Source organism: Trichoplusia ni, chromosome 5 (genome assembly GCF_003590095.1).
Source record: "Trichoplusia ni isolate ovarian cell line Hi5 chromosome 5, tn1, whole genome shotgun sequence".
Taxonomy (NCBI): domain Eukaryota; kingdom Metazoa; phylum Arthropoda; class Insecta; order Lepidoptera; family Noctuidae; genus Trichoplusia; species Trichoplusia ni.
Genome location: NC_039482.1, coordinates 18,791,339 through 18,935,517, shown reverse-complemented (window position 1 = coordinate 18,935,517; position 144,179 = coordinate 18,791,339). Strand labels below are relative to the sequence as shown.

Sequence of the window (144,179 nt, the reverse complement as noted above, 5' to 3'; positions counted from 1 at the left end):
CTACTAAGGACCAGCATCATGTCTAACAAGTCTTATTCGAAACCTACGTCATTTAGATCGCGAATCTATCACTATCAGATTTTTTATATTGGAGGCAAGGGTATTATGACAGATTACCTTTCTTCTAATTCTAAACTTGATCTACAGAAAAAAATTAAACTCCGAAGAAAGAACTTCACCGATATTTCTGGTAGGGACCAAATAAAAAACGCCCGATTTGGGAATGATTCCGACCTTAGCTCAAGGCTTACGAACGTGAGGTGAATAAGATGGTATTCCTCTAAATTATGTAACGTGAAACTGTAATGTGCACTTAGTGAGGTTTATTTATACGATTTCAGTAAACAACGTATACTAGAAGTATCATAAATATTTATTGTTATGAGTAGATGGGGATCATATTTTACCATGGCTAAATTCCGCGATTCGTTTCCTTGAGGCTGAATCTATCCCTCCTATATCGCGTATTTCGAAATGGGAGAACTGCATCGTAAATGAGTAAATCTTTTGGAGGGAAAATAAACTTAAAATTCATGACTATTTGATTTGATCTTTCATGTAAATTGTCGGTTTCATAGAATGATGTTTTTTGTCCTTTATGGTTGCAGAGTTGTTGATTAGAATTTTTTACTATACTTCTGGAAGAAACAGTTTTATCTAACATTCCTAAGAGTTCTTTGAGTAAATCTGTCTTAAAATCCTTTTCTTGTTTACCAAACTGTAATAAGTTTTCAGGGGTATAACCCTTTAAGACGTAGGTAGTTGTAGGCAGTTAACTTTCCTCTTTGGAACTTCAAAAGCCATGTTTTTAATTTCCAAACGAGTGAGCACGTGAGAAAGTTGGGGCTCTTTTCTAAGCGCTACTACACACTGCTGTAGTCATTGGCGAGCTAGTGAATTAATATGATAGTACTCATCAAAGTTATAAGTATATAGTTTTTGAGAAAACAAAGGATTTTTAGGTCTTAAGGGTGGTCTGGAAACGAAAAAAAGAAATAAATACAGAATGTTCATGAATTCGCTATTTTTGTCATCTCAAATTTTTGCATTTTGATTACAATCTTATAATTATTTTTTATCATTAATTTTCCATTTAACCAAATACCCTAAGGGCCCTAGAACTAAAAATCCAAAGCAATAGCCCAAAAATAACGACACACAGACTCAGAACTGCAAAATTAACACGAAAATTGCTTCCTTCGCTCTTTACCTTACCAAAACGATAAGATCTCTTATCACAATCAAAACTAACTCCTAGTTCGCAGTCTGCCAGTTTGGGGACCCGTATACGTACAGTTAACTTAGTAAAACTTGGCCCATGTTCTATTAGAGCGCGTATATTAAAAAGTTTGTCAAGCACCTTACATTAAGAAGCCTTCGTTACCTTTCCGTATGCTTACTTTGGTTTACATTTAAATAGAACTGGTAGTTTTGAGTTTGTATAATTAAATGTATTTCATTTAATTAATTTGTGTCGTGAAATGATTTTAAGTAAGTTTCAGGCAAACATGCTGAAAGTGTGAAAGTGAGAGAAGGAATGACATTTTTCCCGATCCTGTTTTTGAAACTATCTTCATGTGGTGTTTTTTGAAATGTTTCCTTATATGAGTCATACCGAACATTGAAAAAGAAACTTAATGGCCTGGAATTTCAGACGAATTATGAAAAATTATTTCCACTTGTCGAGAATCCATATATAAAAAGACAGGCGGGGTACAGGGCTCTTGCCTTGGAGGGAAGGCCCAAAATTGATCAACACGCTAACTTACTGTGAATTGTAGACTTCAGGTAATGCGATAGTTCCTTCTCCGTTAGTCGTAGTGACATTTTATAATAATTCGGAAAGTAAATAACTCAAATTTTCTTACTAGTCTAATTTCTGACAATACTTCCTAAATATATACAAATTCACTATCTCACTTATATCACCATACCATACGTTATAAGGAGAATAACAAAAGAAACGATTCGACCAAACCTTTTTGATAAGGACCGAAGTAGAATGCAAAGTCCACGAACATACGTAAGTTTGTCAAATAGCCCGCACATACTGGAATAGCTTTGGGTGTTACTTGAAGTGTTAATATGTGTGGGGCCATGAAAACAGCGGCCATGATTGTTTTGTTTTTAGGGTAAAAAGGAACTATACTATTAAGCCTTCTTTGTTTGTCAGTCAGTTACATGACAGTTGGGTGACTTTTTTCACATTTCTATTTTTATTTGTCGAGCAGGTTTTTTTGTAGTAAAGACATTTGCTTGTGGAAGATCGCATTTTATAAATATAAAAAAAAAACTTTTGTGCTTTGAGAAATATTTTCTCTATATTGCTAAAAGTTTTATCGTTTAAATATCTTACGAATTTATGTAGATATGGCCAAAAGTTAGGTCGAAAGTCTAATTTTACATATTTTCACATAAAAAAAGAAAATAAGATTAGATATTACATTAAAAGGCCCATTATACCGTCTTTAAGCACTATCTGCCCGTTTTCAACTGCTGTAATTATAAACTTTAAACGTTAAATTATTTCAGATCTTGTCATTCTGACCTTTAGAAAGGGTTACATCTTTAATACTATTAAGACTTTATTCTCGAAATAATTGCCTTTATATCTTAAGTTCAAATGAGTTTGCAAACAACACAAATTAGCGTCAAAATATCTTAAAGAGATGTTTTGTTTTCGTATTTGAGTAAGGTAGGGAACACACAAGCGCACACTGGTATCATCCGGCATGCGTAAGGCAGCAGTTTCTTTTGCAAAAATAAATAAAAAATCGATCGACCGATTCGCAAACGGTCACAATTTGTTTCCTAGCATTTACGGCTTAAATATACACACGTATATTTCTCCCTCCGTCTTGACAAGCTTTGCTACTAGCGCTAATACTGATCGCTCTAAAATTTGTTTTAACTCGTAAAGTATCAAAGATAGAGATCAAAGTCATATGACGAAAAAAATAAACATATTCATTAATTTAAGGGATTGGATTAGCTGAAAGAGTTGTAGAATTTATTATTTATTGACTGTGGGCATCGGTGTGTCTCCTGCCTTATGTAAAAAGTCTTAATGTTCTCTAATTATGAATGATATTTAGTTGAACATTAGAATTTAGATTTTTGTCATTCAAATGTCAAAATGGTTTCAATTTTACATGCTCTTTGACTTCAGCTGAGTGTTCGTAACTGGCTTATATGAGTTTAAAAGCTTTTAGATTCTAGTTAGGTAATCTAAGTTTTTTTTAACTTTTTATCAGCGCCATTACAAATCTCTAAAGATTTTATTTAAAAATATATTGCCACGACATTAATCTTTTTTAATAATATTTAATACATGACCATAATATCACAGCAAAATAATAACCACTATTACGACCATAATAATTATAATTATTATGGTCGTAATAGTGTAATTTTTTAATCATGGATACCTAAAAATCTTGCAAAAGAAAATGCATTTTCTTTTTCATATTTCTTCGAAATTCCCCAAAGGATTGAAACCTCCTTCTTTACCACCCTCTGTTTTTCTAGCCACAGCATCTCACACCGCGGTTTATAAATCAAACGTGAGAAATGGTCGCCAACTATCGCCCAGTACATACGGTGTAAGTTTTGACGGTAGGTACTTCCCAGTTCACAAGTTTTTAGTGTACGCTTTAGTTTGTGTAAGGCTGGTTACACAGCTGGTTCCTTGGTCCTAAGAACAGCAGGAACGAAGACCCTGAGCATTACGGGATCTCCAGATCAGACACTCGTAGCTTCTCGTAAGGCGATGGAAAGTCGTTTCACAGTGAACATTGGTCTGTACGTCGATGCCGGTTTGAACCCGTTCAGACTATTAGAGAATTTAAAGTATTACGGGCGCCATTTGTACTGAGGGCCTATCACCACTCCTTAAGTTAATATAATTATAGTTGTGAAAGCTTGTCAATGCACTACATGGTGTTTAGCGGTGTATCACTTTTGTTGTACAACTATAAAATGGCCAGACCGATTTCGGTATAATTTAAATGGACATTTAGTTAATTATTTTTTCTTAGATTTTGAAATCTATTAATTATTCCCTTGTCTCTCTTACAGCTATGAAACCAGCCTAAGTACTTGAAACTGAACTCTCATTAGGAACTTCAAAAATATTGTGTTCGACACTTTGAGTAATTAGTCGGTATTTAGTGTCAATGACTTGCTTGTTTGTTTTGGATAGTTCGCGAACTTAGTGTTAGTGGTTTTAGGAATGTCCTTTATTGATTTTGCGTTGTATAGTTTTTGCTCATGACTCCGCTTGAGTAAATATCTGTTTTTGCAGCAAAAGTAGCCAGATCTAGGAAAATGTGAAATGAAAATTTTGGGTATAAGTTCTTAGTTCTGATGTATAGACAAATGATTATTGTACCTCATAGCTAGTGTCTACTATTTTTAAATTTTTACCTGTGTGAAAAATTTTAAAAGTAAAAGGATTTATTTTTTACTCGTCTTAGAACAGAAAACAATTCCAAAAACCTTCACTTTCCAAATTTCAGAAAGTTTGAATGACAACAAGAAATTCGTATATCATTTCACAAGAAACTTTATCTCGTAGTACATCATAAACCCCTAAACAACGATGAAAAGGCATCACTCTGACAACTGCGGACGCATGACACGCGTTTCATATGAAAACACTCCGCATTTCACTTCTGAAACAGACCTAAGCGACCACTTTAAAAAGACCCCTCTCTAAACAAAATGTCTAAAAGAAAAACAGTCTTTTAAATTTGGTCGGGTTTTCTTGAAGACATGTATCGCCCACAGCAGACAAACCTCCTTTGTCTGTTGAAAGAAACAAAAAGTGAGCGATTGTAGACCGCGCTTTTTGAGCTTCTATTTTTAAATTTAAAGTTTTTGTTTATTTTGTTTTTAGCGGTCAGTGTGTCAAAGTAAAAGTTTTTTTTTATATTTTCGTCTTTGAAGAAATCAACTCTATGTAATATATTTAAAAAAAAAACGCAAAATCAGTAAGTATGCAATTCATTTTTTAAGTTGAGGTTAAATTTAAATTAATCTAACTTTTGTTTTTTCTTATAATTACAAAATTGGATACTGTCAGCAAAATGACGAAGTTTGTGCCGCAAAACTCCTTAATGCAAAAATACATTGCTGAATTTACATGTAGGGTTAAATATAGCACAATCTTAAGAAGCTAACATAAAAAAAAACACCAAAGCCCAAAATTCTTCAATCTTAACATGAATAAATCTTACAATTACAATAGAGGACATACAGACAAGGTATATAGCTAAGTGTAATTAGTAAGTACGTTTGGCCATTAGGGGCTATGGCCCGTGCTAACATGGACAACTAATGGGTTATTGTGTGAGGCCCATAAATACTTATTACTCTGTTCTCTGGGAGAAAAGAGGTTAGAGGCTGGCACGGATTTTGGGTTCTGTACGATTTGATTTGAGAATGCCTGTTTCATTTAGGATTTTGGGGAATCCTGTTTTAATATTTTTTGAATGGATGTTTCATCTAGTAAAGAGGTTTTATTGTATTCTTAATTATGATAACGGTACTCATGGTATGGTTAATACCGTCTTTTTTATTATTATTTTTTTGCCTTGATAATGGATATAATGTAATTCATAACTGTGAGAAGTATCAAGTTGTTTTACCCATTCCCACATGTTTCACTTAAAACGTTTTTTTGTTAATTATTTTGTAAATCAAATCTTTGTTTATTTAGGTTAGTGAAGAAAGTTTACCAATTATAGATATACGTACCATTTATAATAATATCCATAAAAATGTTTTAAAATATATAGAGGAACCCTAAGCATTAGGCCTTTCACAACCGATGTATTATAATGTTGTAGCAGGCTTAACGTACAGCACTATCGTGTGCAACCAGCCTTAACGCGTTATGTTTCAGTTACGTCTCATTGTGTTCGGTTATTGATATGTGTAGGTAGGGGATACACTTTTGCGAGAATTCGGGGGATACACGCATAGCCGAATGATGAGGTCATGCGTGCTCCAAGATCGATCCCTGCTTGTGGTGACCATTTTTGAATGTTTGTACCAATTTAGTATCATCATCTTCGTCATCCCAGCCTTTTCGAAACTATGTTGGGGTCGGTGTCCAGCTAAGTACCAGCGTTCAAAAAGGAGCGACTGCCTATCTGACTTTCTCAACCGTCGGCAACAGGATACCCCTTGACTAGACTGGTTATCAGAATTTCTATCTTCTGGCTACCCGTCAAAGCTGTCAAAGATATTGTTCTGGTGTCTTCCGAAACACGGAAGAACTCGCTATGGCATAGATAGTCACCAGCCGCGGACCAGCCGTGTCAATTGTAGCTTAATCTGTGATGGCAGAACTTGTCCAGCTGTGGCTAAGTCAATGGAAGTATATGTGACAAAATATACTAAAGATGAATTGTGATGGTTCCATATATAATGTGAACGGCAAAATTAAAATTACAATATTCTTCTTCGATTTCGCAGTAAGCTTTTATAATAAGCTATATTCATTGCTTTGCATTATAAAAATAAAAAAAACAACTCATATAAAAGCAATAACGAATACTCACGCAGGAAACGTTGCCGAAACCAAACACTTATTAAATTACATTCAATTTCGAGATTACCCGAACCCAAATCTATTCTTAAAGCAATGAATTATTCAGATTTTTTCATGTAGATCTTCCCAACTAATCAGCGTATAAAGTCCTGAATTACGAGAACGTTGTATAATCCTCATGAATTACCAATTGGAGAACACTCGAATTTAGAGTTTTTGGCCCAAAAATTTCTGCCAAAGTTACGTCGAGTATAAATTTCCCTCCCTTCCCCTCGCCTCCCCTTTTTTCTCTAAAGTTATTTATGCGACAATCTATTGTTTCGGGCCCGGAGCATTTAGTTTTAAATTAACGACGCTATGCGAAGAATTACTGGTTGTTCGAGGCACAGACAAAGCCCCGGGAGCCTTTTGCTTGTAATCGCCTGATATCGGCGTCTAATCCGATAAAAGGTGGAATTAAGTCGATTTGCTGGGGCCGCCTCTTTCATTGATGTAGGTGAGGCTGGTTTAAGTTTTATGCTATAACTGTTATTCGATTTATTTTTAAGGCTAGAATTATACAAGTATTTTTGCATATTTATTGGGTGAGTAAACAAGTCAATGTAAGCATATAGGGTGAGATAGTTAAGGAGTATAGGAAGTGCGCACAATCTATTATATCATATTCTTATGTATACAAGTGAAGAGTTTGTTTGTTTGTTTGAACGCGCTAATCTTAGGAACTACTGAAAAATCTCCAATCGAAAAAATATTTCTGTGTTAAATAGACGATCGAGGAAGGTTTTAGGCTGCGACTGATAGGAGCGAAGATACAATGAAAAATGTGGAAAAAACACGGAAGAATATTCATCTTCGAGGAATTCCATTCAAAAATTCCTAATTTATATCTTCTAACCACGCGGACGAAGTCGCGGGCAACAGCTAGTTTTATTATATATTAAACTCTAATAATACATATCTGTGTTTAAAGAATATTGAATTTGTAATTACGTATCCAGCAGTAGCACATTTTTCATTTTTTGTTCAGTTTATGTTGAACAAGTTTCAAAGCAGTTTAAAGACAAGGATCTGATTATGCATAGTTTGAGCCTGTGACTTTAATACTTTTTTAAACTCTCGGTCCTTTAAGACCAGATGATAAATTTAAAGTTTAATAAATTCTTCGCCTTCATTATAAATTATTAAAATTTTATTCGTTCATTAACTCTGGTAATTTTATTTCATCATTAAGATCCAAGAGGTTATTTGAGAGTTGCCGGGGAAATAATCTTAATGTAACTCTTAAAAATTAAGAGGTAGAGAGGTGGTACTTTTGTGTTTTTTTTATTGCAAAACAAAATAAATAATAATAAATAAATGCGGACAACATCACATACATTGTTCTGAACCCAAAGTAAGTTGCTAAAGCACTTGTGTTATGGAATTCAGATACAACGAAGGTACCACAAACACCCAGACCCGAGACAATGTAGAAATGTGAATTTTTACATTGACCCGACCGGGGATCGAACCCGGGACCTCAGAGCTAGCGACACCTTGAAACCGGTGCATACGCCACTCGACCACGGAGGTCGTCAACAAAATAAAACAAAAGTTTTGTTTTCTTACCTTTGAAGTATTAAGTATTTATTTTTACTGTTTTTTTTTAATATGTTGCTTTTATTAAAACTATTGCTGTTTGTTTCGTTCTCGAAATAAAACCACTTTGTTTGATGATGTTTCCGCTGTAGTGCGGATCGCAACTGTAACAAATGAATTCACATATCCCAGCTACATACAACAAACATAGCATATCTATACTAATAAAATGATTTCAAAGATAATTTTTGTTTCAAAAATCATATCGATACAATTTTGCATTCAATAGCTAATTCCAGGTATTTGTGAGATAAAACCGGGTGTCGGACGGCCATACAGACAACGAAGCCTCAGTTATAGGGTCTGTTTTTGCCCTTTGGGTATGAAACCCTATAAAAAGTATAATTACTTACCTACCATTTACTCTACCATAAACACTGGAAAGCTTATCCCGTTGCCCGTTTATTACAAAAAGGCTTTAAAGTCGTCCTCCGTGAAAAATTATAACACCATGATCAAAAGTCGGGGGTAAAACGATTTTAAAAAACATTCTTCAAAGCTCAGAAGTGAATCCTCTTTGCAATATAAACGTGACGTAAGATTTTATTTTTAATATTCACAACTTTCACACAACGCCATCTAGTCTCAAACTAAGCAAAGCTTGTATTTTGAGTGCTAGACAACTGATACATTACACCCAGTCACAGAAAAAATGATTGTTCATCTCAACAAAATTTGTCCTGGCAGGGCAATTTGTTTTATCAGGCAGGGTCACTAACCACTAGACCAGCAGGCCAGTCCAGTTTGGATTTAAAAGTAAATTAAAATCTTTATAATTGTCATTTTTAACCTAAAGAAAAATCAGTTTATGAGGTACCAGGAGCATAATAATAAACTATTCCTTTATATGAGCAATATACGTTCAAAGAATAAAACTCGATCACTTAAAAAAAACATTTTCTTCTTGTCCTGCGTAATGAGCTTAAAGATCTTAGTTAGATTAAATGTAAAGCACGAAAAGCTTAATGTATTGAGTCTGCCCCTAAATCTAATCTTTTAAAAGCCAAGAGCTTTATTGAAAAGCGCCTTTTTATTATTTTATTTGTGAGTACTAAGTATTTTGTCCATTCCATCTTTATCCACGGGTTGAAAAACAGAAGTTGTTTTTTTCTAATTCGATTTCTGTGATTTGATTATTTTCTATTTGATAGACCTCGGCTAAGTTTAAAGGACAGCTTTAGCTGTTTCAAATTTATATGGACAGGCTAACTCAAAGAGTCAAGAGAAACATGTCACTAATTTTTGTTGCATTTTTGGACGTCGTTTATTTCCAAGCATATATTTTAAAGAATTTATCGAAGCTCCGTCTTTTAATTTTATTACGTGAGTTACTCTTAACATATTTATAGATCTTGAATCTACAAAAATAATAACATACTATTGAGTACTTAACCATCTCATATTAAGACGAAAAGAGACAACTACTAGTTCTCAAAGCAAGACTGTGTACGCGAGAAATCGCTACAGTTTAGAGCAACCTTTCCAACAACAAAGGGCGGATTCACAAAATATCGTAACCAGCTATTAACATAACCGATACAGATGTAGCCATTAAACGGAATGCCGTAAAACAAAACGTACATGTAACCACACCATTACCCGGCCATCACCATGCCACCATAGTTTATGTAACAACCATGGTAATACCACATACGATTTTATTTCGTATGTTAGGCCACAAAAGTAAATCATAAAAGGGCGTTATTGGACATTATTATTGCCTCCAGCGATGTTATTAGATACGTGTTGCGGTGTATGCGCGATTTTGGACCATTAGTGAAATGGCCGGACTGAATGAGGTTTTATTAAAATTGCGTGAATGTTTGCTTTTTACACGTGTTTTTTGAATGTGGAATTGTGTGATTAGTTGTGTGAAAATGTCGTTGTGAAGTGATAATAATCGTATTGTTGTAGCAATAAATGGTTTTCGTAAGTTTTATAAGTTCTTGACTATTGTTTTTGTGCTCAGGTAAAAGCAAACATAGGTATCTAATATTTATTTATTAGTTGGTAATATTGGTTTACTCATGCGTATTTTGGGCTATACCGATAAATAGGCGTGTTAAATAATTGAAATTCCCGTCAAGGAAGTTATTGTAATAAGATAAGTAAAGTCTTAGTTTTTTTTTCATCTCAGTTTTTATATAAATTTCTCTTGACAAAAAAAGAGCGTCTGCAATTATATCTTTTTACCACGCTTTCCTCGCACCTAAACATTTCTTTTCGAACCCGGTAATTCGTCATTAACGCCGGTTTCCGCCGCATCCGGCAACATGATATATTTATTTAGACGTAATACCGGAATAAATACGATTGCTATTGTGTACTAACGGTTATTATTTTCTTTTGTAATTCCCTGAACGTTTGCCGGTGTTTGTGGTCGATCGTATATTTCTTTTAATAATTTACCAGCTGGTTATAATGTTATCGATGTTATTAATAATGGTTTAACGTCATAAAGGTTCTTATTATGTATTCACAAAAACAAAAGAGGATTAGCTTAATTGAGAAGTGAGAGGCTGAAATTGTTTTATGAATAAATTATTAAGCTTGTTCGAATTAGGTACATGTTTTTTGTGTATGTTCTAAAGGGATACGGTGAATATTTGACTGTGATCAGTGATTAGTCATTTTCGTTTGCTTTATTGTTCCTAAATGGTATAAACGGAACCCCATTACTAAATCTTCGCTGTCCGGCCAAATGTCGTCAGGCTATATCTCATGAATTAACCGTGAATGATGAAATTTTCTTTCTGTTTTAAAAACAAATTATATTAAAGCATTGGTACGGTCAGAAAACTTATGTGTGACTAATATACTTAGTATTTTTTTTCTTATTCACTGCACTTTAAATTTCGCGAGTCCGGCTCGTACTTGACCGGTTCTTATGAACGTTTATGTTGAATGTTCGTCAAAACTTGGAAATTCATTTGTTAATGCAGTAATGTGTACTAGGCTCCTTATATCACTTCTTCAAATTATGTGATTGCAATTGTGAAAACGAGATACCTACAGCATGGAACCAGCTTAATATCCATAAATACAATTATATTAGGCCTGATGCAGACGAATCTATATTTATCATAGATCGTATTTTATTACCCAATTTTCTCCCTTCTCTATTGTACATCTCAGTTCACTTGTCTTGTGCCAAACCAGAAGTTTGGAACGTCGTTCCAGATCCAATGTTCTGTATAATGAACCTTCTTCGAATGTTTCTTATTTGTCAAAAAGTTTGCACTTTTACAAGTTCGGAAGTGCCGCGGTTTGAGGCGAAAAGTATTGTTTTATGACTACTGATTTATAGATATTGTTTTGTTTACAAAACAATTGGGGATTGGTGTAGACAGGGATGAAATATTTTGTTTGCATTATACAAAAAAAACAACTGATTCAATGTGCCTATTGTATCTGAATTAAAAGAATTAAAGCCTATTTAATTGTTCAATTAGATCTGAGTCACTTTTCGGTTTCGGTCTGTGTTATTAAAAAAAAAGGTTTGAAAGTAAAAGTTCTTTACATTAAAGATGACATTTTTTTTTTAATAATATTTCTACTAATTACTTTCTTCTAAAATTTTTGATTGATTTATTTATAAACTATTGATAAATTCCAAAATATTAAAAAGACCGGATGGTACAAAAACGTGACGCCATAATACCATAATGGACTTCCATTGAATTATCGTCCAGTTACCTCCTAATAGGTTTACTTTTTTTTGTGCATCACACTTAACTGGTTTTTTTTTGAGATAAAACATAGATATTAGTTATTTGTTTATCCGAATAAACAAACTTGTGACAACCACGATAGACTTGAAGTCGGTTCATTACACGCTACATTGGCTCACAAACAGCCTCTTGAAGTCGAAGTTGCTCGAAGCCGTACAAGTTGTCGAAAGTCGCTTGGATTTGGCAATACGCCGCGTATAACGAACGCGAATAAAAATTGTGCTGTGCTTGTGTTGTGAATTTTGTTGTAGTTACATTTGGTTTTTGTTGTAATTTAAAACTTTTGTTATACATATAAAATAAAACGAATTTTTAATGAGCCCGCGAGAGCTTTGAACTTCAATTTCGAAACGAAACTAAAAAAGGGAATTTGTGCCTCATTATAATGGGATAGTTTGTAAATTGAAAAAGTCCCGTTTATAAACCTTGCGAGAGGTTACAGATGTCTGCTATTGTTTCATGAGAGACCGAATTACAAGAGCGTAATTAAAACCGACATTAAATTTAATAGTGTCTAAAAAGCATTAAACAGAAATATACGAGTTTTAAAAATGACTCAACTTTCCTCAAAACTAAAATCAAAATTTTTGAAAACATGTCTCTATTAATTGTGATTATAATCTAGTGATGTCCAAAACAAAAAACAAAAAGACGAACATACTCAAACAATGACATTCCATATTTAAATTTCTATATGACCGTTTAGAACAATTTGTAACGCCATTTTTGAATGAACGTTTTCAACCAATCGGAACGGTTCTCATCAATCCACATGCTTCCATTCGAACACACAATTTAAATATTACGTCACGATTCGACGTGTTCCTGAGACCTTACTACCATCTCTAAAAGTAACATTATTGCAATTGTGGAAGCGAGATAGAGCACTAAAGGATGTAGAGCGCTATCTCGCTCTCGCCAATGGAACATTCTTATTTTAAGTTATAGTGGTAGGTTTCTGAGTCCTGGTGCTGGCTGGAATAAAATTTAATTTAGGAACGAACGCGCCAACCGGTCACAGCATTCTAATGCAGTCGGTTACCTAAAATTTTCCATTCCATTCTAAGTGTTTAAGTAGATTCTAGGTCAACCATTTAAAATAGAAAAGAGTGGCTTGAAGTGTGTCTTAGTTTCTGAAGTTAAGATTTCTGTAAGCAAATGGTAATTATTTTTTCTATTAAAAACTAAATTATTGCTTTCTGAAGTTTTTAAATGAGTTAACGTGCTAGGTAATTAAATTGATGGTAATTCATCATCATCATTCATCATTCTCAACTTTGCAGCCATATCGTCTTTTACAAAATCCATCCATCGTTTCCTTAATTTTAAAAACAAATGTTTTTTGACGTAGATACTACTTATGTTGAAAAAACATCCAAAAATACAATAAAAAAACCCGTCAAATAAAATCAGTACTCACTTACCCTCATCCAAACATCCCGTAACTATAGCATCCTAAGATTTATATCCCCGACGACATATCCTCACATTTAATACATTTCCATTCACATTCGAACAGGGTCTGAACCTCGTCACGAAATAAACAAGGGTATGGTAATTAACTCGATAGCTAATTGATTAATTCGGGCATGTGGCGTGTTACTGTGGACCAAACGGTTGCCCGTTTGATTAAAAACCATTCCGTTCAATTGTTATGAATAGGATGTTAGTTTGATTTATTTGAACGATTTTTAAGAGTTAAAAAAGATAAGTTAGTTAATATGCTAATGAAATGGGTTACAGTCTATGTCTACAAAAGTGAAAATGTTAGACGATGATGCTTGTTTTGTCTGGAAGACGAGTGAAACAGTCCAAAGCCTTTGCACAGATCTGTAAATGAAAATTTGTGACAGTTCTTCCTTATAAATAGGCTAAAAAAAACCATTCGTAACCAGCAAAAATTTCAGCTTTCCAAATTATGACGTCAAAAAAAGATCGAACTTCGATATTTGACCCAAAGACATACTACAGGCTAATTTAAGTACTTAATGATCATTCCTATGTAACACATAATATCATATCTCCAATAGTCTCAGACCATATTCGTCCACTGCTGGACACAGGCCTTCCCAATTGCACGCCATCGATTATCTTCGGCTGCTTGCATCCAAAGATACGTACCTAATTTTTGGATCTGTAATTATTAGCAGCCACTTCGAATTTTAAAATCTTAAGAATCCAAATTGGCTCTCCAACTTAGCAGGGTAGCAATAAACTTCACACAACAAACAGCTTTTTTCAATATGACGCCATTTTCAATTAATTTCCGCCACATTAAGAACATAATTATCAAAATTCAACTCCGAAACAAGTCTAAATATATCTAATTTAAAAATAGGTAGAGCAACACGAGAATTATGAACGAATTCGTCTCCAAAAACTTATTTAATGAGGGTTACTCATTAATAATTAAAAGTCGGATTCAAGAAGATTCGTACTTAAATTACTTGGAGAAGTTCACTCCGAGCCGAGTTTATTTATTTGATAGAAACACATTTGGAACAATTTATTTCTTTGAGCTTGATAGCTTGGAATTTCGGGGAAGTTTCAAAAGGTATTCGAAACGTTTAAGAGTATATTTTGGAATTTGTTTTCTTTCGTATTTTGGGTCTGTTACTATTACGAGTCGACTAGCAGGGAGTGTGCAGATTATCCTTTATCAACTGCGGGAAGTGAAATTAAGGTGAACAGAATTCTACTGAACTTGCTGTCTGACATCAGATTGTATTTTGTGAATCGCTAGACAGTGATAAAAAATAAATAGGTATCAAGGTTAGCCACGATTATAAAGGTCACTAAATTGGTTTTGGTAATTGGCAACCAATTTATTTTATGCACCACGGTTACGTATTAAATTCTAAAAAGACAACCTGTTCCCCCCTACCAAGACACTTTTTATTGCCTATAAAAACAGCACTTAACGTTTGAAAATGACATTTGATTTATTTAGGACCGTTTTTTAAACTAATTAATGTCTAATTATTATCACATAGACAAATGTAACATAACACTGAATTTCGAAAATTACTACTAAAAATAACAATACATTCTTGGAACAGTCATTTACTGTTTCACAGAGCAAGCACAGTATAACCAAAATTGTCTACTATTGAAACATCAAACACGCCTCCAATAAACATAAAAATATACCAAAAATAAACAATAACACAACGCTATAGTGATATTAGAAGCAAATACTGCAATATTTAGTACGCTACAGGATTATTATTTAGTATTCGGGAGTGTGAGCCAATACTCAATATTCCAGCTCACGTGGCTACGTGAAAGATTTACAAACAGCGTGATTGCGGAGTGCCCCTTTGTGTCCCGTTTTCAACGGGCGTGACGGGACAAAACCGGTTTAGTCCGGTTATACATTTGACGGGGAAACGCTATTTTTATTGAAGTAATTCTCGCGTATTGGAAATGGTGTATTCTATGCTGTGGACCTACGCCTGTGTGTATATGATGACTTTCAAAGTTGTGTGTGGAGTTATGTAAAAAAGTTTAATACCAATTTAAATTTTGTGACTATTTGCAACGTAGGTAAATTAACCACGTATATGGGTGCAATTTAAGTTTGATCTCTATCCAATTCTCGATGCAAGTCGATCATAAATAGCGAAGCTGATTAATTAGTAATTCAAAAGTTAAATTTTGTAATCTAATTGGTAAGACGATTTTTATTGTAAAATATTGTTGTACTGTATCTAAAATTAATAGAATAGTAGAACCTTGTCATCCAGGTTTGAGCCGGAAAGCCAGACAAACTTAGTTATAAATTCAAAGCTAGAACATTGCAATGTCTTCGAATAGATATTCTATATTAAAGCCGTGTATTTATTTAATTTCATACCAACTGAGTTGGTTGTGAAAAATATTTGATGAAGGTTTTTTTTACTAGCATTTTGTTTTAGTTAAATAGCAACATTTTTCACGTAAACTTTTCATTTAATATCATATTCATGCACAGTTTTTATTTTAATGAGGTTTACTCATTATTATTAAAAAAAAACCTACCTGTTTAAAGGTGATTACTAGATATTAAATTCATTACGTTGTTTAAAATGAGCGAGTAATCGAATCCTTACGTCTCAAAAACTCAATAAACTGCTGCATGTATGAAAAAGTTTTAATAAATTAATTCTGTTTGAAATAAAGTCAGGTTTAATAAAACCGTGCCATGCACCCTCTCCCTTACTTGTCAGCTGAATCTGGTTGAGTTAATAAAAAAGGTAAATGAGGAATGTCGAGACAACAGCTAGAGACGTGTATTTTGCATGGACCAGAAATATTTAGGTGGAAAAGGTACGGAGGATACCCTCGAGTGGTCGATGAGTAGGAGAAGTCGATCAACCTTAGTATAGATTGGAGAGATTTTGGTTAGTATAGTTTTATATTGCACTATATGTTTTTGGTTCATCCGTCATTTTTGCATGCAAAATCCAAAGCAATACTTTTTCACGGACAACCAAAAGCTACAAAATTAGAAGGCAAATAGGTGGCAAGGTGTTTTTTTCAGTACTATGACCGTGAAGGGGCAGTATAGGGGCAGCTCCCCCCAGTCTGTTAGTCTGTTCTTTGGATAGAGACGTGTTTTTTGTGTTGAGTTACGATTGAACTGTGAACCTTGTGATTTGTTGATAAATACAATTGGAAAGAAAATAGCATGTATCTTCCTGGTATTCTCGTTGGTGTATTACGTTTTTCGCAGTATCGAAGAATAAAGATATGATTAATTTAATCATTTTTGTATAGGTTACAATTTTCATTACATTACACTGACAGTGGTCTCCCAAGTAAGGTGAAGCTTGTATTTCTTGGAGTAAAAGCGGAAACTTGTAATAAGTTCATCATCGTTGAAGGTCACGCTTCCAGTGGTAATTGCAGATTGCAATAAATAAACATTTCTGACTTTTTTCTACGACATGGCATGTGGCACAAACTTGAGGACTACAATAAGACAATATCAGCAAATTAGACGTTTTTCTCTTGGTTCCAAATATAGTTTGTCATCTTCTTATTTGTTGATGCCTCGAGTTTATCTCATTTCCACTCACATGAAATAAAGGAAACAGTCTTCATAGACAGTTTTCCTTCGTGTGTTCAAGTAGGTAAAACGCTGAGTAATGTTCGGACGGAATTTATTTCGGCCCTCGCTTCATACAATACTATAAGTGGCGCCCAACGTGGGGCCCGAAGGAAGTTTGTTACAATATTTACACCAAAATAAAATGGAACGAGAACCGTTTTCCTAGATTGCAGATCAAATTTAGTGTCCATTTTGGATACTCACATTGTTTGCCTTCACGTAAACATATTTTTGCTACTTGAATGAGTACTATGAGTAGTGACTTGACATGTAGTAGGTACGGTAGATAGTTTTTTTACCTAGTATGTATAAAATAAACAGTAGGTATATGTAGATAAATAAATTAAATATTTATATAACAAAGAAAGTTTATGTCGAAATATTCTGTCATCAAAATGAGTCATAAACGAAATCACAATAATCCAAAAACATACCAAGTCTGTTCCGTAATCAGATTCCCTATTATTCATTTTCTACAGCACAGTTTGAAATGATAGCCCTCCCAGTTCAACAGTATTTTCAATTAGCCGTGGAACTCAATACGACGGCTCATGTACTCTCCAGAGCACGAATATGTCCAAATGTATGAATTCGTAAGCAGTCCATCGAACCAGGAATCGAATTAAGGTATTTCATGTTGTCTCGTCTCTACCCCGTTTAGTCTTTTGGGAGTAGCGATCTGTTTGGTATTCATTAATCTTCTAGGTATAGATTTTTGTTTATTTATGAATGATTTGTTGACAGCGAAAATTTTGACGTTATAAACTGTTTTGAGTATACAAAATTGCCTGGAATTGTGACTTGTGACGACAAACGACAGACAGTGTTATTGAATGTTAATTATAAATAGGGAAAAAATAAATTAGTAAAAAAAGGAACTATTTTTTTTGACGGCAATCGCCAGTTGCCTTTCCTACCACTTTTTTCTACATGCAAAAAAGCTTCCCTCTTAAAAAAGTTGAAGATAACATAAAAGTAAAACATTACAATGTTTTAGTAGTCAAGCCCAAACATTAGCAAATCTTCTCTAAGATTTTCGCATTCACGTCCATTAGCTTAGTACTTCTAAATTACACTACTCCTGCTAATAAGAACCACTCTTGAACAAATTCTCCAAAGCACTTTAAGCTAAATATTTTTTCATTAACAAGACAATCAGACAAGATTTAACGCTGCAGAATCCGGCCGACTACTTATGTTGCACTATAAGTACCATATAAGTACCCGATCACGTACGGACTCACTTAAAGCTGTACGTGGCTACAAGACAGTGTTAACTGTGGGTACTTTTCTTATTGCTGGTTTTTCAAGCACTTCAAATGTTTTCATTTGATAATGCTGTTTCAAGATTAATGTGCTTACACTCAGTGGTAGTAAAGCCTATTTGGAAGCAAGCAATCAGAGTAAAAACTTTAAGTGCAAGTTTTTTTTTTCACGTTTTTCGCCACAGCGTTAAAATAAATCGAAATAAACTGCGTTTCGGGGTGTTAGATTTGTGTACGATGCTTTCACCGTACACAGGTAGGTAATATATTTTATTAAACTGTTTTAGTCTGGTTTTTGTGGTTACAGGCTGTCTTTTTTCGTAGCGACTCCTGAAATGAAAATTTAATTCCAGTAACGCGAGGAATTCGAGGATCCAACCACAATATCACTACTATCGCCTTCCCAAAAATAAGAAAATCTATTCTTCATCCACTAAACATTCAATACTCAATACTCAATACTCAATACTCAATATTTTATTGCACTCCATATGTTATACAGGTGTTACATAATATAAGTATAGTACACTATGGACCCTGTAGGGCACGGCAATGTAGGAGAGAGGAGGATGATTCAATTTCACCATCAAATCAAATTTGAAATCCGAACCATCACGTAATTACCATTAGGGCCACACGTCCAACTCAGATTATCACGTCTTCGTCTAAAAGCATCTTCAATAGTTCCATAAGTGCATCTGATCAATGTCCTCATAATGCTCGCATTGTTTTACTACGTGACTGTACGATGCTCTCCAGTAATCAGACGCTTAATGGAGAATGTATCTCAGTGTCCTTTTAGCCTTCAGGGAAATGTATGTGTTTCAAATGTGTTGACTTTAGAGGAGTTGATTGTGCTGGAGTGATATTTTGATTTACGTTTAAGTATGTTTAAGTAAATGAAGTTATAAAAGTTAAAGAAGGTATTATCAACTACTTTCATTTACTTATTTTTTTCAGGACTTATATATTTAAATATTAAATAAAAACCTGAGCATATTTGAGTCCTAATTCAATATGTTAAAGACACCCCATTTGTAAGAAAACTATTGAAACCTAAGTATTCGTACCTGAATTATTCAGTATTGAACTCATCTAACCAATACAACCCATCATTCTCAGATCAACTCTACACTTGCAACATAATCTCTTAATTAACGATCGCCTTTAGCAGAAAATCAGAAAGAATAACTTCCTTTAAGTTTTCGAAAGAATAATGGTTGTATCGCAAGGCACGTAGCATATGATCGGTGATTGAAATCGTGGCTCTAAATCGAGACCACAATTTAAATTGAGTGTGCTTTCAGCCATAGAGCTACTAATTTACAGATATACTGATACTGACATTGGACACCGGCGTTTTATTTTTTAAAATCCCGATAAACTAGTTTTGTTTAATGATGGTCTCTTTGCTGGTTATTGTTAAGTGAACAATTGACATTTTTAGAAAAAAATAGGTACTATTAGGTTAAACACCTTCAGAATTATAAACGCCTCATGAATAGAAAAGGTTGGCAGAGGACGGGGGACGTCTTAACCTAGCTAGTGGCTAGTTCCGTCTCTGTATGAAGATCAGCTCTTAAGGTGTAATAAAACTAGGCGAAGAAAGCAGTGAAAGTAAAAACTAAAGTTATAATATCCCGTATGACACATCTGCTGTGATAAAGAGGATGAAGAATAAGACTTTTAGCCGCATGTCAAGCATATGAATATATTTTTAAATTGGTATGGATATTTGAAGAAATTCCAAATAGATGTGTATACTATGAATAAACACACCGAAGTAACATGCTTTAAGCAGAGCACATTTCACCTCACATTCGTAGCTCCCGGCCACCATTGGCCGGATCGCGGACGACTGACGTTTATTCCAGCGTTGGCACATCATTTACACTCGAACGCTTGCAGCTCGGTGTTCGGCGTCGAAAACGTCATTCCGACGAATAAGGGCGCCACTGACGACGTATAGCCGAGCTTACTTGAGTGAAACCCGAATGGTTTCGTTGACGTGAAATTTGATCGAGTTTGTGTTGCGTAATTGGTTTGGAGCTTCAAGACGGGCTGATGACGTGGTGGTCGATTGGGCATGGCTGGGCTGTTTGGTTGATGTTTATAAGGAGTTTATTATGATTTGAAATAATAACATAATTTTTTGTGTTCTAGTAATTATTTGATTTTTAAGTCAACTAGATTAAAAAATGACATGTCAAAGTGGTCAAGTCACTTCATTTAATTTAATTTCAAGCGTAAATACTAAGCATAAGTCATTTGTTCAGCTCTGAGAAAAAAATAACGCGAAAAAAACATTTGAGCATTGATCTACGTAAAAAAATATTAGGTATAATTTCCAATATTTAATTTTCCAATACATAATATTATGTTGCCATGTATAACAAACGATTAGGTACGTAAATGAATATTATAGTAAGAAATTGTCATCCCATGCCAAAACCAATTCGATTCCCGTTTCTGAAACATTTAAGAAGAAATAAAGAATATGAAACACTTAAACAATCTGTCAGTACTATAAAAATCCATTACCAAAGTATTGAGTTCGATCATTCCCATGATGCGTTCATCCATAACTTCCCGCTTTCAAGGGACTGGTAAAACAATGAGAGTTCTATAGTTCGTGACTTTTGTACAAACTTTTATAATCACTCTACGAAAGTCTTAACTCAAAGCAATAAAGCTCAATTTCCTTTGTACGACATTTGGGTAAGATTGTCAGAATTAATAAGAGATTAGCCTTGGGTCGGCGTTAACTATGAAGGTTGCTATAATATTGGTAAGTTACTAAGTGGTTTTGGGCGTTAAAAGACATCATTAAGGGTCGATCAGACCTCTGCAGATGTTTTAGGGTACTTAATATCGGATATCTTGTGTCCTTTTTGTTCCGTTTAGTATATTAATAGAGGGTTTAATAGTCTTGTGTTCTTTTCGATAGTTTTCTTTTGTTATTTCAGTATGGATATTTCTTTTTTCTTTTATCTTAGATTGTTGATAACGATGTTATGTTGTTGAATAATCAAGAGTCAACTGGGAATCAAATGATAGTTCATTTGGTTTCGTAAATACAAAAATAGAGAAAATAAAAAATAAAGTTTGGTTAAGAAAATAATGTTTTATTTTACAGTCAGTTAAGGCTATCAAAATAATGAGGATTAAAAAAAAATCCTAAACAATCACGTGCTTAATTTACAGAAGAAAATACACAAAGCGAACGAATCCCAAAAATTGAAGATCAGAAAGAATTTAATACATTTTCTCATTACATTTTTTGCAGTTACCCTCCTAATTTTGTGGTGAACTCATTACTGTGGAATAAGTGAAGTATAAGTTAAGTAGATAATACATTTCGAGTACTAAGAGTCCCCAATTTGTGAGATTACATGGTCGTTTTCGTTTTGTCTCCATTACACGGTCTGATAGTATTGTCCTTCTTGAACATTCTAATATACTTGGAACTATTGGTGCCGGATTCTGATGAGTTTTTCAGCCTTTTTCAGTTCAATTTGAATTGTATCAGCAAGTATGAAATATCCCGACGATTGTGTCTTAATACTAAGTCCTTTCTTACCTCTATGAGTTTTATTGTAATAGTTACTTGTATGTATTATAAAAGTTGTAAAATTGGACTCCTTTTTGAAAGTTTTTTAACCTATTTATGAGACATAAAATAAAAAAACACTAATTTAGAAAGAATATACAAACGATTCGTCATCTTCATTCCTTGGTTTTTTATGGCTAGACATAGACTATCAAAGAACGCTATAGGTGCGGAATATTGGTTGAAACAAACATTTGCTAAATCTTTCTCATAACAAAATATTACTGCAATATTAAAACAAAAACAAAAACGTAATTGGCTTACTGTCAACACACACATACTTTTAACTATAATAGTAAATTCGTACAAGACTTTCTTACCTTCGACAATATTTTAAGCAAGTCAAGCGACTATGAAGTGAGAGCTGCTTCAAACAGTCGCAGATATAAATCTCGAACGAGAAGCAGGTACGTTTTCTTCAAGTCTAAAAAGAACGAAGAAAACCAAAGTACTTAGATAGATTGTTTTGTGACAACATTCTTAAAAGGATTTGATAAATAGAGAAATACAATTTATTTCGTAGTGATTTTTATTTGATAATAGCATGTAAACTTGCCTACACTATTCAAACCTTTTTTTAAAGTCGTTCGAATAGCAAAACCCTCTTTATAAAGCAGACGGGTAAAAAAAGAAGTAGCATTAAAAGAACAAAATTCTCGCACATCTAACATCATTACATGAAACAAAATGTAACGTATAATTTCATTACTTTTACACTCGTACTCACACAATCATACAAAATCTAAAGCACATCTTACAAATCAAAAATATATAACCAAAATTACCACGGATAAAGCTAAAAATCCGAGAGCGGAGACATTAAAATTTCCCTTTAACATTTCCCTACAAGTATTCCATAATTTGAACGTTGCTCCATAATTTCTGTGAATAAAAGAGCTTCGGTATTCTCTGTGAGACTCAAAAAAATCTTGTGTAGTCTTGATTTGAGGAAAGAAAATGCAACGTTGAAAACTTTGATGTTTCCTTCATTCAAATTTTAATATTTTCCCGGCTTTCATATTGAAGGTGTCAGATTTTTGAGCCGTCAAATAAGACGCTAAAAGATTTCTCTTTATCCACTGATTGTTTACCAGGTTTAGTGGAGGTTTTTGTGGAGTTACTGTATCCTGTTATTGCAAAACGGTTTTGTTTTGTTTTGATAGGAATGTTCCAAAAATTATGAAAGGGTTTTTTCCTTTGGCGCCATTTGAATGAAATATATTATCAAAATTTAACAGTCTGTGTCCCATATTTGCTTCTAGCAAAATATACGCATGGCCTTAGAGTGTCCTTATAATATTAATAAGATGTAAAATTCTACCACAGGTGAAGAAAAAAATGAAGAAAAAAGAAGGTTATTGACCTAGCCTGGCGTTGGCTCGACGACTTTGCAGAAATTTTAGACATATACAATTACTCTTTATAAAATCCGAGAGGCGTTTTAGAATACCACTATACCTACATTTAGTCAAAATCAAAATAAATGCAATATATATGAGCACCAGTCTGACATCCATATTGCAGTCGCAGCTTGTCACAGTGAAACATAGCCAGCATTGAATGAAGTTAAAAACCCTCGCTTCCACGCCGAGATCAAACGTCACCCTCGCTTTGCAGCAAAAAATATTTCCCTATCTAAAATAGGAAACGCATACAAAATGAGAGGATATTGCAGCTTTCCCTGGCATTTTTTTAAATATGCAAATTTAAATACGATTACGGTGAGAGAGACGGTACTATGTTTAAAAACTTTTGACTCATGCACGTTGGAAAGAGACAGGTAGATAAAGTTAGTTCGGATTTGAAAAAATGGTCAACCTTAATGCATAATTGAAATACTCTTTTGCGTTATTAGTGATTAAATTTGATTGTAAAGTAATTGAATTATGAAGATGTGTGATAGAAGATGAAAGTTTATATGACTGTGTGAAAGGTAATTTAATAATTATTGCAAGATTTTGAAAAATAAAGTCAAAATGAGAAATGCTTTTGCAATATATGTTTTCCTAATAATTGAAACGAGTTCGTGGTTTGTGAATTTGGCGTAAAACGCCCACTTTGCCCAACCGTGAGATCTGTAGGTGAGCTATGGTGTGATAAATAAGTTTTATCTTGCAATATAATAATTTAACTAGGTTTTAATTGCTTTATTTAGGGCACAGAAGAAACACGACGAAATAATCACTTGGTACCTGTACGAAAATAATTGTAAAGTCAAAACTTAACTTTATTTTAATACTCTCAAAAAGCTATCGCCTCAAGAAAATAAGAAATGCGAGCATTAGCTTCGCAGAAAACTCTTGAAATAATCCCTTAGTCACCTTTTACGATACCCGGGGGATAAGAATTCCAACTGCGTCTGAAAATCGAGAGACTGCAGTAAATTGCACGAAACTTTAAAAATATTAAGGCACGAAAATAACATTTGGAAAATATGTTATGTTTATAAAACGTTGACATAGACTTTGGTCATATTTTCATGTCGATGCGGCTCATCCTACGTGTAATGAATGCCGCTATAACCGTAAATAGACCAAGACAAAGATTTTTTCTTCTCAGCCTTTTTGCATGAAACCCCCAGTTTCAGAAGTCTGAATCACAGTTGATCTTTCATATTTTTCGGAAATTTACCTTTTTACATATAGGCGGTACCCAAATTTCAAATTCAAACGCGCTTTCCTAAACACGATGTTTAAATTAAATTGTCAAAGAAATATAATTTTAATAATATTTCTTGTTCACCGGTGTGGTAATAAGTAGCATTTAATTTCGACAATGATTGTCTACAGGTGGATAAAAAAATCAAAATACCTTGAACCCTAATATAATTTGTCAAGTGCAAACGCAATAAGGAGAGCCCTCGTCATGCGCGACGGAATTAAATATTTCATGATTACATAAATGTTGGAAGATATGGAGGTGACAACAGCCCCCATTGTCAGATTATGAATCTGGCTCACGGAATCTTGGACGATACCCTGTTAAGGAATGAATTGTCTCATTAGTTATTTCATTACGTGTTTTATTAGTATTTAAAACTAAGCCGTATGTATGTACACAAAAATATTTCTAAGTTCTGTAGTAAACTGTGGTTTTTGCTATTAAAAGTAATCTCTTTACTAAATAGGGAAAGGTAGCAAAAAAGAGAGAGAAAATACAAAGAAATAATTGTCGATTTAAAATAAAATAAAAGCCCACGTTTTTATTTGTCACTTCATTCAAATTGTATCAAAATCGGCTCAGAATATTAATTAATAGTTTTAAATTGCATTGCATTTCAGAATTTTTTTTACTAAACTTTTGAAACATTAGAAATACCACCTCCAGTCGCAAGTAGCTCTAATGCCAGCGCAGTCTCGCTGCCCCTGGGGAAATCAGGGATCACGCGGCGTTGGGCGTTAAGTCTCATGATGGGTGTGTCTGAACACTGCCGCGTTTCCCCTGGATTTGCAGCAGCCAGGAATTCTTTGTTATTGTGATATCTGGATGAATGGACATAACTCGGCGAACGCTGAAGAGTCCGGAATTATGAATACTTGTGAAATGTTAAGTATAAAAGTGGGTATAAAAACGTGGTCTTAAATACAAAAGAAGAGTCATTAAGGATTTCAAGCGTAAGTTCATTACCATACAGTTTGATTATTGTGTCACCAAGTTGTTGGTCGCTTGTTAAGGTATGTGAACGGCTAAATGTAAATGGAGGACAAAAGAAAATCAATGGCAAAGGATGCTTTTTGTCAATAACAGCCTCACTTGTTCTACCGATCAAATATCTTAGGAAGAACATTCTTCAACTGCTCGCATTCAGCTCCTGCCTGCCATCTTTCGTAGATCATCATTTTTATCTAGCCCATTGTTTCCCACTACTGGGTAAAGGCCTCCCCCAAATCCTTCCATTTACTGATTATTATTTTTGAAAATTATTTATTACATTTATCTGAAAAAGGACCATATACAAATACAGTGAAGAAAACGAGTGAAAGCTAATAATAATATGATCGACATTAACATTATAATTCGGTTGCTTGTATTCATAACCGACTCCAAGTTGCCAGAAGGTTGGAGGCAATCTTGCGATATTTTATGAAAACCATATTTTTTAAATTTTCTCCCTTTGTACAGTGAAAGGAGCTGCAAGCGATGACTGAGCGAATTTAATTTAAAAAGTCAACATTAATTAGGGATTCAGCTGTGAGTTTTTCTCACAGGCTTGGAACTAAAAAATAAATACCTTTTGGCTTTGCTTGAATATTTTTGATATAAACTAAATATATTTGAATTAAGCATGGCCGTTTGTTAGTTGTTGTGTACTTTAAAAGTTGATCTTTTTTAGGGTACACATTTTTTTTGTATGGTGTGATGTTTCGTGAGTATTAAAATATAATTTTTATTTGATACGAAATAATTAAAATTGTGATTTCATTTACTTGAAAATGTGATTTACTTCAGACACACTTGACCTTAAAAATATGATTTGAATAACATAGACGCGGTTGTAAATAATTGTAAATAAATTTTAGTCTTTATATTTTTGGAATTTTGTTATTCACTATTAAATCAAATTGCCTTTAAAAGTAATTTAAGGAACGAGTTCATTTACCTGGCTTACCGAACATAATATTAAATAGCTCGAATAAAAAAAACAAGACAATAATTCGACCGTATTCGGTACACCGTTCATCGCGATTGCATTTGGGAGTTGCGCTTCGCAATAACATACGAAACCGGCGTGTTCCACATTGATTACTAGTATGAGCCGTTGTTCAAACCAAATGACAGTCAGGCGATTGTGACCTGTTGGGCTACAAATCCCCTTAAGAAAGACATCAGTAGTCGAAGCGAGATGGCGCTCTACGCTGTCTAGTGCGTCGTCTCTTTCCCACATTTATTTTTAAAACGTCTCCCGCACTAAGAAGTCTAACCCTTGTGTCGCGGAGTGTTTCACAAACATACAAATCACGTGCACAATAGCACTCAGACTCCGAAAAAGCATTCGTGAATCACACAAGTGCTCGTCTTGCACGGTTTGGCGTGGAAACCTCAATCACTCGAATTGCCATGAAGTCTTTGATATTCTATCCTTGAAAGGTGATGTTAGGATTAGTGTGAGCTGAAATCTGAATGTGTATGTGAACTAAACGATATTCTGATATTAATTCTTAGGAACAATGCAAACTGGATGCATACCACAAAACATGGAAAGAAGAAGCAATAGACCGGACAGAGTGGAAAAACCTAAGGGAGACCTTTGCCCTGCAGTGGGACAGTAATGGTAAAATTAAAAAAAACAATGTAAACTGGTAGAGAATGCCTTTGACATCCGCCATTTACATGGTTCATTGATTATATAAGTTGATGCAGATATAACTAGAAATCGATTTAATTTCGCATAAAAAACGCGACGATTCGGATAAAATGTCGCAAGACAGACGAGAGAAAAGCTTCAGTCTGCAATTAAGCTTAGTGTATTATCGACAAAGTGTGCATTAAAAAGTGCATAATAAATATAAAGGAAATATAACACAACGTAATGCACATTCATAAGTCGACTGATTATAATTATTATGCGTTTGGTATGAACGCAATCTGAAGCTGAAAGCGAGAATATATGAGACGAGAGTGAAACTGCAAGTACTTTGCAGAATTATTTTCATTGTGAACTCTGTGTATGAGAATAAAATTGTACTTTTAGTTGCATTTTCGGTTTTCACTTGTTTTTGAATGGCTAGGTTGTACTGTCGTTGAGGTAATCAGAATTTTAGAAAGTTATTTCATTTAAATTCACTCTATGTTTAACAGTGTTACTTTTTGTTTTCAGTTAGATTGGTAGCCAACTCCAGCTTAGTTTATTTTTGTAATAGTTTAGGTGCTCACGAGATAGTAGATAAACAGGGCATAGAATTTAAGATATAAATCAATAATATTGCTTAAACAAGAAGCGCCAGAGTTGATTTTTATAGCAAAAAGTGACAGCTCTTCTCGTGAAAAAGAATTAACATAATCGGTACCTCCAGTCCGATGTGCTGAGGTGACAAAAAAAATATAGAAAAATTGAGAAAAGACAGTTGAAAAAGGCTAGATAGATGATAGATTTAGCGAATATTTCTTTGCTTTAAATTAAAAAGAAGATTTTTAGTAGATTTAATACATAAAAGGTGAGAAAAATCTTTTCAGTTGCTAACAACTAAACCGACATCCTTTGCATAAAAAAGGAAAATGGTGAATTGTTTCAAAGATTTTTTTTCACGATGTACCATTTATATAAACAATTGACTATCCAGCCTATTCAATTAAAATTGATTAATAAAACTTTCCGTCTCATTCCATATACCTGAATTACTAAAATTGGGTCGAATAAAAAATAGAACGAGTCCATTGTAAGTCGACTCACACAGATTCCCAACTCTTTCGTTTCATTTCCTGTATGCAGCGACTGAAAATAAAATGGAATATTCTCGAATGAGAATGTCAAATTTATAGAAAAAATTTATGTAAAAATAGTGAAATTAGATTTTAATGAATCTATTCTCTTTTCGTGTCTGTATGCGATAGTTATCAGGATATGAATGGCGATTAGAAAATGTTTGCCACACTTTTGATTTTATAAATTGGTGTTTAAAAACACCAATAAAGATTATAATTGACTAAAAGAATTATAAGTGCAAAATATATGTTAAAACTAACAAGCAAGTGTCAAAATAATTTATTAACAAAATTGCTGATGATACGTTTTTAAAAGTTCGATTAAAATATGTTGTTTTTAATTATTTTATGTGATTATTTCTGTAAATAAAAGGTGAGTTCTAAGTGTTTGAATTTCTATAAAATAGGCAAAGTATATTAAAATAGTTTATCAAAGCTCAGGAATTTAATTCGTTTGTTTTAAACGTCACCCACAATTTAGTCCTTACGGCTCCGAGTTTTCAAGTCACACGCACAAAGACTCCCAGACTCAGGACAACCATCCGTGCATAACACAAGGCTAGTCCGACGTGGGGATTGAACCCTTAACAGATCGCAGTTAGTTTGGCGTGGTGACCTATATTAAATATGATCGCTGAAAAACTTTTACAAAATATCATTCATAAGCTTGTAAACTTTACGACACCGTTAAACCGGAATAGCCAATCCAGCCTTTTAAATATGTACATATTAATACTAATATCGTAGTAAAAAGCTGTAAAACGTGTCAAAAAGGCACTTTAATGTGTCATAAACTAGCTAAACGCGTGCCGGGTACACGACACATATTTTGTCATATTTTACATTACATGTAACCCTCGCAATGCAGGCGTTAATGGTGGCGCTAATTTATTTCAATATTGACCTAAAGCTGTTAATATAAGGTTAGAATTTAAATGTTTTGGATATACGGTTTTAATCTATTGACGAGTTAGATAGGGAAGAAATATCTACATAATAATATATTATGATATTATTTACTGTTATTGAATGTATTGTCTGATATCTTTGCAGGAACCCCCGTATCGTGAATCATACTTTAACGGTTTTATTATTACTAAAAAGAGTTATTATTTCTTAGATAGCAGAAAGATATGAAACATACATAAGTGCATACAAACTTTCACGTTTATAAAATTAATAAATACGATTGAAACTATACAATTACCAAGCAACATAATCTAACTCAGTCAGATATAGAATAGGAAACAAGATGAACTCGCAGCAAAGGAGTTATCTTATTAAAGTTATCAGTGATACAACCACAAGTAATATCAAAGTGAACGATTCCCTTGCGGACGACACACATGCCTTAAATGCAATGCTGTTATTATGTGAGTTTGTTGCAGTGTATTTTGCTTTAACGGAGAATGTATTTCCATGGCAGGGACGTGTGAATATAATTGGGAAAGTGTCTGTTTGTTTGTTTTATTGTATTAGTAGCATGGTATATAGTTGTAGTTGTAGGTTTCCGCACTCTAAAAGAGTAAGAACCGCGTCTTCTATTAGAGCTTCGCTGTCTGTCTGTCCATCCGTCTGTCACTAGTCGATATATATATCATGAGCAGAAATGACTACCTATTTCTGTTGAAACCGCTGAGAGTTTAATAGATAATAAATAAATATTGCCCCTAGGAAGAAAAATCATGAAGCGGTTTTTTTCATAAACAAGCGATTATATGCTCACGTCGCGTAAATTGGCATGGTGACCGATATCATTCTAATCCATGCACTCAAAATTGACAATAGTTGAAAATAGTTGTTCATTTTCAAATAAGCAACACTTTTCGAAAATATATTACGATCAGGGTCTGTTTAAGTTCTTTACTCAATCCTACTAATATTATTAACGCAAAAGTTTGGATGTTTGTTCTTCTTTCACGCAAAAACTACTGAACGGGTTTAGATGAAACTTGGTACACAGATTTTTTGTGGATACTCAACACTTTATTGCTTCCATAGGATAACCATTAACAGAAGATTATTTATTTATTATTAATTCATCTTTAAACAAAAAGGTAGGTAACTTAAGCCCCACAAAACCGTTGCAATGGTTTGACTGTGGGGTCGATGAGTCTCTAGACATAGTTACTATCTTACTTAAATGTACTTATAACTAAATATATATAATAAAAACATAAATGAGTCACACACATGTGCTCCACATACACACAGACACACATACATACGGACATATATATGCGTGCACATACATATATACATACATACACGCATATGCATATGTATATGATATTATGTTAAAATTAAAAACAGTATAGAAACTTTGTGTATGGCGTGATGTCACAAAATAACATTATCCATTCAAGCGCATTAGATTCTCATCAAACCCTCGAAAACATAGCGTGACACCACTCAGTACGTTTCAAAATAAAACGCAGTAAAATTCATAATGAAATAACTTTCCCGCGATGTAGTAAAAGTTTGAAACAATTTTATTTATTAGAAAAGTTTGAACAATATGCAGAAACTTAGGTACCTACTCTAGTTATAACTATTCGAAGTTTTCACGATTGAACTTTGATTTACATGGGATCTCACCTATCGGAACTTTAAAATTTACTGTTAGGAAATAATATATGACTATTGTAAAATAGTTTTACTTGTAATTTGATATTTTAGTTTATATTCTGCATGTTATTATTTTGAGCGTTTGAAATGTATAGTAAAAAAAATTACTTCCGCAGTAAGATAAATAATCGGGGGTTAACATGCGTAAAAACAGCTAGACTGAGAACAAGCATTCTTCTAGAAATCTATGATTTGAGGATAAAGCTATATTAAATCGTATTTGTTTAGACAATATTACTCAGTGCTCTACCATTGAAATTCTAACAAGTACAAAAAATATACAGCATAAATTTATAATAATCTTATTATTATTAAAAGTTACTAGATGCCAGATCTAATTAAGAAGAAATAAATATAATATCTAAATCGAAATAAAAAAAAAATAAGTGCAAAAGCAGTCAAGTTCGAGTGACGTTAAGGGTTCCGTAATATAGGACTAGAGTATTTTTCTACAGAGAAACAATAATTGGTCACCCATCACATTTATGACAGACGGCGAATTTTGCAGCCGTGTGTCTATTACGGTTCATGTGATACAGCCTGGGCCCCAATTCTGCTATTTAAAATGGCCGATGAATGAATGAAATTTGGCTTAAAATGACAATTTTCGTTTTCTCTTAAGCATTTTTCTTCACAATAATTGGAAATTCGAGGTCAATATAATTAACTTCCAATTATTGTATTGGCAAAATGCTAAGAGGATAGGAATAATTTCAAATTTAATTCATTTGCCATTCATTCATCGGCCATTGTAAAATGGCAGAATCAGGGCCCTGGTGATAGGCAAATGGATAGACGGCAAAGCCTTGCAATAGGGTTCCGTTTATACCCTCATGCTACGTTACCCTAAAATTTGTAACATGTACTACGTACTTAGGCACAAGTCGTTATGAATATTTAATTTTAATTTGTCGAACTTCCGAAGTAACTTTACGAAGTTTGACTGCGAATACCATTCTCATTAATGAAAAAGATTTTGTTCAATGTCGTTACGGTCGAAGTCAGTTTCCTTCAAACTCAAAACATTTTTTTTGTAGCTAATCACGTTCAATATACGGCGCGAATTTCGCTATTATGTTAGGTTTCTGAAACTGAATCGCTGCAGTCGGTCTGTCGGTCCGTTTATCACCTAGGCTAAGCTATCTCATGAATCGTGATAGCAAGACAGTTTTTCAGGGATGATGTTTTTCTGTTTCACCAGTATAGTTTCATAGCTGGGTGAAGAGGAATCATTTGTTTATTTTTAGTCTATAAGTATGGAACTCGCAGTTGATCGTTTTTTTTATTAAAATAATTGGATATTGTTTAAATTAAAATATCGTCAATTTTAATTTTCAATGCCTACTGGTAAAAATGATGAAAGACGCTATGCAAAATGTCACCCTCACGAGACATGCTGTCTTGTCACTGTCAAATGAAATTTAAAGACAAATATACATTCGAAAATGTATTTTAGAGTTGTTTATATTAAAGTATCTTGAAAGAAATAAATGCTGCAACCTTTTACACCCAAGGAAAAAATATTTATATTACTTTCTTTTTATTCTACTTTTACCCAGTATTCTCATAAGCGAGGTTTTTTTTTTTATTAAATATAAATATATTTTGTCTAATTTTTACACAAACACCAATGTGCCATTACCATGTCTAGAACTTTCTCCATCTCATTACACAATGAAACACCGTGTCAACATCAACCTGTTGTTCAATACAAACTGTGAACACTATACAACACAGTGTCAATATCTGGAATACACTGAATTATAAAAGTGTGATCCTTAGATTATAGGACCGCAATGCGGTTGGTTCCCGGGGCTACAGCAATTACCGGTGCCGACTAATTCATCACCTGAGTTACCGGTCAATGCAATTGATGAAATTAACGCAATGCAATTGATATTTAGAAAGATTTAATATTGATTGAAATATGAAGATACTTTTCCTTAAACTGGATGTTGAATGGAAATTAAGGTGATTTATTCGATATTTTCTCAAGCAATGGATTTGGCTGCTGGGAACATCATTTTAAAAGAATTTCTGTACAAAATTACACTTTTTATTGATGCTAAAGTATGTGTGTATCTTTGTAACAGAAAATGGCTGGACGGGACAGCATTCGGGATTCCATTGGTTATGGAGGTAGCTGATAACTTAGATTGATTGCTATACTCATTTTATCCGACTTCATAGAAAATCAATATATTCGGCATACAGGCGAGCGAAGCCGCGATCATCAGCTAGTTTTTCATGTCATAATTCTATATCTAGTAATAAAATCCATCAATAAATAATAATATAGAAAATATAGATCGGCGTCTCTCCTGCGCAACAGCCTTATATTAAGACACGGTGGAAAGCTTTTTTCTAGGAAATACTCCAAGATATACCAAACTCAATTTATACAGCATTTCCGATTACCTTATAACGATGACATTGTAAACCATTTCATTAATTAACTATTCAGCTATGTGATCCCACAAGCCGCAAGGTAACCGCTGACATACTAATTATGTACCTACATTGTTTGAATAGCGGTACATTAACTTCGTATGAAGTTTCTATAACGAATAAAAACATTCAAAAATAACAATAAAACAATTGTAATTTTTATCTTTGTTTTATCGGCTTGCTTTAATTCGCTTGCAATTGGGAAAATTGAACAATGGTTTCATATACCAGCGATGTCCGTTTAATGCAAATAAATAAAGTCGGTGCCAATCAAAGTATGGAAAAAAGAAAAAAAAAGTGACTAACAGGATAAAACTAGCCATTCAGAATAAAGAAACACTTTCTACTAACATTATAAAAGCGAAGGTTTGTATATAATTATGTATTTAAATGTTCCTCTTTCTCGTAAAGGCCACTGAACGGATAGTTATTAATCAGGATTAACACATACATATGGTCGTTTTATACTGGACTGCACGGATAGCCGAGTGGTTGAGGTCACCACGCCAAACCCACTGTGCCCTACATGTCGCGGGTTCGATCCCCGCGTATGACAATCATTTGTGCGATCCACAAAAGCTTGTTCTGAGTCTGGGTGTCTTTGTGCATGTGATTTGTATGTTTGTGAAACCCCCGCGACACAAGGATTAAATTCCTAAAAGCGGGAGTCGTTTTTTAAAAGATACTGATCTTATGTTACGAGGGATCATCTTCGATTCGTATCTTGCGCCGAGCGGGCAGCAGCTAGAACATGCATAAATGAACCTCGAAAACATTAGAATCCGTCGTAATAACAATCACAGAAAAACTAAATTATGTAACATAGACCTTAAACTTTATGGAGTACAAAATCTTTAACCAAGCGGAAAGCTACCGTATAATTTGAGGCCCCATAATCTTAACCAACGTCCCGAAAAACACACGTTACAAGGTTTATCTGCAATTGCTCGGTGTAAGTGCACTAACTCTACTGGCGAATTAATGGTTCATTATCCTGCTGGCATTACCTTGCAGGGAACCGAATCTTTACGATGCTTTTACAGCTGCTACGGTGCTTGCGATCTTACGAAAGTTATGGCCTAAGACTCCAAATGGTCGTATGTAATTGTGTCTTAGGAATATAATGTCTGAATACTACACTCCATTCTTCCGCTTGAGGTTCGGTCTGTTTGAGGTGTATGTACTTGGTGTAATGGTTGTTAATTTTCGCATTTTAGGGTTTGTAGAGTCCTGTTTATTGGGGCCTTTTTGTTTAGGGTTGGAGTTTATGTTGACGTTTGTATTTGGTGGTGGTGTTTGAAAATGTAGGGTAGTATGTATGTAGTACATTGGTAGGATGGGTAAGCCAGAAATATAAGGATATTATCGATATTTTTATCAAATTAGCATCAATATTTTTTCGTTTTTCGACATAGTATACCACCTACCATATCCACAGTGTTTTATTAGCAATAATCTTCACTTTTTTAAAATTAAAGTTACCTAGTTCATTTGTTATTATATAAAAAATCTATAAAAAACAAATAGGCACTACATTAAAATCAGGTAAGAATCTTTTGATGGAACAGAAAAACAGACATATACGTAGAAGCAGATAAGTCTTGTGCTTGACCGATTTTTAGACAATCAAATAACACAAATTAACACTAAACATAGAAACACAAACCACTCACGAACCTAACCGACAAATACTCATGACGAGACAAAGATAACCCCACATAATAAACATGGAAACAAAAGGAACTATCTTGACAAAAAGGTTGATTGATTGACTGTATACTGAAGGCGACATGCGATCGATCACCAAAGATCACCGGTTATGACGGTTATTATGCGGTGATAAATCTAAAGCGCATATGACCCCGGGGGAAAGGTTTAAGGGTGGTGTCCCATAAGTTCCCTCATAGTTTAACTCTAAGGTAACTATGTCAAGTTTGTTTTCAAAGAACGACGGCTCCAGGATAAGGGTTTGGCTGTGATTGAGAATTGGGTTTGTTAATCAAAGTTGCTAGATAAAGATTAAAATATATTTTCGACTGTTGAGAAGGAAATAAGGATTTTTCACAGAAGGTTGTCGTTATATTTTTGACTTTATTTGTAGCCCTGCTGTCCAGCAAAGATTTTGATTTTTAAAGAAAATAATTAAGGTATTGGGTGAAATTGAAAGGTAACTCGAAACTTTGTTGAAGTTTTTCTAAATAGAGCATACTTTTTAGAACACATACAGCACAAAATTTAGAATGAATAAATTTAGTATTATTAGCAATTAAAAAAAAAACGTGTTAACCTCATTACAACAACAAGGAAAGAAATATTCATTTCCCTATTTCCCCCAAAGGCACTTAAATCGAGACCGAGACATTAGAAACGCATTAAAAATACCACAGAACCGTTCTAATAAAACGACAATCATATTCGAGGCACTGGCAAAATATAAAAAAAAACCTAATAATAAAATACCAATAACGTTTATTAGGGATAAAATTCTTGTAGCAAAAATTACAGCCGCAATGTTCTCCCGTCGTCCGTGATATTAAATTTTATCATTCTAGTGGCTACGCCGAAATATCTTTGTTAAACAGACCGTGATGAAATCGTTCCATGTAGTTTTTCAGCCAGAATTTATTGCTCACGGCCAGGAACAACAGGCATGTATTACGTTTAATAATGAGAATTTAATTTGTGTGCAAATTTTGATTTAAAGTAGATTTTTGGTGATGTCGTGTTACTGATAAGAAATTGGTCCTTTGATACCATTTAACTTTGAGTCAGACTGGCGCACGAATAAGTCTGTGTCTTAATCTATAAAAACGGCAAAAAAACGATAGTTGATTTAATAAAACATCATCAGCACAGGTAACAGAAATACATTATCTTTGATAATTTCAATAGCAATTCTTATCACGATTCGTGAGATACAGTTTTTTTACAGGTGGACGGATAGGCAGACACCCAGCGGAGGCCTAATAATAGGATTCTGTTAAAAATAAGCTAAGATTGTACAAAAAAGGTTTTAGTCTGCAATATTTTAAGTTTAATCAACTTATGAAAGTTTTTATAGGAGCGAAGGACCAGGCGATAAATGTTATCTCTAAGTACACGATAAGTATTATGGTAGGAATAAAGTAAAAAGTTCTGAGATATTTTTTATCCTCGAAGTTTTCGAAAGTTTTAAAGTAAATACGACAACATAAAGTTATACTCATAACTCCGAAATTGTTCACACTTTGTTCTGAAAATATAATTTTATAGTCGCTTAGTCTGAGTTATGATAACGATACACTATAAAGATTCTGAAGTTATTTTAATGAGTTGATAATTTGTTTGAACACGAGATCTTTTTGATAATTACTTCGTATTTTTGATAAGATGCTATCGGCTATCGAACTGGAATAAGATAGTTTATGAGTGCAAGTGGGTTTTAGATAGTACATAATTTGCTTATCAGAAGACAGACAACCCGATTTCTTTATTTATTACTAAAATCTAATATATAAAATACTCGTGTCACGGTGTACGAAATTGAACTCCTCCGAAACGGCTTGACCGATTGTCATGAAATTTAGTTTAAGTATCTAGGTGTAAGAATGGGACAACATCTTATCATACCCCTATTTTGTTTAAATTTAATAACACGCGTGAGACGGCTTGCAGCTGGTTTCACTTACTTGACAGTTCTTTGAGAGTTCGATTTAAAATTAATAAAATTAATTTTACACACTCTCTTTTGTATTTTTTTTCCCTAATAGCAAAACAACGTTTGCTGGGACAGCTAGTAAATCAATTAAAAAGATATATATCAAGTCCGATCAAGTCGTACTCCCGACCCTGAGGGTTTCCGGCAACTAGGCTAAAGGGAATGAAATTGGCTCTGCGTCATATAATTTGTGGGGCACATTTGATTTGTCACTCTTCGAATTCATGAGCGTGATAACGTTGCTTAACCACAAACTTATATTTTGAAGTATTTGTTATCAAGCGAGAACAGAAATACAAAATATTCAGCTGTTTAGCTATCATGGTTCATGAGTTACAGCCAGGTAACGGATGGCCGGACATATAGACGGACATCCGGGATATAACTATACCTAGTCCAAATGAACAAAACAAAATACAGAAAATACGCATAAGTAAGGCGTTACAACAAACAATTAAAAATCAGTCCCACGAAAGTCTTATAAACAAAAGAAACTCCGTTCCATGTTTATAACATAAAAATAAATTGACCACTAAACATGTCCTGAAATCAAATAAGACTCAAAGTTATAAACGAAACATTTCTAGGTACTGTGGACTATTTGCCTAAGTGATTCCAGTACAGAATGTCTCTCTATGAATATTTTAGCAGCCCATCTCCCTGAGTTGACTTTAATAACATGCGTGAGACGGCTTGCAGCTGGTTTCAAGCTTAACTTGACAAATAATGTTACTTTGAGAGTTCGATTTAAAATTCTTTAGAGTACTTTCGAAGATTTTTTGGCTTAAAGAAAATAAATAATGTCTGATAAATGATGTAACGGTTTATGCAAGAGTACTTATACTTACCTGACTAGTTTCGGTTTCAATCGGAGTCCTCAATCATGAGCGGAGTCACGAGTCAAATTGGTAAACAGTTCTATTCTGAATTAAAAAAATAAAATAAAAAATGTTTGTAGACAATCAGAATGTGGATCTTCATGAGATTATAAAAAAGGGTTTAATTCGCCTATGTAGCCTTTGACAGATATACAGTTACTTTGAAATTTACAATTTAAAAAAGGAACGCATTTTAATTACGCACCAAAAATACATTAAATAAAGTTATCAAAACTAAAAACACTACCTAACCTTAAGTGCTAAAGATTGTAAATTGAGCTAAAAACAAGAGTAATAGCTAGTAGAATCTTCAGCCTAGGTTGAAAGCTACATGAAAATCCAATTTTCCAATTACTAAGCTGAAAAGATAGAGCAGGTGAGGCTTTTAATTCGACAACCTTTTACTATGGAAGTTATTTTTAAAAGACGTTAAAAGTTATATATTTGAGCGTTTGTTGATCACACAAATGTGTGTATTTGTGAACACAAGAACTGCATGTATTAAAAGTATAGACAGTATTAAAAGAAAGTTAAGCATAGTCGGATTTGAGATCCCATGGGTCAAAGTAAATTTGCGAAAAATAATCGTCTCCTAACAAATTGATGAGTGTACCAACGATTGCTAGTTATAGATTTTGTTTTCATAATTTATTGTTACACTAAAAAAATCATCTTTCCTTTTCTTACGATTCATGTCATACAGCTCATTAATATCTTTCTGTATTTACATTTTTTATACGACAATCTGATAATAAGTCTTTGATTTAAACAAAAATTGTAGTGTTTTTGTATTGCCTCAATCACTTTTTGACTAGAACAATCAATGATTAAAACAGACTTTGTCTTACCAAGAGCCGTTATGAGCTAAATGGCAATAACGCTCGTAACATTAGCGTTAAAGAAAGTAGGTTAAACATGATCAAAGGGAATAAAGTGCAATTAGCTGAGCTCCAGTCCTCGCCTTTGATAATGATCAATACCTACTTGCTATTTAGAAAGATGTTCACTACGTATGCGATGAAATCACACGTTGCTTGGGAAAGCTGCGTTTTCATTATTGAGTTACTTTAAAGTGTTAAAGTACTTCGGCCGTGTGGAGTTAAACAAATGTTAATTTCAATAAAATAAAATTAGCCAAACTTACTCCTCAGAACATCGGCTACCCACGGATTACAGTTCAACAAAATCAGTCCAACGGTTTCATAGATAAGAAGGAACTTTACTACTTGCATACGTTAAACAGGTCTGTTTCTCACCAATTTCGTTTTTTATAGTTATATCTAAAAGTAAATTGCACAGAGCGCTATGTTTTGTCTGTGGTAATGGTATATGTAAAATATTCATCAAATTTCTTGCCATGTGAAGTCGCCTATACCTAGTAGTGGGACATACATAGGCTGGTATTAACATACCCTTGAGACGCACTCTTATTTTGTATACATCTCGAATTCACATACCTTTTTAAAGGTATCGGTATTTCAAACGAACTGCATCCAATGAGTCAGCCTGTAATATTGATATTGAGAGTAAATAATGTATGTTCTCTGTCTAGACGGATGCCACGCATTCGTAATGGTACACCATTTCGGCGGTTCGGCGGCTCGGCGGCGTTGCGGCTCGGCGATTCGGCGGAGAATTTTGGCAATTCGTTCAAACCATCGACTGAATATTTGGCATCGTTTTGGTACTGCATACTTTTATTTTCGTGGAATGTATAATTAAAGATGTAGAGTGAATGTTTTTTTTATAACTTTTGAACAAAATGATTTTTATAAAGTCACACGGTTTAACATTTTAAGGAGGTTTCAAGGCATAGAGAAAAACTTCATTTTGGAATTGTGCAGCAATATATTTAGCAATAGTTAATTTAAAAAAGGTTTTTTTTAATTCTCACTCTCGAAATAAGATACAACGACAATTATTCTTCAAAGAAAATATATTTTTAAAAAACTTTGGGTTTTATTTTAAATGAAAAATACTGAATATTATAAAAAAAATCGTGGATAAAATTCGAGTCAAGTTAAAGTCAAAAGTACTTGACTGGCCGTAGTTTGAAGTTAAAACCACTTGAGATTAATTTTGACAGTCCAGACTAGTTTGTGGAGAGTTTTGACAAGTTCTGAACACTTTCTTTTGCGAGACTTGGCATCGTTACTGGTTATCTTATTCTTAACGTAATTTTTTAGTCTACTTAGATTTTATGTAGAATTATCTTAACTTAAATACTGAAAGAAAAACCTTCATATCAATATTATGAAAGCAAAATGTTTTGTAAGTTTGTACTTGGTACTTTAAAGCTTTACTTTATTATAATTACGATTCCTGAATGATAATCTAAGACCTTTAGAAGGTTGATTAAATTTAAATTTTAGCCTATAAATGAGTCCTATGTAGGAGAGGTTTGGGCATTGTTCAACACGTAAGCCCACTGGTAAAAATACTTACCATCAATTCCTGAACTTGTTAACTCTTTGAAAATAAATAGTTCTTACTTGTTGATAATCATCATCAGATAATTATACATTTCGCTTTTGCTCACGATTCTCACATTCTATATCCCTCCCCATGAGTATAAACGCTGTAAACAATAAAATTACTATTCACAAACTTGGTAAAGTTCAATATTATTCAAGGAAGGAAGCGCGACGATTCAGTTTACGTCTGTAAGTGGCATGCGCTACCCCTAACCATGGCCTCAATGGGTTCACCCCATCGACGGTAAAACACTGCACAAACTATTGTTTTGTAAACTTACTATACTTACTCCGCCTCCTTAGTTCGCAAACAGTCTCTATTTATTGTTATTAGGGTCGCCATCTTTGATTTTGTATAATTATTTGGATATGAACATCATTTTTTAATTTTAATTTAAGTGATTTAAATATATATTTGGTATTTAAATAAAAATTATCAGAAAATAAGCTTTTCTATCTTTGAGAATTATAAAACTTAAATTAAAACATTTAAAGTCAGTATTAAACTATTTTAAACAGATTAATATTTATCTGATGAAAATGAGAAGAAAGTTGACCTAATAATTTAAGTTTGAACAACCCATTAACATAAATACAAACTATTTTAAAATTAAAACTCACATTAAATTAAGTAGTAATTAATAATTTCGACATCACATCAAAAGTTACGCAAAATAAATTATTAATTTTGCGACAACCCTATCTGTCACCAAAGCGTTCGCCGAGTGAATTTGCTCGAAATGTCGACGAACTCTAAAATAAATAAGGGCTGCCGTTTGTCACTAAGATAAACAAAACAGTGGCAAAGGATGCTGCACGTATATGGGCTATAGTTAATTTTATGGCGCATTTATAGTCTTCCCGACAGTAAGTATATTTGAATGTATTTTTGAAATGTTTATTTCCGTATAATATTCAAAATGAACTCTACACTTAAAAGCACTTATCACTTATTATAATATTGTTTTGATCTGTGTTTCAGAAAGTGTTAATATACTCTTAGAAGTATTTGCATCTGAGAATTGTAATTGGCGAGGTTTTTTTTTCTAAACTTTGTATTCGCCGGTATTCCTTACACCTTGCCGATAGTGCTTTTAGGAATAGTTTTGAGTAAAAAACGTGTACATTTTGCGCTTAATTCAAAATAAATGCTTATGCTTATGGTTGCATTGCTCCATGGCTTTTCAAAATAAATTTAGTAAAGCAATACTCCAAAAAGAAAATCTCCAATAAAGGCTTAGGTATTTTAATTAAACTTGCTTAATATTAAAAAGAGCAAAATAATTCCTTAAACTAACACTATTGCAGCAGATGTCAGATAAAGTACCAAACCACTAACGGTAATTGTTCGATTTTAAACTAGAAAGCTAAAAACGCTGACACTTTGTTAAAAAAGTAATTTTAGCGTCTATTTTGTAGCCCTTTAGGTTTTACCAAGTTTTAAAGGTTAGAATCCGATATAACAATCAAGTGTTTTTTTTTATTGTGTACCCACCTAACCATAATTGCTGAGGCATTGCTGTTGGTTCGTCTATCACTAGGCTGTTTCTCTCGAACTATTATAGCTGAACAGTTTAAATTTTCTCACATGACGTATCCTAATGCAGATTTTAAAATTTGTTTGTATTTTGCCCTATTCGGCCGGAACCCTTTCTGCCGGGGATCTGACTCGAACTTGACCGGTTTCTATACTCAGAATTTTGTATAATCACGTACCATTTTAGCCCAGGTGACGAAAATACATTTAAAAATGATCCGGTATTTTGGTAAAGGAAATATTAACAATGGATCCCAACCCGTACCCAAACACCCATATCAAAAGGATCTTTCTTACAAATCAAAAATGTAATCAAAACATTTTGCCTTCTTCACAATTCTAAAGTAATTCCGTATTCACACGTCATCGTCAACCAAGCTTTGTATTGCAGGGTCTCTACCGCGTCCTCTTAGAGGAATAACATTGCTGATGTGGGAAAGAGACGCCGCTCTAGACTGAGTAGTGCTATCACGTTTCCACAACTGCAATAATATTAGTTTTAGAGGTGTTGTCAGGTTTTGGGTGGTCCGACCATGTGTGATTATAGCGCCAATTAGAGCATTGTCCATCTAGCGTGCAATCCGGCTGTCCGTCTGTTTATCTTCGCCAATTATCGCCGAAATGGCTTGAATATCACCGTCGCAAACCCGGCCTCGGTTGGACATTGAGCTGAAATCTTTAATGCGTATTTGATTGCTTTGTTCAAATGTTCATTGTTTTGGAAAATCTCGTTTCGAATCGGGTAGTCAAAATTATTGGTTGAAAATCTTAGTCAAAATCAACTCTAAGTATGATTGAAGATAGAATTTTATCCATTTAAAATTCAATACAGCAACGACGTCATCAAAATATGGAAGCGCAAAATTGTTGTATTGAACGTTATTCACAAGGAAGAAATAAAATATCGTCTTCAACCGAGATATTACACGAAAGACCGTATCAAACATCGCCAGATTTAAAATTTCATTCAACAAAGTTTAAGGATTGCGGATGAAAATCCAAGCTTACTATTTTCTAGCTTGATGCGAGAAAAAGTAGCACAAAAACGACATAAGAAGCTTACTGTGAACGAGTGCTATTCGGGATTATTGAGGGTAAAGTTTGGTTTTAGAAATTGGTGTTTCTTAGTTTGCCGACATTTTGAAATGCTCTTTGAATGTTAGGATTTTTGGTATCCTTTTGTGAATGCAGCCTTTGGAACATGTCATTATTATTACGATGTTTGCTTAGCTCTGTTTCGTTTTGGTGTACTTTCGTGTAATTAGTGGACTAGGGTTTTGGTTTAGCTGTTCTTTTAACGTTTTAGCTTTTGCGACTTACCATCAAATGTCTTTTTGGTCAAATCTCCAATTTTATTTCATACAGAAAACGCTAGGGACTATAAAAGTCACAACTGTTCTTATTCATAAAAATATATTTCTAGACAGCGACGATACTAAAAGTAAAGAGAAAATGATAAAACGTCGCTTCTCATAGATAAATAAACTAGCCCTAATGTACACCGAAAATAAGAACCAAATTCGTCTGAAAACAAATCTATAGCAGATTCAGACGCACCATTTGTGAACCCGTAACTAAATGATGAGAATTTCTATTTAGAGTTGGACAATCAAATTTACTGCTTGAATAATGTAGTGCCAACGAACATCGTATGCTATTTTGTTCCCAACACATGCAAGTATATAATGATGGAGGTAAAATAAAAGGGAATAATGGAGAAGATATTATATAGATTTATGCTCATTATCATCAAGAACGTTATCATAAATAGTTTCTAAACTTTAACTGAATTGAACACAAAGAATTTTGTAAAAAACTAATTTTATTGATGACCCTTTTTATATCACTAAATTCTATTAAAAACATGCAATCTAAATCCTCCTGAACATACTCCAAAATCTCCTAAATTCACCACAATAATCAAAAAACATGTCTTTCCAAGATTATAATGAGATTTCCCGAAATTTGAACGAAATAATTACATACTCTCTATCGATAATTTCCCAAGCCATACAATGCCGTATCCATTGTTCGCACTTCCCTAACATAAACCGACGGAGGCAGCTGCGTATTTCGCTTGGTGGACCGTCAATTTACACAACGTTGATTTATACAGATACCGTGCAACGTTACGCGTATCTCATACTCTATACGTACAATTTTGCACCATTATGACTCTGTTTGTGTACAATGTGTGTTGTGTTTTCTTTTTGGTATTTTCGCACGGATTCAAGGTTTTCCCGTTGGTTTTTTGTTTCAGTTTATTCACCGTCAGGTTTTTTTTTGTTCTTATGTTTTGTTTGACTTTTTACTTGTGTTTGTATGTGTTTATCTTTAAGTATGAATTTGCACTGCTTGTTTAGAATCCATCCTTAGCGAATAAGTTCTTCTGGCTGACTACTTTTTGTCAAAATCGTCTTAATCATTTTGGAGGTAGCTTAACAGGCACAGATGCTAGTTTTATATCACTTGATTTTTTTTACGATTTTATTATTTCACAAGATTATCGGGTATATTCTATCAGAATGTACAAGGACACAACATTGCGACATATACCTAGTTTTATCAGTGGCCATGGTATTATCTAGTTTTATCTGTTCTAGCAGTTGGTTACCGTGTGAAAATGGGAGTATTGTCTGCAGAGAAAAGGGTCTCGAAACAAGGGAGGTGTGATATCAGGACATAACCCTTCATGCGACCTTTATCTATATTACGGACGGATGGAGGTACCTCTGTTTGTATTATGCAGCTTGCGATGCTATCATGTATTATGTGTTTATAGGACAGGAACTGGGATATGTTTGAAGAGAACACAATGTTTGACGGGTTTGCTCGAAGGAATAGAGATTTTTTTTAACAAAACGAATCGGTAAGAGAAAGATTAAGGCACATGCACAAAGAGAGTTAATTTTTGTTTATTTATCTTTTAAAAAAAGTTCACTAGTAGACAAAACTAGAATCCTTGAGCCTTGCTTTCCACAGGAATAAAGATAAAGGCAAGATAATATTAAATCAACATCTACAAAAAGGCACTCAATGATAGCTAAGTTCCAAAATTTCTAACTTTCTAAAAACCTAGTGAACGGATTGTTAGGACTTCTTAGTTTTTTATACTCATTCGAAAATTATTCGAGCACAAGTTTAAACAAATGATAATGAAACAGAATTTTGTAAAGCAACAGTTACAAACGCTACTCGTTGAACCAACATCATACCATCACAATGAAGCTAACCGCAAAGCCAGAAATTCACAAACATTATAAATTTTTAAACTGTTTTCATTGGTACGTATAAGAGGATTAAAATTAACGTAATGTTTCACTAGTTATTTTGTGGAAGCCATTTTTGATGCTGAATTTTCGGAGGCTTCAGATATGTTGGAAATGTGATGTGAATTATTTAATACTCTGATAACGCCTTTGTGATATAAATTAAGTTGATTAACACGATTTAATTTATGGTAAGGGTATAATGTTAAGTTTTTATTTTGCATTCTCTTTACGTTGTGTAACGTCCAAATACTGTTGTTTAATAATCATCATTATGGATAATTCTACTGATTATTTAATTTAAGTATGCCACTAGACTTCTCATAAACGACTGAACCGATTTCAGCAATTTTTTTTTGGAAACTTTTTGTGGTACTTGGTTGTTTCGATTATCATTTTTTCTTTATTTCTTGAAACTTTCGCAAACATTCAAGTCACATGCACAAAGACTCAATATAGTTGACCCACTCGACTAGCCGTGTATTCAAGTTTTAACTTACATTTATCCCATTATCTCATAGATATAACGAACAACAAACTATATATGAGGAACACAAATTGAACCAGCAACAACTACCGCAGTGGCAATTAGCATGGTGTTGCATTACACCACTGCACCATAAATGCTGACCATTGATTCAACTACTATTAATAACATGATAGTGTTGTAGCAAGGTAGATAGAACAGTTAATATGAAATGACGAAGGAATTTAGAGAATGTGTTACGATTTATACACCGTGATTTTTTAGTCGTCTTACAAAAGCAGCCCATTTCGTGTATCCAATGACTAGAACACGTTCAAGAAGGTATTTATGAGATTTGAATAAAATAAAAATGCATTTTTATACAATATTATGATGCAATTCGTAGTTTTTTAGAAACACAGCTCTGTTGCGCGCGCGGTCCGAGCCTTTTAATAATGGTGAGGGGCGCAGGCGGCGGCGTTTTGATCATTTTTAAGAGTATTTTCAGATTTCTCTTGTGTAATTTTTCTTCGTACTTATTATCTTAGTTGATGATAAAAAAAATAATCGCGCCTAGGGGTACTTTACGTCGGATACATGAACTGGGCTCCTTTTGTAAGACGAATAAAAAATCACCGTGTATAATTGGGCTGTAGGTTGTGGGGAAAAGAAACCAATCACCTACATCTTTTGCTCACATTTTTATGAATTATGAATATTGGCTACGCTTCATACGGTCGGTCCGTAGGTGACCATCTCCGTACTTCGGAAGACACGTTAAATTGTAGATCCCGAATTAAATATCTTTGACAATCTTTACTGGTAGTCAAAAGGAAGCAAAAAGGTATTGTTTGCCCAGGTAACAGGTAAGGAGGTCAGATAGGCAGTTGCTCATTGTAAAACACTCGTACTCTATTATTTGCAACGTGGTTAGACAGGAAGGCGGGCCCAATGTAGTTAGGAAAAGGCTAGGATGATGATCTATGTGTAATTAGTACATTAAGTATAAAAATATACATACATATTGCACTTAAATCTTAGAAGAAGTATCCTCTATTTCCAGCTGCATTTGGGACCTTGTCCGTATTTTAAACCTCCTTAAGTGTAATACTGAAATTATTATAAAAGTTTTAACTAAAACGAAACAAAGACTGACTCCTAAGAACAGGCCCCAAGATAAAATAAGCACACTTTTAGCTGTTCACGCTAAATATCTAGATAATTTCTCAGTCTCAAGAGTACAATAATAATTCTAGGTATAAGTACTAATAATAAATACTTCGAAAATAAAGATTAATAATTCGCTCCCTCAACCAATAAACAAGTCTTCCTAAGGAGCAATTTACTTAATAAAATGTAAGATTGCTAATATAATTAAGATGTTTTAATTTTTAATTATGATTATGCTTCATTAAGGAAAGTTGTTCTACCCTTCGAAATACGATAATTATAAGTGGGTTTTATGGAATCTCTTACCTGTTATTTAATATTTTGGTAAAATTATTTTAAATTTTAATTAATAAACATTATAATTTGAGTAGATTTAAAATGGGTGGGAGATGCGAAACTTTTTTTTATTATTATCCATCTAATCCTTCCCATATCAATCTTTAGTTAATTTTGCAGTATAACTAACTAAATTATTTTTTCGTCATTGGCAAATACAATCAAAAATATTCAAGCACAGCCAAGTCTCTCTGAATACCAAATCAACACAGCCAAGCTTTTCTTCCGAAAATCCCAATTTAAGCGAAATTCCGTTCAGTCGTATTTCATTATTAAGTCTATTAAACTTGCCATACATTGAAACATCCTGATTAAAATTCGATAAAACGGACCATAAATAACTAAGCCAAAGTAAAAAAGCAATGGAGACTCCAACAAGACAATTAAATTGTACGACACACCAATATCTCTAGACCTACACGAAGTTAGGTATGCAACAAGGAAAGCGAGACCCAACATATGATTAAAGCAAAGTGTGATAGAGATGATGGTAGTATGTAGCGGAGTTCAAGGGGGTCAAGTAGTGTTGGTCGTATTGTGCCCATCTGTATCCTAAAGTTGGGTGCACATTATTCTGTTTAAAAAAATGCGTACATTCAGTGAGGCGAGCCAGTGGTCGCAATAAACTGAATTTATTATCAGTCCACTGGTATTTTTATGTGATCACGGGAAAGATTTGTCGTCGTCCGGTGATTTCCCCGGAGAACACTGTGTTTAGTGATATTGTGTATGCGCCTTTATATTTCAATCTGTCGATTGGCAGGTTGTGGTTTGTTACCTGAAAAAATTATAAGGAAAAAGTGTTGAGGAAAGAAACTGGTGGGAAAATCTGGTTCCGTAACACGTGTACGGTTGCTTCTGGAACGTTAACGTTTGTAGGTGACACTAAATGTCTGAAACAGACAAATTTAGGTCTAAGACTAATAGAAAAGTCATTACTTTCACACATTTAAGAAATTTATACCGTAAAAAAAAACATTATTATTTCGTGGTTTTAAAATAATCATTTCTTTTTAAACCAGATTAGTTGTCATTTAGACTAATAAAAATTTTATCAAGTTTTCTCAGTATTTTTTATCTGAAGTCGACTGTATATTTGTATGATGTGACACTATTGTACTTTTTGTTTTTTTTTTATGTATCAAATTGGTTAAGTGTCGGCATTAATCGGTAGAAATTTGGCCCTTATTATGAATAATAATTAAGTTTATACAAATGGCATTACAATTCGTCGGCAAAAATCACGGAAATTAAAATGAACACTCTTATACTGATTACGAATTCCAGTTTCCGTACGGAAGTTTTTTAAAGTTATTTTATTTTTTTTAAATATTAGTAGTTTTTTAAAGTATATAATTGAGACTATTTCTCACAACCGGACTCCGGTTTCGATACAATTTGCTCGACACCAATGTGGGTCCAGAACAATATAAACTATGAACTTGAGACAACATAACGTAAAAAGAAAAGTAGAAACAGAACGTAGTCACAGAACGTTGAAACGAAATCTAATTTTGATTTTTAATTAAACGAGAGACATTTCTAATAAGAACAAGAAATTAATGTTTTAAGATATTTTGTCTAGTCGAACAATTAATTATTTTTTACAACTTTTTTAAACTGTAACATAGTAATTTTCACTTAATCCTTCAATATATTTTTATTGAAATTAAACATCCATTACAAATGACAAACACGCTTTAATTTAAATTCCAACTATCCCATCCACACACAAATTCAATCTCACCAAACAAATTCCAGCCCTAATAAAAATACTCTCCTTTTCCCTCAAGTCCAGAGTCTTCGTGTTAACCCACCGATGCGTAAGTCTCTCAATCTCACGTGAATCACGACAATCCTATTTGGCAGTAAATCTGTTCGAATCATCGAGGCCGGTCAGCACTTTGGGTAAACCTCTATACCTCGTCGTAGGCACTACACTTGACCATCGTATGATCCTGCCTGTTTACTTGTTCAATAGTGAGGTTAAATTGGGGGTGTACTGAAATTCGGTTGTTGAATATCTGAACATTGATTGTCAATGTCCAATATGAGAATAGGTCTTGGCGATGCAGTGAGACATTTTATTTTATACCACCACATTATACATTATAACCTACTCATGAAGTAAAAAATAATTATACAATATGATTTGTTAGTTGCTTTATGTTTAATATGATCATTAGTTGAGTCTGATGTAACTCAAAACTGATCACGAAGTAGCTCAAAAAAATTGAGGTAAATTAACAAAGATGTACTTGTATGGCTTTTATATACAAAAAGAAGAAAAAAAAGGTTTGAATAGCCTTATTTCCATAGCTCTTCTTATAAATATTATTAAAGTAGGTAGTTATATTTTAAAATTAAAAAAGAGACGACTCTCAAAATAATAATGCAACGAAATAAACCCATATAAAAATCAAGGGCACACTGAGACGCAAGCATCTCAATTACCCCAAACGAAGCAAGCTTTTAACCGTCTCTCTGCTAAAGGGGTAGTTCCGTACCCTAAGATCCGGCGGACACGGATGCGATAATTCCAGCCTCTTTTGTACAGCCGGACAAACAGACCGAGTGATGTTGGATATGTATGGTAATAGAGGAAGTTGTATGAATGTTCTTAAGCGTGTAGGGTATACTTAAGATCCGGTACGGATCTTGGCTTTGTGTGGACATTTTAGGGTTAAATGTCACATGTTGCTTTATGATTTGTTGTGGTATGTGTATTGTTAAAAGAGGGTCGGGGTGTTTACTTTTTTGTCCATTTTATGGTACTCCCTTACCATTTGGTTTGATTTTATTTAATGCTAAATATTTAAATTAAATGGTTATGAAAAATCGACACACGAATTTTCTTTACCATATATTTATTAAAATGTCCAAATAACTGATTTATCGCGTGTCTTCATAAAACAATATTTAAGATACATAATATATTTTACATGAATTTAAAAGTTATTACTAGAACTCAAAGACTTTAAAAGAGATACAAAAATACTCTTTAACGGCAAATACGGCTACTAAAAAAATCTTTTTGAGACAAACTAAGTAATTTATCTTGGTTGTTTAAGCTTTACAGAGTTTTTGTTTCGGCTCCGTTTTAATTAGTTTTGCTGTCTGTACACTTCGCGAGATTCAAAAGTAATAAAATTATTTCTTTTATTTTTTGTATTCGTATGTACTTTAAAAGCGAATTGTTTTAAGTTTTCCGTTTCCACAAATGTAAGGAAAATGTAAAGTTCGTTTCGTTCATTTGAATTCAACGAATGACTTTTTATTTAAAGGCTTTTTATTAACAGCACTTAATTTATTATTAATAATAAGATATTTTTTCCCTTTTGTCTCTTCTTCTTAGACAATATTTATTGCTAGCGCTTTTCAACGCTAAATTGTTCAACGACAAAAAATTGCGGTAAAAAAATAGTAGCGGCCATCTTACTTTTCCTCTAACATTAATTTCAGGTTCACTGTAAAGTCTGCACAAGATAATAAGACTTAAGCGCACTATTATTTTTAGCAAAAAATAAATATAGCACATTAAAAAATATTAAGAACGGAATCAGAAATGGCGTTCACGCTTTTCAAAATTTTTGCACTAAAACTACGTTTATAATTAAAGCTAAAATAAAAAAACATATGCGAAATATACTCATATTAACATATTAAAATTGGATTTTTAAAACCTCTAATTTCACAGCCTGTCGGGTTCGCTGTTGTGTTGGTTTTAAACGCCGAGATGAAATACGAAATGTACATTATTTGCGATGCTGAAATTATTGTGATTTTAAAACGGGTTGTATGATGTCTGTTTTATTTTTAACTAAGAATTCCCCGTAGTTTCACTAGTGTAAATGTTAGACTTGTCAGTTGAGCGACCTGTAAGCGTATGTGCTATAATTGCATTGTGACTGCATGCCCCAGTGTTCTGCTTCATCCTTATCTGAGGGATAGGCCTAAGACTACAGAAAATATTTTACTTATAAATGGTTACATTACTTGTGGAAGGTTAGATACCATAACACTATTTGAATTGTGATGATAAAAGGGCAAAGGAAGGTACAATACTCAAACAATATTAGAATGAACACGGTCTCTGTACTCCTCTTAACATTTGCCTATAATACTGAAGCTTTACCAAAGACAGCATACACTGGCAGTCTGTCAGAGGAGTGTTTAATCAAGAACAAAATAAAACAAAAGCATTGTTACCAAAAACTTACAGACACTGTCCAAAACAAAGAACAAAACACACTTCTTGTAAGAAGCTCCAAAAGGGCAGGTTTTAAAATAAAAAGAAACTCAGTAAGCCCTATATTTTCCTGCCATTTTTATGGTTGCAAACTGGCAAAAAGTTCTTCCCGGCATCGTTTAATGAGAGCCGACGAGAATGTATGCTTGGTAAATACTGCCACCACTTACACTGTGAACTTAACGATGTGTGAAAAGAGAATTGCTTTATACGCAGAGAGTGACGTCTTTATACGCATGATGCTTTGTCGTAAAACTCAACTGTCGTGTGAAAAATGCGAGGTTTTGTTAAGTATTTGTGTGTTTTATTTTGATTTATAAGCTTTTTTCATGTACTGAGTGTGTCTTTATCCAGGTGTTTTCTTTTAAATTTATGTTTTTACAAGAACTCTGTGTGTTAAATTGACAGCCGTAAAAAACACATAGGAGCCTGTATGAACAGACTAGAAAAATAAACGATACACGAATAAAAATAAGCGACAAAAAACTTTAACGTTATCACTATTCTTTAGTACAAATAATTACGTTTCATCTAGCTTAATAGCCCAAGTCCACACTCTCAGTGCTCTTGAAAAGAGCACTTTGTCCAAGCACAGCGCTGTGGTCACAGTTTTTACGCTCTCGCTACGTAAAGGGCTAATTAGAAAGTTAGATTTTTATAATGAAAAGCATTATTTCAGCATATTCAAAGCTTTGTGATGTTGCTAATTGTTTGCCCTCGTTTAAGGTGTTACAGAGTTTGAGTGAAAAATTTTACTCGTTGAAAAAGTAAACCCTTGTGCCCTTTGAGTTTCTAAATGTCTAAATGTATGTGATTAAGGTGTGCCTGGAGTGGGGGTTATATTTCATGAGATATACAGGTTGTTTATCTGTTTTCAACTCTTATTAGAAAAATAATGTAAACAGTTTAGGGTTAGCATATTTGATGATTTGATTTTGATTAAAGCAAAAGGTGTTCATGAACTTAGCAGTAACTGTGTCATAATTATAATTGAAAAAAATGGTGAATACGAAGAGATTCACTGAATTCTATTGGCAAAAAATATTACTATTAATGTTGCTATTTAAATATAACTTCAAAAAGATATAAACTATTTCTTATTATATTTTAATTATGATAAGTAAAAATTTACCAAAATACTCTCCACCACATTTTAATATCACATCCGAACCAAGCTATGTTCACCTAAATTCTGGAATACGGTAATTGATTAATCCCAAAATGAGTGGATACGGCAAATGTAATGATATTTTTGTTTGTCGCCGTGTACTAACTCAAGGGAAATCAATGCAAGCGCGACTCGCGCTGCGATTTGTATATCTCGCATTAGACGAGACTTTTTATGTTGATTAAAAACTAGCTCTCGATAGGCCAGTGTTTGTAAAAGTGGAACTCGAAGTGATTGGAACATCGTCTATAAAGGAAATTTCTGAAAGGAGGCTATATTTGTATCAATGAAGTTTGAAGAAAGGTGGATCAAAGACAAACATGTCACTTGATTCTCTTTAGTTGAAAAATTGTTTTTGTGACGTAGAGAAAATCCATCAAGTGTTTTTTTTGTTAAACGACTACCGCAGTAAGCATTTTAATCCTTGTGTCTTGGGTTTCTTCAAAATACAAATCACATGCACAAAGATTCAGAAAAAAAATCGTAGATCACACAAATGCTTGTTCTACGCGGTGATCGAACCCGCGATACAGGATACAGTGGGTTTACCTTCTATAAATATTGATACCTGATAAAAAATATACGAAAATGATGTTTCGTTTAAATTAATTCGTGTCTTACACTTGTAACTAGTACACATTTGAGTGACTCTATAATTCTAAGTATTTGAATCATACTGCCACAGATAACGCTAATAACAAGGTCACTTCTACAGCACATATGTTGATATATAACGCAAATGACAAAAAGGTGAAAACCCATAATTACTTAATACAACATCCGATAAGTCCTACAGAAAATCCTCACAACCATTCACTCCAAGCCTAATCTCCATTTTAATTCGCAGTCTAAGAAAGCACTCTTTTCACGTGCCTATTACCTACCTGCTTCCCATTTAATACTGATTGCTTTCCTCAAATAAGGATTACGATGCGTAATTTACCCGTTACTGGATTAAACCGGTATCAACTGGTATTATCGAGTTTTTGGGATGCGCGTAACGAGCCGACTTCGAAATGAGATATTCGCCGGTATATCACTTTATATGATTTAGGCGTACTTTTATCAGACCTTATTTATTTGTAGACGTTTTCGGGGTATTGGAGTTTTGGGAGGGAGGAATGATTTAATAACTTCGGTGGTTTGCGTTTTGGGTTATAGTCTCGTACTTCTGTACGAGTACTTGGGATTTTGGGCTAAGTGCATGTATTATGTATTGCAATTGGGTGTAGAGGACACCTACCACTATCCTAGGTTTAAAGGTGTCATAAGTTAGGTTTTAGATTGATTGAAAGTAAGTGACGATCTTGTCAAATCTGCATGGCTGCATGTGGATTATAAATGACCTATACACAAAAGATAGAGAGGTTTAGACGGAAAGGCTTTGACAGCGCGATTTCGCGAGAAATCACTAATATATGATTCATACCCTTTTAATTTAAATACACTTGCTCCAATGAATTGAACTCCCCATATAGGATGGTGACCTCAATCACTCGGCTATTCCCGAAGTCAAAATTGATGTGTATTGATTTGCTCAGACTGAATAAGTGCGATTTTTATATCTGAGGTCAATAATCGATTAGTAACCATCCGGAAAACAGTTGATCACCTATTAAATTAAAAAGAGCAAACAAAGGAAATAACATAGTATATTGCACCATTAGGAAATGAACCGAAGTGCAATGTAAATAAAACACCATTTTAATAAAGCAAACAAACAGCTCGCCGAGTTAATAAGCCGCAACGATTTATGCTTTCATAACAAACACTAGACACGGAGATGTACGAAAATATACGAACGCGATCGGATTGTTCTATTTCATATATTGTTTTATTTTAATCTATGCCATTTAAAAAAAGAAAAAGTCTCTTGCATTTGGGTATTTAATCCTTGTGTCGCGGAAACTTTCAGAAACATTCAATTCAGATGCACAAAGACACCCAGACTCAGGACAAACATCCGTGTATCACATAAATGCTTGTCCTACGCGGGGATCGAACCCACGACACGTCGCGCCAAGTAGGGTGATTTCAACCATTCGGCTATTCTTGCAGGCATCCGATGGATGCATTTATTTCCAATACACAATCATAATAAATAATAATATGACTAGGTTTTTGATTCACATTGACAGTGACCGCTGGGCAAAAGTCGCCCCACAATGGGAGCCAGCTGATAGTTGCCGCCGCCGGCGTGGGCGGCCCAGGAAGCGCTGGTAGGACGATCTTTACCCTAACTACATTAGCTGGCTCTTTGTGGTCTAAGATAGAGAACCGTAGAAGGGTATAGGGTAGGCCTTTACTCAGCAGAGGGACACATTGGGCTACATAAAATATAGGTTTTGATTTCAATTTTATACCAAAATATGTTCAGCCTATATAACTGGCATAGGTTTATTTTCCTAATTATGTTGGTTTGAGAAGTGATGTTGACTATTTCAGATTCAAATACACACATACTCATCTCAATCATAATCATTTTCCGTTTTAATTACGCATTAAATGGATTATTTAAAACGACCGTGATTAATCCCTATGACTAAGTATGAGTCAGCTGTAGTGCAGTGACTAGCTCATTGACTTTATATTAGCATAATATCTTATCGATGCATGAATCATATTTAATTATCATACTTATATAGCAAACGCAAAAAAATAAGTATGGATGGGTGTTTGTGACTCTTTTATGCAAAAACCACTAGAAACATTTGGAAAAAAAAATGGTACCTATTTATTTATTTAATTATCACACTAATCTACCATTACAGGTTACTTAACCTAATGCGGTAGCTAGGACTAAACAAAAGTCTAAGTATTTGGACTGGCTATGTGAACTAGGGTTTCAAAGATTGAATTATTATGCCCATAGTTGCAGGTCTAAGTTCCAGCAACTGTTTTAATATGTAATTTTCTGATAATTCTGATATGCATAGGTAATAAGTTAAATACATATGTAGTTTACATTGTGGATTAATACACAGGGTAGTTTTTACCCCGATGTTATGTTCCCGTGGTGTCATTTTAGAGTTGTAGTGGGCAAAGCCGCTGACAAAAACTAGTGCCTGCATTTTGAGCCTTTTCATTAGTAATATATTAGTTTTTGATAAATCTCTTTATATGATGGTTGTGAAGATCTATAATAAATTAAATCACATTAATATGTTAAAAGCGACAGTATGTGAGTTTGTTTGTTACCTGTTCACGCTCAAACGACTGAACCGATTTCGATGAAATTAACATCTTGTTATTTTATGTGTTAGATTTACTTTCACATACTGAAAGGCTGAATTATTAATATTTTATCAAATCTACCGATTATGATAGAAGTGATTGATCGACCAAGAGGCTATTAACACCAATCATAGCGTTCAAAATGAGGTTACACAAGTGATTAACAATTTGTTTGGATTAGCCTTCTTTAGTTGCAGGATATCGACCTCGGTTCCATAAATGTTTGTTCATAGTCTGGGTGTCTTTGAGTATGTGATATTAATGTTTATGAAACTTCCACAAGGTCGAATTTCCTAACTGTGAAAGTTAATATAAATCTGACCAAAAAGACAGAACGCAGTAAGGAGAACACTATAAAACTAAAAAAAACAGATGATTCCGATGTTTGCCGTTTATTTGAATATAGACAAACAAAAATACAGATAGACAGCGGAATGATAATTTAAGCAGTTTTATTGTTTCTATTTCCACAAAACGAAAACTACGACTTTCATTTAAAATACCGCATCCAAATATATCTTAACTCCATAACATTTCAAGCAGAATAAGGTGCAGTAATAACGCTTTGTAAATCGTATACGCTCAAGCATACTTAATGTAGACTGAGTCGTACCACAGTGGGACTTAATAAACTTATTTAGATGTTTCTAGGATAAAGTAGAAGAAACTATTTTGTAGTAAATGATGTGACGATGACGAGTTGCATATTTTTGAAGAGTTAGAGATCGTTTTTTTTTTACTGAGTCCTTTCGTATTTTCAGGGCACGTATAGGAAAATGTGGGCTTGGTATATTTTTTTACCAATTTTTTTTTAAACAATAAAAATATTGTTTTCCCACAAGCAGCATTTGAAACAAGTCAAGTGAGCATTTCATATTTTTTCTTTGTACCAAACAACAAACAACATGTAAGTAGAAATGTAATCTTTTTATATCTAATACACCTTTATACCTAAAATACTTGTAATTCATCAACTATACTTACCAAAAGTCATCCCATACAAATTAACGAAGTAAAAATCAACTTTTGTTTAATCGAAAAATAATAAACGAAATAAAAAAAACTAAACTCAAGCAGACGCTTCTATAAATGACATTTACACATAACACTGCACCAAACTACACATTCAGCGATATTCGTTCATCCAATTTACGTATACAGCCACAAATATTTTTGCCTTACATGTTTGCAAGATTAGACAAACAGGGGATGTTTGCCTCTAACTTTAATAAGGGCCAGATGGTCTTCGGGTTCGTCTTTGATCCTTTTGACATCAATATCATGTATTACGTGTCTCGAAAGGTAAATATTTGTGTAATCAACAGCTCGTGAGTAGTTTTCGAGTGTGTGTTCTTGAATATGATTTTAGGGTGTTTTTGAGTCGAAATTTCAGGGGAAATTTTAGTCGTATTTGGGTACAAATTGACGGGAAAGAAAATGTTATTGTGTGGTATGAATGTTTTAATTTATAGCAATATGCTTACTTCGATAATTGGAGGAGATTTTAAGAAAGAAACCCGCATGGAATTATGTAAATGATATTATGTCTTAGGAAGTTAAGTTATCGTTTGGAAAACGATTTTTGAATATATTTTTTTCATTAGATCATAGTTACATTATATATACAGAAAAATACTAAATTAGACTTTGATGTTAATGAATTCATTAAATATTAAAATACTAATTACTTCACAATTTATCAAACAATGAAGCCGAAAGTTACTATTAATAATCATGCACTTATAATGAGGACTATTTTCGTCTCAGTAAACTCAACTCGTAAAGGATTATAACATAAACTCATGAAGGGAAGATATTCACCCTCGCTATCTAAATATAAACTGTTCTAATTCCTGGTATCAAGTCTTTGAAAATAATAAGGTGCAATTTCAGACAAACGAATGAGGCTCATCGTAATCTATACTAATATATAAAGCAGAAGATTTTGTTTGTTTGTTTGTTTGAACGCGCTAATCTCAGGAACTACTGGTCCAAATTGAAAAAATATTTTTGTGTTGAATAGACCATTCATCGAGGAAGGCTTTAGGCTATAAACCATCATGCTGCGACTAATAGGAGCGAAGATACAATGGAAAATGTGAGAAAAACAGGGCAATTATAAATCATAACTTATATCTTCTACCCACGGGGACGAAGTCGCGGGCAACAGCTAGTTATTTATAACGGTTTACTCTCGCGAATTTATCGGGATAGTCCGATTAGTTTGACCTGTAATTTCGTCGTCGCTTCTGCTCCTGTTTAAGGTCTCCAGTTGAGGATATTGTTTTAATAAGAATTAACTAATGTGAAATGTGAAAACATTTTTTAAAATGTATAGTTAGGACATACATTCTTTTGAAATTACTTCACAGTTTTAAAAATATTACGTATACGCTTGATAACAAAATTAGGAGGTGACTAAACAGTTTAAGTCGTTTCCTTAATTAATTACACAATTATAGATATGCACTACATATATGTATGTGTAGTAACAATTAATTCCCTTACGTAATAGATAGCACTGGTAAGCTACACTCATATCGAGAACATTACGATTAACTTCCAAAATCTCTCAATATTCCCCCTTTCGGAATAACCCCACACTTTGTAATTTCCCTACATCCTTATACTCACGAAAACTCCCCTCGTAGCACTTAAAAGTTGTTTAATACCCATCTCAGATACAATCAGTTAATGTGACGTCATTACGTACAGTCAGCAACGAAAATCAGTCAACAGAACACAAATTAATAAGTGCCAGTATTTTTCAGATACGTGTTAAATGGTGTTTAGTATGTTGTGACTATATAAGGTGTCAAGCATATTTGGTTACGAACAAAACAGCGACTCATTGAATACAATAGATTTGTGAACATTATCCGTTGTTTACCCACTTTTAATGTTGACCGTACTTTAGGAGGTAACGCCTTTTTACCCATTGCATTAACACGTATAATGTTTATGGTAATTTATTAAAAGCTTTCGAGCAACGTATATTTCCCGATATGAAATTGACGTTCAATTCAATTTTTGAGGTTTTCAAATTCAGTTGTTGATTTCTCGGTTGCCTTTTTAGGTGGGAACAGGTCCTTGGCAATAGAGAATTGAGGCCATTCTGGTCAATTCCCCATTTAAAACAAATACCATACAAACTACTCGAAAACGATCACTATTCGAGCAGTCCTATCGCTTAAGACATTGTAGTTAGCCTTTCCATCTAGCCACTGCAGCTTGTGTGGTATACCAAACCATTTTTATCGGCCTTACATGTCATATCAAACAAAGCTAAACTTTAAATTAATAATTTCGCAAACAATACTACAACACTCATAAAACTAACCCGACCTCAAATGTCAGTATTATAACCGTGAAAATTATTTCAAACTCCAAAGTTGAGGAACGGGTCGATCTAAAGGGCCTTCCCAGGGGTGTTCATTCCATGTATGTTGACCTCTCTAACCTTTCGTTTCTCATATTCAATGCCAATGTTTCACTCTATTTCATTCATAACTGCCTCAGATTTTCCTCAAATTTAAAGTGTATTTTTGTCTCTGTTAGCTCTATAAGATACAATAGAGAGAGAAAGACTTGAGGTCGTGTTACAGTTAAGTTGTTAAGCTATAGAGTTTTGCGTGGGAGGTCAAGCATTTCTGGACAAGTTATACATAACAATTGGTCGGTCCCTTATCTAAAAGGTTCATTTTTCACGTCACTGCAACCGCGAGACGATATTTGTCACAACTCCTTCAAGGCTTTTTATGGGTCCACCTTACCTTTAACTATCTAGGAAACAAAGATTTATATTGCTTTCGTTTGTGTACTTAATCGATGTAATAGGATTTTTTGTTCTATTTTTGGTTTAGAAGGTCCATTTTTAGATTCCTCAATGAAAATTTGGGGGTGGTTTGGAACACACTATGCTGTTGTTATATTAAGGGAGTGTATTTTGATTTTGTGCTACAAAAAATGTATGGTCATACGGGAGAACAATACTCAGTTAGTTAAACATTTAAAATATAATCGATTCTAAATTCCTCTTTTCCTTGAAAAGTGTTTTGCTATATTGACAAATGTTTACATTAAAAACAGTAATATACTAGTCAGCCATAGGTTGATGAAGAGATAGCAAGAAGTAAGCACAAAAAAAACATGTGACAGTACCAAAATTTCTATTAAATTACAAAATAAATTGGCGAACATCAGTAAATAGTATAAAATGCTAATAATTTATACTCACTACCTATTGAACAATTAGTGACGTCACACAAAAGACAAGTAGAAAACTCGTAACAGCTGAAAAAAAGCAATAAAACTCCAATCACTTATGACGTGAAAAAGTATGAAAATAAAAAGCAACGTTCAATTGAGCTGTATTTCTCAATTGAGGCGCAAGAAATTAAGCGTTTGAGCCAACAATCGCGCGGTCTGCCAGCCCTGATAGCGCGTTGGCTTAACTCCTCAAGTGAAAAGGCAAGCGGTTGAAGCTTTACACTGTTGAGATAGGGTTGTCAAGGATTTTGGTTTTTTTTTTTTATAATTTTGATAACTGACGTATAATTTTCCTGAACGGAAATAAAAAAATCTCATCAAAGAAGGTCTTCCTAAAAGTAAACGATGATTTCAAAGTTGAAGGTATGGCCGAAATCAAAATAATAAAATCAAAATAACAGGTAAGATGAAAAAAAATAGGATGATTGAGTAAAGTAAAGGTTGCATCTAAAATATTTTGTTAAGAATTGGGTAAAACTACTGATATTATTATATCAAATCATAAGCTAAAAAAATTGCTTAATCAATGCATATTTGAACATTGAATACAATTGATTTCACCGCATCTATTTTATTATTACATTTTGCGAATAAAATATTTTTTATTGGCTTAAGTGGCAACCCTGCACAGACCGGAACTATGTGTTTAAGGCCGACAATGTAGCAGTTACTTGTTAAAATCGGATTATATCAACGTATCGTATTGGTCATGGTGTTCGATTTACATTATTGTTCCAAGCACAGAGCTCTACTTCTAATTTATTACACGAGGACAATAGGGATGATGACTGGGCATAAAAAGAAAAATCTCATTAGTCCCTCAGTTAGATAATTGAAAAGTATGAGACATGTATTATTTCCGTTTTCAGAAAAACTAGAATTGACAAAGATTAGCTCATCTTTAAAGTTTAGGAGAGAAGGCTTGTGACGTAATGATATGGTAAAATGTATACTCAATCGTGACGTCACGCGTAAGTTTCATTCACTGTAATGTGGTCAATTTATGTTTGCGGGACAAATTAAAAAATACGTATCCATAATTATACAAAAAACTATTATTGCAGCTTGAGTTTCTATGAACCAGTGAATGCACAAGGATTGTAAAATCGAACTCTATTTAATACCTGTTTATAATTATCTTACTCCGAGGCATAGGCTTCTTCTCATATAAGAAAAGTTAAGGCATTGATCAGCATGCTAGCTCACTGCAGGTAAATACCTATATCATCATCACCAGCCCATATTCGTCCACTGCTGGACATAGGCCTCGATTGCACTTCGATTGATCTTCGACTGCTTGCCGCACCTATATATTTATATAGATTGAGACAAATCTGCAATTAAGATCAATGAAGCAGTTGAATCCATCATAATATATCAGTACATATCATACCATCGCAAAAAAACGATCCAAGTGCAATCAGTAACAAAAGCTTTATAAAAAAAGTTTAATTTAGGCCTTCACGTGAATAGCGTGTTTCGGTTGCGATTGCTGTCGCTTTTTAGGCTTTTGAACTTGTTAGCAAGTTCATAAAAGGGTTGTTTTCAAAGGAAAAGCCAGACGGCTAAAGTAGTTCTTTTGTACTTGTGGTTTTCCCTTTCATTATGTCATCAGTATATTTCCTTCTCACGGTGGTTTCAATAGATTAGTGATATTTAAACGAGTTTTCAGTCGCTGAGAAATAAAGAAGAAGGAACCCAAAAAAACCTGTTTTTCTGATTTCAACAAAATAATGACTAAATGCTTATTCTGATTAAAAAAAATTGAAGAGGAGAACTGAGAACTGCAAAAATCCTCATCGCACCAAAAAATATGGTTCTAAAATTTTAAAAGTTTAAAAAGTCCAAATTTCCCCACACCTTTTCCCTAGCGTTACTAAATTTACCCGAAAGTAATAAGCATTAAAAACTTCAGTAGGACCAAAGCGGGAGTCATAATCAATAAAATATTTATTTTACAAGCGTAACACAAAATCAACTGAGTGTGATGTGTGACGTCATTGATTTCCCAAAGGTAAAGCCCGCTAGAAAATTTGATTTCAATTTTATGTATACGCTTTGCTTTGATTTAGATGTTCAACTGTTTATATTCTATTTTGTATTAGTGACTGCATTTGTTTTATTTCTTTGTATTTTTATTGTACTCATTCATTTAGTCCATAAGTTGAATTGTTTTGCCTTTGCATAAGTAAAAAATGATAACTCGAAAAGGAGTTGGACATGGTTTCAAAGGGTTTTTCATTTTCTCTATAATATTTTATTTTGGAGCTTAAAAACTAACTACCTAAGTATGGTACTAGAGTAATAGAGTACCTAAGTAAATGGTATTTTAATGATAGCTTCTAATTTCATCATTTCAAATAGATGTCTCCCACTTTCCACGGTTATTCCTAGGCAAGGCAGAGAATTTCGAAAGGTGCATTTATACCAAGGAGATAAATATTCTTTCCATTCTCTTTCATACGGCAAAAAAAGTTCCCATCCGATACAACTATTTTTTTGCAACTATAGCGACAATATTTGACCACTGTCCCAAACCTTTTGTAAAATTTTCAGAAACATGCGTCAGGTCTTCCTATGAGTCACAAAAATCCCTATGTATCAAAACAAAAACGACATAGGTGGATATAGATAACCTAACACATCGATAAAGATTTTCCGGAGTTGATAACAGAACATTTGGATGTTAAGTGACTCACAGATAAGGGGCGTTAAAATTCTGGTTATGGATGTCCTAAGTACCTCACATAGTCGGAAAATGAATGTTCTTTATAGATAGAAATCATTCAAGACATTTCTATAGTAATATTGTAAAGCTAAAGAGATGTTTGTTTGTTTTTTTTCCTACACAAATTTTGAAAGATAATTACTTTGCAAATGCAATTGAATTCGAAATATATTGGTCGTGTCCGTCAAAAACCTGTATCGGGAATGTATGAATCGGGAGAACTAGACTAAGTAAGAATAAAATTCCTTTTAAAAAAAGGAAAAAAAGATGTCGATGTTAAGCATCTTGGATAAGTTAACATTTGTTTTTCTTTCACCTATTATTCATGCGGAACTCTCATAGTCGCGGGCACGATTCGCACTTGACCGGTAATTTAGTTTTTAGTCACCACGCTTGATCAAGGACACTTTATTTCTGAATGAAATGCCTACGAAACCTCAACCCTCCTTAATTAAATACAAAAATAATCTGCTTATTTCTACTATGGCTTTATATAGAAAACTGACTCCCCTTTCGTTTGAGGTTAATGACATCATTCGTGAAACAAATTGTACGAATTTATATGAGACCCTACGAACGTCGTCCCTATGTCTCGAAATGAAGTAATTTCTAAGAATAATACTATGGTTTGGAATATAGAGGGGACTTCTGATATTTCTATATCTTTCAGAGTTAATGTTTTGATCCCCTTCGTTGCTTCATTTTGAAACCTTCGGAAAAAAAATGAGTCACCCGGTACGGGATGTCAAATAGGTCTTCACATTAATTTGAAGACCATGACGTATTACAGTTGTTATCACTACTTACTTTTAGTCAAATAAAGGCAATGCTTTTTTATAAATAAATCTATATCTATACTAATATATAAAGCTGAAGAGTTTGTTTGAACGCGCTAATCTCAGGAACTACTGGTTCGATTTGAAAAATTATTTTTGTGTTGAATAGACCATTTATCGAGGAAGGCTGTAGGCTATATAACATCACGCTGCGACTATGAGGAGCGAAGAAACAATGGAAAATGTGGAAAAAACGGGGGAAATTCGTCGCGGGCAACAGCTAGTAGTAAATAAAAATATTTAAATAGAAAAATAAACCGTGTTGTATGACGTCTCCTGAATAAATAAAGAGATTTTGATAAAAGAATAATCATTTAAAACTTGCACGTAGGAAGTTGGGCAAACAAAAAATATTAGAAAATTATTTTGTACTTGAATATTGAAAAAAAATGGGTTCAAGACCATCTTAAATAAAAAAAAATGCACTTATTAGTCAAAATAAGTAGAATAACAAATTATATTGAACTATTTCACCATATTTCTACCACTAGATCATCAAGGCAATCTAATTAAAAAAGAAAACTGTTTCCAAATGGTTATGAAATGTTTAAAAGGGCTTCGTTGCACAATACTGACATAATTATTTACCAAAAAACAGTACATATGATTAAACATATTGTTTCACCAAATACCTTTGACCAACAAATAGTCGAGCCTTATCTTATCTGAACCAATCAATAATCCGTAGACTTACTGCACAAAAATGATTTTTTTGTTCTTGACAATAAGGTTGAATTTCGAAATGACATCAAGACTTAAGAAGTACAAGCTATTATCAGCTGATAAATAAAATGTCGATAAAACCTAATATCGAAAGTGAAATACTCATTGCAATCGAACACGAGTCGCACGGTTGTCGTGAAAAAAAACCGAAAATATGAATAACAATTCTTGCAAATATTATACCGAGAGGACACTAGGATGGATGTTGAACAACAAAACGATAGTGATATTATCACTGTTGTCGTTCTCCCTGTTTGTTTCAACCTTGGCTATTGCTGGACAGAGGAACAGATTGTCTACTGAGCTCCAGGACTTGAAGAATTCCTTGACGACGCTAGCACCTGGGCAGCAGACTCCCGCTCCCGAACCTGCAACAACTACCACGTTAGCGACTCCCACAGACCCACCCGCAGCTCCGGAGAACACAGACCCTCCAGCAGGTGGCGGTGCTGGAGGTGACAGTAAAAGTAATGACGATATTCCAGCCAGATTCAAGAGGTCATATGGCAGAGCTTAGTGCATCGACAAGCTAACATCAATAGTGTACGAAATAATCATGAAAATATCTCAACCGAAGCGGGCACGTAAGACAAAGTTATAGTTCCAAGGTATAAAAGCAGTTTTAACATAAAAGTTAGATATTCTTTGAAAATCCAGTGCTATTTTAGTAGTTTAATTTGTGTTGTGAAATTATGTTATGTGTGCCATTTAAGTAGGTGTAATTGCCTTCGCATATTCGGCATGGCAAGGCTCCGATACCCGACGAATTTGATGTCTTTTGACGGGTATCTGCCAAGCCTCTATTTTGTATTCATCATCATAGCCTCGTGCACAAACACTTGAAGTAAAAATTGTTATATACAAATTCTACCAATGGTTTGTTATCTATTGATATTGATAGCTACATTGTCTACGTGTTAATTTTAATCAGTAATGATAAAGCATCATTCGAAATTATTTACTTGAGTCGAGAAATTACGACGTTAACGTTTTCAGATAATTATCGTATATATTTCGATTCAAGGTTAAAATAATATCGAATGATGTGAATTTCACTGTCATGACATCGACGCAGGTTTCGAAAGATTGTTAATATTTAATAATGTTAATCAGTTTTCATTCCTGTAAATAATTTTAAGTTGGTTCTTGTAATTAATTAATAAAATGTAAGATAAGGGAAAATGAGTATTTTTATTAACAGGTACTGCTATTTATCTACGCGTAAAATAAAAGATAACATAACAGAGATAATATTTTCAAGGATATAATTTATTTAGTGACAAAATGTTTTATCAGTGATAAGTATAAAATGAACATGGAAACCAATTTAATGCTGTTCTTTTGTTTAAAATTCAATTGTAAATGGCGAGTGCTAAAAGCCATGTAACGGTTTACTAAGTGACGACCTGAAAATGTTTTTTTTTAATCTGGGAAAAAACAAAGAGACCATGACAACTAAATACGGTATTTTGATGTGCGTTGTTCTTAAATTCTCCTTTGAAACTCAGTCGTCACAAACTCCTTAAAGATTAACGTTTTCTTTTCTCCGAATCTTTAGTTATTTAGAGTCCTTGCTAAAGCTAGTTGGTACTCAAAGTTAGGTACCTACGTATTACACAACAGCTTCAAGAATTATACAACCATTATTTAACTAGCCAATTGATTGTTTGGCAGTGCAGTCAACAAAGTTGAGTCCAAATTGTTTCAAGTAGGTGAGATTAATTTGATATATTCTTTAGTTATTAAACAGATCGAATCTACTCCTAAAACCTAGTTAGACTCTCTAGCATCAGCAAGAACCTTCTTCAAAATGAAAAAGGAATTCTAAAAGCATCTTCCTCGCAACAACTTTCCAGCGATTCTGGAATCTAAATAACTTAATAATATTTACAAGGAGGTTTGTATCTATCCGAATATCTTAACTAGGGGTGATACAATCTTCTGTAGTGCAGTTTAAGCCGCAGTTTTGTCTCAACGACTTTATTTAGGTTGAGAAGTGTCATCATCTACGACACCTTGCCCTCTAGCGGCAAGCCATCGAATTAGAATATAAATTGAACTCTTTATATAAACATTTATAATTTGCATTTAAGGGGATGTGTTGTAAGTGTATGAGAAGAAAAATACTTCCAAATCTTTCATTTGATTCCTAGCGAAGATTGAAGCGTCGAATAAAAGTAAAATAATAAAAAAAGTTGGCTCAGGTTAACAAAATATTATGGGGTTTACGTATTTAAGATCCTGAACAAATCATTTATTATTAAAACCAACAAGGACTCCATCATAAATAAAGAATTTCCGAACGAATGTTTTAATCCCTAAGTGGAGTACATTTTTTAATTCTAAAAATATAAATAAAACAAAATATCCCCTTTCCAAACAATTTTTCAAACATTTTAGTGTTACAAAAAAAACCTAAATAAATATATTTTTTTACTATGGCAACCCACCCTTAATATTCACCGGTAGCAACACAAACGACGTTCAGCTAATACGTTATAAATATTCATAGTCATAAGTAGCTCCCGACCTATCGAACGTTTACGACTGGGCCAGTCTTATCTGAGCCGCAGCCACCCATTCACTATTCCCCTTTAATCCTTAAAACATTCGGCGTGAAAAAGGAATGGGGGCTCTTTGTACTTTGGTCATCTGTTCTTCACCAAGGAAAGGGATTCCGATACACATTATAAGATATTTCAATTCTGTATTTATATTTCCTTCGGGGATACGACTGCAAATCCTTGTGGAATACCCTGATATATTTCGGATTGTTTCTCTTAGTTTTAATCACTACAGATGCATATTTTGAGTGGGAGATGCAATAGTTTTGAATTGAACCGGGAAAATAGTTTTTAATTGAAATATCTATGAAACAAAGGTCCTTCCTCAGTCATTAAAATAAGGACATCATGTATAAAAGTACAAATAAATATATTTACGCCACGTTTTTTTTAATGCCAATATAGTGATATCTGTGTAACTTTATATCTTTTTCAATTCGCAAATTGAAGAAAACATTCGCGATGACTTCAAAAATACCAAAGTAAGTAAAAACACATCAGAGTATCCAATAGGCAGCAAAATTGTCATAATCTTGTTTAAATTTTTTGGTCCTTATTAATCATAAATTGTGCGTCATGCGTTAGACGGGCAAAGGTTAATAAATAGATCAGTACATAATATCGTAATGATAAGAGATAAGCCTTCTATTTAAAGCTTTACAGCAGTATAATGAGATATACCATCGATATTAAGATAGCAGATAATGTATTCTGATAGATATTATTATAACGAATTTAAGTTTGTCAGTCGGCTCAGGACATTGTGCCTATTTGTTAAACCGTTTGAGCAAAGTTTTTAGGTCCTTGAAACTGACTCTGCAATCTAGTGAAGAAGTTATTACATAAATGATGATTGGGTAATTCATCGAAGATTATTATGTCATTGATACAATGTAATGTTCAAAATGTATCCCGATCTATGTCTGAGAGTTCAATTTCGTAAGAAAGAATGGAGTTTGGCTCGCTTTTTCCTTTTTGGGCCTGTCATGAGGTCTGTTTTTGCTCTTAGAGATCTTCTCCCTCTCTTTAATGAAGAGAGATCAAAGAGAAGACTTTCCCCTAAATGAAAAGCGAGAAAAATGATACGTTAAAAATGGCAATAGTTTCATGATTAGTAAACATGTACCTACCGGAATATTTCAGTTGTGTTTTATTAAAATTATTCTCGTACCGACATGTACATAATATATGTAAACAGTTCTAGTATTTAATCGCACATTCAGATAAAATATTTCATCTACTTCAATAATTATGTTTGCGTAAATGACACATCAAAAACAGCAAAGTCATTTGCAATGAATTCGATATCACTGATTATCGTACAATGAATTGAAAATCTAGTTTTGGAAATCGACAAAAAGAAACAAAAAATAGTTCATCACAGAAAATCTTATCGTAGTTATTTTTAATAATTGAAATACTAATCGTCGAAACTGAAACTGAAAATCTGGATGTTTACAAACAACAAAAAGAACAAAAATATATTTTCGAATTAGGATTATCAGAATAATCCCCCAGAGCTGCAATCGATACTCAGTCATCTCATCAAAGAGCAAGCACAAATGAGATCGTTTCCCCCAAAAATTCCACTTCCTGATCACCCATCAATTGGCCTATACAAAAATTGATCAAATAAAAGAACGTGAATATTTTCCAATGCTCACTTTGTGGGTTTTTTTTGGTATCGCAATTCTGGTGTGAATGTGGTTACTGTCAATCAGAGAGAGGATTTTAGTATGGAGGGTGAAGGTAAGAGCAGTTTTTGTTGGGATTTTTAACTTTTTAGTTATAGAATAACTCTTCCTTGTTTCCGGTTATGAAAATTTATCATAATAGGTTTATAGTACCGAAGTTAATAGAAAGAACATGAAAAATACCAAGAAGATTTTCAACACCATACATTTTATTTCAACCAATGCTTGTTGGGCTTGGCTCCTAAATCGTGACTTTTACCATTTTGGAAGTAAGATCGTGTAAAATAATGTGCCTTCTCATTATTTCACATCAACAGTCTTGCCCATGGGGACTACCATATCTTAAAGTGAGAAAGTCGTACTTCTGGAGAAGATATGGCGCTCTACTCGGTGTAATTAGTCCCCTTGTTTTAAGGAATACAATATGGTGAGTAGATAGAAATTTAATCAAGCTACAGGAATAAATATATTCGATCATATTTTTTAAATCAAAAACCTTACAGACGACGTTAAATAAAAACTAATGAGCTTAGCTTAATTAAATTAATGTAGGACCAAATGACTGCTATTTCATGTTAAATTGAAAATCGACAAAAACTGTTCATCCACTAAGAAGTTCTAAGGTACAAAAAACGACTACGAACCATTTCTTTTTTAAGTCATTCAAATAATTAAATAAAATCCCTTAGCAACAAATCGCGTAAACAATGTCAACGACCCGCTAATCAAAAGATACAAAGTGACGTATAAAGTCTAGCATTAAATATTAACTAAAATTACATAGTTGACAAAGACGAGGCATACATGATACAAAAGGCTTCAACTTGTTTTGACATATAATAGCTGGAAGTTTGGTAGTTAGCAAGCCTAGACGTTTATGGTGTGGTCCAAGATGTAGAAGATGGCGAAATAAAGAAACCAAATAGGAACAACTGGGAGATCTAATGTATCTATAATAAGATCTTCTTCTTTCGTATGGTCGATATAAAACTTAATATCAGAGTTTGCTGTATAATATTTAACACACCCTTGAAAAATCGGTTTATAAGTTTCCTCGAAAAGTTCAACGATTTTACGAAAATATATTTTATTATGTCGCGTCTGCTGGCATTTGAACCTGCGATTTTTGACTTTGTAGGCCTTTTGGTTACACCACTAGGCTATCAATGCCCGTGAGGTACGTTATTCATCGGAACCTGGTGAAATTAGAAGCTCCAACATTAGATTAAATGGGTATTTAAGAATTGTTGTTAGCTCATTTTATTCAATGCATCTTATCCCTAAAAGTATGTTTTACCTTGAATCAAAAAGAGAAAACCTCTCCATTAATTTTAAAGAAGACATCGGTCCTCTTTTATAACACAGACCATCACCTGTGGTCCCACCTGGCCGCGGTGTGTAGATATAACAGTCTCCGAGCACTTACACACTGGCCTTGTTCTAATGACCAAAGTTTTCAGAAATTACCATACCTATAACATTGTGGTTTAATGGTGCTTGGATGAAAGCACATTAGTATTAAATTGGCTTTTCGGCTTTATAATGCTGTTTGTAAACGATACCGGCCGCGGCATTGTATTATCAAATGTCAGTGGAATTACGTGTCTTGAACTTGCAAAATGAGAGCGAAATGTGTGCATTTATTGCTGTTTAAATGATAATGTATCGAACGTAATGCGATGACTTTTTGAGAATTATAAATGTCGAAGCAATTATTGTATATTTTTCGCTAGCAATTGTTCTAGCTTTGTTGCTTCACGACATGTAATACTTCTCTCGGTTTGTGTTATCAAATGTCAAAAGTCATATTGAGTTAACTTTGGAGTGTTATTATTATAAATATTCGTGTAATTTTTAAGGGTTATGGAATTACTTGGATGTAAGGAATCCGTGAGATAAATTTCTAGATAAAACTGTTGTTTACTGATAACACTTGTACAACTGAAAGTTCATAGATGGATTATTAAAAGAATTAGAAACATTAGATATTATATAAGGCAATTTCTTGATCTTCATAACCAAAATAGTTGTATAAAATAACGCATTTGTAGTGTTTAGACCTAAGTTAATGACAAAATTAATGTAATATTACTGCAACTACAGTGAAATTACTTTCAAATATGGCAATAAGCTCTCTGGACAATACTTTAAATCAGTTTGACTGCACAGATAGCCGGGTGGTTGAGGTTACTGCGCTAAACCCACTCCGATCGATCCCCGCGTAAGACAAGCATTTGTGTGATCCACGAATGCTTGTCATGAGTATGGGTATCTTTGTGCGTAGGACTTTAGTGTTTGTGAAACCCTCTCGATATAAAGACAAAATTCCGTAATGTTCTGTCGTTTTTTTTTAGGTAAATGACGCCTTATTATATTATTTCCTCTTCTTTGTACGCAGTTAATAATGAGCGACATTAATGTACAAGCTTTATGGCTCATATTATATAAAACCAACAAGAACAAACCACTAGTTCCTAACCTAAAAAGATAAAATACAGCAATAACGCGTTAAAATAGCATAAAGCTCATAAAGTAGGAGTTGCTAGTTTATTGTTTATGAGTTAAACTAACTCGGCCCGTTGAATGTTTTAACTGTGTTTGAACGACAGTGAACAACCGTTAAATATAAAATGAAATCATTTATTCTTCAAGTAGATACTTATATCATCATTTTTACATGTCTTTTTTTAATCTCTGTTGTCAACTTTTCCTATCAGAGAATCTTAATAGAAAATGTCGAAGCAACCTCAAATTCAACACATATGACCAACTAAGGCTCCATCCAAATGGGACTAAATATTTAAGTGACAAATTAGCACTTTTTTTCTCAACTGCTTACAGTAATGAGAAGAGAAAATAATATGTTTGCTAATCTAGTACTATATTAGAAACTAGGCGTTGCCCGCGACTTCGTGCCCGTGGGTAGAATATATAAGTTATGATTTATACCTGCCCTATTTTTTTCACATTTTCCTTTGTATCTTCGCTCCTATTAGTCGCAGCGTGATTAAGCGTGGTTTGTAGCCTAAAGCCTTCCTCGATGAATGGTCTATTCAACACAAAAATAATTTTTCAATTTGGACCAGTAGTTCCTGAGTTTACCGCGTTCAAACAAACAAACTCTTCAGCTTTATATACTACAGTATAGATATGAATAGTTTATCGTTGTCTTTCACTCATAATACAAGCTGTGCTTAGTTTGAAACTAGATGACGTTGTGCGATGTTGTTAAATGTTATATTATTTATACTTAAAATGAAAACTATAAAAACAAATTGAAAATAAACATAAAACCATCGGTATCATTCAAAATTTAAACTAAAATGAATATTCATTTACTGCAATTACTATGTTTCTATCCCAAACAAAGGAATACTAAATACCTATTAACAAGTATATTTAAATTAATTGGTTAGCATTAATAAACAATGCTTAGCAACATTCGTTATAGCTGACGAACACGCAACGGGCTTTGCTATCTGTATTTTCGCGAACGTTTATACAAAACTACTTATAATACGAAGGTTAAAGCCTTCATATATAAAGTGCAGTTTGATGTTATTTTAAAATAAGTAATTATTTATTTTAAGCGAAGCGTGTTAGTCCATATATTTCAAAAGTTCTAAGTTATAACGGCAGCTAAGTCATTACCATCGGCTTCCAGTCTATTACAAGGGGCGACTGCATATCTGATCTCCTAAACCTGGTTACCTGGTCAACACGATACCTCTTAATAAGACTGGCTGTCAGAATTTCTAGCTTATAACTACCCGGAACGACTGGCAAATATGTATAAATGACAACCAGGAAATACAGTGTAATTTCGAAATATCTATTTGTCTTCACACTCTGCTTTACAAAAACAGCAAGACACTTTGCGTCATTCCTAAAAACGTCGGTTTGGTACATAGTAAGCATCTTTGCACTTTCTTTCCATTTAAACAAATTGGCTTCGCCGAAGCTATTTATGTGATAAACAATGTGTTAAAAACGTAGTTAGACCCCTAAACCGCTTATCAATAAAACATTATCAAGAAAACATGTTAAGAAATAGCCCTTTACTGTCGAGAGGAACAGTACCAGCAATCACAAAGAATTTCTATTATCACCCTCATGCAGTTTACTACTCAACACTTTAGGGTCAACTACTAAAAACTTGTGTCATTCGCACAAAACTTCAGCCTAACGAAACACCAACAAAATACAAGCTTGCATCTCAAGACGCAGACAAAGTATGGCACATTTAATCAAAGCGACGTGTTACTGTTCTTAAGACTTGATCTACACTGGCGTCTTCGGTCATAATTCAAACGCACCGCAGCCAGCAAATCCTGCTCATTAGTTGTGTCGCCCCTCTAATGTGTACTCGTCCTATTAAGTGACGGCTTAGGGGTGCCTGCGCTCGTCATGTTGAGTACACACGATTATAATGGAGTCTAGGAAGTTGGGCTTATTTGGTCATGATTTTTGTATGTTTTGAGACAGGTATTTTATAAAAAAAAATGTTGACAAAAATTTTGAACACTTATTTTTCAACTTATCAAATTAAATTTATCAATTCGATCTACTCCAGTTTCTGAAGATAGACCTACCGCCTCTTGAAGTATGATTGTTTCAATTGTGGAAGCGTGACGTCATGCCACGTCATAGGTTATGGTAAGAGTCCTTGGCCTGTTAGTGGTTGTGTATTAAGACCACACATTAGCTTTGAAATAGAACTTATAACTCCCTCAACAACCTCATTACTACACTAAAGAGGCTGTCAAGGTTAAACAAGTTCTTACTGTATTAGTGATAGATACTTCTTGTATGCTGAAACCTGAATTCTTATTTATTTCATAACTTATATTTAGCAAAAATCGTCATACAATTGTGTACGACTAGCTTCGCTGGCGTTGAGTTAAGTTGACGCGTCGCGAGAGTTTTAAGTCAAAACCCGCTACGGGGTCATCTCATGATTATAGTCCTGATAATACCATGATAAATATGCGGAAGCATTATAATTATAAATCAGTCACACTAGTTATTAATATGATGGAAACCTATATATCTCCAAAAGGCTCCAAATCATACCAAGATGGTGAAGATGTTAATTCCTGAATTGAAAGTCTTTACGAATTTATAAATGTCAATAGGTAATTGGTTACTACGACATTTAAAATTGACCTTTCAGACCTGTTTGAGACAGTTGAAAGAACATAAGTAATGAAGTAGCCTGAACATGATACAAATTAGGCAGAAGATGGATTGACAGGAAATAAAGAAAATAGAAAAAAGTTTCATAATAAGCTGGCAGTCTGATGTCCAATGCTGGACATAGGCCTTAGCCAAGTTACGCCACAATACCCGGTTCTCCGCCTTTCACATGTATATCCTTTCATTGATTTATCTAAGTCCAATTGAAAGAGGCTACTGCCTGTTCTTGCAGTCGCAGAAGAGTCATTTCTATGATTAAATGCAATTTCATTGCTTTAAGAGTCGGTACGCCCTCTGGATACTTAATTAATAAAGTAAATGTTTTTAGCACTGTTAATTACTAAATATTCATACGGTATATGAAGGATTGCGATGCATTGCTAAACACCGTCACAAAAACGCGGATGACGTAGCACGGTGGCTTAAGGTTTATTCCCTGAGAGTCTGACACTTCCTATTTCCTTCCCCGAGGGAGTCCGTGTCTATGGAGATTCCCCCGCCTTAACAAAAAAAGGTGTTCATACGGTTTGAATTAACAGATTTTCTGTTTTTTTTTTTAAAGTATTAAGTGTACCTACATTACTTATTCGAAGGTAAGTACGTCCAAACCCTTAAAACCTAAGACCTTTAAGCTACTTTAAAACCTTTGACCCTTCAGAAAACACCGAGTGTGTTTGTGGTCTTATCAAAAATTCATGGCGATACTCACAACAAGTGCTTCACAAGCCTATAACACATACAAACAGTCTAAACTTATTTAATCAAACGATTTTGGATTTTATGTTCAATGAAGAAGATTTAATTTTGCCTGTTATTTAATTAGGTACATTTTTGATGCCATTATTTAAGTCTTAAATATTCGAGGTATTGAAATGTCAAATGTCAAGTGCTAAGCAAGAATGTGGATTAAACATTAAAACAATGTATCATTAGACGTGAACTTTGAAGTGGCTTTAAGCTTACGTTTATAATATAACCTTAAAATTAAAAATACTGACATTGATGTGTTGCTTATGCATAGCCATTCATCGCACAAATATGGCAGACGTTGGACGGCAGTTCTTGTTAAGTCAGTAAGAGCTTAACAACCGCTTCCTCCCCCAAGGAGATCCATGTGTTTTCCCCACCTAACCAAAAGGTGATCTAAGATCTAAACTAATTGAGAATTTTAAGTACTAGTAGCTGTTGCCCAGTAGCTTGCGAAAGTGATCCCACGGGAACATAAAATCAAAAAGTAATAAATACAAGTTAACTATCTCTGCTCAAAGTTTCATCTAAATCCGTTCACGTTTCTGCGTGAAAAAGAAACCTGCATCCAAACAAACTTTCGCGTTTATAATATCAGTAGTAGGATGTGGCCTATTATAATTACTCGTATTTTAAGTCGCTACTTAAACAGGGTGAAAAACATTTGCAAAAAAAAACCCGGATTCAAATCTTACCCCATATCTATATCTATATATCTATACTAATCTATCTATATACTTAATATATAAAGCTGAAGAGTTTGTTTGTTTGTTTGTTTGAACGCGCTAATCTCAGGAACTACTAGTCCAAATTGAAAAATTCTTTTTGTGTTGAATAGAGCATTAATCGAGGAAGACTTTAGGCTATAAACCATCACGCTGCGACTAATAGGACTTAAGATACAATGGAAAATGTGAAACAAAACCGTGCAGGTATACCTAAATCATAATTTATATCTTCTACCCACGGGGACGAAGTCGCGGGCAACAGCTAGTTATTATAAAAGATTAATGGATCGATATACATTATTCTTAGCTTATGGTGAACTAATGTTGTCTTGCGGTTTGACCCACGTTGCTCCAGTTTCTATGGGCTAACATCGGTAATATCTCATTTCAATATAGGTTACGGATAGTTTATTGAAATCCATATGTGTCACATGTATTTATTTATTTTCTGTTTAAGAGAAATATGAATAAAGTATCAACCATTTCTGAAGTTTTTTCTTTATCCTTCTGGTTTAAAACGTAACTGGTTTTTACGAACTTCTGCAGTTTGGAGTTTATTCCTTGTATCTCAGAGAGCTTCACCTAAATTGACGTCACATGCAGAAAGATAGCAGTAAACACAGCATTTATTTTCAGTACAATTGCATAGTTACAAAAGCTGCCTTCAGCGAATAGTCGGATGCAGGACTTTCATGATAATCTAATTAAAAAAAAAATTTTGAAACAGAGGCCTTAAGCTTATATGTCAAACTTTCAAAATTTGGCAACTCAATAGGCTTCCAATACCACTTCTGTCGATTAAACAAAAAACTGAATTGATATTTTTTTTTCGCTGTATAAGTAGATTGCCAGTTAAAAAAAAATGCTTTGTATCAATAAACCAATAATATTATATTGTATTGTTTTGCATCAAAATATTTTTCAGAATTTGTCTTAAATCAATTAAGCAACTTTGATGAAAATACGCCGAAAACTAATTTTAAAACACACAAAGTGAACCTGTAGAACATTAGAACATAGTAGCGTTCATTATTCGGCATCAAGCATAATGTCTGCGCGAATACAATCACAGGCGCGGCGTTATGAAGATAAGTTCCTTTGTAATTCCTACGACCGTCATAAAACAACAAACCAAGATTCTCGCACAGCCGTATATCAAAGCCTTCGTTCCTTTGTATACAGACACTTTTACTGCAGCGCATTCATCTTTACGCAAGAAATCCAAACATACTTTGTGACACAAAACGGAACAGAGGCAAAAAATGACACATTCCTATTCCTATTCGTGTAAAAGGCGCAATGTTTAAGGGTTTGAACGATAACCTTTTCATGACGTACTGAGTCTACGGCGTAGCTGTGTGCTACGCGCTACGCTCCAGTTTGTTACGAGACTCGGAGCGCGGCAGACGTGTCGCGTCTACGGTCGTAGCGCTACGATACGATGTTCGCGTATAATAACTTGTATAGGTTTCGTTAAATAAATGTTAACGTGTCTAAATGTCCCGGTTTTTGATAAGTGGTCAGTGAATAGTGATTTTAAAATACGTTTTTTTCATTTGTTTACGGTTTCTGTGTGAGTAATTAGACGGATCTATCCACCGTTGCCTTTGAAAAAAATATATTTCAAATATGTTTTAGCTTGTTTATCTGCAAAGAGAAGAAAGTTCTTTCTTATAATATAGAGAAAACATTTCGCCTCGAGCGATAGTTGGAAATGTTCTGTCTTATTTTCCAATTAAGTTAGTGGGTACAGACGCAATTTAACTTTTCGGGGCACTTGGGGTTCCATTGTTTGATGTTCATACTTTGTTCTTCAATTTTGCTGTAGTGTTTATAATTTGAACTTCACAATAAATGCAAATAAACATTTTGATTTGATTTGATTTGATATGGAATCAGCAAATTTATAAACAACGATTGGATCAAAGATATTGTGATAACTATTAAAATTGACTGAACAAAGGGTTATTCCAAATCTCTATTTTATTTCTGGTCTGAAAGTATCAATTGAAATGAAATAACGTGTACTCTCATAATTAATAAAGAGTTTTTAATCATATTAATATACAGCTTTGTGAAGTCATCAATGTTTTGTTATTTATTGCCTGTATATAAATATGCATAACTTGACTAAAAACATACCACAGACTGAATACTCAACAGAGATTAAAAATTATAACATCATTTCAGGCCTATCCATAAAGCTAATAGCAGTAGGAATAATCGTTTCCCCTTTCATTGAAGCCAATGTAAATAAATAAATTAAACGTGCTCTAGACAAATTAAATGAATGTTAGCCAAATTAAATGAACGGACCGAGTGATATCGTACAATGTACTGTTTTGGGTGAAACCGTGTGAATAGTTTATGGAGACGGAATGAAGAACGGAAAAACATATTTTTGGTCAATGCTGCAGGCCCTGGCATTGTTACCTACTATGGCTTTAAAAGGTAAGGTTTTTTTCATGTGTAGACACTTTTTTGTATGAGAAAATAAAAGGGAAGATTTTTTTTGAGACTTTTTTCAAATGGGAATTGAGGCGTATAGGCTATTGTGTGTCATATTTTGCTTGCTAAAACGTCTCATTTGTAAAAAACACAACCATAAACGTACCCGATACATAACCATTGAAATACTTGACATTTTTCAAAAGGAAGAAGTTTTTATTTCTTAAACTAATTTAAAAGGCATACCACTGACTAAATAGAAAAGATTTTAAACCTTTCAAGAATTACTCAGTATTTTGTACACTTATTTAAGTTTCGAATTGGAACATAGAAAAATAAAATTTCATTCAAATCGGTTGGAAAATTCTAATTCAAATCCTTAAATAAAAAAAAAGCAGAATCTCATTTTTCGGAGTACCAAGATTTAAAATATAATGTAACCTGCCTCTCAAAGTAATCTCAGCCGTATTTTCGTCTGCCGCAGTAAAAGCCCAGCAACTTATTCATTAGCGCCAAGCTTTTGGGCCGGCAGTTAAAATTCATATCTTATTAACTTTAAGCATATACAACTTACTCATAACTGAGTGGAGCCTTATTAATTAGTATTAAACCGACGCTTGGTTATAAGTGAATAATTTCTGGGTTTTGGTAGAATTATTAAAGTAGCTGCTGATGTGCTTGTATAAGGCCAGAAACAAAAGTCTGTTTCAATGTTTTGACTGAGATAGCCGAGTGGTTGAGGTCACCAAACCCGCTGTGTGACGTGTCGCGAGTTCGATCCTCGTCTTTGATAAGCTTTGTGATCCACGAACACTTGTTCCGCATCTGTGTTACTATATTAGAAACTACAAGACACTTTTGTTCAAAAATGAAATCGAATTCCGTAGAAAACTCAAAAAAAAACTCGACGTCACAAAAGACAGTTAGGCTTTTTCATTTAATTATTAGTCCAAAGACGAAAAAGTATCAATTTTTAATTAGTCGTGCCTTATAAAACTTTGTGATTATAATATATCAAACATGACAAATGAATAGGTTTTCACATACATATGTAGAAATTGATATATCTTTATTTTATACAAGCGGAACCCGGCGATTTTGCTCTCATAGTTTCCGTGATGTTGGGAATAGAGAAATGAAATATAGCTTTTTGGTACTTGCTAAAAATTTACCTTTTATTTGGTATAAAAATATTTTGGGTTTCACAACAGTGGTTGGGGTACACAAACGGTAAGGGTAAAAGTTCTATGACTAATTCTATGCTGTCCGTCCGTCTAGTCATGTGTCGACTCCGTTCGTCTTTCACCTTGGTGTATCTCATAAAAACTCATAGTATATGTTTATTTTCGGTTATTCTGGAAAAAAACACGTTTTTTGTTTTAAGGGTTTATTTTTAAACGCACTTATCATATATATTTACAACCCCGGAAAATATAGTATTGACAAAAATAAATCTAAGCGTGGGTTATATTGTGAAAACATGGTTTACCTTTCAAATACAATCTGTGTCATGACGATAAAAAAGAAGATTGCATTTTAATATTGTGTAATTTTATACATACTTTCTAGGTATCAAAAAATAAACTTAACCTCTATAACAGAAATTAAACTGTTAATAACTAATATTAATGAGTTTTCAAAAAATATTCGTTCGACTTATTATATTTTGAAAAGTAGTCTGTTAGGAAGACTATTTGTCCAAAACTTATGGACCGAATAAATAAAATAAATTTCGATCAAGGTATCTTCACTTCGAATTTCAGAATAAATGTTAAAATATTAAAAAAAATGTTTCGCACATGTATATCCAACGAAAAAGGGAAAAGTATCCCAACAAATGAATCGCAAAATTTACTAAATTGTGTTTCTAATAATCATTACCTACATACCTCAACATATACCTATACCTCGTGTTCTATTTTAGATTAGATTGATCCATTTAGCTCCCATCTATCTTTGTCAGTTTATCACTACAACAAACAAAAGTATTAGAGTGGTAGAAAATAAAACAAGCCCACCACTCTCTCCTTTGTTTGCTCAATAAATGTGAAAGCACGAGTGCCGAACAACAATAAATGGTTCAATCCCCAGTTACGCGGTAAAACGCCTGACGGAATCTACCGAGCAAATAGTACGGAGGAATAAATCATGCAAACCATTGCGAAATGTTAAGGCGGTTTTAAGGACCGTGCTGGCTTTCCGAAGTTGGACAATGTAATTTTTTTTTGATGTTAGGTTGTTATTTTGAAAGCTTGTATTTAAATTGTTATTGCTGTCTGAATTAAATAATGCGTTAGTCGGTCTAGACGACGAAGAAAGGACGACGTCATGTAAAAAGTCAGTTGCAAAATTGAAGGTAAACATGTAATAAAATGAAAGAAAAGTGAAATATGTTTATCAGTAATACGCTTAACCAACCGATTACAACAAATAAATCGCAAGCTCTCTCAAAAATTAAAAAAATAACATCTTGCAATATCTTTTAAAAGGATTTTATAGGTTATTGCGTTAAAAGACTGTCGTTCGATACAGTTTCACGTAGCCGCTATATTTCACAAGCAAGGATGACAGGTAGCGATGGTTATTGGTGGTTAAGAGCACAGAATGTAGAGAAGTTGATGGAAGTGGAACTCTGGTTAGGTTAGTGTCATTATTAAGAGTTGATGACGACTTTGGATTTGCTCTCTGATTTTCGTTTTTAGTCGTCTGTCAAATATCTAAAATATTATAATTGCCATTGAGCAAGATTACTTTATCTAATTCTATGTGCGACTTTTGTCGCTCTTTGTAGCCTGCTAAAAATTTTAGGTAATAGTTTAAATGGTTTTGGCCAGAAAAAAACAATAAAAGTCGACATACGTTCTCATTCGGAATTGATGTAGGTACTTTAGTTTGATAATACGGCCACGGTTATAGATCTGTTTAAGTTTTTATGCCGTGTTCAAATATATTGAGTGCAACATGAATTAACAAAAACAGATGATAGATACCCATAGTCCAAAACGCACGAAATCCATACTTCACTTCAAAATGACATGACCAAGTTTCGTGATTAACCATTTTCTACTAACATTTTAGCGTTTTTTACGAACACGATACGATCATACAAATATTACTTGGCTAGAAAAGGAGGTCGTAACAATTACCAGAAAAGTACTTAAAATAAATCCGTTACCACATTGTATATTTCCTCTTCCTACTGCGGCAGAGGTATACGTGTACAGACATTTCCTTCTACTAACTTGTGTTCTATGCAATAGAGCAATAAATACAGGCAGATAGAAATGTGGCCATCCTGATGATATTGCTTAATCGCTTCTCGTTTGTACTACGGTACAACTATAAGCGGTATTTGACTGAAAACGTCTTCGAAACCATCAATATTTCCACGAAATATCTAAAAGAGAGAGAAAAGAGAACTTTTTTTCTTTTTCACAACAGGACTAAGGCTTCTATACCGTATTTATATTTAGAAAATAAAGCTACTCTGTTCCAAGTTTTCTTGAAAACCTATCCCAGCTAGTCCTATATCTAAATTCTTGTGTACGAAATTGAGCTCCTCCGAAAACGCTCGACCGATTCTCATAACATTTTGTGTGCATATTGGGTAAGTCTGAGAATCGGACAACATCTATTTTTCATAATCCTAAATGTTTTTGCTCATTCATATATAATGTTCTTTTTTTATCTAGACCAAAGCAAAACAAAATTTGCTGGGTCATTTGTCTCTAAAATTTGATCAAACTATACAATTAAGGCAAGAGTAGAATGTATACGGTCCCTAACATTTATAAAGGCTTTTTTGTGTGAAACCCATGCATTAGCATTCGGTGACAGGTGCGAACAGTCTCGGCACCCCCTCACACCGCAGCCATTTTTATATAACTTATTTTATTGTTGTTTTACTGGCTTTTCTTGACTTTTCTTTTATCGCTCTTATTTATAAACGAATATAGTCGAATACTCGAGTACCATAAATAGCTGCATGATTAGGTTATATTTTGTGACAGTGAGTTCTAAAAATAAAACGGAACTTCGAAGAAAAATTTTTAGTCGGCAACAAAATTGTATTAAAGTTTACAGTGCGGTTCAATATATAATTACTTTCAGTAGTTTTTCGTTTGTTGAGAAAAAAGAATTCGACAAAACTTTCGCCTAACTGACCTACGCATAAGATAACGCTGTTCAAACCTGTTTGAAAGTTCATTGTTTATTTGTGTGTTTGAGGGAAAATTTCAACCCTCAGTTTCCGCATTTTTCCTTGATACAGAATTTCCGAAAAAGCCTGCTTATCTTACAGCATTTTGTGCGTACAATTGGAGTTTACTTATCTCCTAAAAGCCTGACATATACACCTGTCGCTCTGTTCATTACATTTGAGGAACATTTTTCATTCCGCAAAGAATCAGCGGGAAAAAAGGAAAACTTTCCCAGAACACTCCAGTCTTGGCTTCCCTCCAGCGAAGTCTCCCAGCTAATTACCTGTAAAATATCAAACTTCAAAACTAGGTTAGCAATAACAAAGAGAGTTTGGCACTAAGTCACCTCATCAACGATAGCCTATCGACACCGAAATTTTAACTTTGTTCCGAAGTTACAAGGTTTAATATAGCTTACAAGTTGTTCCAGAGTTAATTATTGAATGGAATTGATTACTTTGATGGTTCGGGAGTTGTGAATAATAATGGTTTGCGAAGGGGTTGTGACGAATGTCTGGACGTGAAGTTTGGAGACCAAAATGGCTGTCAGTTCCAAGTTGATTTGATACTGTTTGGCATTATCTTTTCAGTTGAATACTCTTTTAAACTGTGACTGTATCTTAAGTGGAAGAAAGCAGCTTTTACAGTTTTGTTTGCAAAATTGCCTTCAACTTTGAACGAACTATAGGCAAAAAATGATGTAATTATAAATCATTTTAATTTTGGTGTCCATTTTCAAGTAATATTCAGAACTATAATGTTTGGTAATCGATGATACACCTATACAAAACCGGCATATAATTATCGATTCCATTCAAAACCCACCAAACAATTTTAAATCTTTCAGCGCCGTTCGTCCATTAATTACCGAAAAGAATTCAAGAGCTTATCTTTTAAATTTGATTGACATTAATACTCAATTACCATCCATTGTTATTGGAACTTTTTTTAATCGAAATGTTATGCTGTCCATATATATTATTCTTCTGCGTTTTGCATTGTTGATATGAACCTGGTGTCAGGGTTTTTAAAGAACCCGTAGGCCGTAGATGTAGACTACGTTTGACACCCTTGAAAACATATCTAGGCTGCTAAGCTGCTCTGTTGGACTGCTTTAAGCAAATATGAACTACCTTACAGTTTTGCCTATACAGTTCATATGTACAGGCAAACAGAGCGCACATTGAAGAAAATTGTGAATATTTTCTAGTCTAATAGAACTGGCGACTCGACGTGACGTAAAGTGTAGAGCTACTCTTGATTTGTTTTCTTCTTCTTTTGTGTAGTTCACAGTGCAATCGTAGTCATGATAAAACACCCATATCATTGGTAAAGGCGAAGCAGCTTTTCGCACGATCCCTTTTTGTTTTCCTTTTGGTGGACCCTCTGGTGAAATCAATTCGCGGAATCCTGATGCGGATTTGACTAGGCCAGTTCTATGTATACTACTTGCCGACTACTTGCCACGCGATCTAATGCCTTCCAATTTTCCCTGAAAAATCAACCGTTGTATTGAATTTTTATCTCGAATTGCAATAAAGGCTGACTTTTTAAGAAGTGGCTATGCTTTACGAGAAAGTGACATGGAAAAAAAAGCGTCCCTGTACTTCCATCCACTTTTTAGCTTTTTATAATAACTATCGTGAGACTGATTCATTATTAAATGATGTAACGGTTTACTCACGCGTATTTATCGGGGTAGCCCGACTAATTCGACTCGCGATCCCGCCGCGTCTGCTCATGATTAAGGACTCCGGTTGGGTCCGAAACTAGTCGGGCTACCCCGATAAATACGCGTGAGTAAACCGTTACATCATTTAATAACTTTTTAGCTTGTACAAAATACTTGAATAATATTAACACAATGTTATTACAAGTAAGTCTCAATACTCATTACATTGTCAATAATAGGGTTAAATACGAAATGGCGAAAAGCAATGGCGGACCGCTGTCGACAAACCGCAGACCAGATTGTATGCAAATATAAATCGCATTTGTGCTCTTATAAATAGTTGTGGTACATTTTTAACGCTTTTCAATCAGTGTTAATTGAGGTTAATTAAATATATATGTACAAAAATAGGAGGAGCTCGTGGCTAAGCTATAACCGCATAAGTTAAGCTATGCTTGACGCGGTTGGTTTGTAGATGGGTGACCATCTTTGTCATAACGAGTTCCTCCGTGTTTCGGAAGGCACGTTAAATTGTGGGTCCCGGCTGTTATTCCTACATCTTTGACAGTCGTTACAGGTAGTCAGAAGCTTGAAAAAGTCTGACAGCCAGTCTAACCAAGGGGTATCGTGTTGCCCAGGTAACTGGGTTAAGGAGGTCAGATAGGCAGTCGCTCCTTGTAAAACACTGGTACTTAGCTGAAACCGGTTGGACTGGTAGCCGATCCCAACATAGTTGGGAAAAGGCTAGGCCAATGATGATACATATGTACAAAAATATGTAGGTACATGATTTTAATACAGTTTTGATAAATTGTGTTAGTTTTCCGAATAATTGTAAAGTGGTTAGGATATATTTTTCGGGTTTTGTAGCCAAAGTGTAAAACGGATTATTGTTTTGGTACTATTACTGAGGGACTGCTGTCTATGAGTCTGACTGGTTGTAGCTCATGAACTTGCTAGCCAGCGGGACAATCAAAAATTTCACAAACAATGTATTCGTTTTGTCGCTTAGTGAAATACTGAAATGAAAGAAACATTGGGGTAAAGCACCTATATATGGTCTGGTATGGTCATTAATTTGATGAGTGACTAATTTTTATAGCCTGTTTCTCTGAAACCCTCAGTATTGTGAGACCGACTCACACTTGTTTATTACATATACATTTGACCTATTATTATTATAACTGCAAAATCTCATTAAGACCGAAATCAATAAGCGTATTAAATAAAATTATTTGCTAAATATACAAAATCAACATAAACAGTTTAACCTACATTAAAGTAGTATTTTGTTTATATCTTTGAGTTATTTATAGCTTAAATAAATACTTAAGTACTTTGGGAAAATATATTCTGTTTCAGTTTAATAACGATACATTTTGAACCGTAAATGGGACATCGATCGATAATTATAAGCACTTTAATTGAGACTTCCCTTTGATATAAAAGGTTTTCGTGGAAGGATCTCGGCTAATTAAACTTGATTATACTTTTGACGTAAATTAAAGTAACTTATTTGAATAGTGTATAAGTGATAATAAAAAGATAAAATCCTTTTTAAACTGGGATGACTTAAATGTTAAAAAAAATTGATGAATAGAACCTTTTTACGCCTTTTGAAAGCATATCTTTTTTCGATTCTAATTAGGAGGATATCTTGAAATTGCGAATCAATTTACCCTAAAAAAACAAAGTTCTTTTGAAGAGATGAACTCTACCATTTTTGGGTATTTAAAAAAACATAAAGGAAACTACATGTTCAGAAACCTATCACTTCATAAATCCTATCGGAATTTCGTCGGGAAATCCTTTACAATTTAAAAAATAGAATACGCAACATCTAGCCTTTTGTTAAACTTAAACCTTCACGATCCGATGACTACGACCTGTGTTGGAACTAGGAAAAAAAATATAAAACCTCTTTGATTGGGTCTCCGAGCCCCGATATCAAGTTTTCAAGTGTTAACTAGTTTTTTTTTTTGTTACATAGTTTATATTAAACTCCCTGTTGCTCCCGTTGTACGATAAAGACTGTCAAAGTTACTTGTTGTTCATTTTTAATTGAATGTTAATATAGAAGCTTGAGCTCTGAGGTTCCTTTATGTAATTAAGTTTTAAGTCATTGATATTCGGTAAAAGAAGGGTTTATAAAACAAACTCCTATCACCCATACCAAAGTTTTTTTTTGACACCGGCAGCGCTAATGTTTGGGGATCACGTCACTCATAGCGGGTCTGGTTTGTTGATTTCAACCTCTAGGCTATCCGTGCAAGTAAGTATAATTGCAGAGGTAGATTTTTTAAATATAATTGATTAATCCTCTAATCCTTAAACTATATTTTACTTTTATTTATTTATTTAATTATCATACTAATCTACCATTACAGGTTACTTAACCTAATGCGGTAGCTAGGACTAAACAAAGGTCTAAGTATTTATGTGAACTAGGGTTTCAAAGATTGAATTATTATGCACATAGTTGCAGGTCTAAATTCCAGCAATTGATTTAATACGTAATTTTGTGATAATTCTGATATGCAGAGGCAATAAGTTAGCCTGATACACATGCCCATCATTGCTCCTCCTGGAATTGCTTGTGGCTTCATCCACTTTTCTCCTAGATATGAAATCCTTACTATTTACAATTCCCATCCAATCACCAGACCACAATTTAATTCAGATTCGCCATCCTCCATCACAAGACATCAAGAAAACTGTATTAAATTATGTAATTTCACTTGTTTCAGATTCTCAAATGACAACAAAGAAGTTTTCAGAAGAGCCAGAATTTGAACGCCCGATCGGCAACCACACTTTCTTCTTGGGAAGAGAAGCAATATTAGGTTGTGCTGTTACGAATCTAGGAAAACATAAAGTAAGTCGCAATGCTTAAAGATCCTATCACGCGTATTTATTTGCCTGCCTAGTTTCATCATTCATCAGCTGATGCGCAGCGGGTATGACAATCGGACTGAAACCAGACAGAGCCGATAAATTTGCGTGTGTAATCCGTTGCATCTTTCAAGTATGAATTATACCCATGAAAGTTACTAAAAATAAGTCTTAGTCATAATTGTATTAATTATGTATTGGTAAGTAGACTTTACTCATATCCTAATAATTATTAATGTCCTGGTCAATTTCCGACACTGTTTCAAGACACCAGCCAGTTACACGAGGTACACTATATAGTCTACCAGTACTAACATTTGAGCTAACAGGTACCACTCTCACCCATTAAATTTTTTACCGTACCTACAGTTGCTACAAATACCAACAATCAGACAATGCCGATTCTTGAGATACAGCCAGGTTATAGACAAACGGACAGGCAACGAAAACTTAGTAATATTGTCCCGACTTTACCTTTTTGAATACAAAAACCAAAAATAATCGAATTCTCAGTTTTGTTGTGCCAACACTCATTAATTAAAAAATCTTTTTTTATTTACCTGACCCTCTACCACGATACTTGTTTCGAAAAGTTATTAAGCGAATTGTCCGATAATTACCTTTGTTTGTTTACAGTGTAATTGATCTCTGTTTGATTGCCTTCCATTAATCCAAGTCATATGATTCACGCGCTAATGATTCAAGTTAGATAGTTTTCTTTAATGCGTCTATTAATAGTTCACGATATTAATGTTAAGTTTATCAATTTGTTAGAGTTCACTAAAACTTTTCTATTGTTTTCTTGAAATTAATATTGGTATTTTTTTTCAACAACGTCAAATAAATATTTAGTCTTCTCACGTCTAAATATTTATTTGATGTTGCTATGTTTACTGTTGTATAATTTTGTAATGAATGCTAGTCTGACTCGCGACATTGAGGATTCTATACAGACAGGATAAAGGTAAACAAATCGTCACAAAAACCATTTATAACCGTTAGCTGAATTCAAACAGTTTTCTGAATTTGTTCTTTATATTATAGCCTATAAGAGAAATATTTAATCTAAGAAACTTTCAGCTGTCTAGCTATTACGGTTTATGAGATGCAGTCTGGTGACAGATGGTTAGACGTACAGTTGGAGAGTAGCAGGATACCATTTTTACCTTTTAGGGTACCAAAGGCCTCATTCTTCCAAATTAAGTTTTTTTTTACGATATTTAACCATCAGCATTCCAAATATTGGATGAAAGCTTGACTCTCTTTCTACTTTAGCATTTAATAAAAACATTAGGAAAAAGTCAATTAATTACAACTTAAGAAACACATACTGGAACAATCTATATATTGACAACCTCGATAAATAACCATAACAACATTTGTTAATGATTAAAGTTAGTTGTGGTTTAGAGTACAACACGTTAGTTTAATGGCGGTGTGTCACGATGCGACAAATCCATTAAACAGTCCGGAATCCCTGCCAAGTAATGGATTTTCATATTAAAATCATTGTCATGTTAGTTTATGTTTAATCACTCGATACCGTTGGGCTATGTATCCTGAGTTGCGACGTTTAAGGTGACCAACCATGTTTCCTCAACGTTGTTCTATAAGCAGAAGTAATAAAAATCGGTAGAGTCGTTTTAAAGTTGATGGGGGCGAAAGTGGCGCAGAATTAACGAATTCGTGCAAATATTGAGTATATGTGTGGAGATTCAAATTAAAGCCCAATGAAATAGAATATTGATGTCTAAATAAAGATAGGTTTTAGCTTCCTTTGATGATAAAATTGGTGATGAGAAAATGGGATATGTAAATCCGATCGTCAAGTGAGAGTTTTAATGACCGCATCCCAGTCTATACAATTCTGATAAAGATGTCTTGTCGTGGAGCTTTCTTAATTTTTATTTTGTTTTATGTAGTTTTTGGATAACTAGAATACAGAATTACTACTAAAACTCAGAATTATATTTTAACAATTGTGAATGGGAGACGTCGCTCTACCTGCAATAACATCACTTCAAGAGGGGATAGGCCTTCAAATGTACGATATATTATATGCATATACGTATAGTGTACTCTATTCGACAGACACCACGCTCGACATGCTCTTCGAACCTAACAATAGTTGTTCACAGAGGGCTATAACCTTGACAGCGCCATTGTTCTTTATCTCGGCCGGCTTGTGTTCATATCGATGACATGATGTTCACAATACAAATAGAAGCACTCCTAAGTATAGGATATGTAGAGGTTACGGTATTATGGTTCTACGGTTCTATGAACGGGGTTTTCAGGTTCAAACCCTAAAAAAATCTGTACTAATGTGTGTCTAGTCAAATGTACTTTTTTCATCAGTATTACAAGACGGAGCTTAAGGAGCTCTTTGCTAAACTACAGCTACACAAGTAGATCGAAAACAAGTTGATAAAGTTGGTCCGTGGATGGGTGACCATTTATGTTATAACGAATTATTGATATAGGGGAGTGTAGAAACATTCTGATGATTATAATTGGTAGAAATTCGGAGGCTTCTTTAGAAGGCAGTCTATTAAAGTTTCCATCGTGTGACGAAACAAGAGGCTCAGTTATTGTAGTTATATTTTTTCTTTACGATTCTTAGCCAATGACCACCCTTAGATGGTGTATTGCTTATATCATTTTCAAGTAGAAATAAGGGTTAAATATACACATTAGAAAAATTCTTGCAACAACAAAACCATCATCGAAAAGGCCACCTAGTCTCATACTGAGCAAAGTTAATATCATGGCTATCAGACAACTGATAAAAATAAATACAAACATATTAAGTGTAGACAAATTACAAACCCATGACCTCTGGTGTAACAGTCAGGACCAAGAATCACTAGACCAACATTGCAGTCATATCCTGTAGAATATAGTTCAATTTCCACGTATCGAGTTTAGTTTACGTCCTAATCGTTACTCATTCTCGTAATTCCTATTCTATATCCACAAACCACGTTCCTCCCTAATGACTAACTACTATTACTAATACTAACTAGATATTGATTCTGTTTCCAACAAACATTTTACGTGCATTAAACTACAAAGTTGGTAACAGGATTCCATTACTGAGCTTCAAACACACGATACAATCATTAGTCTGCAATGGTTGTAGGCTTAAATACATACATACATATACATAACTGAATGTAGTATTAGTGAGCTAAGTAATAAGTTTATGCGTTTTCATTTCTTTGAAGTAAAACTTCTTTAGGCGAGTAGGAGATAACTGGACGACAATGTAACGAAAGTCTAGTAGAAAGTTTCTGTACTAGCCGGTTTTGTTTTGTTTTTGTCAATAGATAGTTTATTTTGTAAAGTTTTAGGTACTTAAATTGTGTGTGACAGTTAAACGCACTCTTTTTGTTAAGTAAATGTTTTAAATACCACTGCTAGGCAAAATCCTTTCGCCGTTCTCCGAATCTTTTGCGTTTTCACGCATCACACCACTTACTACGTCAGAGACGGGATCAGCGACGAAGCCCTTCCTCTGGCGTCGACGTGACCAGCCCACTTCCACTTTAGATTGGCTGATAGCATATAACAACCGGTATTAATACTTATTGGAAAATACATTTCTAGAGGATCTAGTAATATTATTGCACTTGTGTCTACTGTACTGTCATGCTTCCATATCTGCAATATAAAAAAAACACCTTTGTTTTTTTCTTCTTCGTTTTTGTTCCATCCTTCGTTGAGGTCCTGACCTAAGGGATTTGACTAACAATTTTAGTTATTCGTTTGATCTTCTTTTCCATTTTTGTTGTTATTATCAGAGAGTAATTTCCTCAACAATTTTGAACTGCAAAATAGCTTTACCTTAGCTGAACATTCGTTAAACAGTCTGCATAGTTTGACCAGCTTATTTACCTTATAGTTAGTTACACATCGTTACACAAAACTTGGACCCAATAACGAGGGCTGGAACACCGAACAAGCAACTCGAACACCTCTGAAACCGCCCAACACTTAAAGCCACTCGTAAGCCAGTTGCTAACATGTTTCGAAACTTCCACACTTAGCTTGATATACGACTAATAACCGAGGGGCCAACTCGTCCCACATACGAAGGATATGGGCCAGCTTGGTTCACATATGAAATTACCATCAGTCCCTATTTTTGGACCACACGCAGAGTTTTTAGAAGAATTTCTTCTTTAGGATCCCATGTCTGATCAAATAATATGTAAGTATATTTTAACGACAATTAGCCAACGCCATGGTTGGCGCTTTTTCAGCTGGCCAATTTTTGACGACAATACACTGAAAATGATGGTGTTAATTATGTTTTTTTTTTAATTGCTTTGAAATTCGCCATAGCTACCACAGTCATATTTTAAGTTCTTAAATTATATGTAAGTTCATTGGTTGCTCCAACAGAAAAGTTTGTTCATTCAACTCGAGCCAGTAAATAGCCTGTTTATTTCGCAGTTAGTAGTTACAGTAATATATGAGTCAGGAAATTTCATGCAAAGAGGAAATTACGTTATTACTAAGAAATATTATCCTGCGAAAGGTCTATGTCTGAGAGAGACAGAGCTATAGGCAATTTGAACGAGAGGGAACAAGACAGCCAGTATACAAGGTACCTAGGTAAGCAAGTTTCATGACTCGTCAAACAAATGAAAAAGATGATTTCCCTAAGGTATTCTATTCAAGTAAAAAGTAGAACATGGTATGATCGATATTGTCTGACTTTGGTCAATGTTGCCTAAACTAATACAATCAAATCCGTCAGCTTTTTTAAGTTTTAATTACGAAAATTCGAATAGATGTGAAGATCGATTACAGTTATGTGCGGTACGTAGCAAAATGAGATAAGAAAAAAACAAACTTGAAATGTGACACAACATACAAGACTAGAGAATAAAACAAAGAAAAATAACATCCTACTACTATTATAAAGGCGAAAGTTTGTAAGTATGGATGTATGGATGTTTGTTACTCTTTCACGTAAAAACTACTGAATGGATTTGAATGAAACTTTACCACAATATAGCTTATACATCAGAATAACACATAGGCTACAATTTTTGAGGTTTCTAATGTGAGGTCGTAAAAAACACATTTTTTGCGCTTACATTGCAAATGCTGACTGAATCCTACAAGATAGATAGAAGGCAGATAGATAGATAGAAGGCAGGTATAAATTATAACTTATATCTTCTAACCACGCGGACGAAGTCGCGGGCAACAGCTAGTCCTTTCATAAAACCACCTATCAGTCATATTTTTTCATTTTCCAACAAGTTCTGAATTCAAACACAAAAAAAAACAAGTCCAAAATGGCCGTGTCTTCTTACCGAAACCGGGCACTGGAAACAAAATCTTTCCGCCTTTGTCTGTGGCAATTAGAGGAGTAAAAAATTACCGATTATCCTTCATTAAGGGTTGTTATACTGGCTGGCTCGATGCCTGGCATAACAATGCACGAAAATAGTGGTGCACCTTTTCACGTGGTGAATTTTAATACTGGTATACGCTGTGGCTGAATGTGACTTGTATTTTTTTTTGTTATCTGTCTGATAAAGGCGTTTTACTGTAGGTTGTTCTGTTTTATAGATTTATATTGATTTTTCTGGTTGTTACTCAATACAGTTATAATTATACGATCTATAAATGTAGGTTATAAGAGTTCATACAATTTTATGTCATTTTATTAATTTGTCATTACCATCAATTATAACGAATCATTTATTAGTTATGACTGTTCAATTATTTTTCTAGTCTAGCCACACACGTGCCTGGGTGTGACCAGACTTAATAGCTAGTCTGACACTATTATATTTATGCCGTCTATCAATATCCAAATTTAATTATATAATTTGTGTTCATATTAATACTTGCTATTTGAAATATTCTTGTACAGCTAGCAACAGAAGTCGAAAGTTTATATTTTTGTGTCGTGCAGAAATTGATGTTTAAGATATAACTATAATGTAAAACCTATTTTAATACCTGATACCAGAAAAAACGGTTGCCTGTAAGATGGTTTACTCACGATAGTTGAATGTGGTTGCATTTAGTATTGAAAAAAAAATATCAATGGAACAGAGCGAGGTAACGCTTAATTTTTTCCGTGTTCTCCATAGAATTATAAGACGTTGTCGAATCAAAAACATATTTAATTCAATGAATTTGAATTCAAGCACCATCCAACTAGTTGATAGAAAGTTACCGGGCTATGCCATATGCACTCTTTAAGCTTGTTTTTGAAGGAAAATCAAATCAAATTCAAAATCAAAATTCGTTTATTCAAATGACGCTACTAAGTAGCACTTTTTGAAGGTCAGATTACATTGGACAGCACCCAGTTTCGCCCACCCTTCACCGCTTCAGTGCTTTAGCTGTGAGACAAGAAACAGTGCAACAAACAAGCCAAACACAAACCCAGTCTCGTGGATCACGCAAACGCTTGTCCTACGCGAGGATCGAACCCGCGACACGCCGCGCACAGTAGGTTTGGCGAATTGACTTCGACCACTCGGCTCGGAATACAGGCGTTTTAAACTCAACAGTTTGTTCATAAACCATACAAAAAGGGAATTCACTTCTACGAATGCAATAATATTACTTTTCTTTTTTTTACACGACTCCCGCTTTAAATATACTCGGTGATTTTTTAGTCGTCTTACAAAAGTAGCCCAGTTCATGTATCCGACGTAAAATACCCCTAGGCGCGATTATTATTTTTTTATCATCAACTAAGATAATAAGTACGAAGAAAAATTAAAGAGAAATCTGAAATATACTCTTAAAAATGATAAGAACGCCGCCGCCCGCGCCCCTCACCATTGTTACAAGGCTCAGACCGTGCTCTCAACCGAGTTGTGTTTCTAAAAAACTACGAATTGCATCATAACATTGAATAAAAATTGCAATTTTTATCATGAACGTGTTCTAGTCATCTGATACATGAACTGGGCTGCTTTTGTAAGACGACTAAAAAATCACGGTGTATTAATCTTTATGTCGCGGGGAGTTTCACAAACATTCAAGTCACATGCACAAACATTCCCAGACTCAGGACAAGCATTAATGGATCACTCTTTAAAGGCTACTAGGTCCTGTATTGCTGACTCTACCAAAACAACGTGACAAAATAATTACGTAAAATTAATATACGTCCGGTAATATTTTCGAATTTAATATGCATCAAGATAGTCAGTAATAATCCTGGCGTATGTATGGCATAATGAAGCACTGATAAAGCTATAATTTACACTAATCTAAAGCGAAATTATTACGTGAAAACATTAATTACAATTTTGGTTATACTTTTCATTAAAATATTATGTGATGCTTTCAGTGTGAAGGAATAATTATGAAATGAAAATAGTTTTGTTTATATGTAAAGGCTGTAGCGCGTACTACCATCACGGTTGCAGAAGCGAGATGGCACTATATAAGATGTAGCGTGGGGTCTCTTTTCCACAACTGCTACATGTTAAGGAGGCTGTATTGGGTGCAAACAAAATATTTAAAAGTATTTTCTATAACTAAACATTACAGTTCACACATAACACATTGAGCCTGGCAGACTGGTTTTGAGAGTTTCGTAGCTAAAGGAAGAAAATGGAAAATGGATGTCTTTATTACCTACTTCTGAAACTTCGGTGTCAGTCAGTGCGTCTGACTAGTATCTGTATAACAATTACCGTTTGCGATAGACTGTTGAAAACTTTCGCAGATCATGTATTTCTGTTGCCGCTATGACAAGAAATAAGAATCAAAATCGAATTAAGCAACGCACTATACGGTCATAGATTTGATAGGTACCATATTTGATTTTCTTTTGACTATTATTTCGGAACCCTCTGTGTCGCGAGTCCATCTCGCATTTTACCAGTTTTAAAATTATTTTTCTTTTGTTGAGATAATCTATACTGAGTTCAAAAACTTATATGGTTAAAGAAACTAGTTCTAAACTATCAAAATGCTAACGCATCAATCAGGAAACCGGCCCAAATCCTGAACTACAATATTTACGATAACATCACTGATCCCTTAGAAGATTTTTGAAGGGCCAGAAAAGTATCGGAATGAAAGATAAGGGCTAAACAGAGGGATCTAAAGGGTCGACGACTTAACTGGGTCTTTGACCTAGAAACGAGTCATCAGTTATATCGAATTTTGAGCGGATTGCGGACCAGTCCGCTGCCCGTCCTAGTTCACTGTCTTTTGTTTTTTGAGAGATTGGACCTTCATTGCATTCCTTTATGGTTTTATTTGAATACTGTACTTGCTAGTTAATTGTCAAACACTGAAAGTTCCTACAGATTTTAACTTGAAAACGTAGGTTTTCTGTCAAACGGTTAGATCGCTTTTATCTGTTATGTTTGATTGTTATTATGTAAAATAGATTTATGGGTAATAATCGTCTATAATGAATAACCAAAAATAATTCTTGCATCATAAGTCTCCGCTTAAATAATTAAAATACGTAATTATTCAAATCTATTTTGACAACCTACCCCAACATTCTACAGTTAATGTTAGAAGTTGCATTTTATTTTCTCTTTGTTTTAAAATTTTATAAGATACAGTTAAATAATTAACAGACCACCTGTAGTTCTGTCTAGGAACACAAAGAATTTTATTACACTTTAAAGGATAGTACTGTATTTCTTCTTGTTCTCTTAACGTCTTTATTGCACAGCAAAATTAAATTTATTGGTTGCTATCAGTGTTTTATTTCTAATAATAAAAGGGGTTGTTTTGTTCTTTTTAATAGTTTTTTGTAGAGAAAACATATTTACAGGCTGGTTCATTTATTTGTACCTACATTTTAATAAACTTTTAAGGTATGTTGTATTTTTGGAAGACTTATAATTATATAACACCAGTTTACACTGATTTTAAGTATATAATGAGGGCGATGTTATTTTTAAATTCAGATTATTGTTAGTTTTTAATCATTTCCAAAAAAGCTTTCTCTTTTACAGGGAACTGCTAAGACTGGGGCTTAAAACAAATGTCTATTGATTATTTGACGCACTAGGTAAACCTATAATGTAAAATGTCATTGACACCCACTCATTCACGTTCTCTATCTTACCCAAAATATCCCAAAGATACATAAAAGCTCCCATTCTTCAAAATTTGTTCCAAAATCTCACAACCCTTCTTTTCTCCAGGTAGGCTGGCTAAGAGCAGAAGACCAGACGGTGCTAACTATGCACGAGCGAGCGGTGCTTGGCGCGAGGTACTCAGTCCACATGGATGCTCCCAGGACGTGGCAGCTGAGGATCCGTCCCCTGAGGGCAGAGGACCGCGGCTGCTACATGTGCCAGATCAACACGCAGCCCAGCATGAAGTGGCAGATTGGATGCATCGATGTTTACGGTGAGGATAGACCAAATATGGAACATGAAATATTTTTTGATCTCTTCCTTTTCATTTTCTCTATTCAGGTATCAATGAAATAAAAGCGCAAGCGCAAAAGAAATTATTACTTTCGACGAAATTTTCTCTTCATTTGAGAGCCCACTTTCGTTCTAGTACTTTATCAAACCCAAAAAGAGGTATCTAAAACTAAATGCTAAGACTTTAGCATCAAACCCAAAATTTTCATCAACAAAAATACCAAAGAAACAACCACAATTCCTTTAACCCGAGCTACCTAAATCGCTTCCTAATTCCACTATAGATCAACCAATTAGAGCGAGGTTAACAACTTAAACGTCTTTTTATCTATCCAAAGTGACAGATAGCCAGCTTATCCAGTACACAGCCCCTATAGGGGGCCGTGACTAAGCCTACTTAATCCGCCTACGAATAGATTAGGAACGTCTTCAAGATATGGGTCACTCAGTTTAAGTGATAGGTGTGGCTTCTTGAATTGTGTATGCGGTTGTACAGGGTGGGATTTGGGTTTGGTTTTTTTTGGGTGAGCTAAATTCGATTGTCGTAGTTGTGTTCGGCTGTTTTCGATGTTTGTATAGTGTTATGACAATGCTGGTACGAAATATACTACAAAATTACCGATCTTTCTTTCTTTCTTTTTGACAGAATTACACCTTATTTCATTTTAAAAACCCCCTAAAAAGCTTATTTTGTATAATCAAAGTTACAATTTAGCAAAAGTAATATTTATACAAATTACACACATAATATACCCCTTATTTACCTTCAGCCATCATAACACACACGAACCATTGGCCACAGAGAAAAACACACATTCTGTATTCAGTCCAATTTACGACTACCCGTAGCTCCATACAAAACCAAAAAATATTACATCCGACCTTTTTGAAGACATGACGTAGGTCAACATATAGGCGCATTAAAATTATAATAGAGTCCGGAAATCGGACTCGACCTGTGTGCTTCGAGCTTTCATCGATCGATCAACCTGGTGGACGTCCCAGAAACTGGATTCGTATAAAATGGGTGTGGTGACATGTGGGAAATATTGTCTCCAGTTACCCATAGCTGGTATATAAATAGAAAACCTACTTTCATTTGTTTATTGTGTTCAGAGGGTCTACCACCAGGTTCTAAAGTAATGTAATTATGGCTGTGGGGCGGCATCTTTCTTCTTCTCCCCAAAAAGATTACTTGAAGACGTGATGTTAGCCCATAGGCCTGTTAACTAAATAGAATTCTCCGAGCTGGTAAACTCGTCAAAATTTTTTGGACTGTCTAATTTGTAGTCATGTGTCAATCAGTTAAAATAATGAAAATCACACATTTAAAAGTTTATATTAGAGATTACGTTGATACGCTATAACATACATAATTTATTTATCATCAAAGTTTAAAAACGTTTAATAAAGATTTTCTATCTAACTTCATTCACAAAATATTTCAATGAAATAAAGTTTTGGACTTTTGGACTGCTGAGTGGTATGATGCGCAAAAACACTGTGCGCGACATGTCCCGGGTTCGATCCCCGCATAGTGCAAGTATTTGTGTAATCCTCAAATGCTTGTTCTAAGTCTCATTTCTTTATGAATTAAATGTTTGTGAAAGTCTTCGCTACATAATGATGGATTTCCTTAGTGATAAGCGCGAGATTCGTTCATTTTTTTTAAGTCCTTCACATTCACATGCCATTAGAATGTAAATAATACTATTTATAAAGCCGTGATCCCATTTTCCAATCAGGTATTAAACTGAATAGCGGCACAGTTAAGCAACGATATTATAACAAGCTTTGTGACATGCAATGTTATTAAAATATCTTAATTATAATAATAAAATTACCGTACTGATTCATGCAACCTGCTATACAGAATAAAAATGTTCATTTATACAGGATGTATTTTAATATATATAGAAGGGGAAGGTGACTGGTGACTGACATAGCAAATATAAAATACAGTAAAAAGTGTTTTTTTTTCAAATACAATTACAGGTGGTAAAGATTAAAATTTAGAAACAATTATGGACCCTGTCGGGTACAGCAAAGTTCCCCCTAAGAGTGTAAAACGACGTTGCAAAGTCAGTATGAAAATATATCAAGTCAGTATGAAAATATATCCATTTTCAAAGTTATTGCAATAAAGTTTAATATTATGGCATTAAGTTACTACTCGTATTAATGATTTTATCTTCATAACCGCGCGTACGAACAAATAGCGTTAAAATGAATAAGCCATAAAAATCAAAATTTCTAAACGTAAACCACTAAATTATTTGCTTTACAAACACCTTATTAAAATCACATTTCATAACGCAAGTTTCTCTAATTTATGTCTGAATTCCCAAGTAGCAGAGTTTAGCAATTTTGTGTTCCTCAATATTTGCATGGCTAGCCGGGATTTCTTTTTCAATTTCGTTCTTGTTCCAAACTTTATTGGAGCTCGGTGTCACTTGGGCCGACAAGGCGCGGTAACGAATGGTAAATGGTTGACTCTTGAAAAAATATCGGAGGTAAATTGAGGTACGGGAGGGGTTATTTTTATTTGTATAAAGTAATTTGATTATGCTTTCGGGTGTTGGCTGTTGTGGAATAATAACGAACTGATAAATTAAGGTCATCATACATCATCATCCACAGCCTTTATCCTCCCACTGCTGGGCATAGACCTCCCATTTCTCGTGCCAATTTCTACATTAAGGTAACGAAGAAAATAAGTTTTAATAATTGTTGATGATGAGTTGCGGAATGGGTTACTGTGTGGTTATTGTCTAAGTACCATTGTCGTTCCATTTTTCAGAATTACTTCCAAAACAATCAAAATGTTTTTAATTTCAAGTACGCCGTGTAACTTACTCTGGTTGCATTCCATTACATGTGTAATATTCAGTTAAAGTTGCTATTCAACATATTAAATTCTGGTCTAAATACACACTAATGTTTGTACGTTCAAGTTTACAAGTAAATCAAGAGACCTTATTCAAATTAAAGATTCAATTATTTTTGATTAAAATACCAATGTAAACAATCGCGAAATAAAATTCTACAAAACTACAATCAAAACGAATTCATATGGTCAATATCGTACCTAGAATACCCATATTCCAAGAAACATTGAAAGTTAAAATGTAAATATTGAGATATATTTTTCTATAAACCTCAAGAAATATATTGAAGGCAATGAATAAGTTTGAAACTTGTTAAAACTTTCACGAACGCAATATTTGAACTCAAAACGTCGCGATGCCGAGTCAAAGGAAATACAAAATGGATGGAGACAACAATATTGAAATATTTTACAATTGTTTTAGATCCATGTGTTTACAGGTATTGGTGCAATTTAATTCAAGACTTTGAGCTTTTGATAAATTTGAAAAGTTTACTAAAATCCATAGTCAATTTTAAGCACCTTATATTTTTTTAAGAATCAAATGCACTCGTATTTATATTTTTATAGCACTGTATCCGTAAAATAGTTTTTTTATCCAACGACAGTGTGATTTTTATTCAATAGTATAAAAAACCTACTAGAATAGCTTTAAATTCCATTGCAAATCTGATAAGTCCCTTGCTCTGTGGAAATTTTTTCTTTTAAAATGACTCTCTCGTTGAGGAATTTAATTCTTGTCTCACATAAATGCTTGTTCTATGCAGGGATCGAACCCACAACACGTCGAGTGTTCACATTCAGTGGTTTTGGCATAAATTTTACGAAAACAACAAACTCCTTAAATAACCAGCTAAAAAAAACAAATTCTACGTTAACTAAAGTAAATAAACACACATAAAGCGAACATTTACCTTCATAAAAGTAAATACTCCCCAACATGAAAGAAAACAGAAAAGCTACGTAATATCGTGAATGCTGTACCAAACAAGCAATACATATTGCATTTACAATGAAAAATTCTTAAGTATAACGACACACAACTCGCAAAAGGATAGAATAAAAATTCAACATTAAACATTTCCTTGGAACTCGGGTATAAATAAAGTTTGTAGTGAACTCTATCTGCGGGTCTCAAGTGGGGAGACAGACGTAACTGTGATATATAGAAACATAATAGTGTGAAAACTTTCAGATTGCTTTCGTTCTGAACTCTTATGCGATGAAAATCGAACTGTTAGGCTGGTTTCACACCAGACTAGTAGAGTGTAGTGCAGTTGTAGTTATTGGAATTGTGTGTGTATTTTTATTTTTTTTCTCTGGCTACTTGCTGCTCTGGTATATAGTATAGCAGCTTTTCTTGTTAATTTTTGTAATAGTAGTTTAATTAAAAAAGATAGCATCAACATGAGGCGGTTTTCTTCGCACCAATCGTTAATGTGTGGGGTTGTACTTGCGATACTGTGGGTTTTGAGAAAATAAGTTAAAGAAAAAAATATCTGTAATAAAAAATTGGTCAGCGATCAAATTTGTGGCCGCAAAAACTGTTACTTAAGTCAAATCTTTGTTTTATCATTAATTGATATAGCAGCTACCGGCAACCGGGCAGGAAGGAAACCCAAAATAAATAAATATAGGTTCGTATATGTCAGCGACATCGCTAAAATACGTGCACGTTTCTATTTTAACGTGAGTCAAAAACCTACCCACGTTGACTTGTCACTTCAATAGCATAATGAGCAAATTATAAAAAAACACTAAAGCTTTTGCCCTTTCCATGAGAGCCGGTGTGTTACCTGCCTTAAACGATGAAAATCTTACACTTCTAGTATGTTAGAATGTTTTCTTCGTGTGATCCACGTTAAACTCCATTCGAATTAGATAAAGAGTTTGTGAAATGTTTAGTGGTGTTGTTCAGTTTCTTTAAGGTAAGATATGTCCCAATTTTACACCCAATTTGTGCCCACTCAATGGGTATGGGATCGTTCGAAATCTTTCTTTAGAAAGCTATTCAGAGGATTCAGTTTTCTGATGATGTTTGTTGAGATGTGACTTTTTTTCTTAAATTATATGTCATATGTGAATTTGAGTAAGTAGGTGTGCTGGAATAGTGATGTGCGTTATATTATAGAGGCTTTAATTGAAAAAATATCGATTATAATCTGTTATTAATGTTATTAGGTAGAAGAGTTTGTTTGTTTGCACGTGTTAATCTCAGGAACTATTGATTCGATTTGAAATTATTTCAATATGTGATAGTCCATTTATTGAACAATTAAAACCATCACGGTATAATAAATTTTAGCTGAGCAGTAATATTATGGAGCGTGTAACAATAATGCTGAGAAGATGTGTGTACTGTAGACTTATTTATAATATTGAATAATATCGAAATTATACTTTCATAACCACGCGAACGATGTAGCCTAGTGGAAAAAATAATAGTATTTGTAGTACACTAGCAGAATAGAAATTAAAACAAAGTTTTGTTTACAGAAATATTCATGAAGACAACCTTCAATTACTTGCGGTGTTCCTCGCTTCAAATGTGTCTAAGGCGTAGTGTTTAAATTTAAATAAAATATAATATTATTGTAAACACAAATTAAGGTAGACGAAAATAGCAATAGAACCACTTAAAGTTATTATTTAGATCTTTGCTGTAATCATAGTAAATTAAAATGTAGATTTGTGAAAACTTATTAAAATCATACCATTCAAAAACACACATCGTATTAAAAACATACGCTAATGATTAGCCGTCAACGACAACATTAGTTTAAATTAATAACTCTTTTTGATCATAATGAAAACACAAATTTCTCCGAAACGTTTATACATGTAAAACAAATGAACAAAATTCATTTCATTTCATTTAACCTAATACAATACTTTTATCGATAACAGTTGAATTACATAAAGTTATTTAATAATGGAATTTATCTATATCTATACTACTAATATATAAAGCTGAGGAGTTTGTTTGTTTGAACGCGCTAATCTCAGGAACTACTGCTTAAAATAGAAAAAATCTTTGTTTCTTTTCTTGTGTGTTGAATAAATCATTTATCGAGGAGGGTTTTAGGCTACGTACCATCACGCTGCGACTAATAGGAGCGAAGATACACTGGAAAATGTGGAAAAAACAGGAAAAATTATTCATCTAAATTTCCTTACTTATATCTTCTAACCACGCGGACGAAGTCGCTGGCAACAGCTAGTAATTAAATATTTTGAATTTCATAAATACAATCATGGCCATCGATAAATTTGAGCCGCCAACGTTTTCGCAGCACTAGTGGGCGCCGTTATATTTAAAGTTTAGCAATTTACTTTTATTCGCACCTCCGTTTTGCATGACTCAAAAGGAAAGTCGCCAGCATTTCCAATTTCGAACTTGTTCCATACTGAGGCCACTTCGAGTTCGATTAGTTTTTGCCTCTTTTTTATTCGTAATGCCCCTAGTTTTGTGGTGACTGCCAGCTACGTGCATTTTTGTGTTTGAGTTAATTTTTCGGAGCTTTTTTGAAGTTGGAACGAAATTTCGTGATGGTTTTAATTTATTACTGTGTATCACATTCGAAAAGTATCTTAAACGTGAACCTACTTCGAAGTCGCGATAGAAATGTTAAGATAATTCAGAGAAGTTTTGAACATTGACCTCCTTTCTAACTTATTGTGGTTTGGTGATTTCACATATCTACCATTTGGAATCTAGACATCTTCATGATGTTTTTCATCACCCTTTGTCAGTGGAGAAGTATCTGAACTGAGACTAAGACTATAAAAAAATATACTATTAAAAAAAAGCAATCATTGTAAACGTCAACCAATCTGTCTTCATACCACCTACCAAAAAGTTTATCCTACAAAAATTCACACAAACCAAAAATAGTTGATATTCGTTACATAAATATATTACTGGAAAAGGCTAGCTTGTCCCGTCGACTGTCAATGGAGGTTTAATTCCGGTCTCCATACTAAATCCTTAATGATTGATCGATCCGTTATTGCAGCTACAAAAAATGGAGGGAAAAGTGAACGACATGTTTGTTGAGTGTGAGGTACTTGTTACCTCGTACAAGAAGTATTTGTTAATTGTGCTATACAGTTTTATTATAAAACCTTCATGTTAAAGAAACAACTCGGGTCAGAAAATCCGGTTGAGTGCAAGTCGAACAAGCAAAGTAAGGGTTTCATACAAATAAGATACAAAGAAACCGTACCAAATCATGCTTGACATTGCTTAAACGATGAACTAATATTGAGGTACCGTATATTCCCCGTCTGTCCACCAGAATTTTAGCAGCCTGTATTTCATGAACCGCAATCGTTAGACAAGTGAAATTTTCATAAACTACATATTTATTTCTGTTGCCGTTATACTAACAAATACTTAAGATAGTAATCATCAATTTTATAGCTTGCCTATTTTATTTTCTCTTCACTTTATTCGGAACCCCAGTGTCGTAAGTCCGACTCCAACTTGACCAGTTTTTCCGTTTAAGTGGGCGTGGTTGACCCCTTATCCTATTTTTGATTTCAAACATTTATCAACAAAACAATTATTTCTAAACACGGTATAACTGGAAAATCTTTACAATACCTATTTCCTTTGTATAAATACTCGTTTTATTTCCAACCTCTTTGATATTTGACAAAACACTCTCTAGAATTGGGAAGCGGGTATCAGCCCACGTTTGGACACTCAGATTATGTTACATTACTCTCTTTAGAACTTGGGTGGATATGAAATTGTTATTTTTGAACCTCCCATGATACACTTAATATTAATAATGATATGGAAATGGAAACAATTGAAAAACGAATAGTTCAAGTAGAGCACGTCTGACTTGGGTCTGTACAAATAAGGCACAGAAAAAAGAACTGACATAGTACCCGAACGAGTTTTAACTGCACAAACCGTTGTATGAACTTTGATATTTTTATCGGCCTAGTGACAGACAAATGAGAATGCCTCAATAATAGGTTTTTGTTTTCATTCTTTGGATACGGACCCTAATTATTTTGTAGACAATACCTAGGTACCTAGAGGATATTTCATCAGATGCTTGTAGCTGTTAAAACGGTTCAGGCCTAACTTGTATATTGACTGATTCACCTTTTTCCTGACTTGAAGAATGATATTTAACAATCAATGTTTTTTTGGAAGAGGGACGAAGACTTGCAAAAAGAGATAAAGCAAACACAAACGACCCTTTAAAGATTAGTTACATATCCTCAACTTTTTTGTATGTGCATACTAATATGTAACTAAGCTGTCACCCATAAACAAAAAAGTTTTGGGCATAGACCATTGATCAAACTCTGATCGGCTCTATTTTTGATAGGCGGTCGTATTCGCTTAAATATTCTGACATTGTCAATGTAGATCGAACGTTTAACACGGATTTATGTGTTATAAAATGTTGCATAGGCTTATGTAAAAATTTGATCTTTAAAAATACATGTGTGGTGGTGTTATAGTATTGAATTATGCCTGGTTTTATTGGTGCATCTGACTTAAATGTCTGTGAAATTTCTTAATACGTAATTGTTTTCTTAATATATTAAAACTTGCCTAGCTGCATAGCTGATAAGTATCGGGGATCCGTTGTGAAAACGCGATGTGTTTTTTTACTTAGTTCTATATGCAGTAAGTTTTATGTTTCTGGCTCTTTTGTGATTTTAACATAATAAAAGCTTGTTGTTTAATATAAAAAAATCTAAAAACACACGTTTTTTATTGATACTTATTCAAATTTTATCAAAATCGGTCTAGGTGTTTTGATGGTTGAAAATTGTACCATCAAGTTGGAAGGTATCCTGAAAATTTCAGCCTACCAGCTTATCGAAAAGTGCCTCAATATTGAGTTTTAGATAGCAGCAGATTTTTTATTACTGATCAATACAAAGTGATAAAAAAATAAACGTATGCCGTGGTGGTCTTACTGTTTGTTGTATCGATAATATAATAATATGATAGGGTATAGGATGACAAAAAAACTACTAATTAACATCCCGAAATGCCAGATATAAACCTTCAACAAATACGAGAAGGTGTAAAATAAACTGCATAATCGTTCTCGTGCAGGTTGCAGCCGTTTTAATATTTATGGCAGTTTAAATATAGTGCTGCGCGTCAAGCTGCTCGCGTATCGAACGGTCGCAACGTTCGCGTGATCGATTCGTTCTTTATATATCAAGATCGTAAATAATGGAGAAGTATGCAGTCGGTATTTAGAAAAGTGTTTTGATTTCACTTTTTGTTACCGTTTACAAATAAACACAGACAGATCCTAACATTTTGACGTGACAACGTCTTAAATTAGGCTGCGGCTGGGAGTCACTTATGAAAAAGTGTAACGCCCGGTAACGTTACGATGAGTCACCGAACGAGAGAGAGGCCCGCCGAATGCCTTGCGTCTCTCTCCCACTCAACTATGATCGGTCTGCCGCGCGCGCAGCACTAGAGAATTAGGCGCATTGAATCGGCGCTTACATGTACAATGTTTTAGTAAACAAAATATATTTCTATAGTTAAAATTTGTGCAATTCTTATTTTCATTCAATTCCTTGTTCCTATTGTGCAATTTAATTATATTCATATCAATAAATATTCTACTGAGAAAAAGACGTTGTCACGTAAAATCTTCGCCCGTAAAACCGACTTTACAGGCAACCATTTTTTATTTTTTTATGGTAGTCTCATACTTAAATTCAATTATATAACATTTATACAACGCCATCTAGTGTCAAACTAAGGGAAGATTGTATTATGAGTAGTAGTCGGGTAATAAACAATCTTATTAACTTTTTAAATGCATACATACATACTTCAACAAAAATAACACCCAGACACAGACAAAAATCGTGCTAAACACGCAAAAATTGTCCTTGGTGGATATCGAGCCCACGACCTCCGGTATAGCAGTCAGGGTCACTAACCATTAGACCAACAGGCCAGACAGTATAAATATGGATGTTTTTTTTAAAACGTTGTCACGTGTTCAAATATTGATGTTTTACTTTATTTTGAGATATTATTGGAATACTGCTGAAAACATATTAAGTTGATTAAATGTTCTTTTATTTGTGTAATAATCTCGTTATGAAATGGTATAACATTCATGTAGTGTGTCCTTTTAATACACAAAACTTGTTGCTATCCCCCGAATGTTATCACGTTCCTAATGCCTTAATTTTCGCCTTTTAACATTAAAACAGCATCAGTTATTTACGTTGACAATTCGCGACAGCTCACCAAGCCAAGACGTGTGACATTTTGATTTCGTTCCAGTCCATAAAAACACTCAAATATATCGAAATGACGTCATACAAGCTTTCGATAAGTCATGTGACTGTGACTTAGTATCTACATACATTCTAATGTTAGAAATGTCACTTGGCTCTTCATTATTAACACGCTTAACCTCAACTTCAATTAAAATACAACACACTCGTTAGTCTTAACGAGTTTGCATGCAAAAGGATAAGAAATTCCTACCAATATATTCCTCATTAATCAATGTGACCTGATTCAAGCTAGCGTGACTATATCTTGACACCTGCACGTTTTAGTAATTTATATGCCAGTTACTAATTAACGTTATACATCAAAAAAGTTAAAGCAGACAGGCCTTTGATAAATGCATCGGGAGTAACACTAGCCCTCTACCACTTAATCTTTAACTAACACTACTACAGCTGTGGAAAAGGGACAGAGCTATACACCATGAAGGGATCTATCTCTTTTCCGCAACTGTTACGTAACTGCTTTGAGATTTAGTGGTAGGTGTGCTGATTTAAATTTAACGTTTTAATTTTAAGTAAAACATTTTTAAGTTTCCCCGGCGGTACAGTCGTGTTGGTGTGAGTTAAATATGAACTCTAGATAGTCGTCTATTTGTTTTTCAAGCACTTTAGAGGTTTCTTTTGTACTTGAGGGTGAGATATCTCAATGAAAACATCGTTTTACTCTCGCATTTTTATGAATACGACTTTTATTTGGACACGGTTAGTGCTATTAATAATTTCGTCTGCATTATTATGATCTCTTACGAGTTCTATGATATGTATGTGTTTAGAAATGTAGAAGTATGTTTATCAATTGTCTAGATGTATAATGCAAGCTTTGCTCAGTTTGAAACTAGATGGCGTTGTGTGAAAGCTGTGGAATATTATTATAAGTTCTAAATTTAACGTCATTATAAGATACTTTTAAACTATATTTAGCCATTAACTAAAGCTTTTAACGAAGCTTTAAATTATATATTACAAGATAAATCTGTCCTAATCTTTTCCAAGAAGTTTTCTTTGATAAAAATTCTATTTCGAGTTCCTTCTCTGTGAAGTCATTTACAACGTCGATTTGCTTTTTTGGCAAAACTCACAACAAAAACCAGTCAAGTGCGAATCAGACTTGCTGCACTGAAGGTACTGTACAAAAAGAAATTCGTCACCTATCAAACATATAACCGTAACCAACGCTGCTCAACTTTATTTACGTATTTTACCGCAATAGAAATCAGCCATCTGTTAAAAAAACAACTGTCCACCTCATCACAGATAATGAGATACAACTTGTGACAGATGAATAGACAACCTTGCCTCAGTAATAACTAAGGTTCTATTTTACCTTTTAGTTACGGTACCCTAAAAACCAGTAGGACGGTACTATGCAGTATCGTTGCCACAGTTTGGGTGTGACACAGTTTACATCAGGATGCACGCAATCACAACCCAGTCACGATTTGACTGCAGTCTTGTCTGCCTGCCGCATAAAGGTTTTGTTTTTACGAAACTTTTCTTGTCTATTTTTGTTGTAGACTGTCGCCTACTTTTTTAGACAGTTTAACTTGGATAGAAGTTGCTTAACACTGCTTTAATACTGAAAATCAGTGTGGATGTACTTATTTGTGGTGTTTGATTATTTTTGACCGACTTGGAAAAGGAGGTTCATGATTTGTTTGCATTTTAACCAAGTTTGGTTCAGAACGTTGTATCGGCTGTATATTTTGGTTCTAAAAATAATATTGTTTAAAAGATGATAAACATTGAAGTTAGATATAAAAAAAGTCTTAGATCTGTTAAATTATGATATCTTATATTTACTTTTCAGTTAAATAATACAAAATTATTTAATAATGGAATTTATCTATATTAATATATAATCTATAGTAATATATAAAGCTGAAGAGTTTGTTTGTTTGTTTGAACGCGCTAATTTCAGTAAATACTGGCCCAAATTGAAAAAATCTTTTTGTGTTGAATAGACCACCACGCTGCTACTAATAGGAGCTAAGATACGATGGAAGGTATACCTAAATCATAACTTATATCTTCTACCCACGGGAACGAAGTCGCGGGCAACAGCTAGATCTATATATATCTGTTTTAGATAACAAACCCTAAAAGCTATCTTACCACAATTTCTCTACATAAAATTATCCAAGCGCATGACTAAATTGTAAACAACCATTATGCAAATATGTAAATGTAAATCACATATTTAAATTTCAACCCCAGAATATGGTTAATTGTACTGCTGACAAACAACGACTTATAGTCATAAACTTGCAAAGTACAAGCAAACAAGAACCGTACACTCATTCAAAACAAAAGCAAACGCTAGCAAACGAATTTACGACATTAACAAAGATTCGAGAAATACAAATAAAGCAAAATTTAACAGAATCCAAATCTCTGTTGAATGCAAATCGTTGGCGTCGAACGAAAACGTTTTAGAGTACCAAAAAGTTTTCTACAAAATTCTCGGTACGATAAATTACAACAATATTGTGAAAATTTACCTTTTTGAACCCCTCCCCGCCCCCTCCGGTACCTTTTTCTCCCCTCTTGAGTTAGTACAAAAAGTTTTTCACGTTAAAAATTGGCAGCCCCTTGCGGTGAGTCGTGTGTTCATATTTATCGTCCGGGTTTTGTTTTTAGGTTATGTTTTACATTTTTCATGTCTCAGTCTGCGTTTGGCTTATGTTAACATTTTACTTTGATTTTATATCGATCTAGGTTTGGAGTATCTTTGTTAGTCAGCTGTTTTGTTAGTCATTAAGTCAGTTTTAGTAAGCCTTATTAAGCCTTTTCCAACTATGTTGGGGTCGTCTTCCAGTTTAACCAGATACACCTATATACTAGTGTTTTACAAGAAGCAACTGCCTATTTAAACTCCTCAACCCAGGTACCTGAGAAACACGATACCCACGATACCCGCTATGTCAGAGCTGTTGTAAGATTATCTAGCTTCTGACTACCCCTTAACCCTGCCATAGATGTGTAAATAACAGTTGGAACCCACAACTTACAGTGCCTTGCGTAATACGGAGGAACTCGTAATGGCATAGATGGTCACCCATACACGGACCGATGCTATCAAGTGCAGCTTAACCAACTCAACTTGTGCTGTTGTAGTTTAACCATGAGCTCATCTTCTTCAAATCTATTATAGAAGCAAATGAAGGCACTAGATTTATAATGCCGATGTTTGTTCACAGTGCCACCCGATATCATGAGTGATGAGACGTCAGGAGACGTGTCAGTGCAAGAGTTGGAGAACGCGACGCTGACGTGCAAGGCCACAGGGCACCCGCCTCCGAAGATCACGTGGAGGAGAGAGGACCACGAGCCTGTACTGCTGAAAAAGCCACAGTCTAGAGACTTTGATAAAGGTAACATTTTCATTATACGTAGCTAGACTATATTTTTTTAGATAGTAAATTTATTCAAAATAGTGTTAGATGTACTGTGGAATTTTAGTGATGTTGCTCCACAGTTAGGGCACTAAACTAGCGGTGAAGGGTGAGCGAAACGGGATGATGTCTATTTTTAAAAGTTAAGTAAAATTGATATTTTTTAAATTGTTTGTAGGCATTAAATTAAAACGATTGGTAAAGCAGTTATTTTACAGAAAATTTTATGACAACATAGAGATTACATAAAGATCACATAAAGATTTAGTTAACACGATAATTTTATTTGACAAAGTCATTGAATAGAAAGCAATTAATACAAACTTACACAGTAATCGAAATCCAAACAATGTTAAAACTCACCAAGTCAAATTCGAAACAAAACAAGTTGAAGGCAAGCGTTAGCAGTCGCGAGACTTTGTTTACACATATCAAAGAGTTTAATCTTAAGATTATGCCCGACATGTATGGGATAAGCAGGCACAGGTGCCGGAACAAATTGGTAGGTACGAGGAACGTGTTGCTCCTATTACTCGCTCCGTTGACTGCTTAAACTACTAGATACGGTAGGACCAAAATCTGGTCCTTTGAATCTTTTTGCTGTTTTGTTCGGATTTTTGCGGTGATGTGAATTTTGTTGATTGGGGTTTTTAAAGCTTTGTCTTTTTTTTTGTGTTTGGTAAACTGGTGAAGCGAGGTATTTGATTTTTATATTTTGGGTCATATTTGTTTTTGTTTGTTTACTTATAAAAAATACAAATAAATGGCTTTTACAAAATCATGATTTATTATTATTGACAATCCTCTTTAGTTTCTATTTAACTATCTAACCTCATTCATGTAAAGTTAAAACTTCCTCATTCAATAGTCCTTCATAGTGAGTACCGAAGGACCAGTCCTAAAGAGAGAACTTTCTAAACTCTGTTATCTTTGACTTTAATACATAGCAGGAAGTGAGCGTAGGTGGCATCTAAACCAGACACATTTATAATGTCTGTTACATTTCTACGTATGTTCACTTAATAAGGTTCATACATGCCGTGGTTTCGGTTCGTTTATTTTGGTAATCTTACTCGAGATGAAATGAGGTTTGTATCTTAATTTACATATTTACTTAGAGATTCGTTTCCTTTTTAACGTTTTTGTAAGTATATTTGACGACCTCCGTGGTCGAGTGGCGTACGCACCGGTATCAAGGTGTCGCTAGCTCTGAGGTTCCGGGTTCGATCCCCGGTCGGGTCAATGTAAAAATTCACATTTCTACATTGTCTCGGGTCTGGGTGTTTGTGGTACCTTCGTTGTATCTGAATTCCATAACACAAGTGCTTTAGCAACTTACTTTGGGTTCAGAACAATGTATGTGATGTCGTCCGCATTTATTCATTAGGGTAAGCTTTTTTTATATTTATCAAGGTCACGTCACTTGCATGGTAACGATAGTAGCTACAATTCAAATTTTATTACTTATATAATTGATTTTGAAGTTATCTTTTTGGTAGTTTATATCCATGATAAATACATTTTGGAGCCGCACAACTGGAGGCCTTAATATTAACGTTTCAAAGCGCCTGAAAAAGGCCTACGTACAAAAATAAACTCATCACTACATTGTTTTATTCTAATATTTGCTTTCAAATATCGGTAACAGTTTAAACAGTTTATACATTAATACAGTTTGCAATTGTTTATTTACGAGTAGCTTAAAACGTTAGTCAGTACAACCAAATAACATTGAATGTTTATTTATAATAATAAAATAGCTAACATTTAAATGTTAGTTTTATGTATTTGTTTTACTGTTTGACGTTATATTAAATTTACTCAGATAGTGGTGGCAATCAGCTCCGCTTGGCAAATTAATAAACTTTTGTGGGGTAAGGGGAAAGTTCTAGCTTTTGAGGTATTTAGTCCTGTTATAAACGGCGCCTGCTTAGGTAATACGACGTGTGTAATTTAGGGTTAATTTTAGTTTAACTATACAATCCTGACTAACTTTGGGAACGTTGAATATTAATTTTTAGGACGCCGTAGCCAAAGGGTAAAAACGGAGCTGTGTTACTGAGGCTCTTCTGTCCATCCGTCTATCGTACTGTAATAACCATATGGATTAAAATAGAAATGATCATTGAGGTTCAGTAGCGGTTGATACGATTATGAATGTAATGGGTGACTATTTTTTGTCGTCAACAAGTTGTCACTTCCACTTGATAAGTTTTATTGATATTCTGCTATGTTTTAATAGTCCATGTTCTTTTTTCTCTAATTCTTAAATTAACGCTTGAACGGATATAAATAGAAATACATTTTTGGTGTTTAATTTAATAAAACGAAAGAAAAAGGACCAATATAATATTTTTAGAATTCCTAAATTGTATCAAAGGACCAGCTTTATGAAAATGATTGTATAAACATGTCACGGTAAAAAAGGTAAAGAATTTGCTTCGACGATTGAAGGTAGATGAATTTGTGATAGACTGACTTGCTTTGACTATTAATAGATATATCGATTGAATGGTATTCACGACTCCGATATTGTGACTTGCGAAATATTCTTTAACATAGTTTGTTGTTGTGTCTTGTGTCTCTGACTTTACAGGTACTTTTAAATGGTGTAAAGGTTTGGGATCATCACCAAAATCTATCGTTCACATATCATACACGTATGTGTCTCCTCTTAAGAAATGTTGAAAAAGTACTATAGTTTTATCCATCTTTTTTTGTAATCTTAGGTTTTCAGGTTGATTTCCTAAAATGGGAATTAATTATCTTGAATTTTATTGCAGTTACGATGGCTAACATGACATTATGGACCAATAACGTTTCACGTTCAATAAGCGCAGGAAGAACGCGAATAGAGACAGCACGTATTTAAAATTGAATGGGCTTAGCGGGGATCAAACCGCCAGATTTAGCTAGTGTTTCATATTGAACTGTTTTAAACCGAAAATCGTTGTACTATTTTTAGAATTCTGTATAAAAAGGGTTAAAACTCAACCCTGCGACTAAGCCTCTGCTTCCTGTTCATTTGTCCGTATTTCTGTCTGTCCATGTGTTTGTCACCAGGGTGAATCTCTTAGTCTTTTGTAGCCACAACAGGCCAACAACAGTTTAAAATCGGAATGGAGGTTAAGCAGGTTAGGGTGATCATTTATTTTCCTTTGCTTATTTGTAGGGTCCTCTTAGTGTCATGAGTCTGACTCGTATCTTCCTGGTTTTTTTACCTATTTATTTAAAAAAAATACTTCGTTTCTAGCGCTACTAATGGTAAACTGGTCTACAGGAACTATATACTATACATAAAAATAATCAGATTCCTAAAACTGCGAAAGGTGAATTACAGTACTTCAAAAAAGACCTGCGTCAAATGTGAGTCGTGTTAATATGATGTCGTCACACTTGCGTCTAAAAATAACGAAATTATTAGTCATTTTTATAGACATCCAACATCGCTTACATAAATAATAACTGCGTAGGTTTTGTGACGTCACAAAAATGAAAATGGATAAAACATCCCATATATTTATTTGTGCTAGTAGTTTATAAAAAAATAACTGGTCAAAGGGTTCCGTATACATAGGCTCAAAACCAATTGGATGAAAAGTAAATGTGTTAGTACCCACCGTAATATTTTCTTGCTACCAACCAATAAATGATAGTAGCAACGGTGGCTTAATATCAATCCAATTTTAGTGATAGTCGTTAAAGTGACAGCTGAAGTAAACAGACAAACAGACGAATGCATGCACAAATGGGTAATCCTCAGTAATAGGTTTACGATAGCACACACAGATGTACTTTCTTAGAATGACTAAGTATACCTGCGGTAATATTCATCAAACTAACCACTGAGCGTATATTAATAACGTTATAGTTTGACTAGCCTTCAGTCTTAATACATGTATTAGTTTTCACCTCAATATAAACTCGCAGAATCCTCGTGCGAAATACATTCCTAAATAATTCGTGTAAATGAGATGAAAACGACCTCCGTGGTCGAGTGGCGTACGCACCGTTTTCAAGGTGTCTGAGGTCCCGGGTTCGATCCCCGGTCGGATCAATGTAAAACTTCACATTTCTACATTGTCTCGGGTCTGGGTGTTTGGTACCTTCGTTATTTCTGAATTCCATAACACAAGTGCTTTAGCAACTTACTTTGGGTTCACAACAATGTATGTGAAGTTGTCCGCATATAAAAAAAATGTGGCAAGGTTGTTGAACTAAAATACACTGCGACTTCCACACGTTTGGGGCTTATAGCTTTTAGGTATACAATTATTTTCAGCAGCAACTGTCCACAAAAGCTTAAAATAGATAATGAAAAGACTGTTTATTTATTATCGTTTCTGACAGCATGCATTCAAGTAACGAAACCTGACGTTTTTTTTTTTTAATATTGAATGTTGCACAGGTGTTTTAAATTTAGTCAGCAAGAGTCTGACCCTATCGAGTTTGTTTGTTTGTATGCTTGTTTGAACGCGCTAATCTCCGGAACTACTAGTCCAAATTGTAAAATTATTTTGTGTTGAATAGACCATTCACCGAGGAAGGTTATAGGCTATATACGCTCACGCTGCGACTAATAGGAGCGAAGATACAATGGAAAATGTAGCTAAAACGGAGAAAAATATTCATCATTGAGGGCTTCCGTTCAAAAATTCTTAACTTATATCTTCTACCACGCGGACGAAGTCGCGGGCAACAGCTAGTATGATAATATATTTTTGCTTGAAGGTTTAGCCCTTTTGATCTCCAAAACTCTTTTTTGATGCTGTACTTTCTAGGAAGACTAATTAATCTTGTACCTATTATCAACTTTCATATTATATTTGTGCTATTTGCATGAATCTATAGCAATGGAGAATATTTTAGTTAAATTTTAGGTCATTTAACACTGACCTTGTACGCTTAACAAACTATTTTCAACTGACGTAAGTAGTTCGTCCATCAAATTCATTATTTATTCAATTGTAACGATAATGCTTGAACTAATGGTAATATTTTTATACGGTAACGGTATATTTTGGTAAATTATGTGCTACCGTCACGCGACCTGCCTAACATCATATTAACCCATTTCCTCAAGTCTACCTTGACTATTAAGTATTTAGTTTATTCTCAAAATAAGGTGGAACGGAATATCGTGATCGCGGTTAATATAAGTATTGTTTGTAAAAGCTTGGTGTTTGTTGTTATACGGTATCAAACTTAAATGATATAACACCAATTGAAATGTTGATTGTTTTCATCAAATTGTCAGTATTATCACCATCACTATCTAAAATTGGAATATAATTTTATTCAGGATTACTTTGTACGGAATCGTTTATTTAGGTATTCCAACGTAAATGGTTAGTTAAATTGATTTTGATACACCTACGGGGTAGTTTCTTATCCTCATTTTATAATACTGCATTACTGTTTTTCAGTTTTTCCTTCGTAAGTTTTTGTAATTTTTTATTTTTTGTTTACATACTCGATAATATGATAGATATTTCCATTCTACTAACTTTGAGCTGTTCACAAAACAAAATGGCGCCAGTATTTCCTGTACAACGATATCCATCTAGCATTATCAGAAACAATTTCATTCGCGCCACTAGGCAGCAATTAACACAAAAAGTAAATTCGTTGGGCTGGCCCTAAATATTGGCCCTTAGGGACACCACCGACTGTATGTTATTACGTAGTAATGATAATATAGTTAGAACTCTTCCGCTTCTTACTTAGTTGATAGCTACGTGCTCACGTAATATAGGTCAGGTCAGTAGAATACTGTAATCTTATGGATAAATTTGATACGGTTTAATTATTGAATATTGTAGCGCAATACGTATTGTAATTATTCAAGTAAATTGAGGTGATCATTGTCAGACGCTTAAGTATAATAATAAACTCATTACTTGTGGTAGTCGATTCCTGTTTTCGATCACACATACATGAAACATTTTTTTGTTTATATTTTTTTTTGTTTAGGGATGTAATTCTGAGATCAGATTTCTCGTTTCGAAGAGTAAGAGTGCCAGTAACTGGCGAAATAAAACACAGCAGAAAATCTTCTTTGCATTCAATAAAATATAATTAACTTATATTTTTTTCCAAATGACCATTCCCGAATAATAAAAATATGTTTCAAATTTTATTCCTAAGTCACTAAATTTCTCTAATCCATATAGGCTGGCAATGACAGTTGCTTTCGACAGTCAATCAAACAAAAACACTGAAGTCTGCAATACATTTAGCATTAAATCGCATACGAAAAAATAGTTTTAGACATTTTGGTCCACGTTCAGTTTTAGCAAAACTTTTATATCTATACTAATATATAAAGCTGAAGAGTTTGTTTGAAAGCGCTAATCTCAGGAACTACTGGTCAAAATTGAAAATTCTAATTATATAAAATAGGAGCGAAGATACAATGAAAAATGTGAAAAAAAAACAGGGCAGGTATAGCAGCTTATATCTTCTACCTACGGGGACGAAGTCGCGGGCAACAGCTAGTTTAATATATGTGTTTAATATATATTTAGCTTTACACATCTACAAGCTAAGAGCTGACGTTTAACGGTCGCGTGTAACCCACATTACTAATTAGTATAAATAACGCTATCGTGGTGATAATTACTCTTATATTGGCCATCGACACCGCCTAAGTGTAATAGTAAATGAAGTTTTATAGCTGAAGAGAAATATAGCTGCAATCATCTTTTTTATAGAGTCATGTGGTTTCGTAAGTTGAAGTTCCACTAAAATACTGTTCAATGTTTCGCGTTCGAGAGTGCCATTTTGCAAAAAAATCGCATGGAAACATAATACTTAATAAAGTGATAAATTGTCATTGATTATTTTTAACGATAAAAGAATTACATGAAATTGACTTTTTGGTGTTTTTAATTGGCATAGAAAGCTTAGCCTAAGGATATCGTGTTACACAAGTTACTTGGTTGAGGTGTCAGATAGGCAGTCGCTTCTTGTAAAACGCCGGTACTTATAAACATCCGGTTAGACTGAAAGCCGACTCGAACATAGTTGGGAATAGGCTAGAATGATGATAAAATGTATAGACTCGAAGTATCGATATGATCTGGTGGGTATTTGTCAGTTTCCGATCCGGAGTGGGTTTTATGTTTTAATTTGTTGAGTTTTTTCATGCTTGTTCCATGTATTTTATGTCTAATGGTGTAACTTTGCTTTGTGTAGTGGAGAGCTACACAGGCAGTTCGTTGCCGCTGTGGCGCGTGGACCGCCGTCAGATGGGCGCCTTCCTCTGCATCGCCGCCAACGACGTGCCCCCGGCCGTCAGCAAGCGGATCATACTTAATGTTAACTGTAAGTAATAGAACTAATATCTTAGCTAATAATATGGCTACAGCTCTCCTTTATGGTATTGGAACATTAAACGGTTTAGAAGCAGTAAACGATAATAACATACTTGTAGAACAGAACAACGATGGTGATAAATAAAAATAAGCTGAAATAAAATTTGACTTTAATACAAAGTTGTTTCTCTTTAAGGATGAGTCGACGTCCGTTGTATACACATTATACGAAAAAGATCTTTAGCCAAACAGCCGCAACTATCAACGGTCCCAAAAAAACAATATAAAATTCACCCCATCCGTTTGTTTGTCACTTTGAATAATATAATCCGTTCAGGGTTGGTGCTGTCACGAATTTGGATGCGATCCAAAATGATACAAGTTCATCTTTATGTAGGAGTAACCAAAGTTACGTGACTTTTCAACAAACGGTTGCTACAGATGCAAGATTTATCTTTTTGTTTGAGATTTTGTTTTGGTGCAATATCGTTTTTTGGGTTCAACTTGAAATATTGGAAAGTTGCAAATCGCCAGTAGCAAAGGCTGATAGATTCAATGTGTGTCTTTGAGGATTTTTGAACTCTCAAATGAGGGATCCTCTTTTATCGTTTTCCAGTAATAGATTTTAAACTTTTGTGAAATTAATATGATTGCTTGTACATTTTTAATAACTGATAGGTGGACGACGTTGAATATATTATTTTATTAAAAAAATATATTTTATATCTATGTCCTTATACATGAACTCATGAAATTAGCATTACCATTTCTAGTCTAAGTGGGTTTGCTGTCAGAATATTGGACACCTGACGAGATAGCGTCATGTCAAAGTTTACATATTATAATGTTCCATCTCTGATATATTAGGCTATCTCATTTATTATTCAGTTTTAATATTGTTACCTTACACAGGGGTTTCAGCTAACAAAATTTGAATGACATTAAAAATTGTAAAGAATATCTTAGACTCAATTTTCAAAGCAACCAAATATTCATTTGTTGAGACTGGTACCTTAAAAATATTTATTTTTGAGAACGTTATTCTTTCGTCGTGGTTCATCGGCCTAGCCTTTTCCTATGTTGGGGTCGGCTTCCAGTCTAACCGGATTCAGCCGAGTACTATTGTTTTACAAGGAGCGACTGCCTATCTGACCTCCTCAACCCAGTTTACCTGGGCTACACGATCACAGGTTAAGCTACGCTTCACGCGGTTGGTCCGTAGATGGGTGATAATCTTTGTCATAGCGAGTTCCTTCGTGTATTTGGAGGTACGATAAATTGTGGGTTACGGCTTTTACAGGTAGTCAGAAGCTAGAAAGTCTGATAACCAGTCTGACTAAAGGGTGTTGTGGTGATGAATGTAAATTTATTCTACAGAAATTCTTGAATAGCGTCAACACCAATTGTTGACGGCAAAAGATTACTTCCAGTCAAAGCTGCCTTGAATTTTACGAAGAAATATAAAACTAGAGACATAATCATATTCTATGAATTTTAATGAATCTTAATAAAGGCAGAGAGTCCTGAGAATTATCCCTTAGTTGCTGACCCTAAAAGTTATTTCAACTTTTATACGTGAGACTGAAAAAATGGCCAAAGATTAATTCTTCGAGTTTAGCTCGCAGATATTCTAAGCCCTAGGTACTGTTAGGAACATAAAATGATATAGACTTAAGTGTGACTACCACAATAAAAATGCTAAGAGTTGGCTTTTATCGGCCTTTCATAGATGACATTGCATTGTTAGTCTTTGAACTAACCAATTCTTCGATATTATTGTGGTATGGTATTCTGGTGTTGTATTAGTATAATTCTGTTCCTTTTAATGCCTGACTGTATAACTAGTACTAGTAACAGCACTAGTTAAGATACCTAGTACACTCAGCTACTTAAGCCACATGCAGTTTAAAATCTCTGAACAGTAGGTACAGTGCCTTTATTATGCATGGAAACAAAGATAATGATATCTTAGTTCCAAATATTCGCATCCATAGAAAATATAATAATAATTTATTCGGACCTATAATATAGCCCTGTGTAATAAATTCTTTGTAAGTACACAAATGATGTCAATATTGAGTTCTTCGCTGTCTTAATATTCCTACATTCAAATACTACAACGTATATGAGTTCTTAGAGAATATTTTTTATTATTTCTGCTAGTTTGATATTGTCTAACATTATATTGTTATTTATTTATCTATACTTATATTTCATTGTCAATTTCACTAAAACTATCTGTATTTTCTATACGTATGCTACTAGTTTCTACGAAGATTATCGAGATCTCTACAATTGGAACTGAAGATATAAGCTAGTGTTAAATCCGTTTCCAAAACACATAACCGTACATTTTCAAATCACACACATACATACACCCAGAACATCAATTTTTGGGTCTTACAAAAGCATTTAGTACGCGGAGATCGAACCTACGATACATGGCGTTTGACGAAGTGATCATTTTAATATCCATAATAATCAATCTCTCACTACATACGTAGTTTCTAAATATCCAGTAAACATCCAATTCAACAAAAATTTTTTTGACTACTTTTCTTTGTCCACAGTCGCACCAACAGTGAAAGTGCCAAACCAGTTGCTAGGGGCTCCTTTGGGCACAGATGTCAAACTGAAGTGCTACGTTGAGGCCCATCCGAACACCATCAACTATTGGATCAAGAATAGAGGAGAAATGTTACTGGATGGGTAAGAACTTTTGTATTTTTAAAATATTCTGACGAACGCTAAAAGTCTTGTGGCCTGTCTTGAATTACTATGCCTTGCATCGAATGAATCCGAGAGGCGTGCACAGCCGTTCTTCACAGTTTTTGCCTAATAATGATTTTAGGTATTTTAATATAATCAGTGTTTACCATCAGAATTTATTTAAACGTTCTGTTAGTTCTACATTAATAAAACAGTTTTAAGCCTCCAAATACAAGTTTTGGACAGCATTTCTTCATCATCGTCATTATCAGCCGATATTCTCCCCAATTGCACGCCATCGACATCTATCTTCTAGTATTTCTTACTTCAATATTATTATTTCAATAAAGAAATAAGATTTAAAGATCATTATTCCGAGTTTCTAAAACGCAGCTAACCCTCCAAGCTTTCCTGTAGTCGACAAGTTTATCGCTAAAGACACAAAGCTTTTAAAAGCTATCGGTGAAACCGCAATAAAATGCCTTTCTTCAGTTATCTCTTTGAGTTTAGCACATTCGCTGTTTAATTGAGATAGTGTTCTGTCTTTTGTATTGTTCGTTAATCGGTGGATCATATCGTCTTTGCCATTGACCGCAGTCAATTGTTTCTTCTCTAAAAAAGAAAAGTAATAGTTTAATCTAGTATTTTGAGGACTACTTCTCCCACCTCATGTGGGATTTAATCTCCCTGTTTTTTTTTCTTTGTAAAAATACGAGAAAAATCTATGAAAAAAAAACCGAGCATTGTGACGTTTCTGAATAAATATTGCAGTGCGCGATTAGAATTGTTTTGTTGCAGTTGTACTCGTAGAAACGAGGTAGGCAGGTATTAGGTACACGAGAGGTACTGACGTCTCTTTCAAAACTAGTAGTGGTGGACCCCAAGTTTCCTGTAGATGGTGAATAGGTATTTGTAGCCAGTGGGTATGAAGACTTTCTAAGTTTACAGCTAGCTGCAACCTATGTACTCAGTGCCGGATAACCGGTTGTGGCAACGTGCGAAAGCCATGATACGCTGCCAAAATACGTGGATGAACCCGGAATCAAGAATAATAAAAAAAGGAAATAATTCCCACGTCCTACATTGCACTGGAAAATATTTTTCATTTTTCCCGATGTGTTTGGAATTTAGAAGTAAAATTTTGGGTAACCACAAAACGTCTATCGGAAACAGATATCAACATGTTTAGCGTATTTATTTGTATAAGCGTGAGGCTGGTTGCGATTATTCAATATAAACAAGTTGATATAAACGGTAACATGAAATAATATTTGACTTTACGGATGACAGGATAGCGGCTCATAACGTCAACCGCCATTGTGGGACATGGTTTGATCCCTGTAAAGTTGAATAAAGAGTAATTTGCTTGAAATTTATTGTGGGTTTTTGAATGTCAAAAATGGGCCATCTTTACATTCGTCGTTTAAATACTTGGGAAAAAAGTATCGATAGATAATCGATATCGATTTAACTTCACGTATGTCCTAGTAGTTCAGGTCATCATGCCAATCCACCGTACTCAATGTGTTGCGGGCTCGATCCAAGTATTTGTGTGATCCATCAATACCTGTCCTGTGTCTGGGAATCCTTGTGCCTGTTACTTAAATGATTGTAAAAACCCGCCACGACACAAGGATTGCATGCCTTACTGCTCGAGTCGTATCTTGTTTATGATACAATTTCTGATCCTTCAACTTGCAACTTTGTGTTGTTCTGCTAAATATTTACTAACAGTAAACAAATATTCCTAGTATACCGGATTGTTTAAATCCTTAAAAGGATGAAAACAAGATAATTACCTGTTTCTAAGAAAAAGCGTTAACTTTTCTTTCAATTAAAATATAGGACCAGTGCCTGTACTCTATATTAACAGCAGACATATTGCTATTGTGAAAGAGTGACGGAGCATTACATTGCGCATAGCGGCATCTCTTTTCCACGTAAATAAAGCCTTACTTAGTTCATCATAATCACAAGCTTATTTTGCACTTTTTATTATCAAAATATTTTTTCCTGTCCTATAGGTACATATATTTTTTCCCAGTTCCGTGTTTGAAATCACTTTGTGTAAATATTGATGAAGCGAAACGTAGTTATGGTTACCAAAGAGTAATTAGGTAAATGGAAAATAAAACTGTGTTTGTTGATAAAAATAGGATTACTAAAGTTTAAAAATGTTTTGCAGCGCTTATTTGAGGTTTCGTAAGCCGGTTATATCTATTTAAACTCAATAATATTATTACATGTTTTAGAGTCCTGTAGCCAAAGGGGGTTAAAATAGTAATATATCTGATGCTAGGTTGACTGTACGTCTATTCCTTTATCTGCCCGTCCGTCAATCACAAGCTGTATTTAATAATCCATGACAGCTAGAAAATTTAACACTTCCAGATTATTAATTTAAGTTGCGGCTATTAAAAGAAAACGATAAAGAGCCAGGTTAAGCGTCGGTTGTTACGGTCATAATTTTTTTGGCCAAGGATATAAATTTGAGGACCCAAAACTTTATTTGTCACCCTACCGATTTGCTCCTCCAACGGATTTTTTCGGAATATTTATTAATTACTCGTAAGTAGTCGCCATTCCGAATCGCACTTAACCGATGATAAATTTGCACATTGTTTGTGTTTGATTGAATTCTTATAAAACCTATTTTTCCGGGGTGAAACGCTAATGTCTTCAACCCACGTCGATGGCACGGCGTGGGGATATGTCGGACTTCCACCGACTAAAAACACCCCGGGCCCCTTCTACTGCTTTAGCCAGAGCCACGGGATCGTTCGCGCATACTCTGCGTGACTCTGGCTAACTATTTTAAAACCAGCCTTTGTAAAATGATTACACTCCTTACTATGAGGGTCATATAAAAAGCTCATAAGCAACCGTCTAAACACGTATAAATAAATAAATTACGGTGGAAACTAATTTTCCAAGCTGTCACTCTCTTATCGTTGCGTTGGCGTTAATTATTCAGTAGATAACTATCACGTAATTACCGTTGAAGCAAAATTATAATAGCTAATCATGGTTTCATTTCTTTTCAATAATTATTGCTGAAAAAATTAAAGTATAAAATAATTCAACCTTCTTATTTCGAAAATAAGATTTGTAATAGTTCACATCACCATTTCATTTTATTTTTGAAGCGTTTGACTTTTTTCACCGTAATTAGATAAAAAAGTGTTGTTCTGGAAAAAGAAATAACTTAATTATTTACAGGGCACTAAAGAATTGACGAATATCATTATAGCATCCGAGGCTAAAAAAACTTGTAATGTTATTACCAACTTCCCTCGCTGACTCAATATACCGTCAAATAGAGTTTCCACAGTTTTTGCAACTGGTCTTCTTGTTACAGACCCAAATACACAATCACGGAAGAGAAGGTCTCCTACCAGGTGACGATGTGGCTGACCATCAGGCAGTTCTCGAGAAGCGACATCGGGACCTACAACTGTGTCAGCACCAACTCCCTCGGCAAGAGTGAGGGGACACTCAGACTTTACGGTGAGTGACTAATTAGTATACTATAATTAACTTTGAAGGGAGGCTTATGCCTGACAGTGGGATTCTAAAGGCTCATTATGAATGATGATAAACTTAAATATACTTGGAAGTATTTTTTTTGATCCGTGGCCCTTGATCTGATCGTGTTCTCTCGATGGTCAGAGTACTCTACAATTTCATCAGAAACCCTTTGATAAAAAAATAAGAAAAAACTCTTAACTCTTACTTGCCGTCGTGGAAACAAGATGGAAATACACAGTATATTGCGCCATCTCGCTCTCCTTATGGCTTTGTACTCCATCGTTGCGCGATTTGACATTCATGCATTTTATTTGTTCACAGAGATAAAACTCAACTCGTATTCAGAGGATTTCGGCAATCAGATCAGCGTTGCCGGTGGTAAGTTATTTATATAATCATTTGCGTAATACTAAGTACCTAACATGTACGTAAGGGAATATATTATGAATTTGCGGGAAAATTCGTTACCCAGCTGGTGCACACTGCGTGGCTGATATTATGAGACAAATTAAGAACGTCAAATCCAGAAAAAAACAGTCCTGCATTCCATAAAAAAAAACAATACTCTTCAAAACTACAAGTCAAATTTTAATAAGACAATTGTCAACTACCAAAACATTTTCCCCTTTATTAACTTACGTACACAATCTGAGGGCACGGCAGTGCCCCTGCCAAGTCTCGAGCAAAACGGGCACGGCCGTACCATCTTTTCTCGAAGCGATTCGCGGCTGTTTCGCCCCCCCTGTATCTTCGACGTGGACAAAGCTAGGAGTTTAGCTTTTCGGGGAATAATAGTAGGCATTAGAACAAGCTTAAGTTCGAAATTACATGCCAATTGAATTAATGGTTTAGGAGTTACGGTCGATCAAAGTTACACCATTTTGTCACTCACTGACTCACTGACAGATCATCAAAAATCTAAGGTACTTCTAGCAGACTTAGAAACTTCAAATTTTGCACCAAGATAGGTCCTTAGCCACATATAAAGGAAAAATTATAAAAACATTAAAAAATAATATGCCATAGAAAACAATTTTATATTTGCGGTTTGGCAAGAACATTATGTATGGATTTTGACTGCATTGTTAACTTTGTTCGTTGTTTAAGTACCTATTCAATCGGATGAATACATACATAGAATAGAAAAGAATAATATAAATGTAATACACAGACTATCATTAATACAAATTAATACATAAAATTCATAATTCATTAAATTAATAAAGCTAAAACTCCATTGTATTGCGATAAATATTGTATGCGCGCTCGATAGATGGCGTTGTACGTGTCTGAATCGCGCTATGGTTTCGTTACAAAGCGCAGTCTAAGTAGTACTTCAGAATAATTCGATAATTTTCATTTGATAGCGCCACCTGTCTATGAAAAACCATTTCGAAACTAAAAAATATTGTAGTGATAATTGATATTCGGAGAACTTTACGTGTTATTTAGTTTAGTTTAGCTATAGTTTGTAAGTTAGTAGATATATATATGCATATATATATAAGTTTAAGCTTGTTTACATTAGAAGTAACGAAGTCTCAGAGAAGAAACAAAAGAGATAGAGATAGAGAATGGGTTCTAAGCAAAGCAGTAGCTGAAGTCCTAGAAATTATGACACCTAAAAAAAAAGAAAGAAATACACTTACAAAAAATAAATGAGATCCCACCAAAAACATTAAATGTAAAAAAATGCCAAGTCTCTCGATGCAGTCTTTCCATCGTAAAAAGTTTTGAGATCTCATAGAAGCCAAGTCCTATTCAAAATATTTTGTAGTTATAAATCAACATTTAGTAATTGTATCAATAGTTTTCTTTATATTATAATTATAGTGACTTGGCAATGAGCACAAATTAAAAGCTGCTTGATGCCTGGAATTATGTGCAAATGTTACTGACGAGACCAGTGATCAGATTATTTGTTATGTGTGAATCATGATGGTCACTACCGACTACATGCTCCAATACAATAATTAAGAATACCTTACGGGCCATCGCTTTATGAAAGTAAATGAATCGAGAGTACACTAAGACTGACTGCCGTTGCCGAAATTCGGTTGGGACGACACGGATAAACCAAAAGAAAATTAATTTTGTGATATTAATGTTTACGCATGCGGTGTGTGTAACTTTCAACTCCTACAAATATGCCGTTTTATTTGTTTCTTCTTGTGCTCATTGCCAAGTCACTATAATTATAATATAAAGAAAACTATTGATACAATTACTAAATGTTGATTTATAACTACAAAATATTTTGAATAGGACTTGGCTTCTATGAGATCTCAAAACTTTTTACGATGGAAAGACTGCATCGAGAGACTTGGCATTTTTTTACATTTAATGTTTTTGGTGGGATAAAACTTACCGTAACATACTTTTCCTACATTCATCACCGTGTTTACACAATCACACTTAGTGTTTAATTGAACATGCTGAGTAAATTCTCGCAGTAAGATCATTTGTACGACGAAGTTAATTGCGAGGCTGCCTGATCGTAATTATCGTCTTATTCACACCCGAAAAGATGCGACATTCCTCGTCTCTTAATGTTCATTCAGACACTTTTACTTAGCCCTGTTATTACAAATCGATTTAGTAATTATAGACTGAATTCGCTGTTAATAATTTAGGAAGTTAATGGTAATGACAGGGCAGGTATTGAATGTGGCGGTATTATGTTGACTTTTAGCTATTGAATGCATGATAGTCGAGCGGTATGGTTCTCACTGTGAGTGGCGTGTCGCGGGTTCGACCCCCGCGTAAGACAAGCATTTGTGTAATCCACAAATGCTTGTTCTGTGTTGTGTTTTTATTGTGTCTCGAATGTTTAGTAACTCCCTGCAACACAAGGATATAATTCCAGGGAAATAAATTAGAAGAAAATATGCAATGGAAATTAACTATTTTAACTCTAAACAAAGCCTTTCTTTGATATAAACATGATTGACTAGTTATCATCCTGCCTGTGTAGTTGTAATTAAAAGAATTCTAATTGGCGATCCGGTTATATTCGCGGTATGATCCTTCACCTCCACTCCATACTGTCTTTAATTTTATCGCTAGACAACCAATTACTAAGTGATCATCTCCAAATCTTAATTACAAGGAAAGAGGTCCTAGCACACCTGAAGATCAATTATTTTACAAGGTAGACACGATCTTTTAAACAAAAACCAACTGTTCCTTACATTAACGCATCCAATAAAGTATTAAATATTCTCTTTATACAGAGTATCTCGTTGCCCACAGGTTTGACGGAGGCAGCAAAGGGTTGCGCGCGACGACTCCACTGGGAGCAGATGTTGTTAAGCCTAATGTTATGTTTTAGCTTTGTGTACCTTACGTAGTCATTGTAACTCTGTACATATTGTTAGGTCCCGATTTGGGTGTGATGGCGGGAGATTTTTGGGTCTGTGGTTACGTTCTTTTTTAGATTTTGACACAGATTAGTAAACCAATGGAGTTGTGTTTTTTGTTTACAATTTGAATAAATTCTTAATACCTTTTGGTATATACCTGTGTTGATTTTATCAATAAAATTAGGATTGCATTTTTTTAAGAATGCAGTCAGTAAAATTATTCCTATATTGTTTTATTCCATTTGTTCAATAATGTGTGGCAGGTCTTTGTATCCAAATTAAATTATGTAAATGCACTTATTACTCGAAAGATTTGTTTTCGAAATAATTTTCACAGATTCCTATAGTAACAATTCCTATATCCATCCTCAAAATGAGTTTTTCACATCAAATGATTATGTTTCAGTAGTTACTGCAGTACTATACTCGAGTAATGTATCGGGTGAATTGAAATTATACACAATATCCCAGTCCAGTCTTAACAGCTTGGATTCCCGTTTCTTGGTATATGCAGTACAGTCGGTGTCAAATATCTTTGCAGTACGTATAACATTGCACCATAGATTGTTACTAACAATGTTGTACGCTATAAAAGCTCTTGTATGTCTGTTTTCTTTATGTAAAGTGCTACTATATTTGTGTATGTCACGGTACTCCTAAACGGCTGGAACGATTTGAATGTTATTTTTTAGTTTAGTTGGTGCTCTGAATTCTTTAAATGAATTTCGTCGAATCAGCTAGTTAAACTGATAGAATAACCATGTAGCTTAGTTGTCATTTAAATTTTTATTTTATTCTTAGTTGATAAGTTTCAATTTACTTTGCATATACCACGTAACACCCAAATCACCCACGCTTTAAAACGAAACAAAAATGGGGAAACATAATTCAATTATTGTTTCAATTCTTGTAAATATTGTTATAAGGTGTATCTTAATGTAAAGACAACGATAAAATTATTGTGAAGTTAGATCGTGTATTCGCTTAGACAAACCAGCCAAATTGAAATATTGTTTATGTATAAAATAATATGTAAAATCATCGCTCGATAATAAGACTGTTTACAACAAATAAAATGATGGAAAAAATTGTGTTGTTTTTTTTCTATATTCTGTGCCTTAATGGCCACGAAGGCAGAAGTTGTATGCTGAAGCCTTAAAGTAAGTATTACTTACTACAATGATATTTGCAGTAAGTATAAAATTATGGGTCCCGATTCAAAAGAAACAAATATTTATGTGCTCATATTAGAACTCAACTGCTTTTTTTTTTGGAAGTTCTTTTGTACAACCCTTGACGAAACATGGGTACGTTAGTAATTACATAGAAAACAAAAATCGAAATAAATAGTTAACATAATAAAGTGCACTGAATTTCATAGATATTGCGTACATAACAGCATTCAAGACAAACCAAAAATAGAACAGCAAGAATAAACTCTCACCGCTCAATAAAAAAAACTTAAGAAAACCAAGCCAAGGACATATTCACACTGCACGACAAAGCGTGGCCATTAAAACAAGAATAAAAAACCGCGAAACGCGAAGAACACACGTTATATTATATTTCCGCACGAAACATTGGAACATTTTAGAATTTCTAAACGTGACTGCGTTAAGGAAATGTGGAAATGTATTCCTTTTTTGTTTTTTCGCGGGAAATTTTAAAGGCGTCACTGTTTATTTTTTAAGTTTTATCTAAAATCTGCTTTAGGTGTTACATTTAAGGTTCTTTTTTATTTGAACAATTTATTTTTCTCTGCTATGTCTCTGCTTAGACCAGAACAGTCATCAAACATAGCCAAGTAATAGTATTTTTGCATTTCTCGTTTCTATGTCTGAGTATTTCATTTAACTGTAGTTAAAAGTCAATATTTTCTTGTAATATTTAAGACACAATTCAAAGAATCTACGTAAAATATACTAAAATTTATTTTTTCTTTAAAATTTGAGTTCATGATATCACATTATGACAAGAATGATATTATTTATGATTCCTTAAACAAAATTGAACGACAAAAATGAAAAACATTAGGTACATATAGACGAAATCACCATCACGCCATTTACGATACATTAACAAAAAGAATAAAAATACTAGAACGTAGTCTTGGCCAGTGGGAGTGGTGACGCAAAACGAAGGAAACGCAATTTATTTGATAAAATATTCAGTTGCACAGTTTTGTTTCAAGCTCTTACTTTGTAAAACTATGCAGCTGCGACCGGGGAGTCTCGTTGCTGTATTTAGTTTAGATACTTGTTAATGCAATGTATTTTAAATAGAAGAAGAGAATAGAGACGAATTTATTCATTACAGGTTAAGGTTTTAAAAGAAAACAGTTCGAACTTAGTTTAGTAAACACATTTTATTTGTAGAAAAGTATATTAATTGATTATAAGTTAGTTAAATGCGGATTGAACTTTATTTCAAAGAACGTATTATTTGCGAGATTTTTTTTTCTCACAATATTCAATTATTATGATTATTAAAAAGACAGAGGATGACGTAAAAAGAGAACAGCCATAAACTTAGTCCGAGATAAAAGTTACACTATGTGTCATATAATAATTAATTTTAGAGGTAAAAACTCGCCGGTGCAGCTTTCCCTATTATTTTTATTTCTAGTTAATTTTGAACCTACTTGGAGAATAATACTTTGACCTCTTCTTTCTACCTCTTTTCCATGGTCCCTTCTATTAAAATATTCAAACATTCCAAAGTCTTATTAAATCTAACAACACAATCAACCGAAACTAAACCAACTTAATACCAATAAATAAAAACAGCATCAAACGCGTTGTCATTAACGTAAATCAATTTGACATACGTCGATTCGGCAGGCATTCCCCAGGGCAGGCAATGAAATATTACCGCGGTGTTGTTGCCGCATTACCCTGCTATACAAATGATGTACAGCGCTGATTAATCTCCGCTTATCAATGGAGGGACACTCATATTTTAGTTATTTTGATTAAGCTGGGGTTAATGATTTTATTTTGATCCGTTGTAGATGCTACTTTGGATTTTATTGAGTGACAATTGGATGTGTATGTCAATCTTTAATTAAAATAAAGTTGTAAGAAAGTAAATTGTCGTTTTTTTTTCTTTCTATAAAAACGGTTTCAAAGCCAAAAACTATTGTTTTGTTTCTTTATCTGTGCCATAATCTTAGCAATGATTTATACAATCTAAAAATGATACGAAAAATAGTACCCCAAGTTACTTCCTCGTGCGGACGAAGTTTCAGGTCCAGCCAGTAATAAAGACTACTCAAGTTTTTTTAAAAAGGTAGCAGATAGCAAAATACGCAGAAATGACATCCAGTTCCAATAATAAAAAAATGAAGGAAAGAAAAACGACGATGTAGGATGACAAATAAAGTTACAATCTTAAGTTTTTGACATTTAATCCACCACACCAATGATCACGATGATGATGATGATGATGATGGAATCCACCTAATTCTTTAAAATATCAATACATTTGGTTAGTCAAAGATGATTCTAACAAAGTAAGCATTGTTCAAGACAAGTTCCCTATTACAAGGTTTGTATCAGTTTTCCTTTATACTTTTTTCTTTCAGTTCCAAACAAACATTATAAAAGCCAATACCAATACTAATTACAATTACATATGAGTCTTGTAGTTTTTCTACTAGAATTTACGTTGTCAACGACATTACTTTAATAGACGACCTCCGTGGTCGAGTGGCGTACGCACCGGTTTCAAGGTGTCGCTAGCTCTGAGGTCCCGGGTTCGATCCCCGGTCGGGTCAATGTAAAAATTTTCATTTCTACATTGTTTCGGGTCTGGGTGTTTGTGGTACCTTCGTTGTATCTGAATTCCATAACACAAGTGCTTTAGCAACTTACTTTGGGTTCAGAACAATGTATGTGATGACGTCCGCATTTATTTACTTAAAAAAAAAATTATAACAAATGACCCAGCAAAAAATATTATATTTGAGTATGTGTATTTATTTCTTTAATATTTTTTTGTGTAAACTGAAAAATTTCAAGGGACAAAAAAATTGAAAAGAAATTTACGAAGCAGCTGAAGAAATCTCTTCGAGCAGACCTGCTGCGAAATTAGAAATACAGATATAAGTGAACATTTTTGTGTCTATTATTTTTCACAATGTATATAAAACATAATTTACTGTATAATATTGTATATAAGTAATGTACATAACAACTTGTCAATGCACTTACTTCTTATTACCTCTACATCACCCAACGACCTCTTAGAGCATGCCTCGGACAGTAAATCCTCCTTTACACATATTTTCACGTACAAGAAGTATAATTAAATAAATAAATATATTAGTAATAAATCAGTGAACGATGCTCCATCACTCAATTTCTTCATACATTCGTAACGAAAACGGAATTCAGTAATCTAGGGATCGTTAATTGTACGTAACATTGGGACATGTTTGCTTGGGGCGTCTTCATCAATCTTCCGCCTTGGGGGCATGACAGATGGCATTGAAAGCGCTAGGATATATCATTACCGGGATGAGATGTCGATTATTCATGATTTCCCGCGTTTGTTTACATGACTGTTAATTTTTGGGCGGTAAATCCTACTAATATTATAAACGCTGTATAAAGTTTGTATGTATGGATGTTTGTTCCTCCTTTAAGCATAAACCACTGAACAGATTTTGACGAAATTTGGTACACAGATAGTTTATTACTAGGATTTACATATAGCACAGGTTTTATTCCGATTTAATGTTCCCGTAGGATCATTTCTGATTTTTTGCAGGCGGGCCCACGGGCAACACCTAGACTATTAATATAGTGTACATGTTGAAGTGGGTGTTGTTTAATCGCTCGTGATGATGATATGGAATCTTGCTTTGATTTTAGAAATTTGGTATCTTTGTCCTTCTTGTATCCTTTGTCCCCTTTGCCTATTCATGCTTCAAATGATTAGGACTACAATCAATTAAATTGGTCCATAGTTTGAGCATAATAATAGAGGAACTATACCATGAAGGCGATTGGCCAAAGTTAGTGAGTGAACATGATAATATAAATCAACCTCATTTTCCCACGTTTATTCACGTTTTTATAAACTCACTTTCTTGTTTGTTCGTATGTCGTTCCGGTTGGATTTTTGTATCCCAATTTTGAGGCACTTCCAACAGTTTTAAACCCGATGATAATGCAATTTAAACTATAAAAACGCTGGATCGATTTTGGTACAATTGAAATGGAGTCACATTTAGATTTTTAAATCCAGTAAGTGTATTATTTTTAATCTTTAATATTAGTTATAAATACATTGATTATTAACATTATGGAAGCGTGACAGTACACTAAACCGCGTAGAGCGGCCTTTGCCTCTGTGAATAATTAACATATTTAGGGTTACGTACCCCAAAGGTAAAAAAACACTGTCAATGAGGGTCCGCTGTCTATCGGTCCGTCTGTCACTAGGCTGTTATCTCCTGAACCGCGATGGCTAGAAACTTGTAATTTTCAAAAAATAATATAAATAAAGAACGGTACTGACCAATTGATTTGACACCTTAGCCAATTCTTACGAATCGTTCAGTGTCGCGCGTCCGACTTGTACTTGACCGGTTTTAGTTCTTTTAAGGACTAGTTATAAATACTTGACATATCTGAAAGCCAAGACTAATATAACAGTATCACAAAATGATGCCAACAATTTGATTACGACAAGACTTTTAGAACTCTGTCCAACCTTCCATTATTTCTTCCATATTTTTTTATAAAATGACTAGTGTAAACCAAGGAGACGCTGCCAGCTGACGGCCACTTATCTACAAGATTTATAATAATGTCATGACAGTTAGAAATTCTCATCTTCACTTACAAGACGATGAAAAAATCTCAGGAATAATGGGCGAAGATTTTTTTTACAAATTTTTCGTGTTGTTTTTCTAGATTTCCCTGATACGTTTAATAGTATGCACGATTCGTTTTTTTATGGCAATAAGCTTAAGTATGTGATTTCAAAAAAGTTTTTATTAAACGAGGCGTGTCATATATGTTACAAAATGTATAGACACCAATGACACAAAAAAAAATACAAAAACCGTCTGAAATACTCTCATCACTCTAAGCGTTTAACGATAGTTCTTTTTCTCTATAAGAAAAGGCTTTTGCCCAGTAGTGGGATAGACAAACACTGACAATAAATTATTACATGCAACCATAATGCGCCGGTAGAAAAACAATCATATTTAAAGCCTCAACGAAAACCTCGTTTAAATTAATAAATCCAATTGATACAGCTATAAACATGCTGCGATTCAATCCTCAGATTCATTTATAAACAAACATGAAAATATATTACTCATAAAATAACCGAATTTCAATTTATGAAGCTTCATTCGACCCTTTTATTCACACTTCGATACAAAAGTATGATTTTGTATAACCCGCAGTAGCTAAAAATCGATGGCCGAAGTGAACTATTTGAATAAACGAAACATGTATAAGGGTCGATACACATTTGTCAAGTGGAAAAGTTGCACTGCTTAAAATTTACCACAATTAAAAGTCAAATCAATACTTAGACACTATGAAGTTAGTTTTAAATCGTACATATTATTTAATCACAGTGTGTAGATGAACACGTGTGTTAAACCAGACTATCAGCTTAATTTATAGTAAGATGTTATCAAAATAGGTTTAGCGGTTTGAGCGTCATGAGGTAACAAACACAAACTTTCGCCTTTAGAATATAGTTGAAGCTGCGAAAGCAAGTGAGGGGGACATAAATAAAAGTGACTACTGACGTACAAATAAAAATAAACGTTATTGCCGTTTGTAGTAGGATATCTAAGTTTTCTAAACATCATTACCTTTCAGTCTACAATAAAGTTCATAGTTTTCAGCTATTCTCTTTTGATACACACAAAAAAAGTTAACTTTGAGATAAGCGCTAATTAGTGCCAAGAAGCCACAATACTCGTTTTTTAGTAGTAAAGTCATAGACGTAAGGACAAACGTCAAATTTATCTGTCACTACTTTTCACTTTACAGTGAAACTTTACAGATACTGAACGGACTTTCGTTTGTGAATACAGCAATGCCAAGTACAGTGTGTAAACAGCCTTATGTTAGCGTAAACGTGTCACATCAAACTGAATACATGAAATAAACGATAAACATTGTATTTTGAAATAAATATAATAGAAATACGTCGAAATATTTCAATAGGCATTGAATGTTTGATGCTTGATTCAATAAAGCCGTTTAGAATGAAAGAAAATTTAATAATATTTGTGTTGGGTTGGTGGTTAAAGAGAAAGGGACTTTTTAACCTCATTGTCAAATTATCTTTTGTATTAAAATATTGTTTTAATTAATGAGGACTCGTTATCAAATGTTGAAAACAAAACTTACGTTTTTTTATTAAATTGTTTACCGCTTCTATATCTTTATCAATTTGAGTAAATTAGAAAGTGTCTTATGGTGATGGATATGTAATAGTTTTTTCCAAAAGTTCTGTACCAAAAACACGATATCAATGTTTATCACAGGACAGAGAAACGGTGGACATAATTTTGTATTAACTTAGTCGTATCGGCCACTTATAGGAGATTAAGAACTTAAGCTTAAACACAGCTTTTCTTCAGAAACCAAAAAACATCCAGCCAATATAAAATGTACCTTTAAAATACACGTATCTAGTACAAAACACATGTAAACCTAAAATGTTCATACACTATCAAAACAACCCACAAACGCTACAAAGTACTATAAACATAGTTCGCATTTTTGTCCTAGGAATTTAATAGCATTCCTTATGACAGATTGTATAGAAAATGTCAAACATTAGCCTTTACATTCCGTAATTTTCAACGCCATATTGCACGGAAACTGCATTTTATCATACTGTAGCTTTTTGAACGGATTTGTCGTCTAGTTTTCGTGTGTGGTCCAAATTAAAAGATTATGGCTAGAAAATATAGAGAAAAATTACAATTATACAGTTTTAAGAAAACCACTCTCACACTCAATAATTGATTTGAAGTCGATTTTTTCCTGAAATATTATTATCAAACCTAACCAAAATCGAGTGTGGATCACGATGTTATTAGCATCATTAAAAAATTGAGCGTAGTTCCAAATTATACCACTGCAAAAAATGGCGTTTAAACGACCAAAAAAAAAGAGAACTGGTTTATTTCGGGGGTTATACGAATAAACTTGCATTCAACAATTATTATTCATTTCTATCGCCTATAACTTAACACGCCGCTAAACCCGTCAGCCCCAAGCGCCGGCTTAAATAATAACTTGCCTCTAGTTCGCTCTTAGGAAATAGTGGCTCATACTTGTATAGGATTACCTAAATCGAGGACTTGACCTTAGAGATTACGTAGCGTCAGGAAATTACTCACACGCACATGTTACAATAACAATACATTTAGAAGAACAAAAAAACTACACAAGGTGCTAAAGGGGAAATAAATATTTTTCGGAAATTGCTGGTCGTCCTTCAAATTTGGGACTATATCAACCTTTACTTCACAAATATGTTTTAATTGTCAGTCGTTATAACAGCAACATAAAGATAACATTTATGACAATATCAGCTGTCTACAACGGTTCAAGAGATGCAGGCTAGTGACAGAAGGACCGAGAGACGGACGGCATATCCTTCAAAAGAAGATGGTAGCCTCCGACAGCTTACCTTCAGAAATAGGGTTAGATTTTTAACCATAGCATATAGAACCTTAAAAATCTACATTAAGATTAGTTTATAGATATCATATAATGAACTTAAATATCAATTTACTAACCAAAAATGAATCACGAGTATTCTAAATTTTATTCTTTTCATTTTCCACTAGGGTAATTGATTAAAAAAATAAAACGAGTTTCGAATCAAAAAAATATAGATCGATTTGAACAACGTCGACCAAAGCACTCTTTGATTATAACTAAATCATTTAGTTAAAGTGTATCTAAACATTTAAAAAATCACAATTAGTGTACTTGTACTGTTTTTACGTTAAGTTTCATTACAGCTGTGCGAGCAAGACGCTGATACGCAAATTGTATTATGCTTTCTCGCTTCCTCATCAGCAACAGCCCTGCTTCACGAGCTCACAGCCCAGCCCTAGCTACAGAAGGTCGCAATCAGTATGTAATATCGATAAAGGATTATCCTGAGATTAACAATCCGAATTGCAAACAAAACCGATCAGAAAATAGCGTAAAACATAATAATAAATTGTACTAAATCCAATGTTTGTGGTTATTATAACAGACGCTCGTATATTCTATAAGTATTATTTATTAAGGCTAATCGGGTATTTGGCCCTAACTATACAATGCGATGTCTGGATATAGTGAATCATAGCAGTATTTAATATTTTAAGTATGTACTTATTAAGAAGGTAGATCTCGATGGCGTGCAATTGGGGAGGCCTATGTCCAGTGGTGGACGAAAATGGGCTGATGATGATGATAATACTCATTACTTAGTTAAACATTGTAATAGGAAATCAATGACACAATCGTCTTCATAAAGAGTTATATATTTGAATTGATACATTACATCAACAAGTATGCTTAATTTTCACCTTAAAAAGGAAGATTTAAAATACTTATGATAATGAAATGTATGGTAGTGGGGGCTAGTAACATCACTTGCTAGTATAAATCGTACTGGTAAGTGACGTCAAACAAGATTTTATTTCAATCCCCTTTCCGTATCCAGTTCAACTTTTGTTTATAAATTAAACAAATACCAATCGAATATTTTCTAGAAATCCGTCTAACGGACTAAACAAATAATTTGTCAAAAACTCAATTGAAGATACCTTTCAATTGTAACGATCAAATCCATTTCAAATCTCAACAAATTGATCCTAGATTGAAAGCACACAAGACAGGCGTACACATGCCTCGTAAATCAGGGCTTGCATACAAAAAGGCACAGACAACAACATAACATGATCGATGGGACCTGTTATGGGTTCCGTGCACGGTAACGTTACAGCCAAGACAAAGGTAACATGCAACTCAAGTCCATTAGCTGTAGACCAGGAGACGGGAAGCTAATTGAAGTTTTTAATGAGATTTTTTTTATTAAATTGTGAAACAATATTGTGTTAAACGTTATATTGTACAGTGTAAGAAATAAGTGCAAAGCTCGTCGTAATAAGAAACACTTCAGGCAATTTCTTTTTAATTAGATCTAATTAAATCTTTAATTTGACTTGGTTCTAAGAAATGCCATTCAATTTCTATTTTTATTTAATTAATTTAAAAGTCAAATAAGTTGTGTAAAATTTACAATAATTAAACCTTAATTTTATATTTAAGCTACTGTACGTTCAGACAATTCAGACTTTCATAATTAAGAAAATCAATAACTTATTCAGAATAACCTTTTAATTTAATCCACATGCTTATATTAGAGCTGTCTCAAAAAAAAACAAGGACTCAACGCACGGACACGATTTTTGATATTGGCTGTTTCAGGGCCAACCGAAGTACGGACAAAAAATTAATCAATTTAATACGGTTAGACTGGAAGCCGAAAAAACTAGGATGATGAAGATAAAAAGCAATAAAACAATTACCTAATAAACGAAGATAACTAAAATGCTCAACACTCCTAGCCTATCATAATTTTTGCATGCAACCTGGCCTTTACAAAGTACGGAAACAAAATAAATTCCCCGACTATCTCATTACATTACGCTTTAGTGAACAGGGTTAATTATATTCAGGTATTTTAGGCACTATTCAGATGTAACTTTTCTTTTAATTACGTAAATTACATTTAATCTTTTATCCGAGGGGCCTAACATTCCTATGGATTATTTCTTTTTTGAAAGTGGGACAGCGCACTACACAGCGTCGGGGGGCGTCTCTTTTCCACAACTTCGACTGGTCTAGTGGTTAGTGACCCTGACTGTTATACCAGAGGTTGTGGGTTCGATTCCCACCCAGGACAAAATAATGTTTGTGTGATGATTTTGTCCTGTGTCTGGGTCCTGGGATCCAAAGTCGAATCAATTAATTAATATTGTAATTATTTGACCATAAAACTTCCTACCAATCACATTGATCAAGGTATTTTTGTGAACAGATGAACAATTATTTGTATAAATAAGCGATCACTAAAATAGCATCTACCTTTTTGAAATAATGACTTCTTGAAATTACTGAAAACAACAAGTAGTACAAATAATTTTAAAATTAAAACATATAATATTAATTTGGTGTGTTTGAAATTCTTGGAAGGGATTGAAAACCTATATGTATGTCGATATTTGCATTGTACGTGTGCACATACAAAAAGAGAATATATTATTTCGATGAAATTTATATACTGACAGTATTTTATTTTATTTCAAAATAGGTTTAGAGTGAACCCATAATATAATACTAGTATTTTGATTGTTAGCTTATTGGATTATTTTGTAAGAGTTTGAATTCACACGAAATTACTCAACTATTTTTGAATAGAAATCGAGTAACATTTGTAAAAAAAGAATAATATTTTTCTCAGAAAAAAACACGAGGTTTGAAAACTCCAAAGTTTAATTATATTTCAGTATTCGGTCCAATCATAACTAAAATCTTTACCAAAATCGGTCTCTCAATTACAAAGACGAAACATTTAAAGTACGAACACATTAAGTTTGTTTTCATCGCGGTTAACATAATAAAGTTATTGTCTTTATAAAGTACAGCACAAGCGTGAAACAAAAGACTGGCTGACACGTGGGTGCGGCACTAAAAGTGCCATAGGTGTGGCGACGGAGTTTCAAAAACAAAAGGTTTGCATGCTCGTAATAAATTTAGACATGCTTGTGTAAACCATTTTTGATCGTAGCGTTAACATATTCGTGTTTTAATTTTGTAGTCTAATTTTTAACTTTGTTTATAAAAGGTCATCTTAATAACCGATTAAGTGCGAGTCGAATTCGCGACAGTGAGGGTTTTCATCTCTACATTAGTCGCCCATCAAATTAATGACCATACCAATCGTTTCTAAAACTCGACTTTTTTAGTGCATTAATAACATTTGTTTGTTAAAAATTAAATTTTCTAGCCAATATTTTTTTGAGATACAGCCATTAGTTACGGACGGAGTGATAGACAGGATTATCAGTGATTTTTCACTTTTACTTAAAGTTTTAGGTACATCTCTTTTGTAGAGACAAGTAAAATAAAATATTAATTTGTTAAAAGAGTGTAGCAAGGTACCTAAGCCATTAAACATAATTAAAACAACTCTTTTCATATAAAATTTTAAATTCACGTAATGTCTACAGCTAACCAAATAAAGAGGGACCAGTAATTTGTATAAAAAGCACCGAACTTTTAGCTGAAAGCCCATTTAAAAACAGATGGAAATGACCTGCCAGTAGCAAACGTAAAAAATGCATTCTAAAGTGTAAATTTAGACTACCTTCAAAAAGTAAATAGAACTGGGACGTTTTGAATACACTGCAAATGAACTACGTGTTTGCAAATGTAGAAATGTCGACGTAAAAACGTACACTGGAGATCAAAAAAAGTGTGTAACAAATAAAATAATTATATCAAAGAAACTTTGGCCTCAACTCATTTGAGAGCGGCGCTTTCGATTTCGTTTAATTATGTCCAGATTGTGGTCGTTTTGAACTTTTATTTGTGTTTCAATAAATTAAAATGAGAGAAATAAATAAAACTTTAATTTGTTTTAACGTTAAATTACCTACTCAATGAAAACAATCAAGTATCAGGGGCTCGTTCAAAATTGATTAGGTGAAAGAAAAACTACATAATCGATTGTTTACGAATAATTAATTTTCGGGGTACCAAAAATATATTTATCGCCTGATGGACCCTCAAAAATATGTGAATTTAAATAAGACAAGGTTGTTATAATATCCATCGTAATTATTTTATCTCACACAAAAATCCTCGTGCGCCGCTGAAAAAGAAGCCTTTTATATATTTGACATTCCAGAAACCTACTTTACTTCATTTACTTTTCAGAAGGCAGAAAACTATGGAAACTTTCTTACCTAATTCTTTCTTCCCTTAGTGGGTCTTGTATTATAAATTATAACCAGAATAACCCAGTCTTATTACCCCAAAATGAATCCAACTCGCAGAAATCATACTTAACCCATTGCATAACCGTATGTGAATTAATATGAAGTCAAGACAATGCGCTTTACATTGCTATACTTAGCGGAGTCTTACTCTCATTGTACTCGGAATCTGTCTTAAACATGACGCCTTGAAAGCTGCATCTCATGGCATGGATATGCGTGTTATTGTTGCTGGAGAAAAGGCGGACTGTCGACTAGTCGTACTTTTTGTCGGGTATTTTTCTGTGTGTCTGTTGTTGAATTTGTAAAGAGAGAAAATTTTGCGCAATTCTAGGTATTTTCTATTTTGATGATTTTTGAGGTTTTAATACAGTAGGAAATACGACTACGATTCACGAAAAATCACTAGCTTAATGTAAAATATAATAAACATAATAATATTATATATCCTGGGACAACTCACACACGGTTATCTGATCCCAAGCTAAGCAGAGCTTGTGTTATGGTAACCAGACAACTGATGAACTTACTTATATATTTCTAAATACATACATAATATAAATAAATTACACCCAGACACAGAACAAATGTTTGTGCTCATCACATAAACATTTGTCCTGGGTGGGAATTGAACCCACGACCTAGGGTATAGCAGTCAGGGTAACTAACCACTAGACCAACAGGCCCGTCAATAACACACAAAAATAACTGCTTTAAAATTATATATCTGGCAAATGTAACTAAAAATCACCGACTAACTCTCTTTTTTTTAAAGTGTCTTTCACTCATTTCATGAATAGTCTTGCACTTGATAATATCATCCCAATTAGATCCACAGTTTCATATCTGGATTCAATGCAAAATGATCGTAAAGATAATTTTTCTTTCATGAAAATTTTGACTGAAAATGAAAAACGAGAGTGTGTATCAGTCCTTAGTATGTAACACTGAACCATATCATATTTTTAGAGCACCTTTGTGTAAAATAAACCATTGTGTGGGTAGTATGTAGGAAGGTGTTACGTTTTACTAAGGAAACATGCAAAATATTGGTTGTATTTAGGTAAGCTCACTTAAAAATATGGATGGATTGTGTGAGAAATATATTGGAAAGCATAGAGATAAAAAAGTTTATGTGGTTTATGTATAAACTTAATTTGAATAACTGATTGGTTAGAGTTACTACATCGTACACAAAGATCTTAGATTGAATATGCTAAGTCACTTCTGGGAAGTGGTTTTTTACGTATTTTTAAGGAACTACCATGCCTATAACGAAAAAAAATAACCTAACCTAACATATGGAATACGGGGTTCTAGCGCCATCTTGAATGACTGAAGATGTGGAAACAAGATAGTAGGTAGCACCGCCGAATAGTGGCGTCTCTTTTGAACAACTGCAATGTCACAGTAAGGTCCTACTGCCTATTTCTTTAACAAAATACATGATCCTTTTTTTTTACTAAGCCCAAAAGTCTCTTCACATTCAAAGGAAGTTCGTTCAAAAACTCAAATCGTTTGAATCTAGAATGAATACCAGAAGTTCGATGAACGAAAAATAAAAAAAGAAAGACTTCAAATCAAGCCTCTTTGGGAGGTGATGTTTGAATGACGTCACAGAAAGATAAAACTGGAATTTGTGAGATCTGAAATAATATTGGAGTCTAACATTTGGCTCACGACTTCGTTATGAGATTTTTTTTCTTTTTTAATTTTAAATTTTGACGAGTTTTGAAGAAAGTCTTTTTTTCTGAATATATACATTAATACGTGATAGCTGAGATTTGGAAAAAAATAATGTGTTTTTGTGATTATGTGACTTTGAAAATTTAACATATTGTGGTAAGTAGTGTAATAAATAAAAGAAGAACTAAACAGATTAGAACATTCTCTCAAAAAATTAAGAACATCTATCCTTTTCTACGTTACGGCACCTATTACATTAAAATATCTCGATTGCCACGACATAGAGCAAAAATTTAACAAATAGTCGCTGTTCAAAAGTCAAAATAATACTCTTTATAATAATATACTTTCACGTCAATACTTCCATTTATTCCGAAAAGGCGAAGTGACTTTTTAGTTCTTTATTTAAAAACACTGTATTTAAAGGGACTTTGGCAAAAGAACATCTACGACCGCCACTGCCACACATATTACTTCAGAGGGTTATACAAAACTAGAACGTGGTATATGAATGGTGATATTATTATTAAAAACATAATATATTTCATTTTTTTTTCTAAGTTGATAGTCGTTACAGGTAATCAGAAGCTTGAAAGTCTGACAACCAGTCTAACCAAGGGGTATCGTGTTGCCCAGGTAACTGCATTGAGGAGGTCAGATAGACAGTCGTTCCTTGTAAAACACTGGTACTAAGCTGAATCCGGTTAGACTGGAAACGGACCCCAAAATAGTTGGGTAAAGGCTAGGCAGATGACGAAAATCTTTGAATACATTTTTTGGGGTAAGCAGGGTTGAGCATTATTATTTACATTTATTTTAGTTACCAGGCAGAGTGGATAATTCTTTAGAGAAAATGATTTAAAATGAGAATTTTACGTATAAATTTTCTTCCAAAAACGTAGTTGGTATGGTTTTCCGTATACCTAGGAAAAATCTTCCTGGATAGCATCGTATTTAATATATTCAATCTTCAAATGGAATATTGTATTATTAGTACATTACTTAGATATAAATTTATGAAATTCTCAACTCAATCTACTAAAAACTAAAAATGCAGATATACTTATTTTACTATCAGACCATAACTAAGATCATAAAGTGTGCATTTATGATTTCCCGAGCAAGATATCGTGATGAAATATTTAAGAGATGCTACTGGCGTAGGAAATGTTTTTATGGGATATTTTATAATAATTTATTAATGATTGTTTTTGTTGTTCATGGAGAATAAATTATGGTGGTTATACTTATATACGCACAATATTTTGTTTTGATCTTGTGGTATGGTGGATTTTTGTCGCTTTGATACATTTTTCTTAAATTGAAAGTTTAATTTCTCAGTTTCTCTTGTAAATAATAATAACTTTGTTTAAATAAAAGAGTATTAAATAATTATTAACTACTAACGAATTATATCTAATAAAAGTTTTTAATGCAGCATTTTTAGTTAAAATAAAACTGAAGCATTTTTTTAACAATTATCATCTTTAATATTTGACAACATTTCATTAAATCAACGTTTAACATAATACCTTTTTAACCAACAAATAAATCTCAAGATAGTCAACATTCCTTTTACATTTTACTCCAAAAAAGAACACAAAAAAGTTTCAAAGATATAAGTTCCTGAAAACCAGATATGAAGTTATGAAGTTCAACAGCCCGAGTGTGTTCAGTCGCCGGATATTGCAGCTTGACTGTCCAGCTTGTAAGCGGCCACTTCACTAGCCAAGATATTTTGGACCTGATTGAGTAGCTTTTCTAATAGCTTGAAGCTTCCCTTATTTTGTTGAAAGTTCCATTATTTGTTGACGATGTTTGGTAAAGGAAAATGTGTTTCAATTGTTTTTGTGAAATTTTGTACAATCAATTATTATGAAGAATATTTTTTTATTATTCTCGAGGTTACCAGAATAGTTTTGGCATTAATCAGAGAACTTAATTGTAATCTGGCTTCACTAACGCATCAGTCGCTCTTCTTTTCGACTATTTGGGTGGTATTTCAAAACATGAATCCTATATTAATCTTCTTTATGAAATAGTTATGTATACTTTAAAAATACGAGTTTATTCTATATTCTTATACACAGGTAGGTTTTAAAATATTCTCCTCTGTTGGATTACTAATCCTAGATGCTCTACGTAAGATCATTACAATTAATGAATCTTAACCCAAAACATTAAGATTGCATTTTTAATCACCAATAATAATTAATCACATCAACAACAAACGAAATCGATAAAACTAAAAAGCAAATACGATGTGATTCAAAAAGAAAACTAATTTCAACAAGTTTAAAGTACCATTAACATATTTTCCGTTGAAACCGTTCCATGGGACTTAGTTTTAACACAATCTGTTTCTTAACCCTCCGTTAAATCCAAGTTCTCGGTACAGCCAGCTACGAAAGTTTGTTAACACAATCAGATTTAGGTACAAAATACCTGTACTTCAGTTATATGTAAAGTGGAGTTTTTTATGTTTTAACTATTTTAGGTGCCAAGTTTGTTTTAATACTTCTTAGGAAAACTCACTTGTACACAACAACTAATTGAATTTAATAGTGTGCAGTTTTTTAAACAACTCCCGCACTAACCACTTGTGCCGTGAGAGGTTGTCTAACATTAAAGTTAAATGCAATAACATTAGTGATCTGACAGTCGCTTGTAATAGACCAGTATCGAACAGGCGACTCGTCGCGTACAGACGAGTCGCCTGTTCGATACTGGTCGAACAGGCGACAATCACTCGGCTCTCCAGACAGTCGTTCAGAATATTTATTTCTGTTGACAGATTTCTGTTGCTGACTGTACATTGTGAGTGAAGAGACGCTTTCACAACGCCTCGATTGTTTTTAGAAATCGAGTTGAGTTTACTTTGAGATTTTGGTTTGGGTTTGATTCAGTTTTAGATGTAGTTTGTGTCACTTTTGATGGTAACTTATGTGCCATTATAAAGTGAATAGTCAAAGAG

General features: G+C 33.9%; 1 protein-coding gene across 1 annotated transcript; it reads left to right on the top strand.

Moving 5' to 3' along the window:
• The first annotated feature begins 77,523 nt into the window (after positions 1-77,523).
• LOC113493834 (limbic system-associated membrane protein-like) lies at positions 77,524-126,519 on the top strand. Its single transcript, XM_026871864.1, has 9 exons — positions 77,524-77,805; positions 86,421-86,548; positions 95,730-95,937; positions 109,356-109,529; positions 116,748-116,876; positions 119,437-119,575; positions 122,934-123,082; positions 123,425-123,481; positions 126,356-126,519. The coding sequence occupies exons 1-9, from the start codon at positions 77,733-77,735 to the stop codon at positions 126,451-126,453; spliced, it is 1,155 nt and encodes a 384-aa protein (XP_026727665.1). The 5' UTR covers positions 77,524-77,732; the 3' UTR covers positions 126,454-126,519.
• Positions 126,520-144,179: the final 17,660 nt, after the last annotated feature.

Coding starts and splice junctions, on each gene's coding strand:
- LOC113493834 (XM_026871864.1), top strand. CDS start 77,733: ATGAAGAACGGAAAAACATATTTTTGGTCAATGCTGCAGGCCCTGGCA. Junction 116,877..119,436: donor GATCATACTTAATGTTAACT/GTAAGTAATAGA, acceptor CTTTGTCCACAG/TCGCACCAACAGTGAAAGTG. Junction 123,083..123,424: donor GGGGACACTCAGACTTTACG/GTGAGTGACTAA, acceptor ATTTGTTCACAG/AGATAAAACTCAACTCGTAT.